Below are 142388 nucleotides of genomic sequence, written 5' to 3'. Positions count from 1 at the left end.
TGTCAAGAGTGGATCCTAAGCAATTCTAAAGCAGTAGAATGAGTACGAACTCCTTGCTCCTTGAGCACTACCAGAAACAACTCCCAAGCACCAGCATACAAATTAGGGTGAGATAGTCCTTTAATTTACCAGACTGGTTGGGGCCTGGAGAGATAGCACAGCAGTGTTTGCCTTGCAAGCAGCCGATCCAGGACCAAAGGTGGTTGGTTCGAATCCCGGTGTCCCATATGGTCCCCGGTGCCTGCCAGGAGCTATTTCTGAGCAGACAGGGAGGAGTAACCCCTGAGCACCGCCGGGTGTGGCTCAAAAACCAAAAAAAAAAAAAAAAAAAATTACCAGACTGGCAAAGATTAAGAGGACCCAAAGATGTAAAGCAACTGAAACTTTTTTTTTATGGGCCTTCCGGTGAAGATCAGAAGGCCTGCTGGACAAATTCTAAAAGAGCTGTAACACTAACTGAAACTTTTTTTTGTTTTAGGGCCACACCAGTGGTGCTCAGGGGTTACTCCTGGCTCTGCACTCAGAAATCATTCCTGGCAGGCTCGGGGGATCATATGGGATGCCAGAGATCAAACCTGGGTTGGCCATGTGCAAGGCAAACACCTCTCCATTGTGCTATCGCTCCAGTCCCACAATTGAACATTTGTGTGTTGCTGATGAGGCATAGATTGGAGCACTCCTCTGGAGAACTGGCTTACATTTATTTCCTCTATTGCAGGTAACCTTGATATTACACCTTCTTTATGTGTATCCATACAACCATGGATATATAACTAAGGCTTTTGTACTAGACTGTTCAAGGAACTCTCCAAAATATCCCCAACGTGGAAACAGTCCAAACATCAACCAGGACCAAGTGAACAAATCATTGTCTGATATCTAGACAACTGGATCCAGGGCTGGAACACATGCATTGCATGAGCACAGTGAGGCGCTGGTACCATTTGGTCATCTGAGCAGCAGAGCTGAAGTAGCCCCTAAGTACCTAAGCGTGTGTGTATCCCTAAAACCAAACAGCTGATATGGTGATATAGTAGTGTACAAGTACAGTTCTGCTTGGACAGCATGGATGGAACTCGCAGGCCATTCCTGATGAGAAAAGTCACATGTAGTCCCTCTGCTTTTGCCTAGCCACATATTTCAAAACTAGCAAACAGCCTTGCCCATGGAGGTCAGACTAGGTTACCCAGGGGACTAGGGTGGAATGGGGAGCTGCTGGGGAAGACAGTTTCAGTTCTTCTATATTTTATTTATTTATTTATTTATTTATTTATTTATTTATTTATTTTTGGGGGACACACCAGTGAAGCTCAGGGGTTACTCCTGACTATGCGCTCAGAAATCACTCCTGGCTTGGGGGACTATATGGGACACTGGGGGATCAAACTGCAGTTCGTCCTAGGCTAGTACCAGTAAGGCAGAGACCTTACCACCACTCTGGCCCCTTGTTTTTATTTTTATGGGAGAGTCACACCCGTTAGGAGTCTGTGCTAGACTACTCCCACATCACAGTATGACCTAAGCCCCGATCCCTGTTTCCCCACCACTTCCCTTTCTCATCTTCCTTCCCATCTTAATTTCTTTTTATTTTATTTTTTTTATTTTGGGCCACACCCGGCGGTGCTCAGGGGTTACTCTTGGCTGTCTGCTCAGAAATAGCTCCTGGCAGGCACGGGGGGGTGGGGGGGTGGAGTGGGGTGGGGGGGGGAGAAGGGAGGACAGGACAGGACCATGTGGGACGCTGGGATTCAAATCAACCACTGAGGTCTTGGATCGGCTGCTTGCAAGGCAAACGCCTCTATGTTATCTCTCCAGCCCCCGTTGGGGTATTTTTAAGGGTCACACCTGGAGTGCTCAGGGCTATTCCTGGCTCTGCATTCAGGAATCACCCCTGGCAGGCTCAGGGGAACATGTGTGTGTGCGAGGCAGGAATTAAACCAGGGTCAGTGCCTGCAAGGCAAACACCCTCCTTGTTGTATAGTCACTCTGGCTCTATAGGTGTTTTCCTAAATTTACTCTCCTATATAGCTCTTTGTGTACCTTGGGTTTGGATAGCATTGATTTCAGCTTTAGGAGAAATCTCATCTATAACTGCACAATGCCTTTAGCTCTCCTGTGGATGCCTGATTTTGTAAGGAATTGGGAGTAGCATGCTTGACAAGCTAGCTGTGTTAGGAGTTTATTTGATGTGGCCAGGGCTTTTCTTTCTTTCTTTCTTTTCTTTTTTTTTTTTTTTTTTTTTTTTGGTTTTTGGGTCACACCGGCAGTGCTCAGGGGTAATTTTCGGCTCTATGCTCAGAAATCGCTCCTGGCAGGCTCAGGAACCATATGGGATGCGGGATTCGAACCACCGTCCTTCTGCATGCAAGGCAAACGCACTACGTCCATGCTATCTCTCCGGCCCAAGCCAGGGCTTTTTTAACACGGAGATGGGTTTAAAGAACTTCAAAGAGTGCTAAGTAGCCTACAAGTCTGTAGCACCATGCCCAGAGTTCTCATGGTAGTACACTTTATGGACTCAGTATGAACCATGGTTGGCTGACAAGGCTGACAATTGCTGGGGTATGTGGTTGTGGTCCCTGAAAACTACTCTGGAGCCCTCCAAACAAAAATGTAGCCAAACAAAGGAATTTATTGATCTGTATCTTATGTTTTTAGCCAAGTATTCCACAAGACCTTCATCTATTGCCTATGATTATTCTGGAGCACAGGTAGGTAAGTGCCTTTCTGCCTAAGGTAGCTGGTAAAGCAGAGAAGCCCGGGACTCCTCTTATTAATGAAAAAAACATTTTTACCTCAGCCTAGATCAGGGGTCCTCAAACTTTTTAAACAGGGGGCCAGTTCACTGTCCCTCAGACCATCGGAGGATCTGACTATAGTAAAAACAAAACTTATGAACGAATTCTTATGCACACTGCATATCTCTTATTTTGCAATGAAGAAACAAAACATACAAATACAATATGTGGCCCGTGGGCCATAGTTTGAGGACCACTGGCCTAGATGGTTCTATTTCTGATGGGGACAGCCTGGATCCACCCTGCTTGGTCTCCATTAGCCAAAATCAAGTGTCTCTTCAGCTCCGCTCAGCACTGAGTAAGAAAAGTGGCAGCTGAGGATAAAAAGTAGGGATGGAAATAGTTTGGGTATCATTATGTGACTTTGGGCTAGACTGATGTCCCTCGCTATTAGGCTCTTCTGGGGTGCTCCACTGCTCCAGTTTCTGGCTGGCCCAGGTTGCTCCCTGCTCTCAAACTCTCAGTATTGAGAATGGCCCTTTCGTGGCTCCAGAGCCCAGTGTACCAATATTGGCCTGGCTCAGCCAGGGGGTAGTTGCTCACTGAGCCTCTGATCTGTGACCCTCCAGAGATTTGGCTTTGGCATCAGTTAAAAAGGATGAAGGTGGCCACATTTTTCTCTTGGAAGTAGCCAAAGGTCAAAATAGAACTGAGGGGCTAGCAGGTAGAGCACTTGCCTTGAATGTGGCCAACCTGGGTTCAGTCCTCAACATCCCACATGGTACTCTCAGCACTACCAGGAATAATCCCTGAGTGCAGATCCAGGAGTCATCCCTGAGTACTTCCAGCAGTAGCCCCAACCCCCATTTCCATTTTAAGGGGTCTGGAGCAATAGGAATCACCTCTGATGGGTTCCTGGGGACCCTGTGGGTTGCCAGGGCTCAAACCCAGGTTGACCATGTGCACAGCGCTGTCCAATCTCTCCAGCAATTCTATTTGGGGGGGGCGGGGTTGGGGCACACCTGGTGATGCTCAGGGGTTACTCCTGGCTATAAACTCAGAAATTGCTCCTGACTTGGGGGACCATATGGGACTCGGGGGATCAAGCCCAGGTTCATCCTGGGTAGGCCGCGTGCAAGGCAAACACCCTACCACTGTGCTCTGGCCCCTCTCCAGCCATTCTTAAGTGGCTCCCAATGTGTCAACTTGTGATTTGAGCTCATTATCACGTTGGCCCTGTGCTTACCATGCGTTGCTCATAAGGTCTCTTATTTGTCCATCTTTGAATTGATTTATGTATCTATTAGTTTATTATAAACCAATATGCACATGCAGAAGCATATGCAGAGGTGCTCAAGGACTATTCCTGGCTTGGTGCTTGAAGTAGCTCCTGGATGTGCATAGAGTGCCATGCGGAGTCAGGCCTTGGACTCAGACTTCCTACCTGCAGAGTATGTCCTCTAGCCTTTTGAGCGGTCTCTCCAGGCCTGGTCCTGTTCTGTTCTTCTTCCAGCTCAGATAAACTTTGGTGTTCATACCTGCCATTCCTCACTGTGTGTGCACCGCTTAGTTTGTTCTAAATGTCTTCCCCAGAGCCTTCTCTGGGAGGGTGCAGAAGTCCAGGGCTCTTACAGAACCTGCCAGGAACACATTCTTTCTCCCCATCCCCCAACTACCATAGAATATTTCCCTCTAGAGGGACTGGCCTGGCTCTTCTAACATTCCTGCTCTGCAGGTCAGATTCCATGATGTTCTCGTTCCACTGCCAGGCACCTCATGATACTGGCTCAAAACGCATCAACATTTTCCAAGTCAGAATATCTGGCCTCTCACATTGTATTTTTACAAATTACTTCGTACTTTCAGTCCTTATTCTTTTTTTTTTTATTATTAAATAAAATCCATCACATAGTTGACATAGTTATCATTTGTGCTTTTTTGTTTTGTTTTATTTTTGTTTTTGTTTTTTTTGGGGGGCCATATCTGGTGGTAGAACTCAGGGGTTACTCCTGGCTCTGTGCTCAGAAATCACTCCTGGCAGGTTCAAGGGACCATACGGGATGCTGGGAATCAAATCCAGGTTCTCCTGGGTCAGCCATATGCAAGGCAAGTGTCCCACTGCTGTGCTATCACCCTGACCCGATAATACATTTGTTTTACACAGAAGTGAAAGCAAAGTTATTTTTTAAATAAATTAAAAGTAAAATGGGTGGGGGGGCCGGAGAGATAGCCTGGAGGTAAGGCGTTGTTTACCTTTCATGCAGAAGGTCATCTGTTTGACGGTGTCCCATATGGTCCCCCGTGCCTGCCAGGAGAAATTTCTGAGCACTGCTGGGTGTGATCCAAAAACCACACACACACACACACAAAAAAAAAAAAAATAAATAAATAAATAAAATGGGAGGGGGCCCGGAGAGATAGCACAGCAGCGTTTGCCTTGCAAGCAGCCGATCCAGGACCAAAGGTGGTTGGTTCGAATCCCGGTGTCCAATATGGTCCCCCGTGCCTGCCAGGAGCTATTTCTGAGCAGACAGCCGGGTGTGGCCCAAAAATTAAAAAAAAAAAAAAAACAGAAGTAAAATGGGAGAGAAGAAAATGAAAGAAAGAAAAAGAAAGAAAGAAGGAAGAAAGAAAAGAAAAGAAAAGAAAGAGTAAAGCGATCATTATTGTATTGCCAATGAAGTAATTAATATAGTGGCAGGTTTATAAGCCCTGTGGTTAACTGTCCATTATGTTAAATTGGTGTGCTCTATTAGGGATGACAGCATCAAACAAATGAAGTTGTACAGAAATTCAAAGCACTATTATTGATACTATAACTTTTAGGGGTATGTTACTCAGCTGCCAGACTTTCCAGAAGAAAAAAGATGTAGGGAGCGAGTACCACGCTCACTCCAAAGAGCCCTGGTGATATCAGCCCCCAAACTAGCGTACCTTAAGTGTGGTCAGATTGTTGTCCCTTGGAATTATAAGGTCAGTGATGATGAGGCAGGGCCTTTGGGGAAACAGTGATTCTGGGTGATGGAGGCAGTAAGTGTGGCTTCAGCACACACAGTGAGGAGTGACAGATATGAATCCATCTCCTCCCAAGATGGCCAGATTTCTGCTGCATGGACCGGTTTGCTCATGAAAGCATAGCCCAGTTTACATCTCATGAGAGAAAAGAGTGAGTCTATGAAGCTGGCCTGGCTTAACCATGACAACTGCACCTTTGAGCCCTCGTTCTTATATTCAAGGTTAGGATAAACAAAATAAAAATTTAAATGATAACGGGGGCCGGAGAGATAGCATGGAGGTAAGGCGTTTGCTTTTCATGCAGGAGGTCATCGGTTTGAATCCCGGCACCCCATATGGTCCCCCGTGCCTGCCAGGAGCAATTTCTGAGCCTGGAGCCAGGAATAACCCCTGAGCACTGCCGGGTGTGACCCAAAAACAAAAACAAAAACAAACAAAAAAAAATTTAAATGATAACATTGAGACTTTTTTCATATAATTTCTTTATTTAAGCACCATGGTTATAAACATGTTCATAATCGGGCTTTAGCCAAAAACACACATATACCCCTTCACCAGTGCAACTTTCCCACCACCATTGTCCCCCATTTTTCTCTTCTCTCATTCCCTGCATTGTATTTTTCTCTCTATCATTGTTATGGTAGTTGTTAATGTAATTATTTCTCTAACTTTACTTATTATTCTTTGTGATAAGCTTCATATCATGGGCTTCCAGCCCTCATCTCTCTATTGTCTCTGGGTATTATCATTGTACTGTCTTTTATTTTTCTTAAATCTCACAGATTAGTGAGATTATTCTGTTTATCTCTCCTCCTCTGACTTATTTCACTTAACATAATATTTTCCTTATCCATCCATCTATAGTCAAATTTCGTGACTTCATTTTTTTTCTAACAACTGCATAGTATTCCATTGTATAGATGTACCACAGTTTCTTTGGCCATTCATCTGTTGTCAGGCATCTCGGTTGTTTCCGTATTCTGGCTATTATAAATAGCACTAAATATAGGCTTGCAGAGGGCATTATAGTGTTGTGTTTTTGTAGGAGTGGTCTAGCTGGATCATATGGGAGTTCAATTTCCAGTTTTTTGAGGAATTATCAGATTGTTTTCCATAAAGGCTGTTTTCCATAGATGACATTCCCATCAGCAGTGAAAGAGAGTTCTTTTCTCCCCACATCCCCACCAACACTGATTGTTCTTGTTTTTTTTGTATTTTTTTTTTTTGTGATGTGTGCCAATCTTTGTGGCATGTGATGGTACCTCATTGTTGTTTTTGATTTGCATCTCCCTGATGATTAGTGATGTGGAGCAATTTTTCATGTGCCTTTTGGCCATCTGTATTTTTTCTTTGAGAAAATCTCTGTTAGTTTCTTCTCCCCAGTTTTTTGTTGTTGTTGTTGTTATTTTTTGTTTTTTTTTTGTTTTTGTTTTTGTTTTTGGGCCACACCTGGCAGTGCTCAGGGGTTACTCCTGGCTGTCTGCTCAGAAATAGCTCCTGGCAGGCACGGGGGACCATATGGGACACCGGGATTCGAACCAACCACCTTTGGTCCTGGATCGGCTGCTTGCAAGGCAAACACCGCTGTGCTATCTCTCCGGGCCCTTCTCCCCAGTTTTTGATGGGTATATGAGGATAAACAAAAAACATTTTTTTTTTTGTTTCTTTTGGTTTTTTTTGGTCAGACCCAGGAGCACTCAGGGGTTACTCCTGGCTCTCTGCTCAGAAATCGCCCCTGGCAGGCGTGGGGGACCATATGGGATGCCGGGATTCGAACCACCATCCTTCTGCATGGAAGGCAAACACCTTACCTCCATGCTATCTTGCCGGCCCCAGAGGATAAACAAAAAATTTAAAGTAATTTTTTAAATTGAATCACCATGAGTTACAGTTACAAAGTTGGTCATGATTGAGTTTCAGTCATATAATGTTCAATACTGGTCCATTCACCAGTTCACATTTTCTGCCATCCCTTTTCCCTTCCATCCTTCCCTGTCCTCTCTCTAGCCTCCACAATACCTACCTCTATGCAGACACTTTTTCTATCTTTCTTTTCTATTTCTCTTTCTCCCTATTTTCCCCTGTGATTTTCATTATTAAACTTTTCTTGTGTGTGTGTGTGTGTGTGTAGTTTTTGGTTCACACCCGGAAGTGCTCAGGGATTATTCCTGGCTCCAGGCTCAGAAATTGCTCCTGGCAGGCATGGGGACGCCGGGATTTGAACTGATGACCTCCTGCATGAAAGGCAAATGCCTTACCTCCATGCTATTTCTCCGGCCCCTATTAAACAATTTTTAGTATTACTTTTAACATTTTTGGGGATTGTAAACGTTAAAAGCCAGATTTGGTTTTAACCTAGTGAATTTCTTTCTGATTCCTTTGTGTTTCTATTAGTCTTCTTATTTTCTAACTATATCCAATATTTTTCTAGCATGTTTATACTAGATTTTGGTTATCTGAATTGGAGCAAATTGAGGTACACAGGTGAGGTGCAGGAACCTTGAAGCTCCCATGTCGTCTCTGGGGTCAGTCTCCCCAACCCACCTGTATTCCCAGCTTGGTGGCTCTCTGACACTCTTGGCCTGTGCTCTTGGCGGCCAGTGTTGGTTCAATTTTATTTTAAGCCCTGTGATTTATAATATGATAGCAGGTCTGATATACAAAACATTACATAACCACAGCTTCCATCAATGTCTGCTTCCCTTCACTATATTCCAGTGTTCCCCACCATCCTACTGTATTCCCAGACCCCTTGTACTGATTTACTTCCTAGTAAAGACGAGTCCCCAGTTTCCGTTACCTTGTGCTGAGCAGAGGTAACTTCTGCCGAGATTATGGAGGCAGGAGCAGGCTCAAAGCAGGAGGCAACTCAGAGAAGGGCCGATGGAGGCTGGGGACAAAATGGGGGAGGGGACAGGAAGTGAAATGGGTGAGAGACTTGCAGAGGTGAAGTGGGAGGAGAGCCAAGAAAGAGACAAGGTAGAGGAACCCTGACGGTGTGGGGTGCAGGACTGAGGAGATATGGAGGGTCTGGGGAGGAGATGGACATGTCAGGAAGAGATGTGGAGGCCTGAGGAGATATGGGGAACTTGAGGATATTTAGGGAGCCTGAGGAGATTTGCAGGTCTGAGAAGATGTGGGGAACTGAAGAGACTTGGGGGTAGAACTTAAGGCAAAGGTTTCCAGGCACCCCCAAGGTTGTCTGAGTTACGTGCAGGGCAGATACATGTCATGCCAGGTCCAACACATGCTCCCAGTATTGCAGGAGGTATGGGCCTTTAGCTCCTTGCTCACTACTACTCTTGGGTAAGTGAGAGTGTCGTCTGTACCAGCTGTTGTCTCATTGTTTCTGCTGATGTGATTTTTACCCTGTTTTCCCTTATTTTAAGAACCATTAATCCAGGACCAGAGTGAAAGCACAGCAGTAGGGCATTTCCCTTGCATGAGGCTGATGCAGGACAGACCTGAATTCAATTCCCAGCATCCCATATGATCCCCGGAAGCCACCAGGAGAGATTTCTGAGCACAGAGCCAGGAGTAACCCCTGAGCACCATCAGATTTGGCCCAAAACCAAAACAAAAAACAAACACAAAAACCATCATCATTCCAGGAAACTTTTAGCACTATCTGACAGAACTCCAGAAGCAAAGTCGCCTTGCTTGTGGCAGACCAGTGTTCCAATCTTAGCCAATCATCACAGTGGGACTAGCTACTTACTTAACTGGAATTTTCATTTCAGTTCCCACATCCCTGCGATGCTGCAGAGTAATGCCTTCCTTGCTGGGTTTGTGAAATGCTTTTTTCATTTCACTCATTCAACAAAAGCCTGTGGATCAGTTCTGTGTGAAAGGTACTCTGAGAGGGAAAGAAGTTTGTTCATTCGCTCATTTCTGGTGTGACGCTTTCATGGAACCCACCATCTTGAATGAAGACAAGTACTGCTCCATACTATCCTCACCTTCTGACTCACCCCAGAGAGCAGTCCTGGGGTCAGAATGAAGTTTTTCCCATCACATGGCAGTGCTGAGTTCTGTGCTGTGCCTACAGAGAAGGGCACAGAATGTGTGCTCATGGGCCCATGCCTTCCACCATGGTTGAAACCATGCCCTGCTCAGAGTTTCCACTCCCAGCCAGCTTCTCACACCAGCACCCATCACCTTGCCTTTGTTGTCTGTGGAAGGACCAGGTAAAGGAGAAAGGTTGGTTCTCCCTTCAGGCACACCAAAGTTCACTATGAAGACAGACACTGGGAGTCAGCTAGAGCTGTGGGTTCCCAAGCCCTGTCAGAGCTGAGCCGAGGATGGGCATGGGGACTCAGGGTAGTCATTTCCTGGAGCAATTCCCAGCTTACGGACACTCTGACTGAGATTATTGGCACTTGACCCGCACGTGGACTTCTTAGGTAAAATTTTATAAAAATGAGGAGAAAACGGGGGTGGAGAGATTGCAACTTTCGTGGGAGTCCCCCGACCCGCGGGGGTGTGGAGATGAAAGTTGCTAGTTATTAGTGGGTTCACTCGAGCAGAACCGACCTGTAAAGAAGAACTAGAGAAATTAGTAAAAGAAGCCTTCAAGACAACACATGCTGTTCAAAAAGGGAAGTTTATTGTTGGGGGATCAGCTTTTAAGGGCTGAAACACGTCAGGGGTGTTACAAATTTTACACCAATCACAGTTACAAGCATTCATTAGCATAAATTGGGGCAGGTAGTAGGGAGGGGCAGAGGTAGACCTGAGCACGTTTTACTAAAAGGCATAAGATTCAAACAAAGTTCTTAATAATGTTTGCTAACACAAAGGCAAACTCTATATTTTTCTTTCTGGCTGGATATATTGGGCTGCTCTGAATTACTTTATTTTTGTTTATTTCCTTTGTTCTCAAGGCATGGGCCTTTTGGTCACGTGGGTGACCAGATTAGGAATTACTGAGGTGTCCTATGTCCCAGGTTTCATCAGCTAGGCTCCCCACAGAGAGATAGCATGGAGGTAAGGCGTTTGCCTTTCATGCAGGAGGTCATCTATTCGAATCCCAGCATCCCATATGGTCCCCCGTGCCTGCCTGGAGCAATTTCTGAGCCTGGAGCCAGGAATTATCCCTGAGCACTGCCGGGTGTGACCCAAAAACCACAAAAAAAAAAAAAAAAAAGAGGAGAAAAAAACACGAGGGAACTAGAGGACTCTTCAGAGATAAGTTCCATGAAATAAAAAGAAAGGAATTAAACATCCCAGGTTGGGATGCAGAAGATGCCAAATGGATACAGACAACAAAGTATTTTAAATGGAAAAAATTCTCCCTTTTTCTGCTTGTTCCACCTAAATGTAGGAACCAGTAAAGTACACATCCTAAATTAATGTTTTGTAGTTTAGTTTTCTTTTAAAATGTAAAGAAGAAAATGTGAACCACAGTGGACAAAATACAATCTATTTTACATAATGTTTATATTAGTTACTAACAAACTGCTCAATGCTTGAATAACTTAAAATTCTGCTTTTGTTTTTTGTTTAAACTATCCCATACATGCCACTAATACCACCTCTTCCTGCACAAATTCCAAGACCCTTGAACAATCTGGTGGCATACATAAGAAGTAGTAAATACAAGGCTGGAGTAACATTAGCACAGAGGACAGAGTGTTTCCTTGCACGTGGCATCCCAGGTTGTCCCCCAAGCCTGCCAAGAGTGATTTCTGAAAGCAGAGGCAAGAGTAACCCCTAGCGCCGACAGGTATAGTCCAAAAACAAAACAAACCAAAGTAGTAAACACTAAGACTGTAAGAGTTTAAGACAATAATGGTTTAAAAAAACTAATTGCGGGGCCGGGAAGGTGGTGCTACAGGTTAGGTGTCTGCCTTGCAAGTGGATGGACCGCGGTTCGATCCCCCGGTGTCCCATATGGTCCCCCCAAGCCAGGGGTGATTTCTGAGCGCATAGCCAGGAGTAACCCCTGAGCTTCAAACGGGTGTGGCCCAAAAACCAAAAAAAAAAAAAAAAAAAAAAAAAAAAACTAATTGCAAGTTGCCTTCTTTTAGTTCTGAACGTAAATTGCTTCATAAATTACCAAAAATTTATACTTGAATTTAAAATCAATATAATGGGGCTGGAGCAGTGGTGCTAGCCATAAAGCCTCTGCCTTACACGTGCTAGCCAAGGTTCAATCCCCAGGTGTCTTATATGGTTCCCCAAGCCAGGAGCAATTTCTGAGTGCATAGCCAAGAGTAACCCCTGAGTGTCACCAGATATGATCCAAAAATCAAAAAAAAATAAAATAAAATAAAACAAATTATAAAAATGGAAAGAGCAGATGAAAAAAGCTAGAAGCAATAAGCTATAAGAGAAAATAAAATAAAATAATTACAATTTTCACTTATATTATCAATTCTTAAATATAAAATAGCCCATTGCAGGTTATATTGCTGATGACAGAAATTTTTGTGAATATTACATTGATACTATATAGTTAGGAAATAATTATTTTCATTCCTACTATTTTAAAGTGGAAAAAAAGTATAGAAGTAAACTTAAATATTTAAATTAAATTAATTAAATTTTAAAATGAAAAGTATTTAAAGATGTACAAAAAGAATATTTTCTCCTTATAAAAATTAGTGGAAATCTAACAAGATATTCTTCTGTGTTTTAAAATAGAAGATGTGTTTATTAACATTTAAACTCCTCTCTTCTAGACCACATAAAAATTCTTAGAATATGGGGCCAGAATGATAGCACAGTGGCAGGGTGTTTGCCTTGCACTCTAACAACCTGGGATGGGCCAGGGTTCTATCCCAGGCATCTCATATGGTCTCCCAAACCTCCCAAGAGAGATTTTTGAGCACAGGAACAAGATAAACCCTGTGTGCCACCAGGTGTAAACCAAAAACAAGAAAACAAAATAAACATTCTTAGAACAGAAAATTCTTTTGAAGAGTATTTCATTGTATTTGTTGATTGAATACAGAAAAACAAAAGGTTGTTGTAAAGGGCCGCATATATAAATAACTGAAATTTCAATTGTGGTTATTCCAGATTCACTACTTCAAAATATTATTTTATATTCTTTCAGATATCCTTTGATTTTATTTATAATCTAAAAAGTACATATTCTTGAAAGTTTCACTACATCAGTAAAAAATTATCTTAGTTTTGTTATACATAAATCATTTTACATAGTATATAACCTAAATACCTTAGTATTAAAGCAAAATCTTTTCCTGACACTCGACACATCAAGCAAACTGAATCTTTAGGATAAAGTGCTAGGTTACAAGATCAACAAGAGTATGGGCGAATACATACACTAACAGACTCTTCCAAGCAGGTTGTGGATAATATTGCTTTACAAATCAAATTAGACACTTAAAATTGACCTGCATTGCACTTTCCCCCAATTTCACAACTTGAAATAATGTGACAGGCTCCCCTTTGCCATTCTGTTGAGGGTGCCCATTAGCTCTTCCACGACCTGTCCCTCTAATTCCAGTTTCAATTCTACTCTTCTCTCCTGGAGATTTTCTAGGTTTCTTATTTGTAGATGGAGGCCGGCCGGGAGGACCCCTTTTTCTTTTTCCTATGCCCTCTGTTTCTCAAGTTCACTCCAGCATCCGAATGGGCAGTAGTTTCATTAGTTGAATCCTGTAACACTGTAACTCTGAAGTAATCATTGCTGGAGAGGTCTTTTCACAATGGAGCAAAAGAATTTAGTGTGGTACAATTCAAACCTTCAAAAATAACCTCAATGGCAATCCTCTGCTGCCCATGCGGGCGCCGACCCGGTGTCCCCCCAAAAGTCTCTGGCCCGCACCTCCCGAGTAGGGGGGTGGCCGTGGGGTGGCCGCCGGGGGTCCTGGATAGGGCATTTGTCTTGCACATGGCTAACTCTGGCTTGATCCTTGTCATCCTAGACGGTCCCTGTGTACCGCCAGGAGTGATTCTGAACACAGAGCCAGGAGTAACTCCTAAGCACTGCTGATTGTAGCCCCCCAAAATTAATTGATAAGTAGATATGTCAACGAAACCTAAGCCTATTTCCTGTTTTTACTAATAGAATATCCAAGATATCTCCAAGCTCCTTATTCACATCACTAAACCTCAAACTGTTAAAGGCACCTCATTTCATTTCACTTCCTGAGGTCTTGGTAGCATTTTGTAAACCTAATTTGTCACACTTTTCTGTGTAACTACCAGTTCTCTTTCCTGTAAACCTCCTTTGTATGTGCATGATAGATATTTAAATATGCCTTGAGGCGCAGGCGAGGTGGCGCTAGAGGTAAGGTGTCTTCTAGCCAAGGAAGGACCGCGGTTCGATCCCCAGCGTCCCATAGGGTCCCCCCCAAGCCAGGGGCGATTTCTGAGCGTGTAGCCAGGAGTAACCCCTGAGCATCAAACGGGTGTGGTCCGAAAACCAAAACAAAAAAAATATGCCTTGAAAACTAAAACCGCTAAAGTGATGTAGTACCTCCCTTTTAGGAGTTTACAAGTTAGACAGATGATAATTATCTGAGAGAAATAACTCCCCTCCTACCGCCTCTACCCAGCAACTTCCCAATAAAGAAAAAGCAGACATACAGAGAACTGCCTTTTATTAAGGTCCGGGAGTTCCTGGAAATGTTCATAAAAAGCAGGCTAACATTCTTCTTTCTTTTAAGCAATTTGAGGCTTCATTTCTAAAAAAAAAAAAAAAAATCTGCGCCTGTGTAGGGCTCCGAGGTAAATTTAAGCACACAGCTGCCTGGTCAGGGAAGGGACGGAAGACCCAGGTTTTCCACTGTAGCTCAACCAGGTCCATGGAGGCTCCTCTGTGTATTTGGCCTGACCACCTTTCTTTTTTTTTCTTTTCTTTTTTTTTTTTTGGTTTTTGGGCCACACCCGGCAGGGGTTACTCCTGGCTGTCTGCTCAGAAATAGCTCCTGGCAGGCACGGGGGACCATATGGGACACCGGGATTCGAACCAACCACCTTTGGTCCTGGATCAGCTGTTTGCAAGGCAAATGCCGCTGTGCTATCTCTCGGCCCGGCCTGACCACCTTTTAAGACAATGGTTCTGTGGGAAACTGTGGGGCCCTCAGGAGATCGATGATGAGTGACAGGAGTCCTCAGAGAGGCTAGGAATGCCTGCAGGTCGCTCTAGCTAGAATGACACCACAGGCATATTTGACTTTTCTTTGTTAAACATTCTAGGGGGAGGGGCCTGAGAAATAGTACAGGAGCAGGGCACCTGCCTTGCACACAGCCAACCCCAATTCAATCCCTGGCATTTCATATAGTTCCTGAGAGTAGAGCCAGGAGTAGCCCCTGAGCACTGCCGGGTGTAGGTGGTCCAAAAATAAACAAAGAACTCTAAGGGCTGGGAGACAGGCCATTAGGACCCAGTCAGCAGTCAGCAAGCATGCCCGGCCCTGGGCCCAGATTCAGTTTCTAGACCGCACTATTCCCCCCACAGCACACACAGCAACACCAGATATACTCTTGGAGGCCCTGAGCATCACCAGGTATGACCCTAAGACCCAGAACTGTTAGGGTGTCCTGGTGGACCCAACACCGCAGCCTTGGGTCTCTTGGCTCAGTCTCACTAGGAGTGGCCCAAGGGCCTCATGAGTACTCTTTGGGAGGCCACCCCACCAAAGATTCTATTTGGGTCACACCTAGCAGTGTTCAGGGGTTACAACTGGAAGGCTCAGGGAACCCTATTCAGATTCCAGGATCAATCAAGGTCAGCAGCATTCAGGTGCCTTAGCTCTTACCTTCACAACAGAATTCTAGACAGGCTGGGGGGAGTAGGGACACAAAAGCTAATTATCTCTCATGTGTGAGGCCCTGGGATTGTTCCCTGGCACCTCAGAAAACAAAAAGATAGTAATAATAGGCCCAGAGCGATAGCACAGTGGGGAGTTTGCCTGGCTGCAGCCGACATGTGTTCCATCTTCGGCATCCCATATGGTCCTCCAAGCCTGCTGGGAGTGATTTCTGAGTGCAGAGCCAGGAGTAATTCCAGAGCGTTGCTGAGTGTGGCCCCAAAACAAAAATAAATTAAAGCAAAATAAGAATTCTAGGCAGGAAATTTTAACAATATGAAAGTTTACACATGGGGCGGGCGGTGGCGCTAGAGGTAAGGTGCCTGCCTTGCCTGCGCTAGCCTAGGACGAACCGCGGTTCGATCCCCCGGCGTTCCATATGGTCCCCCAAGCCAGGAGCGACTTCTGAGTGCATAGCCAGAAGTAACCCCTGAGCGTCACTGGGTGTGGCCCCAAAAACCAAAAAAAAAAAAAAAAAAAAAAAAAAAAAAAGAAAGTTTACACTCAGCAGTAGTAATATTTGCATTAAAAAGATAGTTCAAAAACATGGACTAAAGACAGAGGCTTCAGAGTTAGTGATGACTCTATGAGGAATGACTTCTTTAGACCAGCAAATTGTTGACTGGATTCCCCACAGGCTCTTGGAATACCCTTCAGGCGGGGAAGAAGAGGCCTCACCTTCTCTCCTGGGACCGTGTTTGTTTCATCTGAAGGCCAGACCTTCCTGGCTGAGGTGAGTGGACAGGCCACTCCTGAGACTCAGATATGGAGAGTTCATTCAGAGACAGGTGCTGAACCCACTCTCTAAAAGTAAGTCCACGAAGGTGGAGCAGTAATACATCAGGGAGGGCATTGCCTTTCATGACGCCAATCCAGATGCGAGCCCTGGCATCCCATATGGTTTCCTGGCGGAGTGATTCCTGAGTGCAGAGCTAGGAGTCAGCCCTGAGCACTGGATTGTGTAATCTAATCCCCTCTCAAAAAATAATAAAAATAAATCCTGGCAGGTCAGAGCAATAGCACAGTGTATAGGGCATTTGCCTTGCATGTGGCTGGCCCAGGTTTGATTCCCAGCATCACATATGGTCCCTCAAGCCTGCCAGGAGTGATTCCTGAGCTCAGAGTCAGATGTAGCCCCTATGCACCACCAGGTATGCCCTCAAAACAAAACAAAAAAATATTCCTGGGGGGACCAGACTGATCGACAGTGTAGTGAGCAGGGCTCTTGCCTTGAACACCATTGACCTGGGTTTGATACCTGGCCCTATATATGGTCTCCTGAGCCTTTCCAGGAGTGAGCTCTGAGCACTGCTGGGTGTAAACCAAAAGAACAAAAACAAACAAACAAACAACAACAACAACAGCAACCCTGGGTCTGAGTAAATAGAGGAGATGTGCTGCTGGAGGTGAGAAAGGCAGCTGGATGCAGTGAAGAGCCGTTAAATTGGGAATGAACCAGCCATTCTGTCCCATCCGACAGACTTCTTGCAGATTAAGTTGTGCATTCTCACACACTTATGAGGGGAGGGGGGCGAAACTTCTGAAGTTATTCCAGGAGTCAAAGCAAGATGATGTCTTTTCACGCCTGGCTTCCCAGTGGTCAGATATGTGAGCTCTCAACTTTATCAGATCTGCTGGGGCGCCAGTGTGACTACAGAAGCCTCATGGTCCCCCAACCAGTCCCTAAGAAAGAAGCACATACTCTCATCTCAAAGCTTGAAGTGTTGAAAAAGAGGAGCATAAAGGAGCCAGAGTCCTAGTACAGGGGAGGGGGGACGTAGGCCTTGCACGAAGTCACTGGTGGGTTCAATCATCAGCCTCCCATAATGTCCCTGCATTGCCTAGAGTGATTCCTGAGAAAGTGCCGGGTGTGCCCCCGCCCTGCACACACACAAAAGCAGAAGCCTGTGATAGAGAGTGTCACAGGCGTGTCAGGAAATGAGGCTGGGGTGGAAAGGACACTGTGGCCCTGGGAAGTGACTGTCTCCCACAACCACACCACCACCACTACCACCAGGGACAGGCCCCCACTGTTCTGATTCTTGTTTTTATTTTTTCTTTTGGTTTTTGGGTCACGCATGGTGGTGCTCAGGGATTACTCCTGGCTCTGAGCTCAGAAATCACTCCTGGAAGGCTCTTGGAACTTTATAGGATGCTGTTGAAAAACATTTATTATTGAGTCCTGGATGGTTGTGGATGGTGATGGGATGGATGGAGGGTGAGAGGCCTTTCTCTGCCGGTTGGTCCTGGCCATGCACCTGCAACTCCCTCCAGCCAGCAGGTCCAGGGTAGCGGTGAAGAAATGATCCACAGGCAGTCAGGTTTCAGAAGACATCAGCTTTATTAAGGCTCCTATGCTTAAACCTTTTATGCTGGCTCCATAAACAGCCCTGACATCTCAATCTCTTTCTGCCATCCCTCCTGCTGCTTCTCCCTGAATCTCCCACAGAATCCCCCCTTGCCCCTCAGGCAATCCTTTTGTTCTTCCAAAGACCCCTCCCAGAAATAGGCTGGCTTACCATCAGGTTAAAATTACATGCTGAATATGGGGGATGGAGAAACAGGATGGGGAAACAGGGATCAAACCCAGGTCAGTTGCACGGAAGGCAAATGCCCTCCTGCTGTGCTATTGCTCCTGACCACTGTTAAGATTTTTGAGAAGAGAATTCCAGGCTTACAGGTTTCCTGGGATTACTGGACCCCACGGTAGTGGTAGCGCCATCTGCCTCCAGCATCCTGTGCCCTGTGCATCCTCGTGTCCTCATGCCTCCTTGTCCTCTGTCCACATCATTTCCAGCTCACTGTGGGGTGTGATTGCCACCTCTGGCCCCTGCCTATTGTTTCTGTCTCGGAGTGGCCCTGTCTGCTCCCTCAGTCCCTACCCAACTGTGAGTGAGGCTGTGGCCAATTGGTCCATCTGGCTGAGAACAGCATGGTGGCCTCACTCTGTCTCATCAACTGAGAGACTGGATGACTTTTCCACTAGTGTCTCTTCTCGCTTGCTTTGTGAGCCACAATCCCTTGGTCGCAAGGCCCCCGAATGTCCCATCACAGCTCCTGGAGGCGGTTTGGGTGGCTCGTGAACTTCTCTGGATGTCACCTTGATCCTCCTCCAGAGTCTGGTCATGCACTAAGCTCAGCTTCCATGGCAAATTCCTCCCATTTTCACTGCCCCTTATGAGCTCGGGGTCTCAGCAGTGATGCTCAGGTGCTCTTCACATACTAGTTCTATCCTGGTGGTGCTCAAGGCTCGGGGGACAGGGAATTCGGGGGACAGGAGGTACTGGGGATAGTACATGGGAGCATGAACATAGCCTGGCTATTGAGCATTTCCTGACCCAGAGAAAATTTTTGTTATTTGGAGGAGATGAGATTGAACGTCCCTCCCAGCAGAGGTCAGGGAGAACAAGCAGGTACTAGGAATCGAACCTGATGAGGCCTTGTGGGTACAGGACAAATAATCTTTCCACTAGCCCAACAGCCTGACCTTATTCAGTACACACAGTTTCCCACATGGTCTCCCAGGGCTTCGTTCCAAAGGCAGCTCTGTAGAAATCCCTTTAGGCCCTGACTGATCGGTGTAGGAGACTCCCATCCATTCTCACTGCTGTCTCTTTTTTGCTGACTCAAATACATTTTCATTTTACCTATTTGGGATCTTTCCCTGTGCTGCCCATAACGCTCCTCTCTCCTCTCTCAGACAACCATTGCCTTAGAGTTTTCAGTTGACTCTGCGCTCTAGAGCCCGCAAAAGCAGGCCTATCCTGGGACCTGTCCCCAGCCTGCACCATTACTTCCTCCTCCCCACTGCTCCGGGAAAAGGGCCATCCTGCTGCTAGCTCTGCAGACAATCGGACAGGATTCTCAGGCCTCATACAGAGTTCCCTCGGAGATTAGACCCTCTATGGGTCGATACATCTGCTAGGCTTTGCAGCTGGAACCCAGTTCTATCCCCCGCTCCAAGAAAGTCACACCATCCTTCTGTCCCCTGTGACATCGCTGGTGTCTTTCTTGCTGCCATGTGAGCCTCTGCTTGAATGATAGCCCTCAGAGGCTGTCTTTTTGCCTAGACATGTTCTGGATGCTCCTGCAGGCTATGAGACAGGTGTGGGATCTTGTTTGTCTTCTGGCTGAATGGCCATTCCTCATGTGGAATGATGTATTCTGTGCCCTGGGGTCCAGTTAGGCAGTGACCATAATGTGCGCCCACCAGCATTATGGCAGACAGTGGGTTTTGGTGGCTGCCTTTGGGGCTGTTAATCACACATCACAGTACCTGTCTATGCAGTGCTGCCACCTCCCTCCGAGTGAAAGCTGCTGGGTCACAGAGTCATTCTGCGTTTCCTTTTGATGTTGTTGTGATAAGATTTGCCATCCATAACCATTTTAAGAGAACATCATTCAGGGGTACCTAAATTTAACTCGAGAAACCCCAAACTAGCAATACCGCTTTCCACCCCCAGAAACAAAGTGTGGGACTTCAAGGGTGGCCACATTCTTGCTAAGGATCTTCACTCTGTCATTACGTCTCTGTGGGAGTCTCTTGGCGTGGGGTGAGGTTCCTCCTCTCCATCTCCCTGTCGGCTTTGTGCCCATGTATTCTCCTTCATTCCTTCCTGTTTGCCTGGTGTGTAAGCGTTCATGCCCCTCTTTCTTAGAGAACTTCCTGCAGTGTTGGGAAGCTGGATCAATAGTCTGAGCTTATGATTTTATACCGTGGAAGGTTTGAGATCAGCTCCTGCACCACAGTCTCCTTTCAGCCCTCCCAGGAGCAGCCTCCCAGAATAGAGCTGAAAAAATGCCCCGAACACCACATCTATGACCCCCAAACAAACAAATATAAGAGTCCATTGCGTTTCCATAAGCTGACCATCAATGAGCATAAATAAAATTAAAATCACAGTACCATGTTTCAGTCATTCCAAAGACCATGAATATTGAAGTCTTAATTTATCCAAATATGTACATAGATCATGGGAAAAGCACACTGCTGGTAGAGTCTTTCCAGAAGATCAGCAGGAAATACAGACAGGCAACTGGGAACCTCCCACACTGTTCAGACTTGACAGGATCATGAAGACTCACTCTTGGAAGGTCTGTGTCTGCTGTGAAAACAGAACCAGGTGCAGGCCACTAGGAGACAAAAAGCCAGAAATGGCTCCACAAATAAATGCATTCATGGACATGTCCGTGTTCTCTTTAACCCATGCTTGACTCCTTTGCTCATACAACCTCTGACATACTCTTGTCCCCACTGAATCCTGCTCATGTCTCATGCATTCTTGGTAGAACTTGAAATGAAGATTTTCTTGACTATTTACAGGGTTGAAATGAAGATTTTCTTGACAGGGTTACTCCTGGCTCTGCATTCAGAAATCACTCCTCGCAGGCTCAGGGGACCATCTGGAATGGTGGGGATCGAGCCCGGGTTGGCCCGTTAGCACAGGCCCCTAACCATTGTGCTATCACTTTTTTGGGGGGATCATAACCAGCGGTGCTCAGGGGTTACTCCTGGCTCTGTACTCAGAAGTTGCTCCTAGCAGGCACTGAGGACCCCATGGGATGCCAGGATTCGAACCACTGTCCGTCTTGGTTCGGCTGCGGACAAGGCAAATGCCCTACTGCTGTGCTATCTCTCTGGCCCCACTACCCTTATATTTTTGAGGAGGGGCATGCCTCAGTGCTGGACTTCTGGACTCTGCTCTTGGGAAACACTCCCTGGTGGTGCTCAGAACCATGTTTGGTGCTGGAGATCACACCCCAATGCTAGACAAGCACTTTAAACCCTGTCCTACCTCTCTAGCCCCCAAATTAAGCTTTGAAAATTTGAATATGACTGCTTCTGCAGTAGTAATCCAGCACTGATTTATACTGTAGTTTGTTGCTGTGGAAATGATTTTTATGTTCCAAACAGAAGAATTAGAATAGCACAGTAGGGGCTGGAGAGATAGCACAGCGGCGTTTGCTTGCAAGCAGCCCCGACCCAGGACCTAAGGTGGTTGGTTCGATCCCGGTGTCCCATATGGCCCCTCGTGCCTGCCAGGAGTGATTTCTGAGCAGATAGCCAGGAGTAACCCCTGAGCAATGCCGGGTGTGGCCAAAAAAAAAAAAAAAAGAAAAGAATAGCACAGTAAAAAGGCTGCATGCAAATCAGCCCTCTTCGGAAGGTGTGCTTCATGGAAATGCCTCATTGCTTAGCACTCAGAAAGCAAACAGGTGGTTCAGCATTTATGTTGAGCTTTTTGGCTCCCCGCCCTGAAAGGGAAGATGTTCGCTCACCTTTCTGGACCTTCCCACAGCCATCCCTGGTGCCCAGCTCTTTAGGAACTTGGACAGCTCAGAGATGTGGGAAGTGAGAGGACAGTAACCATGGAGGCACCCACTGAAGAGGACATCAGGAGACTAAGTTCCGCCAGTGTGGTTCGAGCCCTTGAGGTTGTTTGGGAATCATGGCTTGCAGGGTACTCAACTGCCTGCCCATTAACTGGACTTCTTCTGCTCAGTGGATGATCTGGAACATTCCAGATAAGAGCTCATCAGTTAGTGGACTGGGCAAGTCCTTGCAGGCTGGAGCAGTTGTGTTGGGCACTGCCACACCATGCCCCTGGAGAGGGTCCCTGGATCCTGGGCCCTGTACTGACTTCCTGCACCCAGGCCCAGCTGCACCACTGACTGCCCAGTGGTCTCAGATGTCCGCCCTGAGAGGGGAGATGAAGAGAGGCCATGTCCCTCCCTCCACAATGAGCAGGGCGGGCAATGGATGGTCACAAGGAAAGAGTGGCCTGATGGTGCTCATCCTGGTCAAGTCGGGAAAGATGTCCAGGGTCAGCTTTCACAGTTAGACAACCAGGCAGGCTCACCCTGGGGAAGGCTGCTGCCACCTCTGGCATGGCAGATGAGGTGCTGCCTAAAGGTGAACTGGGCAGGAAGCCGCCCTTTCACAACACCTCAGGAACTCTTAGACACTGGCTCAGTCACAGGACATGGTGAAGGCCAGGAAGGCTCTGCTGTGGTGTCTGGAGAAAACAATAGATTCACAGCAGGCTTTTGTTGAAGAAATGGAGAAATAAAATTGAGGCCCAGGAGGTGCATGGGCAGGATGAAGGGAGCAGCACAGAGCTGGTAATAGAACAGGGGCGCTGTCTCCTACAGCTGGTATAGCACACCCGCCACAGAGAGGCGATGGGGACAGAGCTGAGGCCCCAGCTTCTCTGTTTGGAGCTTCTGAAGACCAGACAGCCCTGACCCTGACAGGGGCTATAATCTACCATCGGGCCAGCTTCCTCCTCAGACCACAGAGGCAACTGCTGGGCTCACATGGTCTGACAGGGATGCAGTGAGCCCATGACTCCAAGGCAGCTCAGCCCAGTCAAGTTTCCTCTGGAGAGCCCAGATGCTCTAGGAAGCTGCAGGCCTGAGTGTGCTGGGGATTCAAAGGCTCCACCTGACATCTGCTTCTTACACAATATAAGTAACCAGGGCTGGAGCCATAGCACAGAAGCAGGGAGGTTGCACATGGCTGACTCAGGTTCGATCCCCAGCATTGCCTATGGTCCCTGAGCACCTACGCACCTCCAGGACTGACAACCGAGCACAGAGCCAGGAGTGACCCTTGAGCATGGCCAGGTATGATTCAGTAAAATTTGGTTTTAGGGACCCAGAGCAATGGCACAGTGGGTAGCATGTTTGCCTTGCACGTGGCTGACCCAGGTTCGATCCCCCAACATCCCATATGGTCCCTGAACCTGCCAGGGTTCTATCCCTAGAACTGCATATGGACCCACCGATACCTATTGAGTGACTCCTAAGCACCACTGGGCATGGCTCAAAGCCACGAGATATTTGTTTTTGGTACATAGTTTTTGGTACATACCTGGTGGTGCTGCAGATGTAAAGCAAGAGGACTGAGAGCTGACCAAGAAGATGCTAGATTCTGTGGTGTATCAAGCATGGTCTGGGGGCTGAGCAGAGATGTGTGTGCGCATGCTGGGGGTGTTTTCTGTTTTAGAGAGATTAACGGTCCACATGACCCACTGTGAGTGCCTATGTGCTGGCCAGTGGTGTTCACAGTGTGGCCACTGATGGTCTGGGAGCAGAGAGGGCTCCTTTCCCCACAGAATGCCAAGTTTTGAGGTGCAGCTTCTGGTCACTGGCCTCTCCGGGCACATCATCCTGGAAAGAACCCCCTGGTCCCTTCCTGCCCTGACTCATTCTCCTGTCCAGTCTCAGCAGCACACGTGTGCTGCAGGGTCAAGCTGGCTTCCTTCTGCCTCCAGCAGATGACTGTTCCTCCTCCCTGCCGCAGTCAGACCCCACACTGGGCCAGCTTCACCTGACAGGGACACATTTCTCAGGTGGGAGCTGCCTATGGGGATGGCAGCCAGGCTGAGCCACACTGCCTCGTGCAGTTAGTTCCAAGAAGCCCATGCCCACAGCCCCTTCTCTCCACGGCCTGGCCCTGCCTTCTTTAAGCCTACCCCAGGCCCCAGCAGCCCTCCATGCTCTTCATGGTCACCCAGTGGGTAACCTTACTCCCAGGAAATGAGTTCCTGGAACCACCAAAAGAGCCTGTTGGGGGTCTGGAAGCACAGTGCAGGGTTTCAGGACACTTGCCTGGCCAGCTCATAGTCATGGGTTTGAATCTCCAACAGGAGCCTGGGAGCAGCACCCAGTGACCAAACTCCACAGCAGGATATTTAAATCCCAGCAAGTGTGCGAGAGAACGTAGCTTGGGTAGATCTGGCCAGGTCCTCCTCTCCAGCCTTTTCAGGACCTTCTGCCAGATCTGTCACAGCCAGTGGATGGCACCTTTGCTCTGCCCGTGCCCACCTGTGGGAGGAGCCACCAGAGACAGTGTCTGCCCTTGGAGATTTAGACACATGTGCATCGTCTCCTCTGTATGGCCCCCCAGACAGACCTGGCCTCTGTCTGACAGTCGGGGACAGGAAGGAGGCAGTGTACCACCATATGGCACCGAGTCTGACTCTAACCCCTCCCCATCAGACCTAGTGCTCCCTGCTGTGTGAGCTAGACCAGGTCTTCTGCAGCCTGATCTGTGCCTGTCATGCCCCAGCTCATAGTGCTCGATGGGCCCCCACCCTGCTCTTCTCCTCATCGGAGAGAGGGATGGGGCTGGAGGAGGGCGTCATGCTGAGTGGGCCACATCTTCCCCGGGGTTTTTTCTGGTAAGGAGAATACCTACCCGCCTGTGCTGTAAATAAGCAGTGAGTCAGACCAGGCGCTGGTGGGAAGGGTAATTTGGGTTCTTTAGCACACATGGTGACATGTCTCCTGCCTGGCCCACTGCCTCTGCTTCTGCAGCTCCTGGGCTTTTCCAGGCTGGACACTCCCCGTGGGTGGCATCCAGAACAATAAAGAGTTCATGGAGTCCCTGGAGATATGGGCCAGCTGATGATGTGGCAGAACCATCTTCTGCTGACAAGAAGGTTGTGAGAAGATGAACAGCTGTGGACAGTGGCAGGGATGGCCATGGGAAAGTCGTGGTTATGTTGGGGGAGCTGCCAAGCACCACAATGACTCTAGAGTAGGAGAACAGCAGGTGTCCAGGGGCTCAAGCTATGCCCACTGCCCCTTATGTTGGCCCCCACTTGCCCTGCCCCTGCCTCCTTCTCCAAGGAGCAGACCAACTATTCCACTGTGCTCCTCCTATCTCACAATCCCATTCCCTCAATTTTTCTCCATGTGTCAGCATCTCAGCTTAGCTCGATCTGTATCTAGTAGCAGCCAGAGGGGGGCTCTGTGCCAGGCCCTCATGAGATGAGACCCTGGAGCTGCTGAGAAAAAGAGAAGCAGCACCTGCTGAATGTTCATGGACCACTGGAACCCTCGGGAGGGCCTGGTCCATGGCCCAGTGGAAGAGCTTTGGCCTTGTAAGCTCCATTCCTAACACTCACTGTTCTTCCACTGCCTCCCTGGGGCACAAGGAGTTCCTCAGAGTATGGCACAGACCATATTCAGACCAAGTGTGCAGGCCCAACAGCAAAGGTGCTAACTGGACAGAGTCCCAGGGCTGGAAGATGCTTCTCTAGAAGAACCACCTGCCCTGATTGTTTATGAATCTGCTTCTAAGCCCAGGACCCTCCTGCTGTGCCCACCCATTTTGTCCATGCAGTTGCCTGTCCCCTCTCCCAGGGATGCTGACAGCAACTGGCCAATCCCCCTCTGCATTCTCAGCTCAAACCTCTAAGGGCCTCAGTGGGACTGATGGTCCCAACTTGTGGGTGGGAATAGGATGAGCCTTGAGCATGGCTATCATCACACAGGGAAGGGATGGCTTGCTGCCTGCCTAGGTGTCCCTCTTCTGGTAGCTGCCCAGTCTATGGAGAAATTTCTGCAAAAATACAAGAAAATCAAGGAGTTTCACCAAGCTATCATCATCTAGTTCCAAGTAGACCGGTAAGCTGGCCCCACCCAAAAACCCCTTAGCCTACCCCACCAGTTATCTCAAGCCACTGGTGCCCTCTGCTAGGGCCAGTGCTCTGCTTTCACCTCTTTGAAATAGAGGGCAGCAGCTGGACACAGGAAGGCAGACAGAGGCTGCCTACAAGAGAGAGATCGCTTATCCTTGTGGGAAGCACGTGGTATATTAAATCTCCCCTCATAGAACAGTCAATGGAACCATTGCTTTTATTTTCATGTCTGTATGTGTTATTGGGCGTCTCTCTACCATTCAGAAACTATTGCATGTATCAGAAATTCCAGAGAGGAGAATAAGATATTAATATGTTAGCAATGAATGTCAGGAAAAGTATAAATAGTCTTCTATCAAAACATGGACCCTGGCCCAGTCAGCCTTTCACTTGGAAGAGAAAGAATCCTTCCTCCTTCTCCCCCTCCTTTTCTCCTTTGTTTCTTACCTTTCTCCTTACTCTTTCATCTTTCTCCTTCCTTTTTCCTCTCCTCCTTCCTTCCTTCTTCATTATCTTCTCACCTTTCTTTCTTCTTCCTTCCTCTCTTCTTCCTCCTTCTTCCTCCCTTCATCTCTTCCTTCCCTCTTTCTCTTCCTCCCTCTCCTTTCTCTGTCTGCCCTCTTCATTCCTCCCTCACTCCCATTCTCTTTTTTAGTTCTTTTCTTCTCCTTCCTTCTCTTTTTTTCTCTTTCTCTTTTCATGAGAGAGTGAGCTCTGCAAAGGACAGGCATTATACCCCCATGTTAACAGAGGGTCAGCCAGAGAAGAGTGCCCCAGAGGTGATAGTATGTTGGATTAAACCTGATGCCACCCCACTCAGTACACAACTTGTTAGTCATTGGCTGGAAACCACCTTTGAATGTAGCACCTTGGGTTGGTGTTTAGATCACTTGTTCTCCACCCAGTGGTCTGATTCTTCCTAATAAAAATCCTTGGTCTCTTGGCAAATACTGTTTTAACCCTTCCTCCCTCTCTCTCTCCCTCCCCTCCCATCCCTCCCTCCCTCCCTCCCTCCCTCCCTCCTCCTCCCTCCCTCCCCTCCTTCCTTTCTTTCTACCTTCCTTCCTTCCTTCCTTCCTTCCTTCCTTCCTTCCTTTCCTTCCTTCCCTTCCTTCCTTCCCTTCCTTCCTTCCTTTCCTTCCTTCCTTCCTTCCTTCCTTCCTTCCTTCTTTCCTTCCTTCTTTTGGTTTTTTGGGTCACACCCGGCAGTGCTCAGGGGTTACTCCTGGCTCTACACTCAGAAATTGCTCCTGGCAGGCTCAGGGGACCATATGGGATGCCGGATTTGAACCACCATCCTTCTGCGTCTAAGGCCTTACCGCTGTCCTATCTCTCTGGCCTTACCACTGTCCTATCTCTCCGTTCCACTGTTTTTGCATTCCTGGCTTTCCTCCACTGAGCTCTCATGCTTCTTAGATAGAGTGGAAAACTTGCATGTTGGAATTCCTGAATCCATTACACCCCCTTCAGTGTCTATGGATTATGTCCTGTGCTGGCAATTTCTTCCAGATCCATGTCTCTCCAATGTTCTGGTCTTGGAGCATGAGACTACCTTTACAGTTGGCACCTGGGCCAGGACTCAGCTGATGACTGGTGAGATGTTAATCTCCGTGGTTTTTTAAGTGGATTTCACCAGCCTGGGTTTTTAAACTTCGGTCTATTTGATTCAAAGTAATGACAATGGCTTAGTTTTTTGTTGAGGGAACCCTGGTTTTTTCCTCATGCAAATCTGCTACCTTTTTCTTCCAACAAGATAAAACATACAGATGGAGTAATTTATACATTTGTGGCTTTGGTAGTGGTTTTCCTTGTTATGTTAGTTTATAAGCATTGTGAGATGTGAAAGACAGAGGCTGAATACTCTGAAAGTTTCTGAAGTGCTTTAAGTGTTTCTAAAGGCCTCGAAAGCCCAAACTAAAAAGCATGTCGGTTTTTACACGTGTTCAAACCAAAAGCCCTGAGGTTGGTTGTTCCACCACCCTCTACTGGTGCTAGGCCAAAAGAGCCTCTCGCTGCTTCACCAGATGAGGTGACTTGAAAAGCAAATAAAAATGGCCCAGGTTAGAAGCTGAATCAGAAGGCTGATGTTGTAAGATCATCCCCCACCCACCCCCGCCACTGCAGCTCTTTAGAAAGAGCTTCCTCCACAAAGGCTACTGATGAGGGAGATTGGCATTAATACAAAATCGGAAATAAGTTTTTCTCATCAGGAAAGCAATCAACCACAAACAACTAGTTCTTAGGGAGATTGACAGAATCAGAAACAAAGTTCCCCCCATCAGAGGAAACAACCAGACCTTCAATGGATGATCGTGGTTTGTTTTCAAAAATGTGCTCAGAGTATGGTCCCTTTTTCCGTTTTGTGTTGATTTCCCTTGGTGCCTGGAGTGATGGTGAGCATTGGACCCCATCAGGATTTTAACACTGTAGCAAAAACCTATTTGGGTGCATCTCAATATTTAACGTGGAAAAATATGGTATTCTGAAGGTGCGGAAGGATGGCGACAGGAATCACATTATCTTATGAGATGCTAATAGGAGAAGGGGCATTCACGGAAGTGAATAGGCAGGCTGTGGTGTACCCCAAGAACCCACCCATATCTGGGAGGAGTTTTGGGAACCGGATAATAGGTTTAACTACCTGCAAGACCTCCCATTTATGGGAGGGGTCTGGAAAAGGATAGATAAACCTCTGAGCCAGGGGATTCGGCCCTTTTGCCGTTTCTCTCTTGGCCCGGCTTGGCTTCCTGGCTTTTGGATCTTTGGGCGCATGGAGCCCAAAGGAAGATGGCTAACAGGAGATAAGATGCAGGGCTAGCAAAATATAGCTGAATGCTTAAAAGGTTGACATAGGCCACACACCTGTGGTGGCCTAGGGCATGATATAAGATGATTCTTCCTGATGGCTGCGTGTGAGTGAGTAATTTCACCTGGGCCTGGAACTCGCCGGCTGCATGGAGGTTGCAGAGCCATGTGGGCTGGATGGCATCCTCCACCATCCAGCCCCATCGTTAATTATTTAATGCAACAGCAGGCAAACTACCTGTGTTATTTGAGACTTGTCAGGGAACTTGCTTTGAAAGCTTGGGGGAAAATTGACTCTGAAACCAAGTACAAGGGTAGTTATACAAGATTATTCAGGGAGCTATGGAACCATATGCAGATTTTCTGGGGAAATTGACAAAAAGATACAGAAACTTCAAAAACTCCTGACAAAAACCTAGCCCTTTGATAATTGCTAATGAATACTTGTCAGGCTATTTTACATCCCACTAGGAGAAAAAAGATGTCTTGGAATTTCTACATGCCTCTGCACTTTTTTTTTTTTTTTTTTTTTGGTTTTTGGGCCACACCCCGGTGACGCTCAGAGGTTCCTCTGGCTTATGCGCTCAGAAGTCGCTCCTGGCTTGGGGGACCATATGGGACGCCGGGGATCGTCCAAGGCTAGCGCAGTAAAGGCAGGCACCTTACCTCCAGCGGCCACCGCCCGGCCCCCATGCCTCTGCACTTTTAAACAATATGTACTATTCAGAGTGCAAACTCTGAGAAATTAGATCAATGGCTTTCACCAGAGGAAACCACCTGGACCTTGCCCAAGGTATAGAGAAGGATTTCACTGGGCAGGAGATTTCATTCAGTTCTTATCACTTCCCTAGAAAAGGGGAGTGGAGGTTGAAAAAAAGCCCCACGGATTCAAATAAGGTGCTTTAATTATGGCAAAATAGGACATTTACAAAAACACTGCAGGATGCTATCCTCTTTTGCTCTAGCTCAAGACAAGACTTAACCTGTCTTGGGAAACTGGGTCAGGGGCCAATCCTTGGACCCTCAAAAATCACTAGTTAAGTTTACCAGCCAGACAGGAGAAACTCTGCAGCTTTAAGTTCATTGAAATCTGCCACTGTGGTCTAGATATATCCTGCCTGAGGTCTTAACAATAATTCCAGCTCAATGATATTAGATCTTACATAACAGGACCAAATACTTCCAGGGACTTTAGGGATGATTTTAGGAAGAAGCGGTTTAGTGCTCAAAGGAATCATAATTCACTTGGGAATTATAGATTCTGACCACTTTGAAGAACAATTGTTTCTTGTTTCTCTTTGCCCACAACTTGAATTTTAAAGAAAGGTTAAAATCATAGCTCAAATTTTGTTTCTTCCTATTATTATTTTGCCTGGCAAATCTAAAATGTATCAGGGGAGGGTTTCAGAAGTACAAACCCTGAGACTTCTGCTATTTCGTTTTACTGCTAAGCTTATAAAAGGAAAATGTCCAAAATTAACCCTTGAAATTCAGGGCAAAAGGTTTGAAGAAATGTTTGACTCTGGGGCTAAATTACTCTTGGTAATTGGGAAGAAAATTTGCCACACAATTGGGCATTGCAAGACATTCCTTACAGGTTATAAAGCATAGGAAATATTTTGCCTCCAGATTCTGTTTGCCAGAGCTATAGGCTTTTTGAAGTACATTCGACCAAAAAAATCAACAGGCTGTTTTTTACCATACATAGTTCTGGTTTAGCATAAGAAATAAAGGGAGGAGCCCGGAGAGATAGCACAGCAGCGTTTGCCTTGCAAGCAGCTGATCCAGGACCAAAGGTGGTTGGTTCGAATCCCGGTGTCCCATATGGTCCCCCGTGCCTGCCAGGAGCTATTTCTGAGCAGACAGCCAGGAGTCACCCCTGAGCACCACCCGGTGTGGCCCAAAAACCAAAAAAAAAAAAAAAAAAGAAAAGAAAAGAAAAAAGAAAAGAAAGAAAGAGAAGAGAGAGAGAGAGAAAGAAAGAAAGAAGAAAGAAAGAAAGAAGAAAGAAGAAAGAAAGAAAGAAGAAAGAAAAAAGAAAGAGAAAGAAATGAAAGAAAGAAAAAAGAAAGAAAGAAAGAAAGAAAGAAGAAGAAAGAAAGAAAGAAAGAAAGAAAGAAAGAAAAAGAAAGAAAAGAAGAAAGAAGAAAGGAAAGAAAAAAGAAAAAGAAAGAAAGAAAGAAAGAAAAGAAAAAGAAAGAAAGAAGAAAAGAAAGAAAGAAAGAAAGAAAGAAAAGAAAGAAAAGAAAAGAAAGAAAGAAAGAAAGAAAGAAAGAAAGAAAGAAAGAAAGAAAGAAAGAGAGGAATATCATATCCCTTGCCCAAACGCCTTCCAGCACACTAGCTCAAAGGTTTCACCTTTTTCATTGGAACCACTGGGATAAAACAACCAGAACCCACCCCAATCAAATGGAAGTCCAATGTTCCAATCTGGATTCCACAGTTGCCCATCAACAGCACAAAACTAGAGGCACTTAGGATCTTAGTCAAAGGAAGATCTAAGACTGGGACACATTGAAACCTCCAATTCTGAGTGGAATTCATCTATATTTGTAATAAAAAGCAATCAGGGAGTTGGCGTCTCCTAATTAATAATAGTTAAGGACTATTATTAATTATTGTATTTATTATTATGATTAATTTTTAATAATAATAGTTAAGTACTATTAATTTTCTTGCCACCTTACTTGCTGGCTTTATATTTATGAAGTGCTCTGACTCATTTATCATCCTAGATGGGTCAGTTTTACAGCTGTAACAAATTGATCGATCAATTATATATTTGAGTGCATATGTGAATGGTGGCCACCTTCATGTTAATCTAATGTCTGTCTGGGTTGCATGTAGCCCTTCAGCCTTCCCCCTTCCCTTCCTGTCACTCCTCAAGACCGTTTTTATTGTTTCCCTATGCTCACTTATCCCAGATTTGTTGCTTTCCCTATTAAACCCTTTTACCCCTACAACTCTATACCCCTTAAGCATGGTCCAACTTCCCCACAAAACTTTTTAATCTCTAGTCACCATGGACTGCTGCCCACTACCAGAATCAACTCTTTGATTCATCCTGGCTGAAGGACTGATATTGGCCCATAACTCTACTAAGCAGCTGAAGGGCATTTCCACTGCCTCCCTGACTGCCGCCAACTAACAGATCCCTCATTAGCTGAAACAGATTTCCAGATTCTACCCACCTTGGACTCTTACAACAGTCTAGGGATATGTGTATATATTGGGACACAGAATCACTTCTTTGGACTTGTTCAGTAGAAATGTAATAGATTTGTGTATTTCTTCATATGTATTTCCTAGAGAACAGTGTATATTATATCTATGTATAAGTGATTAAAGAGTATAAAATTTAAAAATAATAAGGTGTTACTATTTGGTTGGCTTGAAAAAAAAAAGAACTATTAATGTGCTCATGGTTTCTATGGAAAAGTTACAGAAATGGCTTGCCTTCAGCAGCAGCCATCCTAAACACTTGCCCTTGCTAGTAATTGACTACTTAAAAGACTGGTTTTATAACATTACATTCACCTAAAAGACAGAAACACTTTGCCTTTTCTGTTCCTTCTCTCAATTATGGGGCTCCTATGCAGAGATTTAAATGAATGGTTTTGCCTCAGGACATGGCAAATTCATTCACCATGTGTCATCATTTTGTTGGTGCAGTTTTATATCCAGCTAGTAAAAAAAGTTTCCCTAGGCATATTTAATTCATTACAAAGATGACATTCATATGGCCAGCTCTACTCATAGACAATTGCTATGTATTTATGAATTTGTCATCAGCTGCTTATAGGGTGCGAGTTTAATAATAGCTACAGAAAAAAAATCCAAACTTTGCCTTCATTTCAAGACTTGGAATTCATATTAGAGCATACATGCATTCTCTAAAAGATCTCTATTTAATAATCAGAAAAAATCTAAGGACTCTTTTTTTTTTTTTTTTTTTTTGGTTTTTGGGTCACACCCAGCGGTGCTCAGGGGTCACTCCTGGCCGTCTGCTCAGAAATAGCTCCTGGCAGGCACGGGGGACCATATGGGACACCGGGATTCGAACCAATCACCTTTGGTCCTGGATCAGCTGCTTGCAAGGCAAACGCCACTGTGCTATCTCTCTGGGCCCTGGACTCTTAATAACTTTCAAAAAATGCTTAGGTGAGGGCTGGAGTGGTGGCGCAAGGGGTAAGGAATCTGCCTTGCTTGTGCTAACCTAGGACAGATCACAATTCAATCCCCCAGCATCCCATATGGTTCCCCAAGCCAGGAACAATTTCTGAGTGCATAGCCAGAAGTAACCCCCTGAGCGTCACCGGGTGTGATCCCAAAAACAAAAAAAAAATACTTAGGTGAGGTGCCAGAGAGATAGCATGGAGGTAAAGCATTTCCATTGCATGCAGAAGAATGGTGGTTCGAATCTGGGCATCCCATATAATCCCTGGTAGCCTGCCAGTAGCGATTTTCTGAGCATAGAGCCAAGAGTAACCCGCTGAACGCTGCCAGGTGTGACCCCCCCCAAAAAAACAAAAAAAATGCTTAGGTAATATAAATTGGATATGTCCCTCCCTTAGAATTTCAAACTTAGAAGTCAGCAACTTATTCAGCACACTAGATGGAGATCCAGACTGGGATCCCAGGTGGGATTTTTTGTTGTTTTATTTTTGGGCCATACCTGGTGACAATTGGGGTTACTCCTGGCTTTGCATTCAGAAATTGCTCCTGACTTTGGGGGACCACATGGTACAGTGGGTATCAATCTCAGGTCCGGGCCCCGGAGAGATAGCACAGCGGCGTTTGCCTTGCAAGCAGCCGATCCAGGACCAAAGGTGGTTGGTTCGAATCCCGGTGTCCCATAGGGTCCCCCGTGCTGCCAGCAGCTATTTCTGAGCAGACAGCCAGGAGTAACCCCTGAGCACCGCCGGGTGTGACCCAAAAGCAAAAACAATCTCAGGTCCATCCTGGATTAGCCTTGTTTCAGGCAAATGGCCTACCACTGCATGATTGCTCCGGTCCCAGGTCCAGGTGTTTAACTCAAAAGACCCAACATAATTAGATTATTTTCATGGACCAGCTCCAAAAGTCCTCTTTCCCAGGTTTACACCTGGAGAGAAGGTGTAGTTTTTAATTTTGGCAAATCCTCGAATGAGTGGGGTACTATTGCTCAGCTATCTGGGCCTCTAGAATAGGTTTACTTACACAACAAGCAACCTTGGTATGTTTGTGCCCTATTTGGAATTGATCACTGCTCTTATCATCAAAGTAAGGCTCAGAGAATTTTCTTGTTAGGTTTTGATCCCTGAAATAATAGTGCTGCCGATTCCAAAAAAGGAAATAGAATGCACACTACCTCTCAGTGAGCCCCTTCAACTATCCCTATCTGATTTTTCAGGAGAAGTTTCCTCCCATTATCCTGGCCTGGGACTTTTTTAAGAGAACACATTTTGTGATTTCCTCTATTATTCTCTTCTCCTTTATACCTAATGCCCCCCTTTTTTACATTGATGGGTCATCATCAGAAAAAGATGCTTCACTGGACACACTGACCACAACAGTATATGCTAATTATTACAAGTCTGCCCAACAAGTAAAATTTTCTACTTTTTTTTTTGGGGGGGGTCACACCCGCAAGCACTCAGGGGTTACTCCCTGGCTGATGCTCAAGAAATCGCCCCTGGAAGGCACAGGGGACCATATGAGGTTCCGGGATTCGAACGACCATCCTTGTGCATGAATGGCAAATGCCTTACCTCCATGCTATCTCTCTAGCCCCAAAATTTGCTACTTTTGATTACTTACTATCACATGTTTCAGCGCCATACAATGTAGTAAGCAAATCAGCTTACATAGTAGGATCATTCCCAGAAATAGTAAGTAACCATCTCTTTAAATACACATAACCAGATAGTTTAAGATTTGCTGCAGCAATTACAAGCACTTCTGCATAAACATTCTGAGCCAATTTTTATCACTCACTTAAGAACCCACTCCAGGGCCAATGTCTGTAGGAATGAAACTGCTGATCATTTGGCCATAGCCAATATTTAAGTCACCTACAGAAAGACCATGCAGCGCTACATACAAATGCTCAGTCTTTTCATGTGGATGATCATAGTCCATGGAGGCAAGCCAGACAACTAGCCAATACATGTACCATATGTGCACCCTAAAATAAAGAGAACACATGTATCTGTGACTAGTTCCCCAAGGGTTACACACTATGAAATTAGGGCAAATGGACATTACACACGGTAACTTCTTTCCAAAGAAACTTTATCTCCATGTAGTGGTGGATTACGATATTCCCCATTTCACATAGGGAGTTACAAAGACTTCTGAATAAACTAAAGTTTTCTGACCTTCATGCTACAATCTTTTTCTGTATGGGCATCCCCCAATCCATATAAATAGACAATGGCCTTGTTTTTCACCAGTAAAAACTTTTCAATCATTTTTGCAAAGAATGCCAAATCAAATATGTCACCTGGAATCCCCTATAATCCACAGGGACAAGCCATAGTTGAAAGAGCTCACAGATTCCCAAAACTCAATTATTAAAGTGTAGAAAAAGAGTCATGCCACTCACACATTTTATTTTTTAATATTATTTTACTAAACTTCTTAAATTACCCCAAGGAGAGCCCTATACAGTTACAGAAAGATATTTAAAGAGTATGTTCAGATACAACAATTAATTCAGGGGGCCGGGAAGATTAGCATGGAGGCCAGGGCATTTACCGTGCATGCAGAAGGTCCGGTGGTTTGAATCCCGGCATTCCATCTGGTCCCCCGATTTTCTGAGCATAGATCCAGGAGTAACCTGAGCGCTGCCAGGTGTGACCCCCAAAAAACCAAATAAATAAAAATTTAAAAAGACATGATTAATTCACCGACTTGGTAAAAATGGATAATGAATGCTGGTAATAATGCTGGTAATCTCATTGAGGAAAAGGATATGCTTATGTTTTCCACAGATGGCAACCCTGCTTAGAAACTCTGGGTCCCCACTATGCTTTGTCAGCAGCAGAATCCTCACAAATGAAAAAAATCAGGACATAAGTGCATGATAAGAACGCAAACCTCCCCGCAGTAACCAAACGAAGAAATACGTCAAAAGGACGATATCAGGAAACAAAACTGTGTACCATCATACAGGTAACTGGGATAATAAGACTGAAACCTACACAATGAGACTGAGACTATTGGTAATGGAAATGACTAACTCTAGAATCTCAATTCTGTAGATGTAGATTCTGTAGATATAGGGAATTGGTCCTGCTCTCACCAGACTTCATAATTTAGGAAACACTTATTACATAAACTCAATACTACAATTCCTGTATAATATCCCCAGATTGACTGATTACTTTTACCAGAAACCATTATAAGAAGGACATGAGCAGATCAAATCCATTGGTACATCAAGGCAAAGTGGCAGAAGTGTTTTATGAGATTATAAAAGCCTTGTGGGCAGGACAGCACAGGTAGGACAACCCAGAATACTTTAAGATGACTATTGGAAAGATAGATGATCAGTTTGCAGAAGATAGTCAACAACAGGATCCACATAAACTACTTCTATTCTTTGTGGTTTTTTTTTTTTGGGGGGGGGGCCACACCCGGCAGTGTTCAGGGGTTACTCCTGGCTTTCTGCTCAGAAATAGCTCCAGGAAGTCACAGGGAACCACATGGGACGCCAGGATTCAAACCAACCACCTTAGGTCCTGGATCAGCTGCTTGCAAGGCAAATGCCGCTGTGCTATCTCTCCGGCCCCAAACTACTTCTATGCTTGATGGAGGGTCTTCATCAGAACTTGAACAAAGTTGACAAGCAGAGTAGACATATAGAAGAAAATAGTGATCATCTGGTTGACTCAAAAGCCATAAAACAAGCTTGGCATAGACATAAGCAGTTTGATGAGACTATTATTGCTACATTTTTCCAAGGCCAGCTTAAATTCATGATTCAATGCCTCATTTACCACCAAAACAGTGGAGATATTTACTCATTTATTGTTGCCTTTGACATCTACAGATAATGCATGTTGCAAGGTTGCCTTAAAATGTTTTATGGTGGGTTTTGTTTGTTTGTTTTTGGGCCACACCCAGTGATGCTCAGGGGTTACTCCTGGCTATGCACTCAGAAATCACTCCTGTCTTGAGGGATTATATGCGATGCAAGCGGTCTGTCCTAAGTCAGCTGCTTGCAAAGCAAACACCCTACCGTTGCACCACTGCTCCGGCCCCTGTTTTGTGGGGGTTTTCTTAGTGGGTCACACTCGAAGGCAGTCAGAAGTTACTCCTGGCTCTGTATGGAATGCCAGGATTCAAATCTCCATTAGTCCTGGGCCAGGTTGTGCAAGGCAAACACCTTACCATTGTGCTATCGCTCCAGCCTCAACCTTAAAGTGTTTTTAAAGATGAGGAATTGAGGGGCCGGAGAAATAGAATGGAGTTAAGGCATTTGCCTTGCATGCAGAAGGACAGTGGTTCAAATCCCAGCATCCCATATGGTCCTCTGAATCTGCCAGGAGCGATTTCTGAACATAGAACCAGGAGTAATCCCTGAGCGCTGCCAGGTGTGACCCCCCCAAAAAATAAAAATAAACAAACAAACAAAATAAAGACAAATAACTGAGAGACAATAATAAGTTTTATTGTAGCCACTGTGATCTATAGCAGTATTCCGTAAAAAGGACAGAAATTTGGAATTTATCACCTGTGCTCTTAATACATTTGAAATGTGTCTTCTACAATGTCAAAAAGATGAAAAACTACAAACCTATGTTTTCTTTAGAAAACTTTGACTTATGACAGTACATTATGGACTCGAAGAACAACCCTGAACAATTAAATTTATTCTTTGTTTTGAACCATTATAGTAAAATGGAAATGGGTCATTGCACAGCCTATTGTAAAAATACAGAAGATAGACCCGAGTGATAGCACAGTGATAGGGCCTTAGCCTTGCTTGCGGCCAACCCTGGATGGACCCGGTTCAATCCCCGGTATCCCATATGGTCCCTGAACCTTCCAGGAGTGATTTCTGAACCCAGAGCTAGAACTTCCCCTGAACGTCACCAGGTGTGGCCCAAAAACAAACAAATAAACAAACAAAAAGACAAAAAGACAACATGAGTTTAAATTTGATGATCAAGAGTTTCAGAAATCTCCAACGCGTCTGTAAAATCTTCAGCAGCTTATGTTCTTTTTATACTTCAAAGAGAACTGCTGCAATGGAAATAGCTCTTTAATTTAGCATATGTTTAACTTTATACTTTTTAGAGATGTCTATTACAATGTTGTGACATTTTTATCAACAGGAATACAGCTGCAGTATGCTTCTGGAAGACATAGACTCCCACTACATTGATCATTATTAGAATGCTTTAGTATCTCTTAATTTCTATCCTATTATGTTTTCAATAACCTTTTAATGCTTTTGTGACAGGATGCCCTAATTTTGCATTACAGTGATATATTCCATTGGACTCCTAAAACAGTGCTATCATGTTTAATATATGTCTTTTTTTTTGTTTGTTTGTTTTGGGCCACACCCGGTAACGCTCAGGGGTTACTCCTGGCTATGTGCTCAGAAGTTGCTCCTGGCTTGGGGGACCATATGGGACACCGGGGGATCGAACCGCGGTCCGTCCAAGGCTAGCGCAGGCAAGGCAGGCACCTTACCTTTAGCGCCACCGCCCGGCCCCCAGATTTTTTTTTTTTTTTTGGTTTTTGGGCCACACCCGGCGGTGTTCAGGGGTTACTCCTGGCTGTCTGCTAAGAAATAGCTCCTGGCAGGCACGGGGGACCATATGGGACACCGGGATCTGAACCAACCACCTTAGGTCCTGGATCGGCTGTTTGCAAGGCAAACACCACTCTGCTATCTCTCCGGGCCCTAATATATGTCTTAACAAATATTTTATATCATTCATTTTCCATTTGATTATACCTGTTTGTATGATCTAGTGTCTCTCTCTCCACAGAGATCCTTGGATAAGACATCTGAATGTCCTGGACTCTTTCTACAGTACTCACTCATTAAGCATGTTTTTGCAATTTACTTTTAATTCTTGCTATTTGTTTTTTTACTGTATCATATGCCTTTGTTCTCAATTTGCTTTCAGAAAAGGAACTTGGGTGTTTGAAATACTCTGAGGTACATACTCCTTTTACAGTGATCATTACCATATTGCTTAGGATTCTAAACTTGAAAATTATTGTTTTTGGAATCTTCTGTGCTCATTCTAACCTTGAAGCCTTTTCTCAGCAAAGTTTCCCTTCATCAATGTCGATGACTCCAAGAAACTAAAAAAATTTTACACCTGACATGCTGGCTTTATATTTTATTTTATTTTATTTTATTTTTGATTTTTGGGCCACACCCGGTAATCTCAGGGGTTACTCCTGGCTATTTGCTCAGAAGTTGCTCCTGGCTTGGGGGACCATATGGGACACCGGGGGATCGAACCTCGGTCCGTCCAAGGCTAGCGCAGGCAAGGCAGGCACCTTACCTTTAGCGCCACCGCCCAGCCCCCGAGGCTTTATATTTTAAAGTGCCTATTCCACCTGGTTCAATTTTCCAAATATACCCTGTGGATCGATACTTTTGTCAGTCTGTGTGTATGTGTGTGAGTATGTGTGATGGCCACCTCTATGTCTGTTTAATATCCATCTGTACCGTATGTCATGTCTGTTTATGTTGTATCTTAGCCCTTCCTTTTTTTAGTACTTAGCCCTCTCTTGTTCTCTTTCATTTCCCCATCTCTGGTTTGTTGTCCCCCTAATTAACTCTTTTACCCTCAGTTCTTAACTCATTAACCCCTTCTTACATCCATCTGGTGGGAACTGACCTCCAGCCCAGCCCTATCTTTGTCATGAGATGATGGTGATGCCACCACTGTGAACAGCCACGAGCCTGGGGCTTGGGAAGCTTGGGGGCATGTGAATTGCTCGTGGTCCTCTTCACTGACTTGTTCCACATGGTGGTTTTCTGTATTTTATCATCGCTCTGGCTTTTGATGCTGTCGGAGTCACTCCATTGGGCTGTGAGTCATCCTCAGAGAAGAAGGCAGGCACACCGCTATTGCTGATGTGTTCTCAGCGGACACTTTTTGCCACTTCTCTTCACCATAAGACTTGCTTGCAACTGATTTTGGCTTTTAAGAGATCCTCCATGTTAGGACATTTCCTGATCTGTGACTGTTACAAGCTATTTTCCAGACTCCACAAGACTATGTTGCCAACTGAAGTTGTGACCTGGAATTTATACTCTCCTCGTATCATATCATAAGACTTATAAGGGATATATCCATCTTTATATACTTCTTAATTGTATTTCTTCAACATGTATATATTTTTTTGTTTATTTTTGGATCACACCCGGCATCGCCCAGGGATTACTCCTGCTTCTATGCTCAGAAATTACTCCTGTCAGGCTTGGGGAACCATATGGGATGCCGGGATTCGAACCAGTCCTTCTGCATGCAAGGCAAATGCCCTACCTCCATGCTATCTCTCTGGCCCCTACATGTATATTTTTGATTGTATTTTTCATTATGTAGTTCAGCTTTCCCCTTCATTTTAGAACTCCCCTTGGGAGTTTTGTGCTTTTTTTTTTTTTTGGTTTTTGGATCACACCTGGTGGTGCTCAGGGGTTACTCCTGGCTCTGCACTCAGAAATCACTCCTGACAGGAATGGGGGACCATATGGAATACCGGGATTCGAACCACTACTAGTCCTGGATCGGCTACGTGCAAGGCAAAAACACTCTACTGCTGTGCTATCTCTCTGGCCCCTGGAGTTCTGTGCTTTTAATAGAAGTAGGATATAGGGATTGTTTGGTTTGTTATTATCTTCCCACTTAGGGCCCAATAGTATCCTGTGGCACTGTTCTTTTTTACATGGGTGCAATCAGAAAATATTAGATAGTAAGAGAAGTTATTATCCATTAGGGATGAAAACTCAGTAATTTCTTGTTACAGGGGAACTTCCACCCTGAACATTTGCCATAGTGACTTGACTTAGGGTCTAGTCACTTGGACATTGACAGATCATCCCTAAGCCTTGGGTCTCATCTTTGGGTCTGGCAGTTTTCTGCATCTACACTAGGAATTGACCTTCTACCAGGATGGACCCTGGATCTGCCATAGCACACACTTGCCCCCAGGTGAGCTCACACACTAACCTGCTATCAGACTTGGATATCAGCAACGACTTGCTTTGAAGGCAGATTTCCCTGCCTGTCCGCAATAAGATGCCTACTAACTTCAACTTAGCATATGTGCTAACACCAATATTGCCAATTACTGACACCTGACAGTGAAAACTGTGATTGAGGAGAACCCTTTCTTAAAGACCTAAAAGACTTTGGGGTTAGACAAATTAGTGTGCCTAGCGCCTGGAGTAAGAACATCCTGGGGAAAATCTTTGTTGTTTGTTTGTTGTTTAGTTTTGTTTGGGTGTTTGGGCCACACCTGGTGACATGCAGAGGTTACTCCTGGCTATGAGCTCAGAAATTACTCCTGGCTTGGGGGACCATATGGGACGCTGGGGGATTGAACTGCAGTCCATCCTCGTGCAAGGCAAAAGCCCTACTGCTGCACCACCACTCCAGCCCCAGGACATCCTGTTTATTAGGCCAACAGTTTTTTTCTATTTTTCTAACTTTTGCTGTGTCTATGCAAAACTATTGCCAATCCTTTTATCTTTTAGTTAGAGGCATCTGTCCGTCACAGCTTCGGGTGTGAATTACTTTGTTTTACCTCATATTTCTTTCTTTTTTTTTTTTTGTTTTTTTTTGTTTTGTTTTTGGTTTTTGGGTCACACCCGGCGGTGCTCAGGGGTTACTCCTGGCTGTCTGCTCAGAAATAGCTCCTGGCAGGCACGGGGGACCATGTGGGACACCGGGATTCGAACCAATCACCCCTGGTCCTGGATCGGCTGCTTGCAAGGCAAACGCCGCTGTGCTATCTCTCCGGGCCCATTTTTACCTCATATTTCTGTATTTTCCTATAAAGTCAATTGGGGGAGATGTTGGATTAACTGGGTGCCACCCCACTCACTATACACTTTGTTACTTTAAAAACTTTTTTGTAGTACCTTGGATTAGTGTTTAGACCACTTGTTTTCCACCCAGGGTGTGATCTAGTTCTTCCTAATAAAAATCTCTGGTCTCGGGCCTGGAGAGACAGCACAGGGGCGTTTGCCTTGCAAGCAGCCGATCCAGGACCAAAGGTGGTTGGTTTGAATCCCGGTGTCCCATATGGTCCCCCGTGCCTGCCAGGAGCTATTTCTGAGCAGACAGCCAGGAGTAACCCCTGAGCACCTCCGGGTGTGGCCCAAAAACCAAAAGAAAAAAAAAAAATCTCTGGTCTCTGGAAAATGCTCTCTTGCATTTCCGGATTTCCCCACTGAGCTGCCTGCTTCTTAGGAGTGGAAGGCTTGTGTGTTGGAATTCCTGAACCCATTTCACACCCTTTAGTGTGTGTAGATTATTTCCTTCATTGGCGTTTGCTTCCAAACCCTTGTCTCTCCAATTGCTCTGGTCTTGGAGCATAAGGCTACCCGCACAGTGGTATAGTGGGTAGGCACCTGCCTTGAATGTTAGCTCCCCCACTTGGGGTCCCCAGGAGTGTTCCTGGAATGAACCTCATCTAAGAAACTCCTCAGAAAAGACTATGTATTTGTGGGGGCAGGGTGAATCTCCTATCAGATCAGGGGTCTATGATCCATTTGGCCACCCAAATGGTTCCATGCTGGAGACCTGTAGGACTCAATATGGGGCCAGGACCTGTGCAGTGCAGGAGTGCCATAGGGGGCAGAGAGATGGCACAGAGCTGCACAGAACTGTTGCCCCCCCCCACAGTGAATGCCCAGAGTCGGGTCTGGGGAAGCCATGATTCACAGAATACTTCATGCAGGGCCGGGCACCCACCGTTGTGCCTTCCTGCTTCTCACCCGCTCTCGTTCCACAGGCTACATGCTACCCTCATGGGAGGATAGAGGTTGCTGCCCCAGATCTGGGCTCAATCTGTGCAGCTGTGAGCGTAGGCTGAATGCCGGGTGGTCAACTTCATGATGTAGAGTAGATGGGAGACCCACCTCCCCTTGAGCCTTCACCTTCCTGCTGTAATCCCTGTGCTTCTCACACCAACCTCAGCATGGCTGTCAGGGTTGGAGGAGGCTGTCCAGGCTGCAGGCACAGCAAGCTGCCATGGCCTGCCGTGGGCACAAACTTGGAGCAGATATGGAATCAGTGCTGGATAGGAAGGGTCCTTCTTCCCCTTGTGCCTGGCCATGCTCCCACCCAAACAACTGCAAGCAGGGGTAGCTTTGGGCTGTCTCAGACACTGGGCTCAGGTCTTTCCCATCAAATCCCTTGTAGAGACCCCACAACCTGCCTGTGTGGGGAGAGGTGCTGTACCTGGCTGGTATCTGGTGACAGCACTGGTGACTCTCACACCGAAGGACAGCTGGGGGCAGGTGCAGGGCCTCTGTTAATTCTGACGCCTACTCTGTCCCATAGGCTCAGTGGTGGACCTCTGCAAGATGGCCATGATCTGGGTCTTCGTGGCCATCCTCTTGCTTCACACCCTGACAGTCAGGTCAGTGAGGGACCCTGCCCAGAAGCCTATGTTCCGAAGGCCACTCTGGCACCTCCCAATGCCCCACAGACCCACACCAGGGACCATACCTGCAGCAGTAGGACCACAAAGCTATGTGACATGGCAGAGTGTCCCCTGGCTGCCCTCAGGTGGGCCTGAACCCCCACAGGGCTCAACCCCAGGAGATCTTCATGCAGCCCAGCCCAAGGAGGTGTCAGCTCACAAGGGCATCGCTTCTCACTACCACTTTGTTAAGGCACCTTAGTCAGTGCCTGAGCCTCAGCCCAAGAGAGTTCCATAGCTAACCACACTGAGAATGTCTCAATGGGAATGGGAATGGGATTGGGTTTTTTGGTTTTGTTTTTGGGTCACACCCGGCAGCGCTCAGGGGGTTACTCCTGGCTCTGCACTCAGAACTCACCCCTGGCAGACACAGGGGACCATATGGGATGCCGGGATTCAAACCACCGACCTACTGCATGAAAGGCAAACACCTTACCTCCATGCTATCACTCTGGCTCTGGGATTGTTGGGTTTTTTTATTTTTTTGGGCCACACTCATTTGATGCTCAGGGGTTACTCCTGGCTAAGTGCTCAGAAATTGCCCCTGGCTTGGGGGGACCATATGGGATGCCTGGGGATTGAACCACAGTCCTTCCTTGGCTAGCGCTTGCAAGGCAGACACCTTGCCTCTAGCGCCACCTTGCCGGCCCCTAGGTTTTTAATGTCCATTTCTTCTCTATCATTATTTGTGTATACGAAGGCCACTGATTAGGGAGGGGGGTTTGGGCCACACGAGGTGACGCTCAGGGGTTACTCCTGGCTATGTGCTCAGCAATCGCTCCTGGCTCCAGGGACTCTATAGTACGCTGGAGATCCAACCAAGGTCCATCCTGGATCAGCCACATGCAAGGCAAATGCCCTACTGCTGTGTTATCACTCTGACCCCCTTGTTGAGCTTTTATCATAAATGGATTTTTGACTTTTTCAGGTACTTTCTCTGCATCTGTTGATATGCTCATATGGTTTTTATTTTTCCTTTTGTTGAGATGGTGTATTATGTTGATTGATTTACATATGTTAAACCATCCTTGCATTCCTGGACTGAAACCTACTTGGTCATGGTGTATGACCTTCTTGATGAGGCATTGGATCCTATTTGCCAGGATTTTGTTGAGTATCTTTGCATCATCAGGGACATTGGTCTAGAGTTTTCTTTTTTTGCAGCACCTCTGTTTGGTTTTGGTATCAGGGTGACGTTAGCTTCATAAAAACTATTTGGGAGTGTTTATGTTTCTTCAATTTCATGAAAAAGCTTGAAAAAGATTGGTAGCAGTTGAAAGATTACCACATTCAGACACTACCAGCTCATCTGTCAGGATGAGAGATAGGAGACCACATATACTGCTCAACATCAGGTGAGCTGACAGGCACAGCCTCTCACACTTATGTCCATGTTAACACAGAACTGACAGGCACAGCCCCACACATGTCCACCATCACATGGAGCTAACAAGCACAGCCCCTCACATATATGTTCATATTAAGACAGACCTGACAGATCTGGCTCCTTACCCTTGTGGCATAGCTGGAGGCTCAGGAGTCTACCTTGGGCCCCAGGGCAGTCTTAGGGAAACTTGCTGCTCCACAGGTAGCCAGGGGTCCTGGGCATGGGCACATTTCTGCAACCTCAGAGAAGGAGACGAGTTTGGGTTGGCGGCAAGCAGGAGCCCATGAACAGTGGGGTGGTCGGGCAGGAGCAGGCCTGGGTCAGGGCTGGAGGACATTTCAGACCCTGCTAGCCAGGAATGAGCCAGGCCTGGGTAGAACAGAGCAAGAGGCCATACGGACCTGTGAGCTTCCCTGGCAATAGTCGGTGTGTTGCCGGGAAATGAGGAAAGTTGCAAAGTCTCTCCAGGCCTGCCCGTCCTGGTCCCACCACCTCCTTGCTCTCAAGTACATCAGATCCCAGGGGGAAGCCGGGGACTGACCATCTACTGTTGCTTCTGCTGTCCTCACTCTAGGAATTGCCATCCCCTGAGGAACACAGTGCAGGGACACAGGGGAAAGAGGAATAAGCTGTCCTAGATATGCTGGATTGGTGGGGATGCCTGGGCAGTGGAAGGCAGTGGCAAGGATGCAACATTGGCCCCTAAGAGGCAGGCCAGGCTGTAGGGCTGTGAGTGATGGGAGAGTAGCAGGGACAGGTACCCCAAGCAAGGACAAGGAGAAGGGGTGGAAATGGCCACTGCTGGCAAGACCCCCACCCAGAACACCGTGCAGCATCTCCACAGCCTATTTCAGTTCCAGTCAGGACTAGGGTCCCCTTCCATGTCTGTATTGGTGCCCCAGTTTCAGGGGGTGGACGTGTCGCAGGGCTGAGCCGTGTGGATGACTAACAATCCGCACTATTCTTAGTCGCCAACCTCACAAGGTAATGCCGAGAAGTGTGAAGCTGTTTCTGCTAAATCTGGATGAGTTAGGAGCCTGTTTTGAGGCTCCTGCCTCCTGCGAGCCTGTGACCCCAACACTCGTGGGGCATACGGTGAAAACCCCCAAGCCCATCTGGTTCTGCACCCCTCCTCCCCAGGGCACCCGGGCCCAGTCTTCCCCTGTGGGACCCCTCCTTCCAGGAGCCTCCTGCCACCCCCGGAAAGAGCTGGGAGTGACAATGGGGGACCAGTTCTGTGCTCAGAATGAGGACTAGGGGTCCTAGGCCCTGACCCAGAGCCCCAGTGCTGCTTTCTGGGATATGGCCCCTTTCCGTCATCAGGTTTTGGGTGTCTGTGTGTAGCTGAGGCTGCACCCCAGCATAGGCTCAGCCCTTGCCCGTTTCCTGGAGCCCCTCTGCAGGCCTAGATCCTTGGGCAGCAGAAGTGGAGGGGTGCACCCATGCTCCATGCTGGTGAATCTGGGGCTCAGCCACAAGTCCATATCACGCTGTTTCCCCCTCTCAAAGTCTGTTCGGAGACAGATGTAGCGGCCCATGACCTCCCTCCAACTCCAGACCAGGCCAGCAATGCCCCCTTCCTCAGTCCCAGGACACCGTGCTCACCCTCTCCTCCACTGTGCACACACCCCATTGCAGCCCCCACAGTCCACCCTGAGGTTGCCCCCATTCCCTAGATCCCAGCTGCTGCAGAGCCTGACAGAGCTGCCCCTCCTGGACGTGGGCTGCAGGCTCAGCCTCCCTGCTGACGTGCATCGTTGCCGGTTGGTTGCCCAGATCCATGATTAGCTGCTGTTTGAGGTGGTAGAGCAGGAGGCGCTCGAGTCTGCAGGTGAGAGCCTGCGAGCTGGTTCCACGAGGGGACCACAGGCTCATCTCTCATTCTTGCCATGTCAGCATAGCAGGTTTAGGGGCCCTGATTGGCCTGAGTTTACATCTGGGCCCCGTAAGTGCAACAAAACTATGGAACTCCAGGACCATGGAGAGCAGAGATGCAGTGTGGGATCCTGTAAACTGAGGCCTGATCAGCCACTCAGCTGTACAGGTCCTACCTGACCCTAGGGCCTCTGAAAGCTGCCTCCTGACATGTGCTCAAGCCCTGCCCTATGCCCCAGAGAGCATGGCCCCCAACATTCACTGTGCCTGCCTGCTTGACTTCTCTACCCTATAATAGAGGGTAAGGGCTGGAGTAATAGGACCGTGGAGAGGGTGCTGGCCTTGCACACAGCTGACCCTAAGCACTCCAGCTGATCCTCTGAGCCCCACCAGAAGTGATTCCGAAGCCAGGAGTCAGCCCTTAGTACTTTCGGGGTAGCTCGACACCAAAAAAATAAAGTAATAGAATGAAGTGGAAATCTGTCCCAAGGGATCGCACTCCCAGGGGTCCCCAATATGAATTGCAGTGTGAGCTGTCCAGGAATTTGCTGAAGGGATGGGACAGGGCAGTGGGCAGGAGTGGTCTAAGCCCTCCTCAGCTCTTGCCAGGGCCTACATGGAGTCACCGTAGAACCTGCCAGCCTCAGAGCTGCAGCTGATGGTAAGGGGTGTCTGGGTGTGTCACAGTGGGCCGGTGGCCAGAGGATGGCCTGGAGGCCAGTGACACCTGGCTCTGGACCACCCTGACCTCTCCTCTCACCACTCTGAAGGGCAATGTTCCCCATCAAGGCCTCCTTTCTGGGCCTGTATCCTAGGACTCCTATGTCAGGTGGTGTGGGAAGCCACCTACAGTTCTGCTCCTCTGGGTGTGTTGGGCCTGCCTGCCACTGCCCCTGTGTGTATACACGTGTGTATCTTTGTGTGTTACCTGTATGATGTGTGCACATACATCTATGTCTGTACCCAAATATACCTGTATATACAAGTGTAATACTGGTATATACAGGAGTATGTGCTACACACGTGTCCATGTACACATCTGTGTGTTGCATGCATGTTTGTTTTGTGCATCTATCTGTGTCCATACATGTGGATACATACGTCTTTGTGCATGAATGCATCTATGTATATACATGAGTGTTGTGCTCATGTATTGAATGTCCTATGGCACGTCTGTGAGTCAGCCATACTCACCTCTGCTGCCTACAGGGGCCCCTGAAGATTAGCCTGAGTGTTGGTCACTCCTGGAGAGCTGCTGCAGTAGCTCGGAGCCTGGCACAGAGGCAGCCAGGTCCACAGAGCTACGTATGTCCTCAGGGTCAGCAGGGTACTGGGTGTGAGGCCTGAAGAGCCCCCAGCAAAAGGCACGAATGTGAATGTCACCTGGCTCTGTCCTGTCTCCTCCCAACCACATGGTTGCCTCAGTCTCAAGCCCCCTGCATCCCTGTGGCCCCAGAAGAGGCTGTTGGGTGGCACCGTCCTGCCTACTGTGCCCAGGCTCAGAGTGTGAGTAGAGTAGCCGCCAGCTCTACCAGGGAGGTGAGGGCACGGATGAGCCCTGGAGACTCAGGTTATCTTCCCATGCACACAGGCCCCCAGGAGGGTAATGCTGGCTTCTGGGAGCTGGCTTGTGTCACCTGTGGCTTTACTGAAATCAATTACTTGGTGGCTGGGCAGAGGGTGGCCCACCCACCCGCCCCCCCGTACCCATCTTGAACTGGGCAGGGGTCCTTGAACCCTGTCCACAAGAACCACTGTGATCCACCCGCTCCCCAGGGGCGCTCTGTCAGGGCCACGCTCCAACCTCACTGCTTGGTGAATGTCGCTGCTATCCTCGGCTTTGCCAGGCCACGCCACCACTAGGGCATCAAGGCCATGCCGAGGACCCCTGGCAGACTCAGGATCACTGGCGGAATGGAGACATGCATCCTCAGGCACACGCGCACACAGGCCTACCAGTCCAGCACTGCCTGCCACTGAAAGATGTGGCTGAGCTGCACTGAAGGGAGAGCTCGCTCAGTACTACCTCTGCCCACCCACCCCGGGTTACAGCGGTGTGTTCCAGGTGTGGGCCTGACAGGCAGTCCCTCCAGTGCCCAGGGGATGGCAGAGAGTGGGCAGTGTAGCAATGTCACTGACTACCAAGAAGGCCCCAGGAGCACTCTGAGCCCTTGAGGCAGGGGCCTGTCCAAGCACGTGGCCTCCCAGGGTTAGTCCATCCTCAGCTGCCCAGAAACCATTCCCCTCGGGTGCTGCCTAACCTTCCTCCCCCACCGCCCTGACTCTAGGCTCCTCTGTCCAGAAGACTCCCTATACTAGGAGCATCAGGACACAGGGAAGAGAGGGACCTGGGTGGCCTCACCCCCAGCCACTTCCCAGGGATAGATCTACAAGCTCTAAAGCAGAGAACATGACCTCAGAGCACAGGTCAGCGTTCTCAAGGTGGGAGATGTCCCAGCAGCAACCCTCCTGGACACACATATCACTGTGCCATGGGCCACAGGCACTGGCATCTACATTCTCAGCCTAAACATCCATAGAGGAGACTGGGGAGACCGCCACTTCTGTGACACCTGCCGATGGCAGCAGGGTCACCTCCCTCACAATCCAACAACGCCCCTCAGCCCCCAGCATGCCTGGGTCACGCATGCTTCACACCAGTTCTGGCCACTGACACAGAAGCAGAAAAAGGAAAAGGCATCATGGTTTGTTTTCCATTTTGCTAAAACACTTTATGTCTGTCTGAATAATCCAGATTAACAAAATCTGAGAGCTGCAAGAAAATAGGATTTCTGTACAGTCTACAAAGCCCCACCCAGTGGGGGCCGGGCGCCGCCGGGAAATATACAGGTAGGGGGGGCTGTACAGGACAGGGGCCCAGCCTGCGTCCCTGGTGTCTGCCCCCCCACTGTGGCCCCTCCTGCCCCAGATTGGGCCCAGGACACGCAGGCACATCCACCCCGACCCCCCAGGGCACCACCAGCCCAGGTGAAGGGAGAAGAGGGGTGGCGTGGCTGGGCCAGGAGGAGTGAGGGTGGCCAGAGCCTCCCAGGCCTGGGCTGGGTCAAGGTGTTTTTCTCCCAATTCCCAACTCAGAAACCTTCCACCCACCCGGCCACCCACCCCGCACGTTGGGCCAGAAACCCGCAAGCTCTCGGGCACAGTGGTGCCGCAGGCCCCTCTATGATTAGTCCGAGAGTTAAAGGCATGCAGAACGCTACTCTGTCTAAGTGACCTAGGAAAATGGGTCGGCTTCAGGCAAGAAGAAGCTGTGGGCTTGTGGTGTCAGCCGCTGGGTTGGCGAGAGTCGAGGGGGCCAGTGCAGCAGCCAGGAGCCTTCTCGTCTACCCTTGGGCACTGCCCCGTGACAAGCTGCTCTGGGAACCACTCCTGGGTGAGGACCAGGCCAGGGGGCATGGCAGGGAGGGGGAGAGGGGACCAAAGGAAAGGAAAGGACAAATTCAAAGCAAAGCCCGGGGTGGGGTTGGGTGGGGGGTGGGTGGCCTCGGGCTCCTGTGAAGAGGGTGGCTAGGCCCGGCAGAGTGCTGGCTGCCTGGAGCCAGTCTGGGAGGCTGCGGGCATGCGGCATGCTGCAGCCCAGCACACTTTCAGCATGCACAGAGCAAAGCGGCCCAGCCCTCGGCCCCCACCCCGCACAGCTGCCCCGCCACCCTCCACACCAGGCACAGTGGCCCAGGAGCCCTCCTGGCACAGGGCCCTGCGGAGCCTTCCCCATCGGCTATGGGGTGGCGGCAACAGTGAGCCAGGGTTGGAGCCCTCCAGTCCCTCTTCAGGGCAAGGCAGGGAGGCAGGGGGCGCTGACACTGCGAACCAACCCCCACCCCTATGTGTCCCAGATGAGCAACAGCCCAGCACGCTGAGAACCAGCCAGAACCGAGTGCGATGCCGGAGGAGAACCGCCAAGTGAGCGTCTGGGGGTGCCGGGAGGGCGGGTGGCCAGCCCGCGAGCTCACTCCTCGCGCAGCTGCAGGCGATAGCGGTGGTAGCGGACCTGGAAGAAGAGACGTTCAGCCAGCGAAAGGGTCATGCCCGGCAGCACATAGTGGTCACTTGAGCCCATGTGTCTGAAGCCCAGAGACTCGTAGAGCTTGTGGGCGGCCACCTTGACAGCTGTGGTGCCCAGGACCACGGCCGAATAGTGGTGCAGCAGGGCAAACTCCAGCACCTTGCGGCCCAGTGCTTTGGCGATGCCCTTGCCGCGAAAGCGCGAGTCCACCGACATGCGCAGCAGCTCCACTGTGTTGTCCGCCTCGTGGGCCCGCGCAGCCACAATACCCACTACGTTGCCATCCAGCACGGCTACCCAGAAGCAGGAACCTATGGGGATAAGGACGGCTGTTGGGGCCTAGCCTCAGGCAGCACAAAGAACTGGTCACCCAGCATGTGGTCCCTAGGGGTGCCAACCCACCCGGGGCCAAGCCACACCCCTGCGTGGCACTGCATAGGCTGGAGGGAAGGAAGCAGCTCTACCAGAGGGCTGGCTGTACAGGGCCCCTTGGGGGCCAGGACCCAGGGTTTACACCATGGATCTCAGCCCGGCTGCAACTCGTGTCGTGCCCCTTAGTGTCCGGGTACTAAGACACTTCCTGACAGGGCGAGAACAGAATTCGCATGAGACCCAGGCTGGCCGGGGCACAGTCATGCTCCCCCCGCTGACCCTTGCCCTGGCTGGAAGCCAGCCCAAAGGCCACTCGCAGCCTGGCCAATTACATGCCAAGTAGGGCGGGAGGAGTCCTCAAGAAGGGGGAGAGGGCAAGGAGGACAGAGACCACAGAGTCAGGGCCCCTGGGCACATTGTCACAGCCTGCCCCCTAGCCCCAGCCCAGAGACAGGCACACCTCAGGGCCTGGCAGCTGCCCACCCAAGAAGACCATGAGACAGCTGGACCTTCCGGTCGCTGGCACTTCCTCACCCAGAACACGGACGGACTCAGAGGGGCCCAAGGGTCGGGGGTGAGCTCCCCACAGCCTCCCACCCTGCAGCCTACACCCTCCTGCAAAGGCCCAGACAGTGAAGGGCCGTGCGGCCAGGCAAGTGCAAAGAGTGAGGGGAAACCTTGCTGCTTACTGTCTGGGTCCCTGAGCCAGGTACTCGCTTCACCCCTGCTCACCGTTCCCGTCCCAGTATCAGGGAAGCCTCCCCTCTGCTGGCTGTCTCACCTTTTCAACCGGTACTCGGTCGTCCCCGCCATCTCTCACACCTCCCTGCTCCTGTCTCATCCCCCTCCGTCCCGCCTGCTCTCCACGTCCCTGTGCCCAGCGCCCCTCACCCTTGCTCTTCCTGGCAAGCTAGAGGCTGCCCCGTGTTTAGTCTCCTCTGCCGGCCCAAGGGCACCCGCACCCCGGAGGGAGGCTGGAGCCGGGCCACCGAGCGGGCCAAGGAGCCCGGGGCGCGCTGCTCCGGGGTGCCTGCGGCAGGCCGCCCGCCCGCCCGCCTCTCCCTGGCCTGGCCTGGCCTGCGCAGGTTCCAGACGGCCGCGGCTCCCTCCTGGCCGCTCACCCGGGGGCTTCATGTAGCAGCGCTCGATGTCGGCCATGTCGGAGTGCAGCGCGCAGTCCAGGTAGGCGAGGATCACCTTGCGGCTGTAGTAGTAGCGCAGCGCGAGCAGCAGCGGCGGCACCAGGCCGGTCAGCAGCAGCGAGCGGGTCAGCGCGAAGCACAGAGCTGCGGGCAGAGGGGCGGCTGAGCGGGCCGGCGTGGACCTCGCGCGGGCCGCCGCTTCGAGCGCTCCCGCACCCGGCCCCGACCTCGCGGCCCCGCGGCCCGGCCAGGCGGGGAGCTGTCCAGCGCGGCCGCGCGGCCTCGCCCCGCCGGGCAGCCGGGGTCCCGCCTGGCCGGGCGCGTGACCTTGGGCGCGGCGGCGCTCGGGGCCCGCGCGCGGACGCGGACGCGGACACGGCCGGGGCCCCCCGTCCAGCGCCCGCCCGGGGCTGGCCGCGACTGACCGGCCAGCGCGGCGTAGAGCAGCTGCGTGCGCGGGTGCTGGCGCAGGCCGCGGAAGGCCGTGTTGGGGATGCGCTCCAGGATGCCGTCGTAGAAGATGCGGCGCGCCGCGTCCTGCTCGGCCGCGCGGAACTCGCGGATGCGGACGCCGCGCCCCGCGCCCCCCGCGCCCCCCGCGCCGCCGCGGGGCTGCGGGCCGGGCGGGGGCGCGGCGGGCAGCGGGGGCCACCTGGCGCCGGCCGCGGCGAGCAGCGCGTCCTGCGGGGCCCCCGGCAGCGCCTCACGGTCCTCGGCGGCCACGATCTTCGTCTCGCAGACCATGTCGGGGCGCCCGCACTGCATGCACCCGGCGGGCGGGCGGCGCGGGGCGCGGGCGGGCGGGCGGGCGGGCGGGCGAGGCGGCGGCGGCGGCTCAGGGGCGCGGGGCGGAGGCGGCGGGCGGCCGGGGCGCGCGCTGGGAGCTGCGCCGCATTTTGGAGAAGTATTTATAACGCGGCGGCGCGGGCCCGCAGGGTCCTAGCGTCCACTGCATTGGCTGCCGCGGGTCACCATGTGACGGCGGGGGAGGCGGACGCGGGAGCCGCCCCCGCGCCCTCCCGCGGGCCGCGCCAAGCTGCCCCCCGGCCCGGCCCGACGCGCCCGGGCCCCTTTGTCTCAGCGCCCAGCCGGCCCCGACCGCGTGGAGGGGGCGCCCGGCTCGGCTGGCACCGCCTCTCCGCGGCCCGCCCGCCCGCTCCGCGCGCGCGAGGCCCCGGGGAACCCGCGGCGCCCCCCGCGGCGCCCGCAGCCCCGCGCGCCCAGCCGAGCCCAGCCAGCCGGACCCTCCCGGCCCCCGCCGCGCCCCGCAGCCGCCCGCGCATGCGCTCCGCAGCCTCAGTGCAGGTGCCAAGGCCGCTCGCCCGCGCCGCGTCGTGCGGGTCCCGGCCCCGGCCCCGTCCCCGTCCCCGTCCCAGCCGGCTGAGACGCGCGCGATCGGGCTGGGCTGAGGCCTGAAGCGCGCGCAGTCCTGATGGGGACCAGGAGAGGGAGGCCCCGGCACACCTTGAACCCTGATCGATGGAGGGTGCTCGGACCCCGCAAGCAGGACAGAGGGGGCTGGCCCGGTGATGATGTTGGTTGGATGCGGGAACTGGCACGGGCAGTCACTTACCCGCCCCTGTCCCTGAGACCATGTGGGGGCGGGCAACAGCACAGCAGAGGGTACCGGAGATGCGGGCCAGGGCCAGGGCCAGCGCAGTCATGAGCGTCTCCCGCTGCGTGGCCCAAGGGAGGCGCACGCGCCCCGTTTGCCCAGTCACCAGGGGCCACAAACTGAAGTGACATAAGGACCCGCCACACCTCACACCCCGCGGGGAGCAAAGGTGGGGTGAGGGGAAGTTGGAACAAGTCCCAGCGAGCTCCCAAAGGCCATCACAGAGGACCCTGCAATGTAGGGTCCGTGGCCATCACAGGGAGGAATCAAATGCGGGGAGCGGCCGGTGGCTGTCAGAGACTGTCAGACCTCACAAGTGGTCATCACAGGGGGACTCGCAAAGTGGGGGGCTGTGGCTGTCGCGGGGTTGCATGCCTGGCAGGCATGGAGACCGGTGGAGCAGGTTCCCATCCAGCTCTAGCAGGAGCAGATGCCCTTGACTGTGACCTCAGGCAAACAAGGTCAAGCTGCTAGGTGGGCTCCTGTGCAGGGGCCTCCTTGTCCTAGACTTACTCAGGCCTCCCCACACTGATCCCCCCTTTGCCAGGTCTCACGTCCAGATCAGAGGCGATTTGGACCACATTCACAGCTGTCAGTACGTAGGGGTGAGTCCAGACTGCACTCAGGAATCGCTTCTGGTGGAGCTCTGGGGCCCATCTGGGATGCCGAGGATGGAACCTGGGTCTGCTATGTGCAAGGCAAACACCTTTTCCACAGTTGTTATCACTCCGACACATTAGGGCCTGTTCTCGTGTGATCCTCATCCCCTTCCCCATGGTGCCCCTGTGAGCTCTGACAACACTCGGGGAGGCCTGCCCATCTGGCATGTGACCAGGACACACAGATGGGCCTTCGCATGCCCGCAAAGCCCCTGGCTACCCCAATCCCTGTGCCGCCCCAGGGCAACTTTTCCAGAGGGCATCTCCCCAGGACATGTCCTAACAGCCCATCTTATCATCATAGAAGCCCGGTGTAGATAAGTCAAGGCTACTCACAAAATGCAAGATGCCAGCTCAAGTTCTGCGTTAGGCAATTTCAAGTGCCAGTATCCCAAATCCACGGGAGACATATTGATCCCCTACAGCCCCACTGCTTGTACCTCAGTGTTCTGTGGTGTGCACGGATGTTGCCTAACAGGCCTCGGGCCACCTCCTGGAACTCAGAGTTGACACAAGGATCTCCTGCCTGCTGTTCCCCCTGTGGGTCCCTGCAACCCCCAGCTGAGGCTCCTGGCCACAGGCTCGTTTGGTTCCTGGGAGTGTGCCAGGTTGGTTGGTGGGCGCTGGCCTTGTATAGGGCACACTTGTCCGAGGGGCAGTTCACCGAGGGGAACTGAGGCCAGGGACAGGTCCCACAGGTGCATGCCCCTTCACAGCTGATGCTGAGGACTATGAGGGAATTTCCATCCTACCCGGGCATAGAGACGGTGTCCGTGTCTGGGTCTGTGGGAGGTGGTCGGGTCCCGCCAGCCCCACCTCCCCTGGCCTGCAGAATAAGGGGCTGCACAAGGGCAGGCGTGCTCAGAGGGCATTGCTCTGCCGGGGTGTGGGGTGGTGGGGTCCTGGTCAGGGGCAACAGAGGCCAGCGAGGGGCGGACGCACAGGTCAGCAGTCGTCGGGAGGCGAGGCGGACACAGTGTTTATTGGGGGCTTATCGTGTCCTCAGCGGCCGGAGGGCCAGCAGGCGCACAGGGCTCGGCGCTCGGCCTGCAGCAGGAGGCTCTCGGTCTGCAAAGTGAGCGGGGCGCGAGGGGCGTGAGGGGCGCTGTCCACCCGCAACCCTAAGCCCGTCCCCGCCTCGGCCTCCCCGCCTCACCCGCGCGTCCAGGCTGGAGGCCGTCTTCCGCAGGTCCTGCAGGGCGCGCTGCATGAACTCGAACGCGTGGCAGTCCACGCACGGGCGGCCTGCGGGCGGGAGGCGGGGGGCGGGCGGGCTCAGACGGGCTCGGGCAGGGCCCGCGGGACCCCCGCCCCTCCCCCGGCGCGGCACCTACTCTGCGCGGGGACGGCGCGGGGCGCGGAGTCGGCGCGGACCCGGACACTGAGCAGCATTAGCAGCAGCAGCAGCAGCAGCCTCGGGGGCGCCATGACCAGGGGCCTGCGGGAAAGGGGGCTGAGACGACCCCGCACGCCCGGCCCAAGGCTCCCGCCGCCTCCCGGGCCCAAGCACGCCCGCCCACGGCCCGGCCCTCCCGCCTCCGCCGCGAGCCCCGCGCGCCCGGGAGCCGGGGCTCCGGCGGCCTCACCGCGGGCGGACACAGGCGACAGCCGCGCGGGACGAGCTCGGCCGCAGTGCGCATGCGCCCGCGCCGCCCCGCCCCGCCCCGCCGCGCCGCGCCCCCGTCGCCGGGGAGACAGGCCCCGCCCCGCCGCGCCCCCGTCGCCAAGGAAACAGGCCCCGCCTCCTCGGGCCGAGCGACGCGCTGGGGACCGCGGGGACGTCGGGCATCCCGGTCACGCCGCGCCCGGCGCCGGACCTGGGCACCGCATCCAGCCCGCGACGGTTCTCGCTTCCCCTCGCCCGTGGCGCCCCTGGGCGACGATCGAGCCCTGTCTGCAACACCACCGCTGTCCTCCACACTTTCCCCTTTCTCCCCCAAACTCTCCTTCCCCCATCTCGCTCACTCCTTTCTCTTCCCCTCGAACCGTCTCTTCCCCTTCTCGGCTTTCTGTTGGTTTGGTTTTTCTTGGCCACCGCTCCGACCCCCTTTCTCAGCGTTTTGTTCTCTGCTCCACTTTGCGGCTCTCAGGCCCAGAGCTGCGGAATGCAGGGACGGGACCCATCTCACTCCTCACCCCGTGCTCAGCTCTTAGCGCCTGGTGGTGAAGCTGTGCTTCTCCCATTCCCTTGCTCCTGAGCAAGGAGAGGCCTGTTTTCTTGGTTCTTTGCGCATCGATGGACTGAGGGAATCGTGCGTGCGCTGCTCCTGCCCCAAGTCAGGGCCTGTCCAGGGCTCTGCACAAAGGAGCTGTCCTGGCTCTTTGGCTCCTCTCCCAGTCTTGTTTTCCTTCTTTTGTCTTTTTATTTGGAAACACTCCCGACCTGGCTCTTCACTCAAAAATGACTCCTAGCAGGCTTGGGGGATCCTATGTGATCACCAGGTGGAAGGATTTTCCCACTGTGCTATCACTCAGGTCCCAAACTATTTTCTTTTTCTTTTCTTTCTTTGTTTTTTTTTTTCGGGCCACACCGTTTGATGCTTAGGGGTTACTCCTGGCTAAGCGCTCAGAAATCGCCCCTGGCTTGGGGGGACCCTATGGGACGCCGGGGGATCAAACTGCAGTCTGTCCAACGCTAGCGCTTGCCTCGAGCGCCACCTTCCCGGCCCCGAGTGAGATTTTTCTTTCTTTTTTTTTTTGTTTTTTTTTGTTGTTTTTTTGGGCCATACTGGCTGTCTGCTCAGAAATAGCTCCTGGCAGGCACGGGGGACCCTATGGGACACCGGGATTCGAACCAACCACCTTGGGTCCTGGATCGGCTGCTTGCAAGGCAAACACCGCCGCTGTGCTATCTCTCCGGGCCCAGATTTTTCTATGTCTATCTCTCTCCCTCTGACTCTCTCTACATCATAGTCTCCATGTCCATCCACGTATAAGCAAACTTCATGACTTTAATTTTCCCAACAGTTGCATTGTGTAGCAGTTCGATTCGATTGTGTAGATGCACCTCTCCTCTGTTCTCCACTACTTGGGTCGCTTCAGATTCTGACTAATGTGGATAGTGCTGCAGAGGGCTGAAAAGAGTGCAGAGGGCAGTGTGTTTTTGTGACGCCTCACTTTGGTTTTGATGTACTTCCATGGTAATCAATAACCAAGAGCATTTTCTCAGTGCTTGGGGGTCGTTCAAACATCTCAAGAATGGAGCCGGAGGGGCCCGGAGAGATAGCACAGCGGCGTTTGCCTTGCAAGCGGCTGATCCAGGACCAAAGGTGGTTGGTTCGAATCCCGGTGTCCCATAGGGTCCCCGGTGCCTGTCAGGAGCTATTTCTGAGCGGACAGCCAGGAGTAACCTCTGAGCACCGCCGGGTGTGACCCAAAAACCAACCAACCAACCAACCAACCAAACAAGAATGGAGCCCCGGAGCGGTGGCGCGGAGTGGTAAGCTGTCTCTGCCTTGCGCGCTAGCCGAGGACCGACCGAGGTTCGATCCCTACCTCCCGCGTCCCAAGCCAGGAGGATTTCTGAGCACGTAGCCAGGAGTAACCCCTGAGCGTCATCGGGTGTGGTTCCACCCCCCAAAAATAAGCATCTCAAGAAGCCTGCATTCAAGTCTCCCATTTTTGGCTTGGTTTGGTTTAAGCACTAGCGGTGTTGAGGTCTTACTCCTGGTTCTGCAGTCAGGGAGCACGCATGGCGGTGCTCAGGGAACTGCATGCTTCTGAGGCAAAGTCCTCCCTAACGCTAGTAGAATAGCAATGGCCACGATAGCAAGAATTGGCCTCTTCCCTGCTAGTTGGAGCTCTAACATACTCCGTTTATTCTGGAAATATTTGGGGTGCTGGAGTTGGGAGAGTGAGCCGGGGTCCTTCTTTTTCTGAGGAGAGCACGGCCAGCAGTCCTCGGGGCACCTGTATGCAGGAGCAGGGGGTTGGACGCAGCCGGGTGCCCGTCCTCGCCGCGCTCTGCACACCGCTGCTGGGGTGTTCAGCGGTGACAGGAGCCCAGCAAAGGTGGCCCCTGGAAGTGCGCTGGTCGCCGCTCGCCGGCCCTCTGCGCCAGCTGGTCCCTCCCGCAGCGTCCATGATGCCAGAGGGACGCGGCGAGGCAAGGCGCCCGGGAGGCCGGGCCGGGAAGGCGGCGGTGCCCGGCTGCATGGACGGACGGATGGACGGACGGAACCAGTGCGTGCGCCCTGGGGCAGGAGCAGGGCTGTAAAGGGAGCGAGCGAATGAATGAAGGAATGCGCGAGCTCGGGGTGCAGGACGGGCGCCATCTGACTGGCTCCCGGGGATTCTGCCCCCTTTGACAGAAAGCCCGTTTGCGAGGGCCCCAGCCGAACAGCCGGCGCCGGCGGGCGCAGCCGAGAAGTGCCGGACGGCGAGCTAGGAGCCGGGAGGGAGGGAGGGAGGGGCGGGACCCGTCAGACGATGCCCCGCCCACCTCCGGCCAGTCCCGCCCTCTGCCCCGCCCACGCCCACACGCCTTAGGGCGCCCCTGGCCGCGCGCCCCGCCCGCTTCCGGCGCTTTGCCCCGCCAGACGCTGGCCCGCCCACTTCCGGCCCCGCCCACGCCTCAGGCCGCCCCTCGCCGCCCCGAGGCTCCGCCCCGCCCGCGCGCCCCGCCCACTTCCGGCGCTTCGCCCCGCCCGCCGCCCGGCGCCCCGGCCGCGTCACCGGACGTGCGCGCCCGGCCGGCCAAGATGGCGTCGATGCGGGAGAGCGACACGGGCCTGTGGCTGCACAACAAGCTGGGCGCCACGGACGAGCTGTGGGCGCCGCCCAGCATCGCGTCGCTGCTCACGGCCGCCGTCATCGACAACATCCGCCTGTGCTTCCACGGGCTCTCGTCCGCCGTCAAGCTCAAGCTGCTGCTCGGCACGCTGCACCTCCCGCGCCGCGCGGTGGACGAGGTGAGCGCGGCCGCCCGGAGTGCTCGCCTGGGGAGCCCGGCTCGCCGTCCTGGCCCCTCGCTGCCACCGTGGCTGGGCCGCGAGGAGGGCCCGACAGCGGCGGCCACGCCAGCAGGGCCCACGCGGGGCTCTGGATGCGCGCGGGCCGCCGTCCCCGCTGCCCGGCAGGCGCCGCCTTCCCTGTGTGTTCAGCCGAGGCCGCGGCCCGCGGCACCCCGCGCCCACTCCCGGCTCTGCATCCAGGGGTCGCGCCCGTGGGCTCAGGCAGACCGTGCGGGGCGTCGGGCGCAGAGGACAGAACACCCCCGTGCCCTCTCCTCTCCGAGCTTCTACCCCAGAAGGTTCCCGGCATTGAATCCCCGAGACACAGTCACCAGGTCGCGCTTCACTTGGAGCACACACCGTTCCGACTCATTCCTTCCCCCTCGCTGCTCTCCCCTCTCCCTTCTTTTCCTGGTCTGCAACGCTGTCAGTGAAGGGCTATCGTGCCCATCTATCGCTTGCTCTCCCTTTCGGCACCTTGTTCTGCTCTACGGGGATCACTTGAAACGACTGTCATCAGGGCCCGGAGAGAGAGCCCAGCGGTAGGGCGTTTGCCTGGCCCACACGGAGCCTACCCGGGGCGGACCCGGGTTCCAGTCTCGGCGTCCCATAGGGTACCCCGAGCCTGCCGGGAGTCGCACTTGGGCGCTGCCTCCTCGTGTGCACCAAAAACAAAAACAAAACGAAATCACCGGACGGGCAGCACACGGCCCCGCCCTGGGGGTGAGCTTCCTACCAGTCCTCCCGAGCCTCCTTTTCATTGTTTTGGGGATTGTTCTCCTACAGTGTGTGCGTTTTTAGTTGCTTTTGTATCTCCGCGGTCATGGTGTTTGTCCCTCTCCCCCTGACTCTTTTCACTCAGCATTATTTATACCCTCCTTTCTTTGTTTTTTGTTTGTTTGACGCTCAGGGGTTACTCCTGGCTATGAGCTCAGAAATCGCCCCTGGCTTGGGAGGACCCTACGGGACGCGGGGTATGGAACGGTGGTCCGACCTATGCTAGCTAGTGCTTGCAAGGCAGACACCTTACCTCTAGCGCCACCTTCCCGGCCCCGTCTTTTTTTTTTTTTTTGGTAAACTGATACTCTTTAAAGCTGGGGTCTCGAACTCAATTTACCTGGGGGCCGCAGGAGGCAAACTCGGGGTGATCCTTGAGTGCAAAGTCAGTAGTAAGCCTTGAACATTGAGGGGTGTGACCCAAACATCTAAAACAAAACAAAACAGAAAAAGATTCCTCTAGGGCAGGGACACAAAATGTTGTGCGGAGGGCCGCAAAAGGCTCGCGGACCTCGAGTTTGAGACCCCTGCTAAAAGTTTAAAAGAAGTCACTATAGTGAATCCATCTGGGCCTTTTGTTTGTTTAAGCTTTTTTTGTTTGGTTGATTTTTAGGGGAGAAAATTCTTTTATTTTTTTTTTTAAATAAATGCCTTTATTTAAGCATCGCAATTACAAACATCTTTGTAGTTGGGTTTTGATTTTTTTTCTTTTTTTGGTTTTGGGTCACACCCGGCAGCACTCGGGTTACTCCTGGCAGGCATGGGGGTCGTGGGGTGGGGACCATATACGATGCCAGGATTCAAACCACCATCTGTCCTGAATTGGCTGTGTGCAAGGCAAACACCCTACTTCTGTGCTATCTCTCCAGCCCCTGAAGCTGGGTTTCAGCCATAAAAAGTACAACCCCTTCGCCTGTGCAACCTCTCCGCCACCAGTGACCCTTTAGGAAAACTACTACCATTTCAGTTTCCTCAATAGTGATAGTGTTCAGGTGATAGTATTCAGGTGTTCCAGGTTTTGGTTTAGCCTTGAAAAGTTGTAGGAGTCCAGGAATTCATTCATTCTTCCAGGTTCTCATGGCATAAAGATTCTTAAAATACTCTCCGATAACCCTTTGGATTTCCGTAGTGCCTATTGTTATCTATCTCCCTTTCCATTTCTGATGCAGTTTATTTGAGTTTTCTCTTGGCGTTGTAAGTCTTGCTAGTGGTTTATCAATCTTGTTTTTGTTGTTTTTTTAAAGAACTTTACTTTCGGTATTATTGATTTGGGGGATTGTTTTTATTGAGATTCTGGTTCATTAATTCTGCTCTAACTTTTATTACTTCTTCCTGCTTGCTTTCAGCTCCTTCTGCTGGTCCTTCTCTAATTTTATAGGCTGTGCAGTCAGATTATTTATGTGGATCCTTTTCCCTTCCTGATGAATGCTTGCAAAGCTCTGAACTCTCCTCTTAACCCTGCCTTTGTTTTGTCCCCAAATTCTGGTTACTTGTGTCCTCATTCCCATTTGTTAGGAATCTTTCGATTTCTCTCTGACCTGCTGATTAATCAATCAAGCTGTTTAATTTCCAGGTGTTATTTATTTCTATTTCTGATGAACTTTGTTTTCAATGCATCATGGTCTGAGAAGGTGGTTGAGACAGTCAGCTTTTAGCCTCTTGACAAGAATGTTTTGTGGCCCAGCATGTGACCTGTTCCCATTGGTGAATGTCCATGTGCCTTAGAGAAGAATGTGTGCTCAGCTTTTGAGATGAAGAGCTCTATATGGAAGCTAAACAAACCCTTTTTTGTTGGCCTCCATCTCTTTCTTCAAGGCCGCTATTTCCTTGCTGAGTTTTAGTCTGTCACCTTCTAAAGGGAAGGAACTCCCCTTTAGGGCAAGGCTACTTGTCTCAAAGCTTCTGGAGCTCCTGTCAAGCAGCTCCTCTCTCAGAAGCCCTGCACACTCCTGTCCTCAGGTCCCACCCACTCCTCCCCTCGCATACCCCATCCTCTTTTCAGACCCTGTGAACAGCCCCCAGGCCCTCTGAGGGCTCAGCCTGGGTGTGGACAGACCTCTGATTCCTGCTGTTTCCTGCTTCACCCATTTAGGCTGTTACCCTTGAGCCAAACCTAGCCCTAAAGTCACAGGAGCTTTGTAGGCTTGGCACACTCCTTGGCCTCTCCTTGCCCCCAGGGACTCTGCCCTCAGGTGGAGCTCCTGACTAGATATGCTGCTAGTTTTGGAGCAACTTCACTTTATTCCCTTGCTCATTTGTACTTTCCTCTCTTTTATTGTGAAGATAGAGTGGGGTGGTAGGCCTTACCATGAATATTAGGGAGGACCTAGACAGAGCCGCTGCCTGTGTCCTGGACTCAGCACCTTGATGGGCCACTGAATGGGGCCAGGGAATGCCTGAGTAGGGGCACTTGCCCTGCATACAAAGGGAGCCTGGTAAAGTACAAGGTGCCTGGGGTGGGGTGCATGTGGCAGCAGAAGGCAGAGGTGACCTGTGGGAGAGGCACCTGCCTGGGACCCTGTTTCCTGCCCTTGCAGATGAAGGGTGCCCTCACCGAGATCATCCAGCTTGCCACCCTCGACTCGGACCCCTGGGTCCTCATGGTCGCCGATATCCTCAAGTCGTTCCCGGACACAGGTGCACTTAACCTGGAGCTAGAGGAGCAGAATCTCAACGTGCAGGATATTCTAGGAGAGCTCCGCGAAAAGGGTAGGTGCGAGCACCTAGCAGCAGCTGTAGGGCGCTGCCACTCATTGTGCTGGTCAGCTGGCACAGCCCTTTGTCCTTCCTACCCCCTAACTTGGGGGGTACCATTGGGGGTGCCCACAGAGTCCCCAGATGCAGCCCCAGGCTCTGTCATCCCCTCGCCCACACCTTGCTCTGGGTTGGGTCTTGCTTTCTGTTCTGAGCACAAGCTGAGCTTCCACTTTGGCTGAGCTCCCCATGTATTCTGCAGTGAATGAGTGTGAGGCGTCAGCCATGCTGCCGCTGGAGTGCAGGTACCTGAACAAGAATGCGCTGACCACTCTCGCTGGACCTCTCACACCCCCTGTCAAGCACTTTCAGCTCAAGCGGAAGCCTAAGAGTGCCACGCTGCGGGCCGAGCTCCTGCAGAAGTGTGAGTGCTATGGGTTCCCCTGGAAACATGCTGTCCCAAGATGCCTCAGGGCCTCCTGGCGCTGCTTGGGCAGAACCAACCTCAGCCCCCAGTACAGCCAGGTGTTCCCCGAAAAAGTAAAAGTTCATTTTGTGCAAGCAAAAAGAGTCAGCTTTCACCAAAGAGCAAAACAGAGCGTGGGAGGGCTGGTGCACTTGGATTAGGCAGCTGGCAGCATAGGTCTAGGACCCAGTGGCCAGTGCTTTTATGAGCCCAGCACTGGCAAAGCCAGGTCACTCCACCCCCAAACCAGCCTTGCTTTGGGTCCAAGTTGGCCTTGTCTGAACCACCCTTCTGTGGGTCGAGAGGTGCCAGCCAGGCCAGCTGCCCATCAAGGATACTCCAAGACTGATTCAGCACCTCCCAGGCTTCCCAGATCCCGTCCTACTTCTGTTCATTCTTCAGTCCATTCACCATATGGGAGACTGGTGGTGGACGAAGAGATAGCCAGGGTAACACTTGTCTCCTTTTGCAGCCACTGAGACCGCCCAGCAGCTGAAGAGGACAGCAGGGGTGCCCTTCCATGCCAAGGGCCGCGCGCTGCTCCGCAAGATGGACACCACAAGTAAGGCTGTGTACTGCTGTCCCAAAGGGCCTGGCCACACCCACTGCTCCCTGCTGGCAAGGGTGGGATGTGCTGGGATCAAGCTATGAGCCTCTGGGGAAGGATCAGGGGTACAGTGAGGGGCACAGACCCTCATTAGTGAGGAGTCAGATGAGAGTTCTATTGGGGAATTGTGTGCGACAACTCTGACAGACCTCAGGGCATACAAGAGGGTCTGAGCCTGACCTTACCCTTGGGAAGAAGCAGAAACTGCATGTGCCCCCAGAAAGTGGGTGGCCGTGGGGATCATGCCAAGTGACTTGGAGCCCCACATCCCTGGTCAGCTCCACCCTACCCATGTCTTAGCCCTGGGACTGGCTGCTCAACCATCCCTTACAACTCCCGCTCTGGGCATACTAATGTCTTTCCTGTGTGTCCTTTTCTGCTTCTCCCCAAGAGTAAGTAAGGTCATGCTCAGACCCTCTGGTATGCCCTGAGGTCTGCCAGAGTTGTCACGCACAATTCCCCAGTAGAAATCTCATCTGGTTCCACACCAGACTCTGGGGTATGGGGTGGACTTGCTGCAGTCCTGAGGCAAACATGTGGATATCCCCAGGATCGTATCTGAGAGTAACTAGGCTTTGGGGAGCACAGAGGCAGGTGGTAATGAGCCACTCACTGATGCCCTGCAGCCCCACTCAAAGGCATCCCGAAGCAGGCACCTTTCCGCAGCCCTACCACCCCCAGTGTCTTCAGCCCTGCTGGGAACCGGACCCCCATCCCACCTTCGAGGACCCCTTTGCGGAAGGAGAGAGGAGTGAAGGTGGGCACAGCCTCTGCACGCCAGCCTTGCTCAGCCTGGTGTCCACTGCCATTCTAAGGACCTTTTGTCATTGACAGCTGCTTGATATCTCAGAGCTGGACGTGGTTGGTGCAGGCCGAGAGGCAAAGAGGCGGCGCAAGACATTAGGTGCGTGTGGCAGGGGGAGCCCCTTCCCTGCCGGCGTGTTACCCTGGGTTCTGAGAGGCTCTGCTCTCTCCACAGACACAGAAGTCGTGGAAAAATCAGCCAAGGAAGAGACTGTCATCGAGAATGCCACCCCTGACTACGCAGCTGGCTTGGTATCCACGCAGGTAGGATGGGGCACCCAGCTCTACCTCTCTCACCCGCAACAGAGCAGAAGCCCACACCGTTCCCTCTCTTTCTGGGGAGAGTCATCATGTGGGATTCCAGTCTGTACATCTGGGTGTGCAGGTACATGTGTGTGCATGTATGGCCTATGTGAGCAACGCTGCATAGACTGCTGGCCACATACCCACCTTTGGATCTTTTTTTTTTTTTTTTTTTTTTTTGTGGTTTTTGGGTCACACCCGGCAGTGCTCAGGGGTTATTCCTGGCTCCAGGCTCAGAAATTGCTCCTGGCAGGCACGGGAGGACCATATATGGGACGCCGGGATTCGAACCGATGACCTCCTGCATGAGAGGCAAACGCCTTACCTCCATGCTATCTCTCCGGCCCCACCTTTGGATCTTTTGATCCAAGGGCCATTGTGGTCATTGTGGTCCAGGCTGTGGCCATACCAAGCTAGGCCTCATGCCATCATGCCAGCCCAGGGCCTTCCTGGATGCTGGTGTGGCTTCCTCCTGCCCCTCGCTGCGTGCTCACAGCCCACAAGCCTGGCTTCCTTTTATCTCAGTGGTGAGAAAGGCAATTCTCTGGCATGAAACTGGGTTGGGGCTCTTCTGGTAGGGGACTACCCCCTACCCCATGCTGAGTTGGCTGCAAGTCACAGAGGCTATGGCTGGGGTGGGGAGACGCATCCAGAGGCTCCACCCAGGAGGACTTAAGAACTCTGTCTTCCGGGGCCGGGCGGTGGCGCTGGAGGTAAGGTGCCTGCCTTACCTGCGCTAGCCTAGGAGACGGACCGCGGTTCGATCCCCCGGCGTCCCATATGGTCCCCCAAGCCAGGAGCGACTTCTGAGCGCATAGCCAGGAGTAACCCCTGAGCGTTACCGGGTGTGGCCCAAAAACCAAAAAAAAAAAAAAAAAAAAAAAAAAATAAAAAAAAAAAGAACTCTGTCTTCCATTCTTCCAATAATTTTCAGAGAGTGGAACTTTCAGCTCACTCCATGAAGCTCACCACAAAGAGTGATGAGTTTAGAGAAGTAACTACATTGTGAACTATCCTAACAATGAGAATGTATGAGGGAAATAGAAAGCCTGTCTAGAGTACAGGTGTGGGGGGAGGGGTAATTTGAGACATTGTTGATGGGGGGTGTTCTCTTACATGACTGAAACCCAACCACAATCATGTTTGTAATCAAGGTGTTTAAACAAGAACTCTGTCTTCCAGAAACTCGGGTCTCTGAATGAGCCGGCTCTGCCCTCTATGAGCTATCTGCCTGCCACACCTAGTGTGGTGCCAGCGTCTTCCTACATCCCCAGCTCCGATACTCCACCAGGTCAGTGGACAGCACTGTGCTGCGTTCCATCTCGGGGCTGAAAACAGGACCTGCATATTGGTATAAGTGTCAATATATGATCCCACTTGCGGGAATTCCAGGACAGGATGAGTCAGTAGTCAGGCCTAGACTGAGGAGCACCTCACCAGCCTCACTTTCTTGCAGCTTCATCTTCCCGGGAAGCCAGTCTGCAGGTCAGCCGGCCCTCTGAGGACAACACCTCGAGTCCAGCACTGCCCACACAGTTCAAGCAGAGGGCACCCATGTACAACAGCAGCCTCAGCCCCGCCACACCTGCACCCTCGCCTGTCGCTCCCACCTCTCCCCTGACACCCACCACACCCCCGGCTGCTGCCCCGACCACCTCCACACCTCCTGTTGCCACTGTGGCCCCGCAGAACCAGCCCCCCCCACAGCAGCAGCTCAAGAAGAACCTTTCCCTCACGGTAGGTGGGGGTGAGGGGAGGGGGGACGCTGCGGGGTTGTGGGCAGGAGTGTGGGCAGGTCCTCACATTCCTAAACCTGCAGAGGGAACAGATGTTCGCAGCACAGGAGATGTTTAAGACGGCCAACAAGGTCACCCGGCCTGAGAAGGCGCTTATTCTGGGCTTCATGGCCGGCTCCAGAGGTGAGTCTCAAGCACCTGGGTGGGGTGGGAGAGACAGGCCCAAACGGGCAGTGGGCCGGGCCCAGCACCTGCCTAACAACCCCTACTCTCTGCAGAGAACCCTTGCCAGGAGCAGGGTGATGTGATCCAGATCAAGCTGAGTGAGCACACAGAGGACCTGCCCAAGTCAGATGGCCAGGGCAGCACCACCATGTTGGTGGACACCGTGTTTGAGATGAACTATGCTACAGGCCAGTGGACACGCTTCAAGAAGTACAAACCCATGGCTAACGTGTCCTAGGGCCCCAATGGCTGGATCTGGACACCATCTCCTGAGCCTAAGTCTCTTTAAGGGGGTATTTGGACTCATTTTATAAAAATTGTGTGATTTACCTTTTTTGGATTCAATATGTTTTGAATGTTAATCAAAAAAGTTACAACTTCTGCGGCCGGAGCTTGCCTGCACTAGCCTAGAACGGACCATGGTTGAATCCCCCGACATCCCATATAGTCCCCCAAGCCAGGAGCGATTTCTGAGTGCTAGACAGGAGTAACCCCTGAGTGTCAGCTGGTGTGATCCAAAACCAAGGGGAAAAGAAAAAGGTCACAACGTTTAATTTTAGTGGTTCTCAGCCTATTAAGATTGACCTTGTTTAAAAATTTTTTTTCTTAAAATTCCAATGACAGATCAGGTCTTTCCCTCCCACTCAAAGCCTGCTGAGCATTTAGAGCAGCCATTGGGTACCTGTTTTCACTATAAAAAAAAGGCAAAGGAAAAAAAAGGCATTAAAGTTTAGCTTTCTAAAAAGCATGCTCTGGGCCTGTCCCCTTCTGTGATACTGAGGATTTGGGAACCAGATTTTGTTTCCAAAACTCTTTCTAGGCTCAGAGCATACATTGCATCTGGCTGTGTCTTATGGTGGGAACCTCTCAGAGTGTGGTGTGTGTGCACTGATAACACACTAACACAGGAAGCAAAATGCACATAAAAGAAACTTAAGAAAAGGCCTTTAAAAAAATTTTAATATAAAAATACAATACACAATTTTCCAAACACAACTTTCAATGCTAGTTTCCCCAGCTGGCAATTCTCAAATCTACATTTCAGTATATTTCCCCAAATTAATTTCAAGTTGACTATTAGGCAAGCACCTAGTGTCCCTAAAGGCCTGAAGCCAGACCTTGGCAGGTCAGTTCAGGTCTTATGGAATCTGAATGGGGCCAATTTACATGACACCAGGACATCAGCCCACAAACACAGCATTTTACCTAGGACTAAAACAATCACCAAACACTACACTTCTCAATGCATCAAAAATTTGGCAACTCAGTCATTTGTGTTAACTTCAAACAGGCCTGTCTGGAGTCCTAAAAATAGGGTAGGTCTGGAAGCTGGACCCTGAACATGTGGTAGGTTATTGAGGCTTCAGATATACAGACCTGAGAGTGGGGGGAGGAGATAAACAGACTGGATCCCTGACATGCTGATGCCCCAAAGTGCTCATCCCTGGCATGCACGGGGTATAATCTGAACTGGTTTTAATGCTGAGTTGTAAAAAGAAAAAGTATCCCTTCCACCCCTTCACAACAGAACCCACAACCATCTGCTTTAAAAGCCGTGCAAACTCATCAGAGCCTTGTACGCGAAACCATAGCTGCTGTACAGAGTCCCAACATTAGTGCTGTATGTTGATTTTGGGGAAAAGGTGGGCATCCAAAATAATCCGGTATTCCATACTTCAAAAACTCAAGATTTGGAACGAATAGCAAAGTGACCCCAAAATATCACAAGGTCTTGCTAAGTTATGCTGTTCCCCAAAGTGCAGCACAAACCCAGTACCCTCTCCCAGTCTGTGGCTATTGGGGAAGTGCTAGCCTCCTGCCTTGCGCTTAGGCCTAGTACCTGAAACAAGTTCAGGGCATGAGGAGTACTGATTCTGAATTAGTCCAGCATCACTTTATGACAGTCTCTGGGAAGGGCCAGTAAGTTTGAACTAGCAACTATATGGCCATCTTGCCAGCTGCCTTGTAGTTGCTGGGTAATGACATGTGCCAGGACCATGTTAGGAGATAGTCAGCTAAAGCCCAGTCAGGTCCAGGAAAGCTTGCCTGCCCCAGGAGCAGATTCTGATTGCTGCCTCAGAGTTCATGTCATTAAAAACACAGAAAGACTGGGAATCAGACAAGGATCCTGCTGACAAAAAAGCAAAAGCAGTGAGAGGAATGAGATCGTAAACGTGCACAAGAGATGTCAAGAAAAGCACCTGCAGTGCTCATACCCCATGCGGGCCTGAGAATATGGCTCATTTCCTGGTCTCAAGACATGCAATCTCTTCTTCCACAGACATCTCAGGTCTCTGCGATGGGGCCGGGCTTTTGTGTGACTGTTCCCACTCCGGAAATGGAAAACATAAGACCTGCAAGTTTTTATTTCCTACAGGGCATGGGAAATGCAAATGGTCTCAAACTCCAAAGTTAGACTGGGTGTGTCCTTAGACCTGCAGATTCCCACATGCACTCTGGGTTGCTACGTGAAAGCATCTGTTGCTACTAAGTCTGGGAGCCACATTTCCACTGAGTTCCCAACTTTTGCGTAGGGGAATCGGTCACGTCTGTACACCTACATCTCTACCAGGGGCACTTGTGAAATTTTGCAGGAACAGAGTGTTAAAGATTCAGATGGGGCCCAGCCCACCCACCCCCCTATTTTCCTATGTGGCAGCTGTACGGAATTCAGTCAAAGACACTTGAGGGGAGCACCCAGCCAGTTCACTGTGTCAGTTGCATACCTCAAGAAACAGTCTCCTGAGGTGTTTCATGTTAGTATAAAAAAAAAAAAAAAAAAAAAAAAGACAGCCATTTCCTAAGAGCAAATCAAAATAAAAAATCCAGTTCCCAGGGAGCGAAGGTCCAAGGTAAGGCCCTGGCCTGCTGAGTGCAGTCTGGCAGGTTTTAAGGGGAGAACAGCACGCAGGAAGAAATACTAGCCTACACTCTGAGGGAAGAACAAACATTTCACATGTCAATTAGTTTCCTGTCATAATTTGAACCTAAGGAATGAGCAGGGGGAGCCTTGCTAGGGCAGGAATTTAAGTGTAGCTGTAATGCTGTCGAGTATGGCTGCTTTGTCCTGGAATTTTCTGAACCATGCGGTTCAGACAGGTCTTCAGTGCTAATACAGCAGGTGCTGCTGAGGTGAGGATGGCTCAGTGGTAGGGAGGTGCCCCCTAGCAGGGCTGTCCACCCACCATGGTGCTGGGAGCTGGGTCCTCTGCCCACACTGCCCCTGGATCAGCCTTGCCACCACTTGGTGCTATTTGCCTTCTGTACCCCTTCGCCAACACCTCCTTCTCCTCTTCCCCCTGGCCTTCACGGGCTCTGGAAATGGTTTCTCAGTCTTGGCACCCCGAGTTGTGTCTGCCCCCATCAAGTCATGCTCACAGCAGTATGAACGCCCATCCTGGGTAGAAGCGAAGGCTGTCCCATCTTGGTGCTCCTTGCAAAATGAATTGGGGCAAAAGTGGCAGAAGGAAGTTGATGGTTTGCCACAGACGTCACAGTGATGCCAAGGACATTCCCACTTCCCTGCAATAAAGAATCAACACCACAGAATCAACATCTTCCTGGTTTGAAAACAAACACTGACACTGTCAGAGGGATCCAACGCCGAAGCAGCTGTTCTTAGGCTGCTGTATAACACACAGGCAACCTTCCACTGCACCTGCTACTCAGGCGCCAAGCCCAGTGCATGCCCCACAGAGGCTCTCCACACACAGGGCAGCCACCCTGGGAACCAAGCAAGTGAGCAACAGATGGGTTTGGTGACAGGGAAGATGAGGCTTGGGCAGAGCCGGCGGCAAGAACCCAGGACCACCATTACCTACCAAAGGGCCGTTTGCCCAGGCCCAGGCAGGATAGGTGATAGGCCTTGGTGCAGAACTTTCGGTCACACAACACCAGCTGGCCTCCGTCACCACAGCGGAAACACTCATCTTCCGACTTCTTTTTCCCTTCACCTTTCATTCGCCGCCGCCTGGCTTTCTTTTTGGTCTTTTTGCCCTTTTCCTCAGAAGAGAGGGCTGCTGAGGTCTAGAAAGCAGCAGCAAATACTTGTTACTTGGAAGAACTACAGAAGCTGCAGAGGAAAGGCAGTTCAGCTGAGCCCCAAGGAGTCTGGGGAGCTTCCCAGGGGAACTTTGGGGAGGGGAACAAGTGCTCTGCAAGACAAACACACCACCAAGTATGAACTGTGGCAGCCGCCTGAGTAACAGGGTGGGGGGTGACTGACCACTACGGGCTGCTCAGGAAGAATTTCAGCTGCATCAGCAGATGCCAATGAACTAAGGCAACTGTGCTCACAGGCCAGAGGATGGGGTGGTGCCCGGGAGAGAGAGACAGAGCACCTCCTCACGTACATGCTTACACTGCTGGAAATAAGGTTGGAAAATGGATGGTACAAACACACACACATCCTCCCCCTACTGGAAAAACAGCTGGAGAAAGGAGAGTATGTGCCAGCAAAGGTGGCCCAGCTGGCCTCTAGCAGAGGACACTGAGATGCTAGTGCTCTGGTGTGATTCCTTTAGCGGCAGCCCTGCACAGGAACCCAGGGGAGCCCTGGGGAGGAACTGGCATGCCCCCAAGAGCCCGAGTTAGCAGCAGGTTACCTTTGGCCGATCCCCGAGGAAGCCGCTGCAATTGGATGCCCCACACCGACACACAGTCTTCTCATTGCCCAAACAGTCGAGGTTGTAGTTGAAAGTCAACTCGGTTCCTGTGGAGACACTGTTATGAAGGAGGGTGGAGGCAGCAGGCTCCCAATAGTGCTCAGGGGCCTGAGGCCTTTCCCCATAACACTCAGTCCATCTGAGGCTGGCAATCTTGGGGGCTGAATTTGGGTCCTTGAGCCCCTGAACATTCTCACAGCTCAACTTTCCCATTTTGCTTCATAAATTAGATCCTCAAAACACAATCAAACTCCTGAGTCACCACCATCTCCATGATAGCCACATACCTGCTGGGATGTCACACACGGCAAACAGGCCCACTCGAGTATCACCATTCACGGTCCACTTAAGGGTCTCACAGTTGGGCTGGCAGCTGTGATTCATGAATCGGGAGTAGTTGCCTTTGGGGCCAGCGTCAATGATCCGGTCCTGTAAGACACACTCAAGTTTCAAGTGACATCTACATACAGTCAACTCCAACAAACACATGCTTTGTTGAGCCTGGCAGTGCTCAGAGCTTGCTCCTGGTTCTGCTCTCAGAAATCATCCTGGGGGTGCTCAGGGCACCATATAAGATTCCAGGGATCAGACCTGGATTGGGTGCATGCAAGGCAAACTCCTTCCCTGCTGTACTATTGCTCTGGTGTTAACTACCACATTTTAAAGAGGATTTTCCATGGTTCTCCTAAGAAAAGCTGGATAATTGCTGTTGTACTGAACCCCATCAAAAGTGCAGAGAAGAGCAAAAGGCAGGAGCCAGAGTGATAGCATAGTGGTAGGGTGTTTGTCTTGTTCGAAGCAACCGCTGGATGGACTGTGATTCAATTCCCAGCATCTCATATGGTCCCCCAAGCCTGGCAGGAGTGACTTCTGAGCGCAGAGCCAGGAGTAATCCCTGAACACCGCCAGGTGTGATCCAAAAACAAACAAACAAACAAACAAACAAACAAAATAACCCAAAATACCAAGAGGCACCAACAATGGTCAGAGCAAGTAGGCGAATATTCCAGAGCAAACTCAGAACCGTCTCACCCACACACAAAAGTCGCAAGTAAAAATAACAAGGACACTGCCCATCCTTGAGGCTAACTGGCAGATTTGACAGGGACAGAACGGCCCTAGAAACTTGAGGGGCTGGGACCCTGCCTGGTATACCCCATAGACGAGACCAGGAGATGGCCAGAGCCCTCAATACCTTTTCTCTGTGAGATCTTCCTGGTCTCCGCTACTAATTTACAGTTCCTTTGTTGGAACATTCAGGCCCTCCATGCCCCGAATGCTAACAGAACGTCCACATTTTCTGGGTCTCAAACCACCCAGAACTTGGTGGCAGGCCTTGCCTCCAACTGCAGGCCTAGCAACAGGCACATGCTGCCACCATCCTGTCAGCACCTAGATAGGTGACAGGTGTCTCTCGAGATCATGGCCACCCTCCTACCAGGGGCCTATGACATATCCCCTTCTAGGATCCCCTTCTAGGGGATGGTCCCCAAATGTCAAAGCAGCCAACAACATCCCAACCACTTGTCTCTCCACTTAACAAGCTGTACCCTCACACCTCTCTCTCTCTCTCTTTTTTTTTTTTTGGTTTTTGGGCCATACCCGGTGTTGCTCAGGGGTTACTCCTGGCTGCCTGCTCAGAAATAGCTCCTGGCAGGCACGGGGGACCATATGGGACACCGGGATTCGAACCAACCACCTTTGGTCTTGGATCGGCTGTTTGCAAGGCAAACACTGCTGTGCTATCTCTCCGGGCCCACCTCTCTTTTTTTTTACGTTTTTGTTTTTGGGCCACACACATTGACACTCAGGGGTTACTCCTGGACCTGTGCTCAGAAATCACTCCTGGCATGGGGGACCATATGGGATGCCACCGGGGGATCGAACCATGGTCCGTCCTAGGCTAGCACAGGCCTTACCGCTTGCGCCACCGCTCTGGGTCCCCCTCACACCTCTCTTGCATGCCCTGGGCAAACATAGCTGCTCACATGGAAGAGTAAAAGTAAGCTTCAATGCCTAGAACATGAAAAGTACTAAGTCTGACTCCACACCACCAGATCCAAACTCTATTTTTTTGTTGGTTTTGGGGTCACACCTGGCAGCGCTCAGGAGTTACTCATGGGAGGCTCAAGGGACTATATGGGATGCTGGGGATTGAACCTGAGTCCGTTCTAGGGTTATCTGCGTGCAAGGCAAACATCCTACCACTGTGCTATCGATACGGCCCCCCAACCTCTATTTTAACAGGGCCAAAGAGAGGGTTCAGAGGGCTGCGTGGACACATGTTCTACACGCAAAAGCCCCAGCACTCCTGGGAATGAAGACCAAGCACCACCAGAAATAGCCTCAAATTAAAACAAACAAACAATACAGGTGGGACCGGAGAGAACACAGCAGTAGGGCATTTGCCTTGCAAAGTGGTAGGGCCATTGCCTTGCAAGCAGCCAATCCAGGATGGATGGTGGTTCAAATCTCGGCATCCCAAATGGTCCCGTGCCTGCCAAAAGCAGTTTCTGAGTGCAGAGCCAGTAGTAACCTCTGAGTGTGTTTTTTTTTTCCACCAAAAGGCATTAACTGAGGTTAGTGGTTGTGTCTGCACACTTGCCACTTTACTGCATCCTCAGGGCCCAGTGAACAACAGTTTAGTCTTTCTCTTTTTTTTTTTTTTTTTGGTTTTTGGGCCACACCCATTTGATGCTCAGGGGTTACTCCTGGCTATGTGCTCAGAAGTCGCTCCTAGCTTGGGGGGACCATATGGGACGCCGGGGGATGGAACCGCAGTCCGTCCTATGCTAGCGCTTGCAAGGCAGACACCTTACCTCTAGCGCCACCTTCCCGGCCCCCAGTTTAGTCTTTCTAAACTCACTTCTCAGTTCCAATTCAGAAGTGCAGGACACTTCTCTTGCCAATTACCCAAGGAGAGGAATCTTTCATCTTTGACCAAACCACCACACTCACTGAGATATTTGGGCTTCTCTGGAGAAATCCCTCAATCCCCCACTCCCCATCTCCATACTACCATGAGCCCCAAACTCCACTCCCGCCTCCACCTCTCACACATAAACCCACTCCAGGGGACTTAGGGTTTATCTTGGGTATGTCTTTGAAAAAGCATACAATGCTAGTTTGTCTTTGTAAAAGTCAAATTATTGTGAGTCCCAATGCTGCTTTTCAGCACCTCATTCCCAGTTGCTCGTTTCTTGCTCTTTTCTTTTCTGGTGTCTCTGAGTCAGTGGCCTGTCCAAGACCTCTGATCAATGTAGCGGAATGGGATGTGGCTAAATTTGGGGCATTGAAGGGGAAAACTGCCTCTTTTTTTTTTTATCATTACTTAGTTCCTCTTATCTCCCCTATCCTCCCAGGTCTCACTGAGCCTGTCCACGCAAGGACTGAACTCAGGGCATTTGCTATCGCTTCACATATCCCCTAACCGACTCTTTTGGTTTGTTTTGGGTCACAGTGAGCAATGCTAAGGCATTAGTCCTGGCTCTGCACTCAAGGGCTCATACACATATCACTCTGGCCCCTTATCACAGGGGTCTCAAACTCAATTTACCTGGGGGCCACAGGAGGCAAAGTCAGGGTGAGGCAGGGCTGCATAAGGGATTTTGCTGAATGAATATTCGCAATAAAAACTTGCATTAGTAAGAAAAAAATTGCATTAAACATTTGCATACCCCAAACAGAACTGCTCAGCGTAAACGAATGTTTAATGTGATTTTTTCTTACTAATGCGATTTTTATTGTGAATAACCGAATAATCACGAACACTGCTATATTTGAAGGCCGGCGGCGGGCCACAAAATGTTGTATGGAGGGCCTCGAGTTTGAGACCCCTGGCTTATCATTAAAAAAAAAAAAAAAAAAAGACCTGGGCCGGAGAGATAGCATGGAGATAGGGCATTTGCCTTGCATGCAGAAGGATGGTGGTTCGAATCCCGGCATCCCATATAGTCCCCCGAGCCTGCTAGGAGTGTTTTCTGAGCATAGAACCAGGAGTAACCACTGAGAGCTGCTGGGTGTGACCCAAAAACAAAACAAAACAAACAAACAAACAAACACAAAAAGACCTTTCTGGTTCATTTCTCTTACCTAAATCTAAAAGTTCAAGGTGGAAACTCTGTAGCCCCTACAGTCCTACCTTTCAGATTTAAGCTTCTTACATGTGCTGCAAATCCCCACTGGACTTCCAGGTTCCCATGTTCCCCCCATCCCAGATTCTGCTAGCCTGGGTAGAGATTCCACCTCTACCCTAAGCCACAAATGTTCTCAATTTATTTTGTTTTTTTTTGTTTGTTTCTGGGCGACACCCAGTGGCACTCAGGGTTTACACCTGGCAAGCTTGGGGGACCATATGGAATATTGGAGATTGAACTACGATCTGTCCTGGGATGGCAACATGCAAGTCAAACGCTCTACTAATGTGCTATCGTTCCAGCCCCAAGACGACAAAGACAACATGTTCTCTTCCCTAGCGGCACACAGTTGCATTAGCCCAATTTGCCATTCCGTTTGCCTCCACAGCAAGCAGTTAGCACCGTCTGTCATTGCATTAAACAGTGAATTGTCTGTTCTTTTGTGATTTTTCACCTGAGGTCCAAACTGCTTTCTAGTATATCCTTTATTCTTTCCTTCACTTAAGACTATGCTGCTGGGCAGTTCTGTCTGGAGCAAAGTTTAGAAGATACTGACTGGGATGAGTTTCATCTTCTTGATCTTTGAAATTGTTTTTCTGGGAGGACAATGGGAAATTGAGTTTTGGGATCACACCTAGACATGCTCAGGGATCATTCTTAGAGGGGTTCTGGGAGGTCATATCGGGTGCGAGTGATTAAAACCAGGTTGCCTGCAAGCAAGGCAAGCACCATCCCTTCTGTCCTATCTCTCCAGCACTCTTCCAGAGTTTCATCTTTTTGGGGGGAGAAAGGAGGAGTTTGAGCCATGCCTGGCAGTGCTCAAGGGTTATTCCTGGCTCTGCATTTAGGAACCACTTCTGACAGTCTTAGGGGAACCATATGGGATGTTAAGGATAGAACCTGGATTGTCTGCATGCACAGCAAACACCCTACCCGCTGTGCTATGACTCCACCCTAGTTTTTGTCTTTTTATCTTTCTATGCTATAATCTAGATCGTTCCTAAGGTCATACAGCACAGGGAGCCTCCACATAAAAGGGTACACTCAGCCCTCTGACCTCTTTCTTCTGCCCTGTCTAGTTCCTTTTAACTGAGTTGATTTTTTTTTCCTGGTTTTTGGGCCACACCCGGTGACGCTCAGGGGTTACTCCTAGCTATGTGCTCAGAAATCACTCCTGACTTGGGGAACCATATGGAACGCCAGGGGGAAATCAAACTGCGGTCCATCCTAGGTCAGCTGCGTGCAAGGCAAATGCCATTCTGCTGCGCCACCACTCCAGCCCCTTAACTGGGTTGATTTTAATGAGTCTTGGCTAATTCCTAGTTTTACCTGTTTATGTCTGCTTGATTTGCTTCAATGATGTTCTTTTCTTGTGAAAAGAATATTTTATATATATAAATATATAATATTTATATTATTATATTTGGCCCTGAGCTACATCCTAGCCAAGAGTCAGTTCTCATACATTTTGTTTTCTTTTAGACTTGGTCAATGGATTCATCTCTTTTGCCTATTTATTTGGTTTTGGGCTTACACACTATAGTACATGGGGGCTACCCCCACTTCTGTCCTCTACATGACCAGGGACTAGCCCTGGTCCTCCCACACTCAGAGGCTATGCTCAGTGCCTGGGTATTCCTCTCTCCCCTGCACTAGGCTGGCCTAACACTACTGTGACAGTTCTCCCAGGTATATCAAGAACCCATGTCCTAGGAGGATTGTGACCTTTAGCTCTCACATACTTCTCTTCTCCCTTCCACCATTCCTTCTTTCCTTTTCTTTTTTTTTTTCTTTTTTGGTTTTTGGGCCACACCCGGCGGCGCTCAGAGGTTACTCCTGGCTATCTGCTCAGAAATAGCTCCTGGCAGGCACGGGGGACCATATGGGACACCGGGATTCGAACCAACCACCTTAGGTCCTGGATCGGCTGCTTGCAAGGCAAACACCGCTGTGCTATCTCTCCGGTCCTTCTTTCCTTTTCATACCCTCAAGGCTTCATACACATGAGGACACCCTCTACCCTAAGCCACAAATGTTCTCAATTTATTTTGTTTTTTTGTTTGTTTGTTTCTGGGCGACACCCGGTGGCACTCAGGGTTTACACCTGGTAAGCTCGGGGGACCATATGGAATATTGGAGATTGAACTACGATCTGTCCTGGGATGGCAACATGCAAGTCAAACGATCTACTAATGTGCTATCGTTCCAGCCCCAAACGTTCTCAATTTGAACAAACATCAACATGTCCCTCATCTGGCTTCAGTATCTGCCATCGGACATTCTCTGTGCCCTCCTTACATGTGCACACACACGTGCGCTCCCCGTGTCCTCTGGAAATGAGCTGCTGACTTCACCTGCAGCCTGTAACAAGCTGTTCCCCTGTACAGCTGGTTGTCTCCAGCCTTCATCCATGCAGATCCTTCCTCACTGTCCCACCCAGCCACAATCCAGACTCAGTTGGGGTGCAAACACACTTTGGTTTTTCTGTTTCCTGCAATCCAGAACCTTCATTCCGCAGGACACAGGCCTTGGCAAAGAGCCCAAAGCTTGGGCCTGATGAGGCCCAATGGTCAAACACTCCTTTCTGGGTCATCTCCACAAACAGAGGGCACCCCAGGAAAAGCCATCATTTGCCAGCCCTTAACCCCTCTTCTGAGGAAAGTGCTGTCAGGAGCAATCCCAATGTTGTTCTGAAAAGATGTGGGCCACCCTGATCTCAATACTGCTCCCAATGTTCCATACATTTGGGGGTGATCAAGGCATAAGATGCGCTCCCACTGACCGGCAGCCAGTCTTGGTGGTCAGAAATAATGGAAGACTCTGCTCTTAGAAGGCATGCAGGGATTTGAACTCAAGCGACATCATCAACAAAATGAGACAGGCACAGTCCAAGTCCAGTGCCACAGGGATGCCACCTCATGACACAGCACACGATGAGAGCACACGGGGCAGGAATTACCTTGTCTATAGTGAGCATATAAAAATGGGTGATATCATTCTCTTGCGCGTGTTTGATCCTGGCCATGCACTCTTCCTCGTCAATCAGTTCACCGACGTACTCATTCACAAACTCGCCCTGGAAGGGGAAGACAGGTGAGAAGGGACAGCAGGCAGGCAGTGCCTAGGTCTGCGCTCAAAGAGTGCACAGAGAGGCACCACTCTGAGTGCAGTGCAGGCCACGATCAGAGTGTTCCCTACGTACAAAGGCTGTCACAGCTACTCTGTCCAGGTTGACCTCTGGATTCTGTTTCTAGAAGGGGCAGGGTGAACACAGTGGTACTTAAGGCCTCAGTCCTGAGGGGTTATTCCTGGCAGGGTTCAGGGGACCATGCTATGACGGTGTAATCCAGAATACCAAGCATACACTCAAGCCTGTTGAGGGCTCTCTCTCTCTCTCTCTCTCTCTTTCTCTCTCTCTCTCTCTCTCACACACACACACACACACACACACCCCTATGGATCTTAGCACTACTTTTTTTTTTCGTGGGGGGAGGGTAAGCCAGGGGCTTACTCCTGGCTCAATGTAAGGACTGAGTGTAAGTGTTAAGGACCCACTCTGGGTAGGGGCTATGGGGATCATTATATGGGGTGATGAGAATAAAACCTGGGTTGGCCCCAGCACCATTCCACTTCTGCTTCCCACTGTCATATCCGAGGCATCAGTGCAATAATGGTCTCCAAATGTCCATAGAGTGGCCCCATTTGTCAAGCTCCCCACAGAGAAAGAGGTGAGAAGAACTTAGTAAACTAAACTGCAGGTGTCTGGCAACAGGACTAGGATATTGGCTGTGGGTTGGTGCAAGGCTCTACTGCCTAGGGTGGGCTAGGGGAAGAGCTGGGCTCTGTAGCATCTGCCCTGCGAAGGAGGTGCATGATGAGTGGCGTTTACCAGTACCTGCTGGAGCTGCCTCAGAACTATGTGCTCAAAAGCCCTCAGAGCTCCTGGCTCACGAAAACGTCGACTTTGTAATTTCTGCTCTCAAAGCACTTAAAACCGAGGGCTGCAACTCCTATGAGGTTGCCGATAGAACGTATCAGTAGTAAAACTCTGTGTTAAGACTTTTTTTTATTATCAGTAAATGTTTGACCCCACCCTGGGGTGGTGTGGTGTGTCTGTGTGTGTCCCTGCTGGCAGAGGTACAGTATGGGGATAGCATGGGAAGCTCTTCACTGACCTAAACTCCAAAAGCACAAGTGTCAGCACCACTGAAAACCATGTCAATTAAAAAAAAACAAAAAACAGGCGGACAAAATAACTACTGAAAATCTGCTTATGCTTATTAGCACATTCTAGGTAAAAGTTATGAGTTTTATTCTGGTAGCTATCTTTTTATGACTTTTTTTTTTTTTTTTTGGTTTTTGGGCCACACCAGGCAATGCTCAAGGGTTACTCCTGGCTGTCTGCTCAGAAATAGCACCTGGCAGGCACGGGGGACCATATGGGACACCGGGATTCGAACCAACCACCTTTGGTCCTGGATTGGCTGCTTGCAAGGCAAACGCTGCTGTGCTATCTCTCCGGACCCCTTTTTATGACTTTTTACCATGCTCAACATGTAATAAACCAAGACACACGCTCAAAAGTTATCCTGGTTGGGTCCGGTGTGATGGCACAGTGGTAGGGCGTTTGCCCTCCACATGGCCATCCTCAGACTGACCCTGGTTCGATTCCTGGCATCCCATGTGGTCCCCGAGCCTGCCAGGAGCAATTTCTGAACAAAGAGTCAGGAGTAACCCCTGAGCACCACTGGGGCGGTCCAAGAGGAAAAAAATATTATGGCTGGAGGCCATACTGGAGGTGGTAGACTGCTCCCAGCTCAGTGCTCCAGACTCCTTCCTGGCAGTACTAAGGTGACCATGTGGTACTGGAATCGAGCCTTGTGCTGCAAAGCCTGTATTCCTGCTCTTTAACCTCTCTCCCAGTACTAGTCGTTTGGGGGAAGAGAGGCTTGAGATATACTTGGCAGTGCTCAGAGATAACTCCTGATATGGTACTGGGGATAGACCGGTGTTGGTGTGTGCCAGACAAAATACCCGATGCATGATCTCCCCTGCCCCTGCAAGCCTAATTCTCAGGCGAATGAAAACTCAACAGAGGAGCTGAGTTGAGGGAGAAGTGGCAGCACCCACCTTTCTGATGTCCCGCTTAGCGACGAGGCCCCAGCCTTTACCATCTGTCTTGATGATCTTGGTCTCCGGGTACTGACGCTTGGTAAAACACTGGTTCTGGCAGGACTCCCCCGCTGGGCATACCTGGGGATGGCACTCAAACATGAGCATCCTGTTTAGACACTCGGAATCAAAGCCGCAAGGGTTCTCGTCCGTGGGTTTGCAATTGCACTTCGGGATTTCAGAGATATCAGCCGTATAGATCTGCACTTTCCCATAAGGCTTGTTCACCTGGAGGGGAAGGACGATAATTAGGCTAACCTGAAGCCTGCCAGCCCAAATTCTCAATACAACCACCCATGGTCTGTAGGCAGGAGCCGAGCAGGGCCCTTACATCAATTTCATGATAGTTACTCCTACACAAATAGATGCAAATCTGCACCCCAAACCCTGAGCCATGGGACATAGATGGCATAACTATGCTGTGCCCTTGCACCCAGCAAACCCTGTAGCAGGCAACTACAGGGGCGACCAGGGAGATGACAGTGGTCACAGTCTGTTTGAAATTGGACATTGCTTTCTCACACTTAACTTTTTAGCAACCAAATTACACAGTGGCCCAGAGAAGGAAAAGAAAAAGTGGAATTAATGTGAGAGAAGATGTAACAACATGTTCACTGGTGTGCACACCATGTTCAACTGTGGAGAGCAACTTAGAATGATCCCTCAAGAATCTCCAAGTCTCTGGGCTGGAGTGATAGCACAGCAGTAGGGTGTTTGCCTTGCAAGTGGCCAACCCAGGATGGATCCGGTTTCAGTCCCCAGCATCCCAGATGGTCCCACAAGCCTGCCAGGAGCAATTTCTGAGCACAGAACCAGGAGTAACCTGTGAGCACCAAGGGGTATGGCCCAAAAACTAAACACCAAAATCTCTAAGCCTCTTGGACCAGAGTACGGTAGAGAGGGTGTTTGCCTTTCACCCAGCCTACCAGGGTTAATCCGAAGTATCCCGTATAGTCATCAGAGCATTGCCTAAATAGTCTCAGTGCAAGCCAGGAATAAGCCTGGAGTACTGCCAGGATGGCCCAAAACAAACAAAAGTTTTATAAAAAGAGGGGGAGAGAGCAATAGCACAGCAATGAGGGTGTTTGCCTTGCATGCAGCCAGCCCTGGTTCGATCCCAAGCCTGCCAAGAGTGATTTCTGAGTGCAGAACCAGGAGTAACCATTGAGCATCACTAGGTATAGTCCAAAAACAAAAACTTAAAATAAAATCTCCAAAAGCATGGGCTGAGCCCTGCCGTGCCTGCTGCATCTAACACCCACAATCGCTACTTTGCCTATGGCCCTGTTTCACCACTCACCATTTCTCTATGATTCTCCGCAGACACACCAATCTGACTAAACTACAGGTATGCCAATATTTGAGCTGATATCACCAGGGCTTTTTTGGAGTGAGTATGGACACCCTGCCCTGCTTCCTCTTCCTTTTAGGAGACCTAGCAGCTAAGACCTTGCCCCATAGAGGCTGCAATATCAGTAACAGTGACTTGAATTCCTGTACAACTACACATTTGATAGATGTTGTCATCCCCAAAGAAACACACCAATTAAGATGCCAATGTTGGGGCTGGAGTGGTGGCACAAGCGGTAGGGTGTTTGCCTTGCACTTGTAACCTAGGACGAACTGCAGTTCCATCCTCCTGAGTCCCACATAGACCCCTAAGCCAGGAGCAATTTCTGAGCGCATAGTCAGGAGTAAGCCCTGAGCATCACCAAGTGTGGCCCAAAAACAAAAACAAAATAAAAATATGCCAATGTATATAGTTGAGATCACTTAGTTTTTCAGAAAAAAATGAAGTTAACAGAATGGTTAATTAAGAACAAGAGTTTACTAGAACTAGACCTTTTGCCAGTGTTTTAATGACTTCACTGGATACAGTAATTTTCACTAATTTGCTTGCCACTGTATATCTCTCTCCTCTCTCTCTCCTCTCTCTCTCTTTCCCTCCCTCCCTCCCTCCCCCTCCCCCTCCCCCCCCCCTCTCTGTTTTTGAGCCACACCTGGCAGCACTCAGGGGTTACTCCTGGCTCTCTGCTCAGAAATCGCTCCTGGTGGGCACGGGGGACCACATGGGATGCCGGGATTCAAACCACCATTGGTCCTAGGTCGGCCGCTTGCAAAGCAAATGCCCTACCACTCTGCTATCTCTCCGGCCCCTTTCTCTTTTAATTTTCTTTCTTCCTTTTCCTTTTTTATTTTTTCTCTCTATTCATTTTTAAATAACTTTGCTTTCACTTATCTGGAAACAAATGTATTATGGTCAACTATGTGATACATTTCCTTTTTTTGGGGGGGTTGGGGGCCCACACCCGGCGGTGCTCAGGGGCTACTCCTGGCTGTCTGCTCAGAAATAGCTCCTGGCAGGCATGGAGGACCATATGGGACATCGGGATTCGAACCAACCACCTTTGGTTCTGGATTGGCTGCTTGCAAGGCAAACGGCGCTGTGCTAGCTCTCTGGGCCCGTGATACATTTTCTTTAAATAACAAATTAAAAAGAAAGCAAGGGGGCTGGAGAGATAGCATGGAGTTAAGGTATTTGCCGGGTTCAAATCCCGGCATCCCATATGGTCCCCGGAGCCTGCCAGAAGCAATTTCTGAGCGTAGAGCCAGGAGGAACCCCTGAGCACTTGCCGGGTGTGACCCAAAAACCAAACCAACCAACCAACCAAACAAACAAAAGCACGGGGCTGGAGAGACAGCACAGCAGTAGAGCATTTGCCTTGCACACAGCTGACCCAGAAGAACCTGGGTTCAAGTCCCAACATCCTATTAGATTCCCCCAAGCCTGCCAGGAGCGATTTCTGAATGCACAGCCAGGAATAACCCCTGAATGCCTCTGGGTGTGCCCCCCACCCCCCATCCCCACCCCCCCATCCCCCACCCCCGCAAAAAAAAAAAATCCATCAATTAAAAAGTAAAAAGAAAGCCAAAATATCTCTAGTTTCAAGCTCTGACTCAGTGATTTCATTTCTGGAAACTCCTCTGAAAACACTACCTCTGGCATGACTAATTAGCTTCCTGAACATGTGCATACTGCTGCCCCCTGGCAGCCAGATGCCCTGACACCCTTTCACCTGAGCATCTGCTATCTGCATTAGATCAGACTGTGTCTCCTCCCTCAGCTCTGCCTGCCCCTAGGTTAGTACAGCCCATCCACTGGTGTCCAACAATGTCTCAGCCCCTGTAGGCATGCGGGCTACCTCCCCTCCCCGTAGGTTCTCATCATGAGTTGGCCCAAAGGCTTTTCTCTTCCAAGACTATAAATAAGCTTAGGTGGGGTGTTTTGGTTGTTTTTTTGTTTTGTTTTGTTTGCTTGTTTCTGGATCAAACCCAGCAGTGCTCCTGGACAGTTATTCCTGGTTCTGCACTCAGAAATCTTTCGTGGAAGACTCAGGTGACCATATGGAAGCTAGGGATAGAACCTGGTCATCAACATGCATGGTCAGCACACTGCCCATTGTACTATGGCTCTGGCGCCTGCATATTTCTTTTTAACTTCACTGTGCTAATTTGAAGCATCATGAAAAAAAGTACTATTCATGACCTAATTCAAGCACACAGCGTCCCAACCGCGCCTCCACCACAGTCTCCAAGACGGGTTCTGCGACACTGCAGTGACACTTCACCTTAATGTGCTTGTATGGCGGGGGCTTGCGTTCACTCTCTTGTGTCTCTCTGGCTTCCCTCTGGAGTTTAACTTCTCGAAATCGAGCTTCAGCTTCTTGCAGTGCTAAAAACCAGTGAGATTAGCATGAGACCTTCGTTAAACGAGACACTGGCCCTGTAAGTCCATTATTCCATGATTCTTCTCCGCTATCAGGCAAGTAGTTTTGGATCCTGGGCTCAGAAATGAGCCCAAGATCCCACATGCAGAAAGCCACTAAGCAGCAATCTCCTGCTCAAGGAACATCATCCGATTGATCTTATGATTTACTCTAGCTTCCTTCTAGTAATTCTTGGCCACCCAAGCCAAGGAACCACCAAAAAAACAACGAAGTGGGCCGGGTAGGTGGCGCTGGAGGTAAGGTATCTGCCTTGCAAGCGCTAGCCAAGGAAGGACCTCGGTTCGATCCCCCGGCGTCCCATATGGTCCCCCCAAGCCAGGGGCGACTTCTGAGCACATAGCCAGGAGTAACCCCTGAGCGTCAAACGGGTGTGGCCCAAAAACCAAAAAAAAAAAAAAAACAAAAACAACAACAACGAAGTGCTACTTAAACCAAAGCCATTCTGGCCATTCTTGGGTCCTCTAAGGGTGCACTTGACCACGTGGTACCAGGGATCAGACCAGGTCAGACACAGGCACCGCCTGTGCTAACCTCAGCATTATATCTCTGCCCTGGTCTTAGGCCTGAAAATGTTTCAAACAAAATGTGGGGCCAGAGTGGTAGCACAGTGGTAGGGTGCTTGCCTTGCACATGATTGAACCATGACAGATCTCTGTTCGATTCCTGGCATCCCATAGCACGGAGTCTCCTTTTTTTTTTTTGGTTTCTGGGTCACACTGGCTGTGCTCAGGGGTTACTCCTGGCTCTGTGCTCAGAAATTGCTCCTGGCAGGCTCGGGGACCATATGGGATGCCGGAATTTGAACCACCGTCCTTCTGCATGCAAGGCAAACACCTTACCTCCATGCTATCTCTCTGGCCTCAAGGAGTCACTCCTGAGTGCATAATCAAGAGTAACCTGTCACTGGGTATGGCCCAAAAACAAAAACAAAACAAAACAAAACAAAAGCAAAATGCTTTGAGTGGGCTGCTGAATCCAAACGCTGAATTTGGAGGGTGGCTGAGGGTTCTAATCAGAAAACAGTCCTGGGGGCCAATTCTGAATCTCATTCTCACTCAGCTGAACAGTCAAGATGCAATTGTTTCTCTCCAGAGTGAATTGCAGGCTCAGCAAGAAGAGGAAACAAGCAGGGGCTGGAAGAGCATGCCTGAATCTCCTTGGCTTGTCAGTAGAGGAGAGCAGCACTGGGCCCTGCCATCATTTGTCTAACTTCACGACTAACCCTATAACATAAGACTGTGGGTTCAAGGTCTACACAGCCCTCCTTGCACTATCTTCCTTCAAATATTCTCCCTTCATATTCAGTCTCCAGTGCCAAAGGTGTGCACAGGCTCCTGGGGCCAGCTAAAAGCTCTGCCACCCCCCATCCACCGCAGCTTGTGCTCATTCCAGGTCTACCCTGTAGCCCTCATGCCCCATTCTATTTGCCCACACAAGCTTCCCCTGATGCCTCTGCCACTAATGTCCATTACTGCCACCCACAGCTTTCAAACAGTACATGCTTTTTTAATGAAACCACAGAGCGACAACATCCAAATGATCAGGCAGCACACCCTGTCCTTCCTCCATTAGCCAGCAAAACAAACACCTGTCTGGAATGAAACTCCATTGCAATCACATGGAAATCAATCGTCCACACATAGGAAGGCTAAAGCAGCATGCGGAGCTGTTCCCACAGGAAACCATCCATACCGTTTTTGAAGACTTTTCCGATGCCTCTGACCCCATGATGGCGGCTGCCCCGGTCCCCCTCCATGTATGGGAATACTCGTGCCTGATGCGTCCAGTAATAATCTTTAGACCCAAAGAAAAACACAGGGAATTCTCCAATCTCGTGCTTCATTTTCTGAATATTTGGGGGAACATTTTTGGGATGGCAAACTTCTGCTGGCCACCATCTATTATAAATATTAAAAACAGGATTCACACACTCTTCAGAGGGAGTGACAATAACGTCAATGCTGAAAGCAGTGCAGAGCAAAGCACGAGCACAAGAAAGCCCACTCTCCTCACCTGTAGTTACCCAGCTTCACCCAGATAATGTCCTGGAAATGCAGCTTCTTCCCAGCCCTACAGTCATTGCAAAACCAGCTACCATCAGGCATATCGATGTTCAGGCAGTCAGGGTGGAAGGCAGCAGGGCAGGACTCACAGCAAAGGAGGCTCCCTCCTAGAAAGGAAAGGGGGGCTGCCTTACTCTGCTTCAAAGTGCACCCAGTTCTGCCATGCCCACAACCTACCCCATGCCAGCCTCACCTTTGGAGCACACAAAGCACCAGCTCACATTGACATGGGCATGATGCCGCTTCCCCTTCCGCGCCGTGAAGTGGCTGGTACAGATGATGCTGTTGGAAGTGATCACCGAGCAACCGGCTGCAAGACAAGCGTCTCCTCCATGATAGGCCACGGGGCAGCGGACACACCGCATCATTTTCCCTGCAGCCAAGAGACACACACAGTAAACCTCAATCAGGTGCTAAACAATCAGGAACACCCTAGGCCAGGCAAGTTCAGAAACTACTGCAGAGTGACCAATCAAATCAATCAAGATCCATCAAATGTTTGGCTTGGTTTTCTTGGGCTATTCCTAGTAATGCTCTGGGATCACTCCTAGCAGTGTTTGAGAGTATTTTTTTTTAATAGGATGCTGGAGATCAGGGTCAGCTGCATCAAGGCAAATGCCCTACATGCTATATATCTCTCTGGCCCCTCAAGTATTTGGCCAAGAAAACTGGGTGTGGGAGAAGAGTCAATAGAATACATCTACTGTAGAAATAAAATAGATGTAAAAGAAATACATCTCCCCAAGGCAAAGGCACTTTGAAAATGAGAGGGGCCAGAAGAATAGTATGGTGGGTAGGACATTTGCCTTGCACGTGGCAGACTGGGGTTCAATCCCCGAAATCTCTTATGGTCCCCAGACCCCTGTCAGGAAAAATCCCTGAGCACCACTTGGTGTGGTGCCCAAACCAAAAACAATGAATGAGAGAAATGTCAAACATTTAAGATGCCACATTCTGGGCTAGAAAAATGCTTCAATGGGCCAGAGCAAGCACCTTGGATCCCCACCACCAAACGATCCTCTTAGCACCCAGGGAGTAGCGTGACCATCTCTGGGTGTAGTCCACAAATAAAAGCAGCAAACCTTTAAACATAAATTCATTGCAACTTCTCAGCCTTGATAACAATACTTGACAATGGGGAGGGGCAAGTGCCATCCTGCATGCAGCAGTGTTTAGGAGCACCAAGACACGACCCACCAAGCCCCAAAAGTCCACTGAGGCCTCCAGTTCTGGCCAAATGTCCCCTGGATGATAAAAATCACCCCCAGCTTATAACCCTTGATGATAAGGCTAAATACTGTGGGATTAAAAATTGCACATGAAACCTAACATAAAATGACTTTCAAATGTTTTTCTCAGGACTCAGAGACAGCTCAAAGGGGAGTATAAACTAATGTAAATAACATCAAAGCCTTTCTTCATTTATGGACCAGAAAAACAAACAAAGAGACTCCCTAAAGATGACTAGAAGATCCTAAAGTTGAGACGCTTCTCTCAGGGAGGAAGCAGGGAACACTGTGAAGAGAGTTCCCAGGGTAGCAGCACTGTAGCACAGTCAGTACCAAAGCCAACACTATATAGAAAAAGAACAGGGAGGTTGTGGTTGGGTTGAGGCTGCATATTTCATGATGAACTTACTCAGCTTGGACAGGCCCAAGGGCAGCATAAACTGGCCCTGCATGTCTGCCTTTGGGTGCTATCTAGGCAGAAGAATAACAGAAAGCTATGTGCCTTCCAAATGAAGAGTATGCTCTACAAAAGGAAATCAAGACTCATAAAGAATATTCCTGGAAAGACTGGTGCTAAATTACAGTATGTTGGGGCCAGAGAGCACAGCAATAGGACGTCTGCCTTGCAAGCAGCCCACTCAGGATCAATGGTGGTTCGAATCCCCGCTTTCCATATGGGCCCCCGTGCCTGCCAGGAGTGATTTCTGAGCTGAGAGCCAGGAGTAACCCCTGAGTGCTACCGGGTATGGCCTCAAAACCAAAAATAAATAAATAAATTTCAGTATGTTCACACTGTAAACAATGAGATAAATGAGAACATTCGTTATTTCAAAACAAAGCTAGAGGTTGGCATAACCTGTACCTTTTGACGGTCTGGGGTTGGAAGGGTTGGATGCATGGCAGCTTACACAGCTGTGGAGAGGGCAGCGGAAGCCTCGGCTTTCAAACACAGTCAGAGGATACTTTCTCACACAAGCTTCATGGTAGAACTTGCCACACTGTGACACAACACAGCGCTTAACGTCTGTCTGGCTCTCCTTACACACGAAACACGAGTGAACCCCTAACAAACAATTAAAGAGAGGAGTGGAGAGAGGTGCAAAGAATCATTAAATTGTAATTCCTGGCTACAAAGTTCAAAGGGCGCAGTCAGAGCAGACTTGATCATAGGAGGCCCAGTTCAATCCTTGGCACCACCTAGGCCTGAGGCCCCCAAGCACAGCACCGGGAATAGCCTGAGCACCTCTGGAATTAGCCTAAAACCAAGCCAAACCCCAGAGAGTCTCGTCCTATAAGCTGAAGGAGCAGTCTGGGGAGGCCTTGGCACAGTGGGAAGCAACCAGGTGCGCCTGGGGAACTCTCCAGAAGACTCCAGGCACCCTGTGTCCCCAGTGTCAGAAACCCTGAGTCTCTTTTCTGAGTGCATTTCTCCTGAGGTGCTGATCAAGCAGAACAAATGGAGCAACCTGGGGCTACTGTTGCAGCCAGCTACAAGGCGCAGGTTTATACACTATCTTCAAAGGACAATCCTCAGGCGCCTGTTCTGGAACTCACACACTGTCACAAGCATCACCCAGTGGGAAACCGGCAGCTACCAACTCCCGGAAAGGGGAGGGATCTGTTCACTGCATGATGCATCAGTAACTCAGGGACTTGCCTGAAGTGCAGGCGCTGCAGGTAAATCTCCCGTCAGGTCTCCGGGAAAGGCCCAGGCAGGCGAGGTGGAAGGCTCCACAGCAAGGTCCCTCGCAGAGCAGGAGGCTGCCAGGTGCCTCACACAGCTGCAGGCAGAAGGGAAAAATGATGGTGAGCCACAAAGGCGGCCCATAGGCCAGAAAAAGACATGGAGAAGCTCCAAGAAATCAGGGATTAAAAGCCGAGGGTACACATTCTCACGGGAAATATAAAGGAAGTGCCGTGCAATAAAGATCCCTCCGAGTCAAAGGAGCCATCGCAGCCTCAGCAGTGCATAGCAGTGGCTCTCAGGCTGCCAGAGTCAAAGAACACGCATGGACTGGGGCACAGCACATCCACAGGTAATCGGATTCCCAGGGATCAGCCTGACCAACCCGCCAAATCAAGACCCTCTGTGCCCATCAGTTCCAGGGCTGTGGTGCAGCCGACACATGGGTGAAGCTGACTGGGTTGTGTGGAAATGTCAGCAAAGCCGAAATCAGTGAGTGATGTCATGGGAGAGGAGAAAGGGGAGGCCAGCTCTCTCTCCTCTCTCCCTCTCCCTCTCTCATCTCTTTCTCCTCTCTCCTCTTCCCTCTCTCCTCTCTCCCGCCCTCTCTCCCTCCTCCCCCTCCTGGCAATGCTCAGAGGACTTTGTAAGATGCAAGGATTGAAGTCCCTGGAGACAGAACTGGAGGCAGCTAAAGGGGCAGGTTCCCTTCTCAAAGATGAAATTTTTGAAGAAAAAAAAAAAGAAAGAAAGGGGAGGCCCATGGGCTGTCCCATTTGCAGGGGCTCGAATCAGGAGTACAAACGAGGCTGTCTGCCCACCCTCACCTGGCACACGTATTCCTTTTTGGCAGTTACTCCTCGCTCCAACTTTTTAGATGAGACTTCCATCTGTGCTTCATCTGCACTTTCATATGGGGACTCCAAGGGCTCATCTCCCGGGCTGTCCGACACCTGAAGATGAATGAGGCAGATAACAGTTCAGCTGCAAACAGCAGGTGGCCGCACAGCTCCCACCAGCACCACTCCCCGGGGCCCAAGACACACCAGAGACTGGTCTTCATGAAAACACAACTTGTTAACTAACCTGTACAGAACCCTAGTACTGGACTTGTCCTATTTAATATCTAGTATTGATAGCTATGGAAGAGGCACACGCATTCTCAATATTCTTTAAACAGTAAGCTAGGAAACCCGTTTCATTCTAAAAGGTCAAGCAACATGGGCACTAGAGCTGGTACTTTGACCTTCCTCAACCAATAGAGTCCAACTACCTAAAAATGAGAGAAGCATGTTGCTCTTGAGTGAAGTGCTCAGAGAACCAAAATGCAATGGCGTGGCATAAAGCTTCACCAGATCCTCCCAGGCCAGTCGGAACTACCATCCAGAAGCATATTGGTATGTTCAACGGCTGCCCACCACTTTCCATCACACCTCTCACTAACCATCCCATTCTCTTCACACTGAGCCTTGTCTCTACTAGAGGAGCATATCCAAATCTGACCCAAATCTGCCAACTCTTGAGTCCAGGTAAAGGCCGGAGAGAAAATGTGTCATCTTTGAATGAAACACTTCACAGGTTCTATTTCAGCTGCCCCTCCAAGTATCAGGGTCATTATACAGATTGCCATCTGGCCCTCACTTGACCAGTAATGCCAATAAATCTTTACACAAAAATCAATAAGCCTTTTCATTAGGATTATTTCTTATATGTCAAATTCAGATACAAAAAATCTAAAAGCACATTTGGTTTTGGATAATTTATGTTGAAAACTAAATTTTTCAATACTGCAAAAGTATAGACATTTCCTGCACAGATCAATAAGCACACAAGATATTATGTTAATGAACTCTACTAATAACCACCAAGCTAGAAATTGAAACCAGGCCATGTACATGTGTACACACACACACACACACACACACACACACACACACACACGCACACACACACAAGCACGCATATGTATAAATAAGGCACCACCAGGCAACCTGCCCGATTCTAAGTCTTAGCCAGGGGCTTCCTCCAAATTAGGCTTCTTAAGGTTCGAGGAACAGGAAAAACACTCCATATACTTGAGGGATCAGCAGGCCAAGAGCTGTGTTAATGTAGGCTGTCTCCGGGCTGTGCCTGGCATATGCGGGGGCCATCTGATCCAAGCACTGCTTAATGCCCATCCCAGCGCCTTGGCCAAGGTTGAAGATCTGCTGGGTGTTGTATGTGACAGGAGCGAGCAGTGGGGGGTGCAGGGGGCGGCGCATGTTACTCCCTCTGGCTGCCCTGTTCCAGGCTGACTTTTCGGTGGGGGGGGGGGGGGTCTCACCTTTTCCGGGAGACAGAATGAGCTGTGTGAGTGAGCATTCTATGGAGGTGACAGCACTGGAGGGCCGGTTGCTGGGAGGCTGCCTGAATTCTCCCTACCAACTCACCTCCTACCTCTTTAGCACTAACAGCAAGATTAGTTGTTTGAGCAAATGCTGAATTCAAAGCCCACATCTAACATGTGCTCAGACACAGGTGAGACTAGAGTGTGCACAGGGAGCCTGAGAGGAGGAAAAGCCACTCTCCAGTCCTGACCACTCTTAGAGCAGCCCAAACCCTGGGAGGCTCTGAGCACAAAGAGCTTCATGGGCTCAGGGATGAGAGGCTGGCACTTCTCCACCACCCCATGTTCTTCCCACAGTGCGGCTGGAATCAACTTAAAAGTTTAAAAACAAAATGCATGGAGAGAAAGACAGAAAACACAGACCAGTCCTGGGTCAAAGGAAGGAACAGTACCTTTTATTTAAGATTTACAGAAAAAAGTCAGCATGTTTCCACTTGGAGGTATCTCCTGAATTAACAAAGTCTGCTTACATACTTTGAATGGGAATATCAATGTGAAGACACACAGGCTCGTTCCTGATTTGGGCTGAGATACACATACAAAATACAGACCTTATAATATTACAGTCCATGACACAGATTGCAGGAGACTCCAACCTTCATCCCACCCAATCCCTTCCCAGTGACTCAACAGACAACTAGCACACAGTTGGGGGAGCCGGGGTCCACCAGCTCTCCGTTCGGCAAAACCCCTGCGAATACGGCCCGTGCGCGGGGCACACAGGCATGCCTCACTCCAGCTGCAGGCTCCACATGCACGGGGGCAGTACTTACTCGGAGATGCTGTTTGCCAAAGTGACACATTCACCTGCATGGTCCCAACACAGTCCCAAAGCTCAGTCTACGCCATCTACGGTCTATTCCATCATATCCAGTAGGATGCATTTGGAAAAAGGAAAATGGAGTAACTGAACGAACACAGGCTGTCAGGAACTCCCGCTGCTTCCTGGGTCCGCTACAGCCACACGAGCATGTGGCACTGAGTTCCAAACAGCTGAGTTCCTGACTTCTTGGGTTTCTTGAGTCTGAAAAGATTTGCTCTACTACCCTACTCAGCTTGTGAGAGGATTAAATTACCTACACACCTTAGACATACATTACTTTATGGGCAGGGAGTTCAGTCTCCTTAGAAAGATTAGTTACAGGAGTTTTCCAAGACGGTGTTCAGGAACATAAGGTCACTAGTGACCATCCTCAAACCAGTTTCTAGAAATGCTGCAGCCATTTAAGATGAATTAGGTAACTGCCAGTCAGCTCTTCCTTGCGGGGCCAGAAAGCAGCCTTTAGGCCAGCCTCCAAGAGTTGGTACAGAGTATAATCTTGTTGACAAACAAACCCCTTCATCACAGGTTGAATACTACATCATTTTAAAAATACAGTTACAGACCTTAAACAATAAATATTTCTATAAACCAACATTATTTTCATGTTTAAGTTATACTTTCATAAAGAAATTGATTACTAGGAAGTACTTTCATACATTTGGATTTACAAATGGCAACGAACCTGTGCTCAGCAGAATTAATGAGCTTAAAATCAAAAAGCTTATCTCAAACAGGTCTTTGAAATAACATCACAGTGTAATATCAAAGTTCAAACCATTTCTAAATTAGTCGATATCACCTAAGGTGCTACAGTTCATCGTTTTTGTGCAAGTGACCGTTGCAGAGGGCAGACTACAACTGGGCAGGCTGCCTCAAACTGCTAGGCTAGGACTCACTGAGTAGCAGGACAGAGCTTCCCAGCACACACCAGTCTCATGCTCCAAGCCATCCACTTTAACCCTAGGCGGCTTCTGTGTGGTTTGACAACCCAGAAGGTATCAGCATGTGCCAAGCAGGCGCTCTGGTTCCAGATTCAAGCCAGCCCTCCTCACCCTCAACTGGATTGTTACAAATGTCCTCACCCAGAGTGGGCTGGGCAGGGCTGGCCCAGGCTGGCTGGCAGCAGGCTGTGTCTGCCAGAGGAAGACTTGGAAATGCTGATGAAGCTCCCATAGCCACAGCTGCAGTTGCTCTGTGGGCACCAACAGCTGAGTAAAATAGTTCCCCGCTGCCCCAGACCAGCACGGGATTCCCTAGGCCATTTCTCAGATGTCAAACACCCTTTCTAAAATGACATGCCAACAATCACATAGAAAAGCCCAACTGCAGCTAGGCCAGAACCAAATCCTGTGTGGCCCCAGCATGGAACTGTGTGGCTACGAAGGCCAAGCAGCAAGATGAGGCTAGGGGGTTTCTTGTTTGATGTGTTTTTGGAGGTAGAAATACTCCAAAGAGAAGGAAGGTGCCTCTCACACAGACAGTCCCGAGTGAAAGGAACACATTCCAGGAATTCCTGCTGCTAAGGAGAGCTCATTTAGCATCACTGGCGAGTAAATTAGTACCAACTCTAACATTCTAGGTAAAGCAGTAAAGAGTATTGAACGGAAAAAAAAAATCTGTTTCAAAGACACCCGAATCCCTAAAACACGTAAGTCTGTATATTTCTTTGCACCTTTTTTTTTTTTTTTAATGTCAGTAAAGTTAGTTAGTAGCAGATCTGAAAGCATTTTGAGAAACCTTTCCTGGTAAAGTAGGGCTCTTTTAATTCAAGTATTATAATTTAGACTAATAATAAAATAAAACAGCAGTCTTCAGCAATTTGTTTAGTTTAAAACACAGATGATGAAATGGTTGGTTTGAAAAGCATAAAATAGTACAAGTTTCACATTAAGTCGAGACTCTAATCTGGTCCAAATACAAAAATCAACTGAACCAGAATATAGATTGAAGAAGGAATAATCTGAAGGTGCTAGATATGCTTGCAGAGAGTATCGATTCAGAAACTAAACGAAATTCATCTAATTTCTTGACCTTTGCAGGATGAAGGGGTCTCTACTGATTCACACCGCCCCCAGCAGACTGCTCCCAGACTGGAAGAGGCTGTGATATCTACGACCAAATGGAATAAGCAGGGGATTGGAGCTTTGACTGTTTACTTCAGGTCTAGACAGTAAAGGGGTTAGGCACTTGACTTGCACACAGCCGACTCCAATCCTCAGCACCACATATGGATCCCTGAACACAAAGCCAGGAGTAAGCCCTGAGCACTTCCAGGTGTAGTCCAATGAAATAATAATAATAACAACAATAATAATAAATACTTCGAGTACAGAAATGGTACAAAGTACAAGCACGCCATCTGCCACCAGGCTTGGACTGAGAACCTTCTCAAGGGTCTTTTTAACCTGCTTAATTTTCACACCCACATCGGGGAAGGTTTCTGTTTCTGGAACTAGATGATTTTCAATCTCCCCTTTCCTCTTTCTTCAGGGCATTTTAAGACGGAGTCTCAGTAGAACCAAGCACCCACTGAGCAAATATTAACTGTACTGTCCGTTGGAGTATAGTAACGACTCTGGGTGAACAATCAGGGCCATGGGGATCGTCAGGAAGAAACTCTGCTCCTGAAGGCTCAGGGCAGTTTTCCCAGCTTGTCTTCTATTATACTTTGCTCTGACCATAAATGTCCCCACTATACCTACCTCTGCCCACTTCCCATCGCTCTGTTCCTGTATAGCTCTCAGCAAACAGACCTTGGCCTCACACCTCTCAAGCTTTGCTTTCATCACAGGGGACTTCATTCTGGCTAAAACTTAGTTCTCCGTTGGAAAGTAGTCACAGTGAGACAGCGTATATTAAGGAAAGTACCAAAATGTGTCTACAGCAAAGTTATCATAGCTGCAGACAAACATTCAATTCTGCACCACTCTGAAGAAAAATCTATGAGACGGGTTCGGTAGAAAGGGCAGTTTTGAACAAGGCCCCAGGATCAAAACCTGTACCTAGCACCTCAGGTGCTTCTCCACTGTAATTCAAACAGGTTTGCTACAGAGTTCATCCAGGAGCTGCCTCCCCAGAGCAGGCCAGAAGTGGGATGAAGGCAAGCCCTGAACTGTAACAGCATCTTATGTATTGCCACAGGCTAACTCCACTCAATCATAGGCAGCTTCAAAGATATGACTAGACTGGAGCAGCCAGACCCAGACTTCCTTCGGCAGAAGAAATGCTCCATTGGAACAAACTGTTGTACCCTACAGAATCTACTGCTTATCCATAAATCCCTCACCAAGGCAGTTCCCATTCACTTCCTTCTTTCAGGAAGTCATGTTGGGCCTCTCCTACCCAGCATTCTAAGTGGGCACTTTTAGTCTTGTGGGCTGCTGCCCCTCCTTCCAACATCCTGGGGCAATGTGGCTTCCCCAACTTAGAGCCTTGGTTAGCTAGGTGCACAGCCCCTCTACCTCCAGTTCCCACTAGCACTAGGCCTGTCCATAGATGGAACGTCAGTGGGGAAGTCTTCCTCCTGCAGAAGGGCTGTTTCTAGCAACCCCCTTCGCACAATGGCTACTAGCTGGCCATTACAAGTCTGTTGGGCTCGAGTTAAAAGGAAACCCCCTCATAATTTCACAGCCTTGCCAGCCAGAGCCTAAATTAACTTTGTGTAATCTCTGGAATTGGAGACATCCTTCTACTTCTTTTGAATCCTATTTTTAAAAATTTAGGAAGGGGGCCAGAGCAATGACACAATGGTTAGTGTTTGCCCTGCATGCAGCTGACCCAGGTTGGATTCCCGGTATTCTATATGGTCCCCTGAGCCTACCAGGAGGGATTTCTGAGTGCAGAGCCAGGAGTAACCCAAGCACTGTGTCAGGTGTGGCCCCAAAATGAAAAATTTAGAAAGAGCATTAATTTAAGACTATTGTAGAGGTTTCTACTACATCTGAGACACTGACCAGCTCACAAACCAAACCAACCCAGGATTTGCCACTCCTATGTTCATTTTATCCCCACATATACAATGCAGTCAAAGGATTGCTTTCCATGCCAGAGCAATAACATACTTTTAGATAAAAATGGAATGAGGATGATTTCATTATTTTTATTGTTATAACCATTATTGTCACAATAGTGAACCACTGAGTCCTTGCAAAGTGCCAGGCACCCTAAGTGTTTGACATGCATTACTTACTGGTTCAGACGACAAGTGTTAGAAACTTTCATTAAAGGTAACACACATGTGAAGAGTCTGCTAAGTGTGAACCAGTGCTATTAACATAGATGTAATGAGCACGCATTCTGCTTCTAGGCCTGTTCCTCACCATGCAAAAACATGTGCACACCTAGGGCATGACCCCAGGAGGTGAACCGAGATCGAGAGAGATAATATAACGGCTAATGTCATAGAAAAGCAACTGATGAAGTGGCAGGTGTAAACAAGCTGATTATGATACACACATACACCCAAACATCAGTCACTAAATAAAAGAGTAGTTGAATAAAACACAATACTGTAAATGATATTTTCCTAAAATTTACTAGTGTCATAGTAAAACTGTTTATAAAAAAAGACAGAATCAAAACTTTCTTGCCTGTTATGTTGGAAATTAGTTTAATATCTACAGTATTGAAAACATTCCACTGGCAATGAGAGTAATGGACAAGAAACTCCTTTTAATGTGTGCTGTTTGTTCTTTGTTTTTGAAGGTACAGATGTTGACTTTCTTTTCAGTAAAAACTCAGTACATTACAAACTAGAGGAGAAAAATTACCTCTAAAAGATCAACCCCTTCAGTGCAATGTCTTTGTCGCAGGTCCAGGACAGCCCTGACTGAAGGGCATCCTTCCAACTCAAAATCTAAAATTGATCATTGGAATAGGAATGTGTTTCTATTATGAGATGAATGTGGTTGATTAAATGACCTTGATTAGGTATCTTACCTTGGTCTCAAAATTTGTATCTGTTTTCTTCATTGTGTGTGTTTATTAATACCAGTAAAAACAGATTATCACCCATCTTCCATAATATGATTGTGATAGGAATGTCACTTAGTGTGTACGATGATACACCACCTGCAGCAGGCATCTTGGGACATTACAGCATGTTAAGTGCAGTACAAGGCAGCTGAGTTCAAATCCAACTTGACTGATGTGGGCTCCCATAAAAGCTGTTACCAGTGAAGGCGAAAAAAATAAGAATTTGCTCTACTAAGGGAATAAGAAATGAAGTTACAAGACACTTAAATCACATTAATTCCTTCACAGGCCTTTGTCATGCAAGTGTGTCATTCTTTCTAGTCAGTAGAGTGATGTAGTACTAGTAAGAAGTATTCTAATAGAAATTTTATTTGTCATATATTTTTGAGAAGACTTAAAACACAAGAGAGCCTGAATGTCTTAAATTACCACCGCACAGAAATCCTTATTTCATTCAGGGTGATAAGAGAAACAATATAAACATGCAAAGGGACCAGTGAGAACTCCAGAGCAACTCCATCACCTTCTGAATGCCAAAGGACAGGGCCCAGCCACCTACAGAATGGGTTTGTAATTTTGCTTCTTGTGCTTAGTTGTAGGCACTATGCTTTAGTAGTGTGAACACATGGCAGTGCTCCTCTTTTTACTCACTTAAACAAGTCTGAATTCTGTGAACACATAATGAAAGTTTATCAAGCCCCCTAAGATAACTCACGGAAAATAAACCTAACAATGTCAGTGTTTGTGTAAGAAACAGAATGCACACACTAGGGGTCTATGTCACCTTCAAGATGTACAAGGTTCATGATTTTAATGTATTTAATAAAAACATACATAATGTGGACACTTTTCGAGTTCTACAGAATTAAAAAATCAATTAAGCCTAATGATTATAAAATGCTTTAAGTATTCCCAAGTTCAGAACAAATGTCTAATGCAAAAAAAATTAAATTTACCCTGACTAGCATATACATCAGACTATCAAGGCACACCTAACAAATCTGTTCCAATCTCCACCCTTGCCATGTGAGCCCCTTTGGTACACTATTCTAAAAGCCTTTCATGTACATTATGATCAGAAATAAGAGACAAGATTTCAGCAGTCTCAGCATTTTCTTTCGAGTACATTTGACCACAGGAAAAATAAAAGTTTAGCCAAGTAAGTGAACCAAACAAAATAGGATGCAAGAAAAACGCAGTTAAAAACAATTTATAGTTTTTAAAAAATCCATTTGTGGAACTGAAGTTTACTGTTCATTCTTTATGAAGTAGCATTCTTTTAGACTTTTATTTAATGTTTACTTATTTGCAAGGCTGGGTATCAAAACCAGGCTTCTCACACAAGCAAGTGTTTTAAGTACTGAGCCATATCCCCGGTCCTTGGTCCTCTTTTTTTTTTTTTTAAATTGATACTAAATACGGACAAGAAAAACCATTATGTCTAGTTTTTACCTTCTCTATGTTCCAATAACCTCCTGCAAGTTCAGCAAACAAGTATGACTGCATTATCTGAATGTGTCCTTGTGTGGAGGCGCCTGCGCCTCGAGGAGCTGTTCCTTACCAGCAGACACCCACTTAGAAGGGCTCTGCACCTCTGGGTGGCTCCCACTTGGCAGAAAAGTCTACCCCATGTCTAATGGAGAAAGCAATGAAGGCTGCAGCAGGGAGGGGAGACCAGGTCAGAAATACTACCTTCTGACCTCACAAGAAGTCTATCCACTCTCTGGGACTACCTACCCTGTTCCCAAAAAGCCCCAAGTTAGCATCACCTCAAAAGAGTATCAAATACAGGACACCTGTCTACAATGAGAAAAACAGACTCACAGGGAACAAAATAACAAGAAATTAACATTTAAAAATAAGCACTTAAAAGTCCTCTCTCAAACTGGAATCCAAAGCTCTTTTGGAGAGTCCTGCCTACACACTGAGGCCTTTGTTTTGTTTTTGCTTTTAGCAATAAAAGACTTTAATAATTAAATCTAGAAGTCATGATACAATGATAAGTAACCCACTCAAATAACTATTTTGCTATCACTTATTGCACAAGTCCAAAAAACAGGACTCATATTACCATAGTGATTCTGACTCCTCTCAACACTCAAGTATCTAAGAAGATGCCATAACTTAAGACCAAGCTCTGGACCCAAAGCCATGGTTATGAGAACATAACTCTGAGCCCAGATCCAGAAACCACCGGATTCTGTATGGCATGTGAGCGCCCCCTTCAGCCCACTAGTGGCCAGTGCAGCAGGACCAGTGTAAATTGATAGCAGTGTGTCCTATCCAAACCAAAGCAGACTCTCAGAAGGAAATTCCAGTGAGGGCTATGTAGAACAGCTTTAGACAGAGTTCATGTACAATTAAATGCATCAAATACTAAAATATATACGTGTATATTTATACATATCCTATGTGTCTTTTGAAGGGCTCAGAGAGACTAAAATAGAGATCTTTTTCCATTTCGTGACTTTTACACAGTTAGTGAACTTAACTAAGACTAACCTAGTTTATGGAGAACACCAATGTTATGTTTATTAAGTCTGAATTTTACTCACACTTCCACTGGGAGCGCTAAATGGCTTTCATATGAATGCCACTGTTATCACTGTTATTGTTATTTTACCTCATTCTCAGTTAATGACGCAGAAGGAGATGAACTTTTGCTAAACCCAAGAGTTGAAGATGCTGCTGCGGAAGCCCGATTTCGCTTCTTCAGTGGTTTGCATGCATCAGACAGATTTTTCGTTGCTGTAAATAATAATTTTGGGTCTATAAAGTTTGAAATCTTGTACCCTCAATCTCTGTATTGTCTAAAATTTTCCTTCTCCTAAATGAAGTTATAATGATAAAAAAAATTCTTAGGCTAGAAATACTAGAGGTATTGGGGGGGGTGTGTTTAGCCATACCCAGTGGTGCTCAGGGGTTAACTCCTGCCTCTGCTCAGAAATCACTCTTGGCAGGGCTCAGAAAACTTACGAAATGCTAGGGATTAAATCTAGGTCAATTGTATACAAGGCAAGCTCCCTACCATCTGTTCTACTGCTCTGGCCCTGCAAGGTTTAACTTTTTTTTTTCTTTTTTTTTTTTTGGGTCACACCCGGCAGCGCTTAGGGGTTACTCCTAGCTCTAGGCTCAGAAATCGATCCTGCTAGGCTCGGGGGACCATATGGGATGCCAGGATTCGAACCATCGTCCTTCTGCATGCAAGGCAAACAGTCCACCTCCAATGCTATCTCTCCTGGACCAAGGTTTAACTTTTAACTGAAAAAATTTGGTAAAATTTCCTAATAAATTCTTCAGAAATATTAACAAAAAGGTTTGGAAACAAATAGCTAAATTGCCTCTACCTTTCTTTACTTGTTTAACAGCTATTTTTATTTTTATAGCTATTTTTGTAAAAAAAAAAAAATTCGATGGGCCAGAAAGACAGTAGAGTGGATAAGGTACTTGCTTTGCACATGGCCAACCAGAGTTCAGTCTCCAGCATGGTTCCCTAAGCAGCCCCAGGAGTAATCCCTGAGCATTCTTGAATGTGGCCTTAAAAATCAATCATTTAACGTTTGTGGCCCAAAAACCAACAACAACAAAAAATCAATCATTCATTGTGATATAGAAACACCTTGTTCAACTTAGCTAATATAGACGATCAGATAATGAAAATTGGCAAAATTCACAGTAATAACTAGTCCTAAAAGAACCTTGACATTTCTATTTTAAATCACTTCTCTAGTATAATTTGAAGATGAAAGCAGTAAAACTCAGTAGGAATGAGTAGAAAAGTAAAATCGAGGGGCCAGAGCAGGGGCCCTACAGTAGGTAGGGCATTTGCCTTGATGCACCTTCCCAGTTTCAATCCCCAGCATCCCATATATCCCTGACATATCACCAGAAGTAATTCCTCGGTACAGAGCCAGGAGTATGGGCTATGTATGATCCAAAAAGATGAAAAGAAAAAAACGTGCCATGCAGATAAAATGACTCTCGTCCTTATCTCTATAAGGGGTCTCCAACGATATGAAAAATTCATTTATACCTCACCCTCTTGATTCTAGGTGAGCTGTCTGAGGATGCCACCCCCAAGCACACCCTACCCTGCTCACACCCATCATGCAGCCCAGGCACCTGGAAGAAAAGGACAAGGGAGGAGTGCTGCCCACATTACCTGCCTGGCTCTTCAGGGAGGAGGCAGCCTCGATGGCCCTGCAAGAGCTTGTTCTGGCCACTTTGTCAGTGATCTCTCTCTGTTTCAAAAAGAGGAGGAGAGAAAGGAAGCAGGGAAGGTGGGAGGGGGAGAAAAGGGAAAATCCCATGTGAACCAATGGAGTGCCTTCAAAACAAGGGCTCGCTTTGAATAGAACCAGATGTTCCACATTGCACTGCCATCCCCTACCTCACTCTCACATCTGTAGAGGACAGGAACTGGCAGGCTCCAGCAGTGCCTCAACACTCTTCCCTGGGATGCTGAGATGAGACCCAGGTTTTCAGAGACTTGTGAAACATGTTGCTCTATCACTCAGCTCTCTGCCCTATCTATCTCTTACATGAGTTTAATTTAACATTCAACCAGAACCCTCCTGTTGGGGAAGGAAACAGAAGATAAATGAGAGAAAATGGATCCTTCACTAAAGTTTGACAAGCAACTGAGTTCCTGAATTCCTGAAGTCTGAGCTGGGTGGCCACTGGAACTACCTCTGGAAACTGGCTCCATCGAACCACAAAGATGATCACTGAAGCAGAGTGAGAAGACAGAGAGCAAAGAGTTGGGCTCCGTGTGGCAATGTCAGCCCAGTTTCCTGGAGCCCCACTGTAGCAGGGCACAGTGCCCCCAAAGAGTAACCCCCATATCCAAAGGAGTTCCCATAATAAGGCATAAGGGACACCACGAAACTGCAGTTCTCAAGGGTTTAGCACTGAGGATCAAACCCAGAGCCTCTCTCTAGAGGGCACAGCCTCCCTAAGCCAAGACAGCTCTCCCTAGCTACTAACATGCATTTCTTTTAGTGTTTTAAATATCCAGGGCCAGTTTTCTTTGGGCATGGGGGTAGGAAAGTGGTCTCCTCCACAGTGCTCAGCAGCCCAAGAGTCTCTCCAAATGGAACTCGGTGATCATTTGGGCCTAACGCTCTGATGCCTGGTAGGGAACACCAGGGTCAGAACAGTGCTTGGAGCCAGGGGAAGGCAGTGCCAGGGTGCAACCAAGTATTTCAAATACAAAGATTTCAAAGTAACTAGTAAAAGACTGCTGGATCTAAGGAGTAATCTGAGACTAAGCTGCCACCATGAAGTGCATACGAGGGATTGAAAGCCACTTCCCTGAACTCACTACTCCATACTACATCATGCATGACCTTCACTTGGCAGGGCCCATGCAAGGAATAGCAGCCACTTCCCTCAGCTCATTGCTCCACACACCATCATGACCTTCACTAGGCAGGGCCAGAAACTGCTCTTCTGGCCTTTCCATATGCTCTTAGCTTCCTTTCTGTTGCATCACATAGACCTACAGGTCCCATTAAGTACAGAGTAACTCTGATTAGCTCCATTAGCAATTACTAATAAACTGTGTTCATAAAATCTATTTTCAATGTCTTTAATATTTTATTGCCTTTAATAAAGACATTAAAATATTTCATTGGATTTAGTAAAATGTAATCAATCCTTTAATAGATTATTATAGTTTCAAAACAACTTAATATTTACACCTCGACTAATAACCCCAATAGGCTGTTTTCATCTTCAGTTGAGCTAAAGACAAACACCCACCATTCACAGTGTCTGAATATTTTCCCTTGAAAGCCAAGTATCACAAACTTGTGTTAAAGCCTGTAGAGAATGACATGTTCTCAGTAGGTTCCTTCTTGGAGGGGTTTTGGAAGCTATATAGAATGATCTACTGAGAATGAGAACCCCCTGTTGAAATAAAAGGTACAATCACCCTGCCAGGGCGGCAGGGTCCTAATTACCTTCCTAAGACTGTGCTTGTCAGTCCTGAGTCTTTTCCTTGGTGCATCCTCAACTTCAACATCTTCTGAAAAGTCCTGTGTTCTCTTGGCGTGGCTTCTCTTTTTCCCATTTAAGTTATCTAGGAATGGAGAGTGGGGAAAGTTCCATGAAAAACACTGAACTACCAAGAACCTATACAAGGTAGCCAATGTGCAAATCCAACCAGATGAGGTTCCTGCAACCCTGCTGGTTTCCAGGGCCTGAGTATTACGGACCCCTTTGTTCTCCCTTTCTAAAAACAATGGTGCCATGGATCAAACCCAGGGCCTCACACAGAGAAGGCAAGTGCTTTCTACCATGGAGCCACAGACCTTTTTACACCAAAGGTGGCAAAAATATGATCTAATATCGTTGTTATGTAAGTTTTTGTTGAATTTGCATTTTAACATATTACAGCACTAAATTTAAATATAATCTGGTATTTTGAACATACTTTATAACGCGGAAGACTACAGGAATTTGAAATAAACTTGCAAAAGGCATTGTGCAGAGCAGTGGGCAGTCGAGTCTGCTTGGCCAGTGTCTGTACCCCCAGAACAAAGGCAGACTGATGTTCAGGGTTTCCTCACTAGCTGAGCTCCACCTGCTATGCTTAATAAGCCTATTTCCTTATAGCTCAGGTAGCAAATAAGTCTGTCTCTGCTGCATAGGGTCTGCTCCCTGTAAATGCTACCAGGTTTGGGTATGCTTGGAAGCAGCACTCCAGCAAGCCTGGAGGTGTCCAGGAAGTCCACCCAGAAGGGGCATGCAGCAGTGTGCGTGCAGGCTCTAGTAATGCTGATGGTGGACATAGTGCTGCACTGCCACTGGCATGGCTAAGGAGGTCCAAGTCAGCCCAAAGGCCTCCGGCAAGAGCAGGTTCATCCTCAAGCTTTGCTATCCATAGGACAGAACACAAGAGAGTGCTCAGATCCAGAGCAGCTGGCAGGGAGAGATGCAGATGGCTGCACTGCCCGAGGCCTGATCTCAACTGCTGATCTGATCATATGAAAGAGGCAAACAAGGAGGACCACTGACCCTCTTACTGGCCACATTTGTATGGGCTGTCCAAGAAGCAGCAGGGCACCAGAAAAGGCCTACAGGGAGCTGGGTTTGCTCAGAATCCAGTTCTGACAGAACCTCCTCTCTATGCTTGCCCCTATGACTCAGTTTGCTAAGCTGTGGACACCTGCCAGCTGCTACGTACCCTGACTGACACCCCAGAGCAACGGGTAAGGTGAAGTCATAGTCTTTGTAAATGACTCTAGTCTGCCAAGAGGCAGCTGTTCTTTTTTAAAATAAATATCCAGAGGCTGGAGAGATAGAATGGCAGTAGGTGTTTGCCAATGCATGCAGCTGATTCAACAGATGGTGGTTCGAATCCCAGCATCCCATAAAGTCCCCTGTGCCTGCCAGGAGTAATTTTTTTTTCGGCCACACCCGTTTGATGCTCAGGGGTTACTCCTGGCTAAACACTCAGAAATTGCCCCTGGTGGGCCGGGCAGTGGCGCTAGAGGTAAGGTGCCTGCCTTGCCTGCGCTAGCCTTGGATGGACCTCGGTTCGATCCCCCGGTGTCCCATATGGTCCCCCAAGCCAGGAGCGACTTCTGAGCGCATGGCCAGGAGTAACCCCTGAGCATCACGGGTGTGGCCCAAAAAGCAAAAAAAAAAAAAAAAGAAATTGCCCCTGGCTTGGGGGGACCATATGGGACGCCGGGGGATCGAACCGTGGTCCTTCCTTGGCTAGCACTTGCAAGGCAGACACCTTACCTCTAGCGCCACCTCACTGGCCCCGCCAAGAGTGATTCTGAGCAGAGAGCCAGGAGTAACTGCTGAGTGCTGCCGGGTGTGACCTAAACCCCCCAAAAATTAAAAAAAAAAAAGAAATCCAGAGGGCTGGAGCGGTAGCGCAGTGGTAGGGCGTTTGCCTTCAAGGCGGGTGACCCAGGACAGACCTCGGTTCAATCCTGGAGTCCCATATGGTGCCACAAGCCAGGAGCAATTTCTGAGCACATAGCGCATAACCAGGAGTAATCCCTGAGTGTCACCAGGTATGGCCCAATCAATCAACCAATCAATCAATAAATAAAATAAACACCCAGGAAACTGAATTCTTCCATAAAGACAAGAATTACCTACTAACACAGATAGTACTCCCGATCTTGGTCTCTGAAATAAGATTGCGAAGGGATAGGAATAATTAATTGCACATCTGACCCGAGGAAAGAAAGTGAGCAGTCTATGACATACCCTGTATACCCAATAACAGTCAAGATGGGCCATGTGGCATGATCAAAGTCACATGGACCCAAAAGGGTTCACTGGATCTAACCTGAGGAAAATCAGATTCATTTATCAATTATTGGAAAAGGATTCTTTTCTAGATTTAACAAACTAATAAAGTTAGATGGACATTCCTTTTAAGAACTCCTAAACACCCTCACTATTCTGATTTACAGTATTTGTAACAAAAACTGAACCACGTGAGCAAAATCTAATATTGACAGAACTAGAAAGTTGGTGATGGTGCTCTAAAAAGTGCTAAAACAGAGAGACATATGCTAGAAAAGAGGAAGGTCATAGAACACTTGTGCATGACAGTCAAAGACACAGAACATGAGCGAGCACACACAAGGCAAACTGCAATTACTTCTAGGTCTTGGGCTCCTTTTAGGTGAGTCTTGAAACACTTTATGTTTGGCTTCTCCAAAACTCTTCAATGATGAACCTTGAGAAATACAAATTTTTTGTATTTTAAATTGATATCCAAGTATGTCAGTTATTTTTACACCAAAAACGTCATTTTTTCCACAACATTTATATCCAAACGTGCACAAATGACAAATCTGACCAAATACTAACAGCAGATTTGTCTCCCTTCTCCTGACAGTTGACAAAACAGCATTTCTAGCTTTGGAACTGCAGTGCTGAGAAGAGTCAGGACACACAAAGCTAAAACTAGTCCACTGTCACCCTCTTATGCGCTCTCAAGAAAACAGGCTGGAAAATGCCCCCGGTCATTGCTCAGCTTGCAGGAGCAAGTAGGGAGTGAGAAGCACAGTGGGAAAGGGAGGGGACACACAGTCCTGAGACCCTAAACATCATGTAAAGATGAAGCCCCAGAAACTGTCTATCTCCCTTCCTCTTGCACTTGCCCTCACACATTCCATCAACCGCGAAGGTCAGAGTTCCCACCCCCTGGGGCACCATAGGCCAACAAAGATGATATGAAACAGCTCTCTTGAAAAGAAGCAAGGAGTGCAGGCTTGCTTCATTGTGAGCACAGAGGAGAGCTGGAAGAGGAGTCATACCTGCTCTCTAGAATACCAAGACTGAGCTCAGCATGCGACCACACACATCACACCTACATAGCACACCAATATAGTTTTAGAGTTACCAGAGTCTTCTTCAGCTTGGGGAGAAGCTACGAGGGCAAACTTTGTATGATAGCGTGCTTTCTGCTTCTCACTGAGCATATTCCACTGGGAGCCAAGCAACTCTTCAATCTCCTCGCCTGAGGCATCTGGGTGTTCAGCAACAACCTGTGAACACAGGAAAGAGTGAGAACCTCCAATACCTAAAATTCACTCCTTTTAGGCTTCATACAAGACCCCCCCTTTTTTTTCCTGGCTGTCTGCTCAGAAATAGCTCCTGGCAGGCATGGGGGACCATATGGGACACCGGGATTCGAACCAATCACCTTTGGTCCTGGATCGGTTGCTTGCAAGGCAAACGCCGCTGTGCTATCTCTCCGGGCACAAGACCCCTTAAGACCCATCAGAACTCTGTACAAAGCATTATTATTCCTATATCACAGAACAATGTCCCCTAAAATATCTGCAAGATATTTTAAACCACTTAACTGATGCAGTACCTCACTGAAAATTCCTGAATGAAAACAACACTGGTAAAAACCAGCTATATTCATGTAATGAGAAATAAATGGTAAAATTAAAAATGCACTTTTCAGGGCCGGCGCAGTGGCGCTAGAGGCTGCCTTGCCAGCGCTAGCCTAGGGCAGACCGAGGTTCAATCCCCCAGCGTCCCATATGGTCCCCCAAGCCAGGAGCGACTTCTGAGCGCCTAGCCAGGAGTAACCCCTGAGCATCACTGGGTGTGGCCCAAAAGCCAAAAAAAAAAAAAAGCACTTTTCCAAGGCCTGAGCGATAGCGCAGCAGTAGGGCATTTGCCTTGCATTCGTCTGGTCCAGGACAAACCTCGGTTCGATCCTCGCCATCTCATTTGGTCCAAGCCAGGAGTAATTTCTGAGCACATAGCCAGGAGTAACCCCTGGGTATCATTGGATGTGGCCCAAAAAAAAACAAACAAAAAAATGCACTTTTCCAAAATCACTCAATTGTAAGTCATAATTTTCTAGGCATTCATGAAAACTCAGTAGCAGGGCCCAGAGTGGTAGGGGTGAGGGGGTATTTGCCTTGCATGCAGCTAACCCAGGTTTGATCTTCTTACACCACATCTGGTCTCCTGAGTTCACCAAAAATAATTCTTGAGTACAGAGCCAGGAGTAAACCCTGAGCACTGACAGGTGTGGCCCAAAAACAATATATTAGTATCAGGGAAATACCAGGAAAGAAGAGTTCTGAACAGAGGCAAAGCCTTGGCATGTACTCTTTGGAGAGAAAGATCTGGAAGTACACCAGAGTGCTTCCAACTTTAGCTGAGCTGGGTTTGATTCCTGGACTCCCCTGTGGTCCCAAGTCTACAAGTGAATGATTCTTGGCACAAAAGCCAGGTGTGACCCCCTCAAAAAAGGGCACATATCTTCCATTTCACAGGAGAGTGCGCAGTGTCTCGTACAACTGGTGGAAGAAATGACCATACAGCAAGCCAGAAGAGATAAATTGTTTGCTTGCTCTTTAGGCACTGTAGCTACATCTGAACTTTTCCACTTCCAACTCACAGCTCCATAGCTTATAGTAGATCAAGTAGCTTGCTGCCATCAGGTTTGCTGCCAGGAGCGATTCCTGAGCACAGAGCCAAGGGTAAAGACTGAGCATAGCCATGTGTGGCCCCAAAACAAAAACAAACAAAAGTGACAAATTCCTAGTGGGGAATCTAAATCTAATCAGAATTAAATTGGTCAGAGTTTACTACATAGTATTAGATATACTTCTACCTAGATATAAATTTATAGATTTTTGTTTTATGTATTCCTTGGTACCTTTTATAGCTACTATAACTAGAGCTTTTTTAATTTTTTTTCTTTTTTGGTTCTTGGGCCACACCCAGCAGCACTCAGGGGTTATTCTTGGCTATTCTCAGAAATCAGTCTTGGCAGTTTCAGGGGACCATAGGGGACGCGGGGGATCAAACCCGGATTTGTCCCGGGTTGGTTGCGTGCAAGACAAACACTACTGCTGTGCTATTGCTCCAGCCCCTTTATAGCATACTTTTAAGCATTACATTTCTTCCTTGCTGTTGCTCTTGTATATTAATCTTATATCCGGAAGTTCAGGTAAAAGAGTACTCTTAAGTTTTTTGTAAATTCACGGGTTTTCTTTATAGAACATTGCAAATAACTGTTTCTTCCAATTATGCCATTTAATTTTCCTTGCCTCACTGTATTATCTACTATAGTCACTACATTTCATATGTAACTAGTGACAAAATGACAGCAACTTGTTCATGATGTTTTTTTTTGGTTTTTGGGCCACACCTGGTGATGCTTGGGAGACCATATGGGATGCCGGGGGATCGAATCACGGTCCGTCCTAGGCTAGTGCAGGCAAGGCAAGGAACCTTACCTCCAGCACCACCGCGCCAGCCTCTTGTGTTCATGATTTCAAAGAGAATGCTTCAATAGTTAGTTGTTGGCACCTTCTAGCAGATTAAGTAGTTCTTTCCTACACTGACATGATATTTTATATCAAAGAGAGAATTTTAAAAACTGCTATTTTACCTATTGATATAATTTAATTTGCTATACTAGTTTTTTGTTTGTTTTTAGGACACATCCGGCAATGGTCAGGGCCTGTGCTCTGTGCTCAGAAATCGCTCCTGGCAGGCACGGGGGACCATATGGAATGCCGGAATTTGAACCACTGTCAGTCCTGGCTGGACCAGCTGCGTGCAAGGTAAATGCCCTTCTGCTGTGCTATCTCTCCAGCCCCTACCATAGGTTTTCTAACATTATACTGCCCTTACTTTGCTGAGAAAATCCTTCCCATTACTCTTGCAAGCACATAATCCAATATGGTGCTTAATCCGTTTCTTATTTTTATTTTTTGTTTTGTTTGTTTTTGGGTCACAACCAGCAGCACTCAGGGGTTACTCCTGGCTCTACACTCAGAAATTGCTCCAGGCAAGCCCGGGGGACCATATGGGATGCCGGGATTCGAACTACCATCCTTCTGCATGCAAGGCAAACACCTTACCTCCATGTTATCTCTCTGGGCCCTCTTTTTTCTTTTTGAGCCATGTCCAGCTATACTCATTCTGTTCAGAGATCACACCTGGTGGTACTCAGAAGATAATATGAAGTGCCAGGGATTGATTCTGGGTTGGTGATGTGCAAGTTAAGTACCCTATTTATTGTCTTATCTCTCTGGCCTTCCATTTAGGTTTTTTTTTTTGGGGGGGGGGGGCACACACTGTGATACCAAGGGTTACTCCTGGTTTTGAGCTCAGAAATTATTCCTGGCAGGGGCCAGAGTGATATAGCACAGCAATAGGACTTTTGCCTTGCACATGGCCGACTCGGGACGAAGCTGAGTTTAATTCCCAACATCCCAACTAGAAGCAAATTCTAAGCACAGAGGCAGGAGTAAACCCTGAGCACTGCCGAGTGTGGCCCAAAAACCTAAATAAATAAAAATTAAGAAAAAATTACTCCTGGCAGGTTCAAGGGTCCATATGGAATGCTGGGGATTGAACCCTGATCGACCGTGTACAAAGCAAATCAGGACCAACGGTGGTTTGAATTCCGGCATCCCCCATGTCTCTCAGGAGCAATTTCTGAGCAGAGAGCCAGGAATGACCCCTGAGCACCAACAGGCGTGACCCAGAAACCAAAAAATAAATAAAAAAAATTAACAGGGGGCCGGCGAGGTGGCGCTAGAGGCAAGGTGTCTGCCTTGCAAGCGCTAGCCAAGGAAAGGACCACGGTTCGATCCCCCCGGTGTCCCATATGGTCCCCCCAAGCCAGGGGCAATTTCTGAGCGCTTAGCCAGGAATAACCCCTGAGCATCAAATGGGTGTGGCCCAAAAAAACCAAAATAAATAAATAAATAAAAATAAAATAAAATAAACTGGAAATTGAGCTCCTATATGGATCCAGCTACACCACTCCTAGGGATATACCCTAGGACCACAAAAACACAATACAAAAATGCCTTCTGCACACCTATATTCATTGCAGTGCTATTTACAAAAGCCAGAATCTGGAAACCCAGATGCCCAACAACCAAACTGTGGTACATATACACAATGAAATACTATGTAGCCATCAAGAAAAAAAAAGTCATGAAATTTTCCTATACATGGGTGGACATGGAAACTATTATGCTGAGTGATAAGTCAGAGGGAAGAGATACACACAGACTAGTCTCACTCATTTGTGGGATTTTATTTTTATCTGTGGGATTTAAGAAAAATAAAAAACATTATTGTAATAATACCCAGAAACAAGAGAGATGAGGGCTGGAAGGACCAGCCCATGATATGAAGCTTACCACAAAGAATAGTGAGTGCAGTTAGAGAAATAACTACACTAACAACTATCATGACAATGTAAAGAGAGAGAGAAATAGAATACCTGTCTCAAATACAGGCAGTGGAGGCCGGAAAGATAGCATGGAGGTAAGGCGTTTGCCTTTCATGCAGAAGGACAGTGGTTCAAATCCCAGCATTCCATATGGTCCACTGTGCCTGCCAGGGGCGATCTCTGAGCATAGAGCCAGGAGTAACCCCTGAGCGTTGCCAGGTGTGGCTCCAAAAAAAGAAAAACAAAAATAACAAAAACAAAACCTACTACTGCCGGAGAGATAGCATGGAGGTAAGGCATTTGTCTTTCATGCAGAAGGACGGTGGTTCAAATCCCGGCATCCCATATGATCCCCTGTGCCTGCCAGGGGAGATTTCTGAGCATAGAGCCAGGAGTAACCCCTGAGCACTGCCGGGTGTGACCCAAAAACCAAAAAACAACAACAACAAACAAACAAACAAAAAAAAAAAACAGGTAGTGAAGGGGGAGGAAGGATATGGGAGGCATTGGTGATGAAAAGGTTGCACTGGTGAAGGGAGATGTTCTTTTTTATAACTGAAACCCAACTACAAACATGTGTGTAATCATAGTGCTTAAATATAAAAAAAAAAATTCAGGGGCCGGCGAGGTGGCGCTAGGAGTAAGGTGTCTGCCTTGCAAGCACTAGCCAAGGAAGGACAGTGGTTCAATCCCCCGGCATCCCATATGGTCCCCCCAAGCCAGGGACAATTCCTGAGTGCTTAACCAGGAGGAATCCCTGAGCATCAAACGGGTATGGTCCGAAAAACCAAAAAAAAAAAAATAAAGTCAGGGGCCGAGTGATAGATAGATAAGGCGTTTGCCTTTCATGCAGAAAGTCATCGGTTCAAATCCCGGCGTCCCATATGGTCCCCCGTGCTTGCCAGAAGCAATTTCTGAGCATGGAGCCAGGAGTAACCCCTGAACACTGCTGGGTGAGACCCAGAAGCCACACACACACAAAAAAACTCAGTCACTGGGAGCGGATGCTCACCCAAGTTCATACAATAAGGCCTGGGCTGAATTCCAGCAAAGCCAGTCCAATAAAAACTACTTCCTGCCATCTGGGTATTTTTGTCTACACTGAAAGAACCTTTGAATTGTACAGAATGCAGAGCAAATCTCTGTGGATTACCAACCTCATCCCTATGCTTCTGACAGAAGACCAGAAACTGGGATGCTGCCTCTCCTTTCCTGCTTCTTGGAGTAGAGGCAGGGGCCTTCTTCCTTCCGGGATGGATGCTGACTCCTCTCTTGGTGCCAACCTCTGCCATTCTTTGCAGAGTGCTCTTTACTGTCCCAGACTCACTATCCTGGTTCTCAGGAGAACTTGTCAACTTGGCCCTTCGCCTTCGTTTGATGGGAAAACCCTCTTCTCCTGGGGACTTGGGCTCAGCCTCTTCAACGACACCTGAGGATCCCACAGTTCCTCCAAGAGCCTCTGTAGCAATGCCTGCCTCCTTAGCTACATGAGGGTTGAGATGAAGCTGGTCTCCCAGGTAGATGAAGGTGAACTTGGCTTTCCGCTCCTCTACAGACATGTTAGCAGCTTCCTCAGCTTGGATAATACCCATTTCCCACTGAGCCCTCAACTTCCCGGAAATAGGTTTCAAGAGCTGAAAGGAAAACACAAGATGTTATTACAGAAAAATTTGTGCTAACTTACTTTAAAGAACGACACTTATAGAATTTCAGATATAAAAACCAGTAATGTGAAGTTGTCATAAAAAATTCAGGGCCAGGGATCGAGTGATAAAGCAGCTGTAGGGCGTTTGCCTTTCACACACAGCTGAACCAGGACGGAACTTGATTCGATCCCCAGCATCCCATGTGGTCCCCCGAGCCAGGAGCGATTCCTGAGCACATAGCCAGGGGTAACCCCTGAGTGGAGTGACAGGGTGTGGGCCAAGAACAGAAAAAGAAACTTGCGATGTCTTACAGTTGCACCAGTGGGCAAAAGTAAACAATGACTAGCATAAAAGAAGCCATGACAGTATTTCAAGCAATCAGAGGTACAAAGCGGGATGAGTAACAAACGTGATTGTCTAACATTGTACTAAAGGAACATCTATCACCTTCATTTTCTCAGCTTTCGTGGTTGCCTGCTTGGCACTCTCTTGGCACAATTTTTCAAACTGTACTTCTCCTTCAAAAGCTACAAGGCTCTTCTCAAATATCCATGCTCTTTCTGGGGCATCACCGAAAAACTGGACGTGATATTGTCGGGCGCTCTTTTTCTGACCTAGTTATTGAAATGAAATGTTAGAACTTCAATGCTGGAATCTGGGATGAAATAAAGTAAATCTATTAGTTATAGATATGAAGCTGGGAATTGCTTTGAAACTTAATAGTTGGTGTTGAGTTTGCAAACTTCAAAACAAATCCTCACTCTTATTTATCCCACCATGTTCATTGCCAAAGAAGAGAACACATTTATGATACTTGAAAAGTTCAAACTGACCAGAAAAGAAAGGTAATAAAATGTGCTCCTTTACTTCTAGTTTTTGGGGTTTTTGAGTGTGGAGTTTGGATCACACCCAGTGGTGCTCAGGGATTACTCCTGGCTCTGCACTCAGGAATCTCTACTGGCAATGCTTGAGGGACCATGTAGGATGCTGGAGATTGAACCCGGGTCAGCCACATACAAGGAGAGCGTGCCCTCAGGTCCCCGTGTTCCTTTATTTCACCCCTTCCAAGATCCTCTAAAAAAAGACCTCAAATAAGAAATATGGGGACATAAGCAAAACGGAGATTCAAAAGAACAAGAACATGCCATGTAGCTGACCCAGGCTCGATCCCTCGTATCCCATATGACCCCCTGAGCACCACAGAAATAAGTCCTAAGCACTTGCCAGGTGTGATCCAAACACAAAACAAAAGACAAACAAACAGAAAGAATGCAGGCCAGGAATTGGCTCAAAGGGTAGTAGGACACATGCTTGGTCAAGCTCCCAGTAGCACATGGTAGCCCTACACAGCTAAATGTTACCTATGAGTGATTTCTAAGCACTACTAGGTGTAGCTCTGGTGGCCCCAGCACTACTGGGCAGTACATCACCAGGCCACGTACTGTATTGACCTCTGGGGTGGTCCCTGAACCCCTCCCCAAAAGAGAGGAGAGAATAAGAGAGGAGAGGAGGGGAGAAGTGAGGGGGTCAGCCTCAGAAAAGTATCCCCCCCAACCAAATGGCCAACAGTGCCAACAGTCAAACCCCCAACAAGCCCTAGATCTCCCCAGAAAGGACTGCTGCCCTAAGATGCAACCCCAGCACCCAAACTGCAGACAATTGCCTGGAGGGAGCCTGACACAAAGATCAGCAGGCCTGTAGAGTTGCACACACAGTGCCAGGAGAGAAGACAAAAAACAAGGGGCCTGGCAGATAGCACAGCAGGGAGGGCACTTACCTTGCACACAACTGAACAGGGTTCAATCAATCCCCAGTATCCCATATGGTTTCAACGAGCCCCACCAAGAGTAATTCTTGATTGTAGAGCCAGGAGTTAACTCTGAGCACTTCCAGGTATGACCCACATACCCCAAAATAATGGAAGTTCAGAGCAAAAATAAAGTGGGTAGAGTACTTTCCTTGTACACAGCTGACCTGGGTTTGATCACTGGTACCCCATAGGATCCCCTGAGCATTGCTAGGAGTGATCCCTGTGAAGAGTAAGTAAGCTCTTAACATTGCCAGCAGTGATCTAAATACCAAAACAAAACAAAACCAGAAAAAGGCAAAAAAAAAAAAAAAAAAAAAGGTTGGCCAGAGAGATAAGATATAAATGGGCTGCAGTGCAGGATTTGCACGCAGAACCAAATTCACTCTCCACTACCACATGGTCCCTGAGCATTTCCAGAAGTATCCCCCAAGCACTGGCTAAGTGTAGCCCTGAACACGAAGTGAAATTCAAACCCAAAAAAATGTCAAGGTTTCCAATCAAATTAATCACCAACTTCAGATAAAAATGCAAAAATGGAACCACAGGGGCCAGAGAGATAGCATGGAGGTAAGGCATTTGCCTTACATGCCGAAGAAGGGTGGTTCGAATCCCGGGATCCCATATGGTCCCTTGTGCCTGCCAGAGGTGATTTCTGAGCATAGAACTAGGAGTAGCCCCTGAGCGCTGCCGGGTACAACCCCAAAACAAAAACAAAACAAAACAAAACAAATGGAACCATAGTTAAACCAACTAAACCAAGTGAAATGGACAAAAGATTAACGGACTTTTTTCCAGAGAAACACAAATGGCCAACAACCCATAAAAAGATCTTCCACACTGCTGATAAAATACAATGCAAAGCACAAACCAGCTCAGCCCATCAGAAGGTTACTATAATAAACACAACACACAAGTACTGGCAAAAATGTGAAGCTTGGTCCTTGGGTAGGAAAGTGTTTGAATATAAATTGGTACAGGAACTACAGGAAAGAGTAAGGAGACATCTCAAAATAGGAAAAGATATAGGAGTAGGGGGGACAAAGGGACAGTACAGTGGGAAAGGCGCTTAACCATGTATGTGACTGACCCAGGTTTCTATTGTCCCTGAACTCTATTTTATTTTTATTTTTTTTTGGTTTTTGGGCCACACCCAGCAATGCTCAGGGGACCATATGGGATGCCAGGAATCGAACCAGGTCTGTCCTGGGTTGGCTATATGCAAGGCAAAGTGCTCTACTGCTATGCTATCTCTCTGGCCCCCTACATTTCTTTTTTATGTGTACTTATTTATGTATATATACATATTTATGTACATAAACATATACATACATCATGAAGATATGTGTATATATCTTATTTGATTTGGGCCATACCTGGCAGTGTTGGGGGCTACTCCTGGGCAAGTGAGGAGGGTTTCACCTGGCACAGCTAGGGTACCATGTGGTGTTAGGAATTGAACTCAAGACAGCATTGAGAAGCATTTACTCCAGCCTATTGGGTTGTCTCCCTGGCCCCTATTTTTGTTTGTTGGCCCACACCAGGCTGTGCTTAAAGCTTAATCAAGAGGGGCCGGCGAGGGTGGTGCTGGAGGTAAGGTGTCTGCCTTGCAAGCGCTAAGCCAAGGAAGGACTGCGGTTTGATCCCCCGGCGTCCCATATGGTCCCCCCAAGCCAGGGGCAATTTCTGAGCGCTTAGCCAGGAGTAACCCCTGAGCATCAAACGGGTGTGGCCCGAAAAAAAAAAAAAACAAAAAAAAAAAGCTTAATCAAGAATTAATCCTGGGGCCCGGAGAGATAGCACAGCGGCATTTGCCTTGCAAGCAGCCGATCCAGGACCAAAGGTGGTTGGTTCGAATCCCAGTGTCCCATAGGGTCCCCCGTGCCTGCCAGGAGCTATTTCTGAGCAGACAGCCAGGAGTAACCCCTGAGCATTGCTGGGTGTGGCCCACAAAACAATCAATCAATAGATAATAAACTGCTTAAAAATAGAGAGAGAAATGTAATGATAGCAATGCCATGCCTAGTAATGAAAGGGTCTCAAACAGATATCCACATATCCACATGTACAGCAGCACTACTTACAATTCCAAAAATGTTAAGCAAGTCAGGGATCTATCAAAAGATGAAGGCAGGGGGGAAAGTACAATGGGTAGGTGGTTTGCCTTGCAAGTGGCCAACCCAGATCAATCTCCAGCTTCCCATATAGACAGACCCGAGAACCACCAGGAGTAAACCCTGAGCACAGTGCCAGAAGCAAGCCCTGAGCACAGCTAGGTGCTCGCCAACCCCCCTCCCCCCAAAGATGAATGAACAAAATGTTGTATCCTCACTCAGAAGATTATTATTCAGTCTTAGAAGGAAAGGAAATCATAACATACTACAAAAATAGATGAACTTTGAGAGCATTAACCCAAGTGAAATAACTAGGACACAAAAGGAAAATATAGCATTTCATTAAGTAGTCAAATTCATCGAGAGAAAATAATTGGTGCCCAGGGGGAGGGGGTCCTGGGTAAAGGAAAGATGTTGTTCAGCAGACAGTGAAGAGTTAAGAGATGAACACTAGTGAGAGCCACACATCCACAACGTGAATGAACTTACATATGTACTATGAATCTAACACTGGAAAATGGGCAAAACAGGGCCACAGCAATGGTACAGAGGGGAAGGCATTTGCATGCAGCTGACATGGGTTAGATTCTTTATATGTGTGTTATACATACATATATATATATATATATATATATATGTAATGTATACACACATATAAAGTATATATATATATATATATATTATATATTATAATATATATATATATGGTTTCTGGGTCACACCCAGCCATGCTCAGGGTTTACTCTTGACTCTACACTCAGAAATTGCTCCTGGCAGGCTTGAGGGACCATATGGGATGCTGGGATTCAAACCACTGACCTTCTGCATGTAAGGCATGCTATCCTCTCCCAGCCCCATGGATTATATGTCTTGGCATCCCATATGATCCTCAAGCACCTCCAGGAGTAATCCCTGAGTACAGCTGCCCGAGGTAAAGCCAAACCACCACTGGGTATGTGTGGGGGAGGGGAGGGAAGGAGGGAGGGGAGAGTTAAGAGAGAGGAGAGAAGAGAGAAGAGAGAAAAATGGACACTGATAAATTTTGTATTATTTTGACACAACTGTTTTGTTGCTGTTTTGGGTTCTATACTCACATAGCTCTACACTTAGGAATCACTCCTGGTGAGCCTGGAGGATCATATGGGATATTGGGAAGCAAACCCAGGTCAGCTTGGGTGCAAAGCAAGCATCTTAATATAATGTTTAGGGCCCGAAGAGATAGCACAGTGGTGTTTGCCTTGCAAGCAGCCGATCCAGGACCAAAGGTGGTTGGTTCGAATCCTGGTGTCCCATATGGTCCCCCGTGCCTGCCAGGAGCTATTTCTGAGCAGACAGACAGGAGTAACCCCTGAGCACTGCCAGGTGTGGCCTATATATATATATATATATATATAAAACATGTTTAAAGAGAAGGGCCAGTAAAGACAGCACAGTGGTTATTGCATGCAGCTAATCCCAGTTGGTCCTCAGCACCACATACAGTCTAAGCACTGCCAGGGATTACTTATGAGTAGAGCCAGGAATAAACAATCCCTGAACACTGCCAGGTAAGACCCAAAAGTCATCCCAGAAAGAGAAGGAAAAACAATAGATTATTAAAAATAATAAGAGGGCCGGAGAGATAGCATGAGGTAAGGTTTTGCCTTTCATGCAGAAGGTCATTGGTTCGAATCCCTGCATCCCATATGGTCCCCTGAGCCTGCCAGGAGTGATTTCTGAGCGTGGAGCCAGGAGTAACCCGAGTGCTGCCGGATGTGACAGAAAAAAAAAAAAAAAAGAATAAGAGTAAATGCAAAAACAAAGATGGAAAGCAGTCCCCAAACTTAATACCTTTCAGTTTGGTGTAGCTGTGAAGGAGCGATCAGCAGAAACCATGCACGGCCACCAAGGTAAAACCAGACACTTTGGACCATACCAAATCCCCCACATTGTATTTCAACATGTGGTCTTTGTCTCCCTGTAGTGTTCAGAACAGGAATCTTTCTTAGAGGGAATCTGAAAATGAACAACAAAAGACATTTACTAATATTTATCCAGTATAAAACCCCTATATTCAGCCTCTCATTTTACTGAAGACTGAGGAGAATGCAAACTAGAGGTTAAAAACCATGAACTTGCACTCCTGAAGCACTCATTTTCACTTAACAGTTTCTCTTATCACTTTGGTACCACTCTGGTCCTCAGCTAAAGGGTCAGCATGGGCCGGAGAGATAGCATGGAGGTAAAGCATTTGCCTTGCATGCAAGAAGGACAGTAGTTCGAGTCCTGACATCCCATAATGTCTCCCGAGTCTGCCGGGAGTAATTTCTGAGCCTAGAGCCAGGAGTAACCCTGAGCGCTACTCGGGTGTGACCCAACAAAAAACAAAAACAAAAACAAAAAAAAAACAATAACCAAAAAATAAAGGGTCAGCACAGTCCCTGGTAAGCAGTAGGTATTCGAATGATATGACCACAGGTTTAAAACTCTATGTCCAAAAACAAAAACAAAACAAAACAAAACAAAACAAAAAACTCTATGTCCTTGGCTGGGAGAGTAGTTTTTATGTTGCATCGCTCATATATTCATAGAATGTCCAGAGATTACTTGCTGGGGGGCCAGAGCAGTAAGGAGTTTGCCTTGCACACGGCCGACCATATTTGATCCCCTGCATTCCATATAGTTCCCTGGGCTCATCAGGAATGATTCCTGAGTGCAAAGCCTAGGACTAAGCATTGCTGAGTGTGCCCCAAAACCAAAATCTAAGTGGCAAGTGCAAGAAACAACAGGCTCCAGCTTTTTCCTCCATGGAAAAGCATGCAGCTCCTGAATTCAGGTGGCCATCACACACTACACTGCCATTCCAACCTGGTAACCCTCTTCAAAATTTGCACGTGTCAGACTTTCCATCTGGATTCAGCTTGCACACTGTCTCATACTGGGGTTTTGGGAAGGCAAAGGATGTTGATCCATGGGACTGAAGTGATAATACAGTAGGGAAGGCACTTGCCTTGCACATAGCAGACCTGGGTTCGATTCCTAGCATCCCAGATGGTCCTGAGTATTGCCAGGAGTAATTCCTGAGTACAGAGCTAGGAACCTCTCTGAGCCTTGCCGTGTATGGCCCCAAAATGAAAGCAAAAAAATGCTGACCCAGGAGCTGGACCTGGACCCTCAGAGGCTTCTCATTCTCCTCTTACCCTTAGACTACATCTGCTTGCCTCCAAGAATCTGCCAAAGATCAGCTCTCACATAGTACCCAAGAGAAAGTGGGTTGCTGTGTCCACCTGGACAGAGAGCATGACCAGTTGAAACCTCTATATAAACCTTTCAGATTGAGGACAGATGTGCAGAGTGGCAAGATGCACAAAACTTGGTTATGTGGATGCCTAAGAAAAATCCTTCAAGTCTATTCCCTTTAGTTATTAAAAGCCACCAACTCAAACAAAAATTGATGTTGGGGCCGGTACAGGTGGCGCTAGAGGTAAGGTGTCTGCTTGCAAGCGCTAGTCAGGGAACAGACCGCGGTTCGATCCCCCGGCGTCCATGTGGTCCCCCCAAGCCAGGGGCGATTTTCTGAGCGCATAGCCAGAAGTAACCCCTGAGCATCAAAGGGGTGTGGCCCAAAAAAAACAAAAAACAAAAAAAAAATTGATGTTGTGAGGCTGGAGACAACAGCACAAGAACCAAAGTTTTTGCTCTGTATTGGGTTAATCTACTTTAATCCCAGCATTACATATGGTCCCTGAGCACCACCAGGCATGACCCCAGAGCCAGGAGGAAGCCCAGAGCACTGCTGGGTGTAACCCTCAACCCTTTATACACAAATTCTGCCATTGTTTTTGTTTGCTTCTGGCCTACACCTGGCTGTGCTCATGGCTTATTCCTGGCCTGCACTCAGGAATCATTCCTGGCAGGCTCAAGGGACCTAAGAGAACACTGGGCATTAAATCAGTGATAGTCATGTGCAAGGCAAATGCCCCTCCCCACTAATACTCTCACTCTGGCCCAATTTTGCCATTGTTTAGCAAGAGTTCAACGGCCTTCTATGTAATCAAATTTTCTTTATTACATTATAATACAATTTTGCTTAATACCAATATTAGGGGGGCTGAAGCCCATAGTACAATACACAGAGCAATTACCTTATATATCACAGAATAAATTCTACTTTGGTATTCATTATGGTTCATCACCCCCCCCACCCCCTAGTAGGAACTGATTTTGAGCACAAAACCAAAAAGGGAGTAAGTCCTAACACCACTAAGTGAGCCACTTCCCTCAAGCCCTCTCCCCACCCCAAAAAGAAGCTCCTTCGGATGTGATTCACCATATAGCTTATAAAGGTCGATGTCTTAGAGCTGGTTAGGACAAGATCCAGAAACTGGATTTCCTTTTTATAGCCACCCTAATCTTGAACATTTAGTTCTCTGAGTCTCACAATTGGCCTGGCATGCAGCAGAGAGGCTTAAAGAAAGACAATAGTGGGTGCTTCGTGACCCTGGAATCCAAGTCATGGCCCAGGGCCCCTCATTAGCCGGATTCACCCAAGGAAAGTTGAGGAGCATTACTATCACTCCAACCCTTCTCCACATAGGCCCCCACGATTACCTTTTCAGCTGAGGGGCTGGACATCTTGGACACCAGAGCTGCTTCAACAAGGCCCTGTTCCAGTAAGGAGTCATACTTGATGCTTCGTTTCCTGTTCCTACGTGCCTTGCTTTCTGGCTTTTGTGTACTGTCTTCTGACTGGGCCACAACAACAGCACCATCCCACAAATGGAGGACTCAAAAAGAGGCTTCCCATTCATATATGTTTTGGTGATTTTCAGCTTAATTTCTGGAGAGCCATTTTTGACAGGGGTAGTGTTGGGCGGTGTCCCAATTCCTTTCATTTCCTGAGACTCAAAACGCAACTTGGCATCATGAGCACCCGGTTCTCCATTAAATACCCGGGAAGTTAAATCTTTCAGCTTCTCAGCTGGAATAAATGGCAGCGCATCATGACCATTAAATTTCTGCATGACGCCCTCGTGCAAACTGGTAGAAAGCTGTGCTTTACTGAGGAACACAGAGCACTCACGATTGACCTCACAGTTCTGAGTCTTCCCATTTGTACTGCCAAGGATTTCTGGTGCCTGCTTCATCTTGATGCACTTTACAACTTTCTGAACAGAAAGAGGACTTTTCGGGATACTCAATTCCATTCAGCCCAGATGCTCCTGTTCTTAAAACACTACAGTATTTGAAAAACAAGGGAAAAAAGAAACATATTAGTACATGAAAAAGGGCTCAACACCACCAATCCCCAGGGAATATTAACCAAAACCACAAAGATAACATCTCATACCTGAATAAGGATTATCCCCAAGAAGACAAGAGACATGTATTGGCAAGAATGAAGAGAAAAGGACCCCTGATAGTAGTCCTGCCAACCCCTGTTGGACTGTAAATCAGCGCAACCACATAGAAAATAGTATAGAGGTTCTGCAAAAAATTAAAAGAAGTTGGAACTGGAGTGATAGTGCAGCAGGAGGGTGTTTGCCTTGCATGCGGCTGACCCAGGACAGACCTCAGTTCAATTCCCAACGTCCCATATGATCCCCCAAGCCAGGAACGATTTCTGAGCATAGCCAGGAGTAACCCCTGAGTGTCACCGGGTGTGGTCCACAAACAAACAAACAAAAATTAACAGACGTTATCAGATAATTAATTCATGATTTCTAGTCCTCAGTATTTATCCAAACAAAATTAAATACTGATTACTGGAGCCGAACTGATGGGAAAGTGCTTGTCTCCCATATGGCTGACCCAGGTTTGATCCCCACCACCCACAAAGTCCCTCAAGCCCCACTAGGAGTGGTTCCTGAGCACAGAGCCAAGAATAAGTCCTGAGCACCAAGTGGCATGACCCAAAAACAAATAAACATAACTTACTTATATAAATATAACTCAAAAAGATAATACAACATTTCATGGTCACTACAACACTATTTCCAATTGCCTAGATACAGAATCAAAGCATCTACCAATTAAACTAGATAAAGATTATATGATAGAAACATATAACAACACAGTTCTAGGGAAAATATATCCCAGGCTCTCCTATATCCCAGCTGAGACACAAGGTTCAGCAATATACCAAGTTTATCTGGTTAGCAAGTCCAAGGCCAAGGAGAGCACAGGTTCGATCCCCAGCAAAACACGAAACAAAATGACCCCTTAGGAGTGATCCCTAAGCAAAGAAACAAGCCCTGAGCACAGCCAGATGTGGAATCTGTTCCTCACCAAAAAAAAAAAAAAAAAAAGAAAAAACCTCTAAATTTGTACTGACATAAGTGGGGAATGACACCTCAATTCCATATAGTAGATAGAATACAATTCCATCGAGGCACAGACTAACCAAAAGCCTGAAGGGTGGCTAGCAATAAGAAATAGGAACTGTGAGCAGCAGAGTGGGGGTAGCAGCAAGGAGAGGATGCCAAGCAACATAGACCTGACAGTTGAAACTAATACTTAAGCCCAGTGGTGGTGTGGGATCAGGGACTGAACTCAGTCAGGGCTGTGGGGCTGATCCCTGGTCCCACTTCCCTCAAATACCTACATCAGTCCCTCAAACACATCTTGTGGGCAAAAGTAAAAAACAGACCTTGAGGGGCCAGAGAGATAGCATGAAGGTAAGGTGTTTGCCTTTCATGCAGAAGGACAGTGGTTCGAATCCCGAAATCCCATATGGTCCCCCGAACCTGCCAGGAGCGATTTCTGAGCGTGGAGCAAGAAGTGACCCGAGGCTGCCAGGTGTGACCCCCCCCCCCAAAAAAAAAAAAAACAGACTGTGAGCAAAACTGACTGTGGCTCAATATCACTCCCACTCCTCAAAAGAGACATCTATAAATTTACTAAGAACTGAGTTTAGGGGCCAAAGCAATAGCATAGTGGTAGGGTGTTGCTCAACCCCAAATGGACCTGGGTTCAATCCCTAGTATCCCATATGGTGCCCTGAGCCTGCCAGAAGCAATTTCGGAATGCAGAGCCAGGAATAACAACCCCTGAGCACCACTGCGTATGGTCCAAAACCAAAACAAAAACAAAAAAAAACAAAAAACAAAAACACCAAAAACTGAGTTTAGTGCTGAAATGATAGTATATCAGGAAGGGCTCCTACCTCACACGAGGTTGAGACAGGTTCCATCCTGACAGATGTGGTTCAAAACCAAAATAATAAACATTGGGGCTAGATATAATAGAGTGGTAAGGCACTGGGCCTTGAACATAGCTGACCCAGGTTCGATCCCTGACACCCCAATGATTCCTGAGTGCCAGAGTGATCCCTCAGTGCTGTCAGGAGTAAGCCCTGAGCATCACCTGCTATGGCCCGAAAACAATAAAAAAATATAGATATGTGGGGCCGGGAGATAGCATGGAGGTAAGGCGTTTGTCTTTTATGCAAAAGGACGGTGGTTCGAATCCCGGCATCCCATATGGTCCCCTGTGGCTGCCAGGGAAGATTTCTGAGCATGGAGCCAGGAATAACCACTGAGCACTGGCGGGTGTGACCCAAAAAATGAACAAAAAAATTTAAAAAATATAGGTATTGGGCTAGAGAAATAGTACAGGCAATAAAAGGTGGGGACAGTATCTATGGCAGCCAGTACCACAGTTCTACAACAGCATCACATATGATCTCCTGACACAACTTGGTGGGGGAGTCACTTCTGCACTCAGAGCCAAAATTAGCAATTGAGCACCAACAGGTGATGTGCCCCCCTTCCACATACACACAAGGTAAGAAATCAAGTCAAGGATGAAGCTCAATGATAGAACACTTACTTAGATTGATTCCTGCAACCAAAAGTGGAGAAGACGAATATGGGATATTTCATGTTTATAGTTATCAGAGCATTCTCCTGAATGAAATCCTCAAAGAACACTCTCTATAGAATTCCACTCATACAGCAGAAAGGGTGAGTCCAAAGACTGAAAGGGGTCAGAAGAATTGTTTAATGGAAGAACTTCCGATTCATAAGATCAAAATTGTATGAGACATGCCACTGAGACAGGACAGCAGCGGGTGATGTACTTGCCTTCCAACGGACCGATCCATAATCACATATGCTCCCTCAAGACCTGCAGAAGTCAGCCCTGAGGAAGTCAATTCTGGCAACCCACCTCCCTCACAACCCACAAAATTAAAGTGCTACGAGGGCCAGAGGGACAGCACATTAATAGGTTGCTTGTCGTCTTATATGCAGCGGATGCAGGTTAAATACAAAGTAGACTATGGCTCCCCAAGCACCATGAAAAGCAAACCCTGAGCACAGAGCCAGTAGCAGTTCCTGAACACCACTAGATACAACTCAAACCTCCTCCACCACAGAAAGAGAAAACATTGATTGGGCTTAGTAGCATAACACATGTAAAAGTCCGGACCTTGAAAGAGCTCAGTAAATTCAATTTAAAAGTGATGAGACGGGGGGCCAGAGAGATAGCATGGAGGTAAGGCGTTTGCCTTTCATGCAGGAGGTCATCGGTTCGAACCCCGGCGTCCCATGTGGTTCCCCGTGCCTGCCAGGAGCAGTTTCTGAGCCTGGAGCCAGGAATAACTCCTGAGCACTGCCGGGTGTGACCCAAAAACCACAAAAAGAGAAAAAAAAAAAGTGATGAGACGGGAGCCAGAGAAATAGCATGGAGGTAAGGTGTTTGCCTTTCATGCAGAAGGTCGGTGGTTCGAGTCCCGGCATCCCATATGGTCCCCCAAGCTTGCCAGGGGTGATTTCTGAGCCTAGAGCCAGGAATAACACCTTAGCATTGCTGGGTGTGACAGAAAGAAAAGAAAGAAAAGAGTGGAAGGGAGGGAGGGAGGGAGGGAGGGAGGGAGGGAGGGAGGAAAGGGAGGGAGGAATGAAGGAAGGAAGGAAGGGAGGGAGGGAGGGAAGGGAGGGAAGAAGGAAGGAAGGGAGGGAGGAAAGGAAGGAAGGAAAGAAGGAAGAAAGAAGAGAAAGAAGAAAAGAAAGAAAGAAAAGAAAGAAAGAGAGAGGAGAGAGAGAGAGAGAGAGAAAGAAAGAAAGAAAGAAAGAAAAAGAAAGAAGAAAGAAAGAAAGAAAGAAAGAAAGAAAAGAAAGAAAGAAAGAAAAGAAAGAAAGAAAGAAAGAAAAGAAAGAAAAGAAGAAAGAAAGAGAGAAAGAAAGAAAGAAAGAAAGCAGTCTTAAAGAACTAAGGCAAATACATTTTAAGAGAAACAAATTAATAAGATATTGATCCCATAAAATCTTCACTACAAAACAATGAAAGAACCTTAAGGTTAAAGAGGAGAAATATACTCAAAATTCAGAAATTCAGAATATATTTGTTTCACTTAGTTCCTCCTTTTTTAAAAAGTCATGGGGCCGGAGGAATAGCACCACGGTAAGGCATTTGCCTTGCACATGGCCATTACAGGACGGACCCCAGTTCATATCCCAGCATCCCATATGTTCCCCAAACCTGCCAGGAGTGACTTCTGAGTGCAGAGCCAGAAGTAACCCAAGCACCACCAGGTGTGACCCAAAAAACAAAAATAAAATAAAAGTCATATAACACTAGTGCAAAAGTTTTGGGGTTATAAATTGGTATAATATGCATGACTAGTGCAATACAGCAGTGTAAATAAGCCCAGACAATTCCAAGATTCTTAGATTTTTTTTTATCAACACTAGACTATGATGGGTTCATGGTACAAATGCAATTCTACTTAGATCACACAGAAAATAGTAACAAGAAGAGTTGATAATAAATGAAAACCAGTTGCCAACAATTAGTTTGAGAAGTATTTGCCAAAGGTCAGATTTCTGGGTTCCCTTAATTTATAATGGGAGTAGGGGTAGAGTCTCAGAATCTTCCTGTCTGTTCACACCCAGAGCACTATGATCCACCCCATCGATGTGGATGGAGCTTTAAGATGGGACAGCATGAAAACATAGGTCGTCTCACTCTGGACATTTAGGCATAAGCCGTGGAGGCCAATGGCCAAAGTGGAAACCAAGTCTTGCTGCTCTGCCTGCTGAGCACCAGTCAGTCTCCTCAAGCAGGCAGAGCTGATCTGAGTCTGGCAGCACGGTCACCAGTGTGATGACAGAATCTGGGCATCTATGAATGCAGCCAATTACTTGCCCCTGCAAATTGACTACCCATCTTTATTTTCACAGGCTGATGGTCTAATGCAGACTTTGTAAGCTGAATATAGACACTTATCATTCTTATTGTTTATATTCCAAATGACAGAAAATAATAAAAAGTTTCTCAAATCTGGGGCCGGAGAGATAGCGTGGAGGGTAAGGCATTTGCCTTTCATGCAGAAGGTCATCGGTTCGAATCCCGGCGTCCCATATGGTCCCCCGAGCCTGCCAGGAGCGATTTCTGAGCATGAAGCCAGGAGTAACCCCTGGGCGCTGCCGGGTGTGACCCAAAAAAAAAAAAAAAAAAAAAAAAAAGTTTCTCAAATCTATCAGGCTAATATAACTCTCACACCAAAGTCAGAAAAGAAGTACCCCCCAAAAATAAGTTTTTGTTTTGTTTTGTTTTGTTTTTATTGGCTTTGGGCCACACCTGGGCACTCAGGAATTACTTCCTGGTTCTGTGCTCAGAAATCACTCCTGGCAGGCTTGGGGGATATGGGATGACAGGGATCGAACCTGGGTCAGGCAAGTGCAAGGTAAGTGCCCTTCCAGTTCCAGAAAAAGAACTTTAAATCCAGATCAATTTGACTATGACTACAAAATAAATTATACAGCAGAAATGTTAGTCATTACTATAGTAAAATAAAAGCATTACAACCAAAAGAGATGATTCAAAAAGGTACTCTATTATACCCACATTAACACAATATTAATTTCTGGTAAAAGTAGTCCATTTTTGTTTGTTTTGTTTCTGGGCGCTCAGGGGTTTGTTCCAGGGGATGCTCAGGAGTTACTCCTGGCTTTGCACTCAGAAATCACTCCTGTCAGGTTCAGGGGACCATATGGAATACCAGGGATAAAACCCGGTCAGGGCCAAAGTAGTAGCACAGCAGTAGGGCATTTGCCTTGCATGAAGCTGACCCAGGACAAACATAGGTTCGACCCTCGGCAACCCATATGATCACCCGTGCCTGCCAGGAGCAATTTCTGAGCCCAGAGCCAGGAATAACCCGAGCACTGCTGGGTATGCCCCCCCCCCCAAATGAACCCACATCAGCCCTACCCACTCTTCTGTCACTCTGGCCCCCAACGTAGTCAAAATTAAAATAAATCGATCTTGGGGCCAGGCGGTGGCGCTAAAGGTAAGGTGCCTGCCTTGCCTGCGCTAGCCTTGGACGGACCGAGGTTCGATCCCCCGGTGTCCCATATGGTCCCCCAAGCCAGGAGCAACTTCTGAGCACATAGCCAGGAGTAACCCCTGAGCGTTACTGGGTGTGGCCCAAAAACCAAAATAAATAAATAAATAAATCGATCTATTTGGTTAAAGCTAAGAAGTATTTTCAGGGGGGACAGAGAGATAGCATGAAGGTAAGGCGTTTGCCTTTCATGCAGAAGGACAGTGGTTCGAATCCCGGCATCCCATATGGTCCCCTGTGCCTGCCAGGGGCTATTTCTGAGCATAGAGCCAGGAGTAACCTGAGTGCTGCTGGGTGTGACCCAAAAACCAAAAAAAAAAAAAAAAAAAAAAAAAAAAAGTATTTTCGGGGGCCGGAGAGATAGCATGGAGATAAGGCGTTTGCCTTTCATGCAGAAGGTCATCGGTTCGAATCCCGGCGTCCCATATGGTCCCCCATGCCTGCCGGGAGCAATTTCTGAGCATGGAGCCAGGAGTGGCCCCTGAGCACTGCCGGGTGTGACCCAAAAACCACAAAAAAAAAAAAAAAGTATTTTCAGGGGCCAGAATCATAGCACAGCAGTTAGGATGGTTGTCTCGCACACAGTCAATCTGGGTTCAATCTCCAGATCCCATAGAGTCCCCAAGCCTGCCAGGAGTGATTCCTGAATGCAGAGTCAGAAGTAACTGTTGCATTAAAGCCCTGTGAATGGGCTTGGATGGTGGTGGATGGTGATAGAAAACTTTCTCCTCCAGCCCAGGACCACGTGTATCCAACTCCCTGCAGCCGGCGGGTGGCAGGTATCAGAATAGAGGCAGGTAGAAAACTCACAGGCAGGCTTCAAGAAATATCAATCATTTTTTCTTTTCTTTTTTTTTTTTTTTTAGGGTATATCATCTTTATTCATGCCCTAGCCACATAAACCTTTTACGCTGAATCTGTACTCAGCCCTACATTTTACCTTGTTTCTCAGCCATCTTTTCTCCTCCAGCTTTCTCTCTTGCAGCCTCTCCCCAATCCTCCAAAATCTTCACATGAATCCCCTCATCAAAATCACCTCCCAGGGGCCGGCGAGGTGGCGCTAGAGGTAAGGTACCTGCCTTGCAAGCACTAGCCAAGGAAGGACCGTGGTTCGATCCCCAGGCGTCCCATATGGTCCCCCCAAGCCAGGGGCAATTTCTGAGCGCTTAGCCAGGAGTAACCCCTAAGCATCAAATAGGTGTGGGCCGAAAAAACAAAAATAAAAACAAAAAAATCACCTCCTGGCCTTCCAGCCAAACCTTTCGTAACCCCTCAAAGATCTCACCCAGAAATGGGCAGGTCTATCTTGCAGGCAATGTTACAGGAAGAATGGGGGGTGGGGTTACAGTAACCAGAGTATTGCCAGTGTGGCCTAAAAACAAAAAAATAAGTATTTGCCAAATCCAAAGTGGGCGTGAGGATCAGAGATAACACAACACATAGGGTGCTTGCCTTGCATGTACCTGACTTAGGTTCAATCACTTGCATTGCATATGATCCCCAAGAAGCACTGCCAAAAGTGATAGTGCTAAGTGAGTGTAGAGTCAAGAGTAACTCCTGACTATTGCTAGGTATGGCTAAAAATCCAAAACCAAAAATCAACAAAGAAAGGGAACTGTCCAGGTTGAGAAACACAGAAGAAACAGAAGACTCACAGGGTATCAGGGCAGGCTCTGGGTTATGAGAGGCATAAGAATTAATCTCAGGGCTGGAGAGATAGCATGGAGGAAAGCGTTTGCCTTTCATGCAGAAGGTCATTGGTTTGAATCCTGGCATCCCATATGGTCCCCCGAACCTGCCAGGAGCGATTTCTGAGCGTGGAGCCAGGAGTAACCCCTGAGCACCGCCGGCGTGGCCCAAAAACCAAACCAAAACAAAACAAAACAAAACAAAGAATTAGTCTCACCGGGCCAGAGTAGTGGCGCAAGTGGTAAGGCATCTGCTTTGCCCACGCTAGCCTAGAATAGGACTGTGGTTCTATCTCCCGGTGTCCCATATGGTCCCCCACGCCAGGAGTGATTTCTGAGCACATAGCCAGGAGTAACCCCTGAGCATCACTGGGTGTGGCCCAAAAAACAAACAAACAAACAAAAAATAGTCTCACCAATCCCCAGGAGAATGCAGAGCCCAAGTTGAGGCTGCAGCTCAACTTTGTCATATCCTCACTACACCCTCACACCTTGAACATACCTCACACCTGGTGTCTGCTGCTACCATCATCTCATACTCACTACAGGTACCAGAGGCCTCTAGGGAGACAGGGATAAGGGTGGGGGAGAGAGGTAAGACAGAGTGAGGAGAGAAAGAGGCAGAAAGAGACACAGAAAGAAGTGCTCTAGAAGCCCAGCTGACTGCACACCAACACCCTCTTGACCCAGATCAGACAACAAATGATCAGGTAAGATGCAAACTGCCAAGGAGAGCCGGAGAGACAGCACAGAGGTAGGGCTTTGCATGCAGCCAATCCAGGACAGACGGTGGTTCGAATCCCAGCATCCTGTCCCCAGTCCCCAGAGCCTGCCCAGAGCAATTTCTAAGTGCAGAGCCAGGAGTAACCCAAGTGCTGCCAGGTATGACCCCCCCCAAAAAAAACTGCCAAGGACTATTGGCAGATAATTCAACACAGATTATGTTAAGGCGGGGATGTGGAGAGAAAGGAACTCTTATCCACTGCTGGTGGGAATGCTGTCTAGTCCAACCTTTATGGAAATTCCTCCAAAAACTGGAAATTGAGCTCCCATACGATCCAGCTATACCACTCCTAGGGATATACCCTAGGAACACAAAAATACAATATAAAAATCCCTTCCTTACACCTATATTCATTGCAGCACTATTTACCATAGCAAGACTCTGGAAACAACCAAGATGCCCTTCAGCAGATGAATGGCTAAAGAAACTGTGGTACATATACACAATGGATTATTATGCAGCCGTCAAGATGGAATCTATTATGCTGAGTGAAATAAGTCAGAGGGAGAGAGAAACATGCAGAATAGTCTCACTCATATATGGGTTTTAAGAAAAATGAAAGACATTCTTGCAATAATTTTCAGAGACAAAAGAGAGGAGGGCTGGAAGTTCCAGCTCACTTCATGAAGCTCACCACAAAGAGTGATGAGTGTAGTTAGAGAAATAACTACATTGAGAACTATCTTAACAATGAGAATGAAAGCTTGTCTAGAGTACAGGCGAGGATGGGGTGGGGAGGAGGGAGATTTGGGACATTGGGGATGGGAATGTTGCACTGGTGAAGGGGGGTATTCTTTTTTTTTTTTTTTTTTTTGTGGTTTTTGGGTCACACCTGGCAGTGCTCAGGGGTTACTCCTGGCTTCATGCTCAGAAATTGCTCCTGGCAGGCACGGAGGACCATATGGGACGCCGGGATTCGAACCGATGACCTTCTGCATGAAAGGCAAACGCCCTACCTCCATGCTATCTCTCCGGCCCCAAGGGGGGTGTTCTTTACATGACTGAAACCCAACCATAATCATGTCTGTAATCAAACTGTTTAAATAAAGATGTTAAAAAAAACCCCAAAGATTAAAAAAGAGAATATTTAAAAAAGCATAGCAAATTTTTTGGCACATCTTAAGCATTAAAACATTGCTAAAAAAAACATTGCTACATTTGAGTGAAGATGATGGTACTAAACAAATGACAAGTTGCTCCACTCTCTAAGTCACAGGGAGTAGAATTCTGTAACCATGTTTTCCAGGGCTCCTCAAACTTTTTAAACAGGGGGCCAGTTCAATGTCCTTCAGACTGTTAGAGGGCCAGATTATAGTAAAAACAAAAATTATGAACAAATTTCTATGCACACTGCATATATCTTATTTAGAAGTGAAGAAACAAAATGGGAATAAATACAATATGTGGCCCGCGGGGCCGTAGTTTGAGGACCATTGTTTCAGACAAAACAAATTGCTGAAGGAAAACAGCTTCCAAAAAAAAAAAAAAAAGATTATGTTAAGATAATAAATAAGGGGGCCGGGCGGTGCCTGCCTTACCTGCGCTAGCCTAGGAGACGGACCGCGGTTTTGATCCCCCGGGCGTCCCATATGGTCCCCCCAAGCCAGGAGCGACTTCTGAGCGCATAGCCAGGAGTAACCCCCTGAGCGTTACCGGGTGTGGCCCCAAAAACAAAAAAAAAAAAAAAAAAAAAAAAAAAGACTAATAAATAAGAGGCCAGGACGATAGAACAAGCAAATAGTACATTGCTTTGCACGTGGCTGACCATGAACCCAAGTGCCAGGAATAAAACCAGGAGACTGCTGGGCGTAGCCCAAAACAAAACAAAAAATTATAAGCATCTGAAAAGTGTTTCACATCATGTAATTAGGGACATACAAATTAAAACCCAATTAAGACATAATTCTAATAAATGTGTGTACCAATTGAATACCCAAAACTGAGAACATAGAATAGTGCTGGGAGGATATGGAGCAAAATAAACCCTAGAACTAGCTGCTGGAAATAAAAACTGAAACAGCCATATATTCAAGGTAAGTGCCTTAACCACAGAACAAAATGCCCAAAATAGAACAGCCATCTATGAAGGACAGTTTTTGTTCTTTTTTTTTTCCCCACTTTGGTGGGCCACACACCGTTTGATGCTCAGGGGCTACTCCTGGCTAAGCGCTCAGAAATCACCCCTGGCTTGGGGAAAACCATATGGGATGCTGGGGGGTCAAACCACGGTTGCTATTCTTTCCTTGGCTAGCGCTTGCAAGACAGACACCTTACCTCTAGCGCCACCTTCTCCAGCCCCAAGTTTTGTTATTTCTTTTTTTTTTTTTTTTTTTTTTTTTTTTGTGTGGTTTTTGGGTCCACCCGGCAAGTGCCTCAGGAGTTATTCCTGGCTCACAGGCTCAGAAAATTGCTCCTGGCAGGCACGGGGGACCATATGGGGCGCCGGGATTCGAACCGATGACCTCCTGCATGAAGGCAATTGCCCTTACCTCCATGCTATCTCTCCGGCCCCAGTTTTGTTATTTCTTATCAGCACTCCAGTAAGCATGCTCTTGGATCCTTTATCTAATCAGACCGAAAATTTACACCTGTTCAGTGGATTATAGTGACTTTGCTCATAATTGCTCAAACATAGGAAGAACCAAGGTGTCTGTCAAAAAATGAATGGAGGGCCAGCTCAGTGGCACTAGAAGTAAGGTGTATGCCTTGCCAGCGCTAGCTTAGGACGGACGCGGTTTGATCCCCCGGCGTCCCATATGGTCCCCCAAGCCAGGAGCGAACTTCTGAGCGGATAGATAGGAGTAACCCTGAGGTAACGGGTGTGGCCCCAAAAACCAAAAAAAAAAAAAAAAAAAAAAATGAATGGAAAGAATACTGAAAGTAAACCCAATGATATTAATGCATGAAAAGATGGCACTGCCATAAACATTTATACTGGCAAAGAAAGCTATCCTGGGGACACGGAGAGATAGCACAGCGGCATTTGCCTGCAAGCAGCCGATCCAGGACCAAAGGTGGTTGGTTCGAATTCCGGTGTCCCATATGGTCCCCTGTGCCTGCCAGGAGCTATTCTGAGCAGACAGCCAGGAGTAGCCCCTGAGCACTGCCGGGTGTGGCCCAAAAACCAAAAAAAAAAAGATATTCTCTTTTTGTTTTTGGGTCACACCCAGCAGCGCTTAGGGGTTACTTCTGGCTCTAGGCTCAGAAATTGCCCTGGCAGGGGGGACCATATGTGATGCCGGGATACGAACCACTGTTCTGCATGCAAAGCAAACACTTTACCTCCATGCTATCTCTCCAGCCCCGTACCCTTTTTTTTTTTTTTTTTAATTTTTATTTAAGAGGGGCCGGAAAGGTGGCGCTAGAGGTAAGGTGTCTGCCTTACAAGCGCTAGCCAAGGAACGGACCGCAGTTCGATCCCCCGGCGTCCCATATGGTCCCCCCAAGCCAGGGGCGATTTCTGAGCACATAGCCAGGAGTAACCCCTGAGCGTCAAACGGGTGTGGCCCCCCCCAAAAAAAAAAACAAAAAAAAATTTTTATTTAAGCACCATGATTCCATGATTATAAACATGTTTGTAGTTGGGTTTTAGTTATAAAAAGAACACCCCCAGGCGGAGCGGTGGAGCCTCGAGGTAAGGCATCTGCCTTGCAAGCACTAGCCTAGGACAGACCGTGGTTCGATCCCTGACGTCCCACATGGTCCCCCCCAACAGGAGCGATTTTCTGATTTACACCTGATTACACCAGAAGTAACCCCTGAGCATCAAACAGATTGTGGCCCCCCCCAAAATAAAAAACAAAGACAAAAAAAGAATCACCCCCCGCTTCACCAGTGGCCAACATTCCCACCACCAATGTCCTCCATCTCCCCAGAAGCCAACTTTTTTTTACTGTTTTTTTGTTGTTCTTTCGGGCCATACCTGGTGGTATTAAAGTTGATTCCTGGCTCTGTACTCATGGCTGGACTCCTGGTAGGGTTCGGAGGACTATGAAGTACAAGTGCTGGTGCAAGGCAAGCACACTTATCTTCTGTTACTAACACTCCAGCCCCAAGAAGCCAATCTAAATTAGGATTCACAGTATATGATTCCAACACATATAACATTACTGGGAAAGGTAAAGATTAGAGTGACAGTGAAAGATCAGTGCCGTGCGATGGGTAAAGGAAACAAAGAGAGCCAGGTAACACACTCTCCTAGAGTCATTACACCAAGAGAGGAAAAATTAAGCAAAAAAAAAAAAAAAAGGAACTAGGAAGGAAAAAGAGGGAGGAAAGGGGCAGAAAAGTGTAGCAGGAGGAAAAGGAAATGTGAGGAAGGGAAAGAATTACAGGAAGAATAGAAAAGTAAAAAATCATGCCAACGAAGCAATTCACATAAAAGTAATTCCAAACAGCAACGAATTTTCAAACTATAAAGTGTTCTACTAGGTCTGGGACACTGATGTTGAGGAAGAAACTGATGGTTCTGGCCAAACATCAGGTATGAGGCTGGAGCCTGGCACCTGTGAATTTTATACCAGCTTCTGCCCGCTCTGCTGGGACTGGACCATGAAAGGGCATTAGGGTTGAGGGATGGTTCAGTAGCTAAGCACTGTGCTACCTACATATGGCAAGTTTATCTTAAAACCCCACTGTCCAGGGCCTCTAGTTGGTACAACCAAGTCTGTATATACAGGCATGGTCTGTACAGGGGCTACAAAGTAAAGAGCCGGAGATAGCACAGCAGGGAGATGTTTGCCTTGCATTCGGCTGACCCAGTTTCAATCCCTAGTTTCCGTAATCCCACAAAGCCACCAACCAGGAGTAATTCCTAAGTACAGAGCCAGAAGTAACCCCTAAGCACCCACTAGGTATGGGCCACAAAACAAAAAAAGGTGGGGGACACTGGGGAGTGTGGGGGTCACACCTGGAGATGCTCAGGGGTTCCTCCTACCTATGTACTTAGGACTCACTTCTGGCAGTGTTCAGGAATCATATGGGATACCAGAGATTAAACCAGAGTCAGTTGAGTGCAAGGCAAGCACCTGACCTCTGTGGTCATGAAAAGGGAACTCTGTACACTATTACTGGGACTGTAAACTGTATGATCAATTTGGAAAAGCACTATAGAGGATCCTCCAATACTAATAGGACTACCACATGACCAAGAGCTCCATTTCTAAACATTTAGCAGAAGAAAACAAAATCACTATCCTGAAGAGATGAACCTCTCTCAGTGTCTATTATTAGTATTACTCACAGTGCCCAAATGAATAGATAACATGATGTAACACAGAGACATACACAATGTATATATACAAACCTGAGGAACATAGTGTTAAAAGAAGTCAGGGCCGGAATAACAGCACAGTGGGTAGGGCATTTGCCTCGCATGAGGGCCGACCAGGGTCTGATCCCCAGCATTCTCAATCTGCCAGGAGTAATTTCTTTTGTTTGTTTTTGGGTCACACCGGCAAAACTCAGGGATGACTCCTGGCTCTACGCTCAGAATCGCTCCTGGCAGGCTCAGGGGATCATATGGGATGCCAGGATTCAAACCACTGTCCTTCTGCATGCAAGGCAAATGCCCTATGCCCTCACCTCCATGCTATCTCTCCAGACCTGCCAGGAGGTAATTTCTGAGCGTAGAGCCAGGAGTAAGCCCTAAGCGCTGCTGGTGTGGACCAAAAACAAAACAAATGAAAAAAGTTAAGTCAGAGAGAGGCAAATTTTATATGATCATGATTACTTATATGAAGATGTGAAAAAAAATCAAACTCAGGAACTACAGAGAGTACAGGAGATAGGGCACTTGCATTGCCAAGTGGCTAATCAGAGTTCCATCTCCAGGACCCAACCCATACCAGAAATGATCTCTAAGCAGACCCAAAAGTAAGCCCTGAGCACAGCAGTGCATGTTCCACACACACACACACACACACACACACACACACACAAATAGTGTTACTTCCAGGTCTTAAACATTCATTCAAAAGGACACATGCTTTTTTTTGTTTTGTTTTGTTTTGGTCACATCCAACAGCACTCAGGGTTAACTCCTGGCTCTAGGCTCAGAAATCGCTCCTGGCAGGCTCAGGGGAACATAAGGGATGCCAGGATTTGAATCACCGTCCTTCTGCATGCAAGGCAAAAACACCCTACCTCCATGCTATCTCTCGGCTCCAGGACATTGTGCTTTTGACATTATTCACTGCTGCACTTAGTATAATAGCTGAGATATGAATTAACCAACAGATGAGATGGATTATGAAGATGTGACTTGATATATATATATGTTTATATATATGAATTCTATGCTGCTACAAGGTACAATGAAATCATGCGATTTGCTGCAAACCTGCATGGGACTGGAATAACATGGTAACGAGAAGGAAGCCAGGGCCGGGCGGTGGCGCTAAGGTAAGAAGCCCTGCCTTGCCTGCACTGCTTGGACGGACCGCGGTTCCATCCCCCCAGTGTCCCATATGGTCCCCCAAGCCAGGAGCAACCTTCTGAGCACACATAGCAGGAGTAAACCCCCTGAGCGTTACTGGGTGTGGCCCAAAAACCAAAAAAAAAAAAAAAAAAAGAGTATGGGGAAAAGAATGGTTGCTTGGACTATTGTTTTTTACTTATCTTGGGGGCCATATACCAGTAGCCAGGGAGTTGCTCCTAACTGCTCAAGAGTCCAACTATGCAGTGGAGAGGCCCAAATCTTGGTTTCCAGCAATCAAAACATGATAGCCCTTTCTGCTATCTCCCCACTCCCAGGGCAGAGGTAGGGGAGAAGTGCCAGTGTGCAGAATGAAGCAGATGAGTTATTTTTTGGGGGGGAAAAGGCTACATCTGGCTGTGCTCAATGCTTAGTCTTAGCTGTGGGCTCCCAGGATGCAACCATAGAAGGTGCTGGCAATACAACCTGGGTCAGCTGCAAGCAAGGCAAACATCTCCTCTGATGTACAATCTCTTCAGTCCCTATTTACCAGGGCCTGCAGGAGGCAAAGCAAGAGCCTTAACATCTATACCATGTTTTCAGATACCAAGGATAACTTTTTTTATAATATAGAGCAAACTGCCATTAGGATGCCTAGTTCTATTTGATAGAGAAAAAGAAATGGGAAATGGGAAATATACCAAAACATTTGGAAGCTGAGCGTTTCCCTCTGCTTTTTTTATAATATAGAGGTGCTCATAACTTTTTTTTCTTTTTTTTTTGCTTTGTTTAGGGCTCCTGGCTCTGCGCTCAGGAATCACTTCTGGCTTGTCAGGGAACCATATGGATGCCAGAGATCAAACCCAGGTTGGCATGAGCAAGATAAGCTACCCTACCCCACCGTGCCTTTCACACGGGCCCATAAAAAATTATGATTATGAAATTATGAATTATTTAAAAGAAATATTTCTAATTTCTTCCATTCTCGTAATGTCAAGAAATCTTACTACACTTCTTGGGGTTGGAGAGATTGCAATGGATAGGGAGCTTGCCTTGCAACTAGCCAAACCCCCATGTTCAATCTCCAGTCACCCCATATGGTGCCCACCCACCCAAGCCAACACAGCAGTTATCCACTGAGTACAGTCAGGAGTGAATCCCCTGAGCACCATAGGGTTAGTACCAAACTAAACGGAAGGAAAGAAGGAAGGAAGCGAAGGAAGGATGAAGGAGGAAGGAAGGAAGGAAGGAAGGAAGGAAGGAAGGCAAGGAAGAAGGAAGGAAGGAAGGAAGGAGGAAGGATGGATCATATATCTGTGGGGCTAGGAATGTGGAACAAATGTTGGAGTACATGCCCTAGTATATGTAAGGCCTTGAGTTCAATCCCTAATAGCACATGACTCTTGAAAATCCCCAGATGTGGCCCAAGTGGCCCCAAGCAATGCCAACTAAGCACTGCAGCGTGTGCCCCTCTATATAAAATAAATAAAACATTCTTGAAAATACTGTTTCAATAAGCTCTAGGACTGGTATTCTGTGTGTGCTCCATTATCCTGGCCATCAGCCCTGTCCCCAGGCGCTCCAAGACAAAGAATGAGGAAGTAGTGAAATGATGCAATGTCTAGGCAGTGGTAAAGAACTGGTTCCAGATCTCAAGCTGATAGATAGGGAATGAGGTGACATACTAGGGAAGCAATGGTGGTCTTTTTGTCATAAATTGTGGGGAGCATAGCCTATGGTGCTCAGGGGGTCTACAGTTCCAGTGATCACACCCAGAGTCTTGCACATGCAAAACATGTGAGCACCAATGATTAACTGGCTAGTTCAACAATGGCTTGTTTCTATGAGACAAGGACCATACTTAGAAGGCCCAAGCCTGGAAGAGGCCAGTAACTCACTGAAATACCCAGGACACACCCTTCCTTCACCAGTACTACCTCCAACTCAAGGGATCTCCTTGGTCTCTAAGATGCATAAAAGTAAGGACAAAGGTCCTATTCTCAAATTCATTTTCAGAGGTCCAGAGATGTAGCTCATCAGTAGCTCTTGTCTTGCATATGTAAACTCAGGGTTTGAGTCCCTGCACAGCAAAATCTTAAATAACCAACAAAGAAAATCCAAGGGCCACAAAGATAATACAGAGATCAAGGTAAATGTCCGCTACAAGGCTCACCTCAGTTCCAGCACTACATATAGGTCCCTGAGCCCAATAATAAGAGATCCCCGAGGACAGAGCATCACCCAGATATGGTCCAAGATAAAAGAGAAAAAAAGAAAAGGAAAATCCAGACCGGAGACATAGCACAGTGGTAGGGTGTTTACCTGGCACACAGCTGACCCAAGAAGACCTGGGTTCATATCCCCCAGTGTCCCATATGGTTCCCAAGCCAGGAGAGATTTCTGAGCGCATAGCCAGGAGTAAACCCCTGAGCATCAACAGTCTGGTTGTGCCCCCCAAATAAATAAATAAATAAATAAAAGCTGGAGTAGTCTAATAACAGACAGCACAGATTTCAGGCTCAAAAAGATTGTTTTTGTTATTTTTGTTTAGTTTTGGGGACACATCCAGTGGCGCTCAGGGTTACTCCAAGACTCATGCACTCAGAAATTGCTCTGGAAACTTGGGGAAACAATATGGGATACCGGGGATCGAATCCAGGTCTATCCCGGTCGGCTGCATGCAAGGCAAATGCCCTATGCTGTGCTATTTTTTCAAAAAGATTGTAAGAGACAGAATCTTTTCTTAATGGACCAAGGGATATGTACATAAGAAGAAATACCTGAACTATCTAAGTACCTAAAGAGGGACCAGCAAGCTACTAGAAACAACTAGTTAGTAGATTTCAGAGGACACTGTTAGCAATAAAATAACTTGGAGATTTCCACACTGCTGTCACCTCTTGATATATCAACCAGACTAAATATATGTGTACACACACACACACACACACACACACACACACACACACACAGGATTTTCTGTTTTGCTTTGTTTTATTCCCAAAAAGCCAAACATACTCTTTTCCAATGCACATGGGACATTCTCCAATATAGACCAAATGCTAGACCACAGAAAAATACCTCCAAAATTAAGAGGATAAAAATCGTATCAACTATCTTCTCAGACCAATGATTCACTGAAAATAGAAATTAATTACAGAAACATAATTAACTCAAACCACCTGGAAATTAAACAGCTCTCTTGAACCAGTGGGTCAGAGAGAAAACCAAAATTTCCTGGAAAACAAGAAATGAGGATACGATCTATCAGAGCTTGTGAGACACACCACCAACAGTGTTAAGTGCAAGAATTTGTCAGGAAGAAAATGCCAACATAAATAACTAGACCACACAGTTTAAGAAATTGGAAAATGGGGAGTGGGAAAAAAAAAAGAAATTGAAAAATAGGGGCCAGAGCAATAGCACAGTCCCCATTAAGGATACCCATGGGGGGTAAAAAAAAAAAAAATAAAGGATACCCATGACTTTTTTTTTTTTTTTTTTAGTTTTTTGGCCACACCTGGCGATGCTCAAGGTTATGCACTCAGAAATCGCTCCTGGCTTGGGGGCCATATGGGATGCCTGGGGATCAAACCACAGTCCGTCCCTAGGCTAGTAGATGCCTTACCGCTTGCACCACCACTCTGTCCTCCCCACCCAGTAACATTTTTCAAAGAAATAAATCAAACACTCCTAAAATTGACATGGAACAATAATCCCCTCCTGTAATTCCAAAATAATCTCGGAGAAAAGATGAAATATCAAACTGCAGTGACAGCACAGCGGGTAGGGTGTTTGCCTAGCACACAGCCAACCCAAGCTCAATCCCTGGTACCCCATTTGGTCTTCCAAGGAGCATATTGCTCCCCAGGAGCAAATTCTGAGCACAAAGTCAGGAGTAATCCCTGAACACCTCTGGAGAGGCCCAAAATCAAATCAAAACAAAACGAAGAAGATAGGAGGCAACATTTTCCCTAATTTAAAACTGTACTACAAAGCAATAGTAATTAAAACAGCATGGTACTGGAATAAAGAAAGACCATCCCCAATCAATGCAATAGAAATGAAAATCCAGATAGGCCAGGGGCCTCAAACTCAATTTACCTAGGGGTCACAGGAGGCAAAGTCAGGGTGATCCTTGAGTGCAAAGTCAGTAGTAAGCCTTGAACGTTGGGGGTGTGTGACCCAAACAACTAAAACAAAACAAAACAAAAAAAGATTCCTCTAGAGCAGGGCCACAAAATGTTGTACGGAGGGCCACAAACGGCCTATAGGCCGCGAGTTTGAGACCCCTGAATAGACCCTCAGTATACGATCAGTTAACCTTCGATAATGGAGCAAAAAAGATAAAATGAAGCAAGGAAAGCCTATGCAACAGCAGTGTTGGAAAAACTGGCTGGCGTGCAAAAGTAAAAAAAATGAACTTAGACATCTCCTGACTCCATACCCAAAAGTCAAATCAAAAATAGACTAACGACCTCATCAGATCTGAATCCAGAATAAATATAGAGGAAAACATAAACATAACATAGAAACTAGAGACACTACTATACATCATGACCAAGCAAGTGGAAGCAAACATAAACAAATAGGACTAAATCAGGAAGCTTCTACACGTCAAAGATGATGAAGACATGGGGCCAGAGATACTGCAGCAGAAGGGCATTTGCCTTGCATGTGGCTGACCCAGGAGGGACCCAGTTCGATTCCCAGAATCCCATATGGTCCCCTAAGCTACCAGGGGTGACCCCTGAGCACCACTGGGTATGGCCCAAGAACCAATCAATCAATAAATAAAAAAGTTTAAAAAAAAATAAGATGAGGGGCCGGAGAGATAGCATGGAGGTAAGGCGTTTGCCTTTCATGCAGGAGGTCATCGGTTCGAATCCCG

At 48.1% G+C, this 142388-nt stretch overlaps 4 protein-coding genes and 1 non-coding gene across 6 annotated transcripts; 1 reads left to right on the top strand and 4 right to left on the bottom strand.

Annotated features, from left to right (window-relative positions):
* Nucleotides 1-393: 393 nt before the first annotated feature.
* Nucleotides 394-455, bottom strand: LOC126033228 (U7 small nuclear RNA). Its single transcript, XR_007504346.1, has one exon. It is a non-coding gene; the product is annotated as a U7 small nuclear RNA (small nuclear RNA).
* A 48962-nt stretch (nt 456-49417) lies between these two features.
* Nucleotides 49418-53032, bottom strand: NAT8L (N-acetyltransferase 8 like). The gene is made up of 3 exons (XM_049789740.1): nt 52678-53032; nt 52232-52396; nt 49418-51049 (listed from the first exon to the last, which is right to left on the bottom strand). The coding sequence occupies exons 1-3, from the start codon at nt 53015-53017 to the stop codon at nt 50682-50684; spliced, it is 873 nt and encodes a 290-aa protein (XP_049645697.1). The 5' UTR covers nt 53018-53032; the 3' UTR covers nt 49418-50681.
* Nucleotides 53033-55491: 2459 nt separating this feature from the next.
* On the bottom strand, nt 55492-55954 carry C16H4orf48 (chromosome 16 C4orf48 homolog). The gene is made up of 3 exons (XM_049789899.1): nt 55861-55954; nt 55683-55771; nt 55492-55594 (listed from the first exon to the last, which is right to left on the bottom strand). Exons 1-3 carry the CDS (start codon nt 55952-55954, stop codon nt 55529-55531), a joined length of 249 nt encoding a protein of 82 aa, XP_049645856.1. The 3' UTR covers nt 55492-55528.
* Nucleotides 55955-59215: 3261 nt separating this feature from the next.
* NELFA (negative elongation factor complex member A) lies at nt 59216-67424 on the top strand. 2 transcript variants are annotated; one of them, XM_049789726.1, is made up of 11 exons: nt 59216-59436; nt 62793-62964; nt 63212-63373; nt 63888-63977; nt 64649-64779; nt 64857-64926; nt 65002-65090; nt 66312-66420; nt 66586-66866; nt 66949-67048; nt 67144-67424. In XM_049789726.1, the coding sequence occupies exons 1-11, from the start codon at nt 59227-59229 to the stop codon at nt 67326-67328; spliced, it is 1599 nt and encodes a 532-aa protein (XP_049645683.1). In that variant the 5' UTR covers nt 59216-59226; the 3' UTR covers nt 67329-67424. The 2 variants fall into 2 exon arrangements, with proteins under 2 accessions (XP_049645683.1, XP_049645682.1); XM_049789725.1 differs by having other exon boundaries at nt 64857-65090.
* A 2483-nt stretch (nt 67425-69907) lies between these two features.
* Nucleotides 69908-122492, bottom strand: NSD2 (nuclear receptor binding SET domain protein 2). The gene is given in 26 exon segments (XM_049789695.1): nt 69908-70612; nt 70912-71116; nt 71695-71801; nt 72042-72183; nt 78850-78966; nt 81021-81290; nt 84692-84795; nt 86543-86748; nt 86864-87020; nt 87107-87286; nt 89005-89197; nt 89792-89923; nt 90654-90779; nt 100633-100757; nt 102172-102250; nt 103973-104091; nt 106624-106719; nt 107389-107533; nt 112872-113348; nt 113808-113974; nt 119112-119141; nt 119144-119171; nt 119173-119235; nt 119238-119276; nt 121872-122035; nt 122038-122492. Coding segments are annotated over 26 exon segments (4173 nt in total). The 5' UTR covers nt 122468-122492; the 3' UTR covers nt 69908-70340.
* Nucleotides 122493-142388: the final 19896 nt, after the last annotated feature.

This window comes from Suncus etruscus, chromosome 16 (assembly GCF_024139225.1).
Source record: "Suncus etruscus isolate mSunEtr1 chromosome 16, mSunEtr1.pri.cur, whole genome shotgun sequence".
Classification (NCBI taxonomy): domain Eukaryota; kingdom Metazoa; phylum Chordata; class Mammalia; order Eulipotyphla; family Soricidae; genus Suncus; species Suncus etruscus.
Note: the sequence above shows the minus strand (reverse complement) of the source record. Positions and strands in the feature narration are given on the sequence as shown.

Bases quoted from the DNA above. Each gene is read 5' to 3' on its own strand.
- NAT8L (XM_049789740.1), bottom strand. From the start codon at position 53,017: ATGCAGTGCGGGCGCCCCGACATGGTCTGCGAGACGAAGATCGTGGCC. The intron at 52,397-52,677 runs GTCAGTCGCGGC...CTCTGCCCGCAG, and splicing joins GCTCTACGCCGCGCTGGCCG to CTCTGTGCTTCGCGCTGACC. The intron at 51,050-52,231 runs GTGAGCGGCCAG...TTATCCCCATAG, and splicing joins CTGCTACATGAAGCCCCCGG to GTTCCTGCTTCTGGGTAGCC.
- NELFA (XM_049789725.1), top strand. From the start codon at position 59,227: ATGGCGTCGATGCGGGAGAGCGACACGGGCCTGTGGCTGCACAACAAG. The intron at 59,437-62,792 runs GTGAGCGCGGCC...CTGCCCTTGCAG, and splicing joins CGCGCCGCGCGGTGGACGAG to ATGAAGGGTGCCCTCACCGA. The intron at 65,091-66,311 runs GTAGGATGGGGC...TCTGTCTTCCAG, and splicing joins CTGGCTTGGTATCCACGCAG to AAACTCGGGTCTCTGAATGA.
- C16H4orf48 (XM_049789899.1), bottom strand. From the start codon at position 55,954: ATGGCGCCCCCGAGGCTGCTGCTGCTGCTGCTGCTAATGCTGCTCAGT. The intron at 55,772-55,860 runs GTAGGTGCCGCG...TCCCGCCCGCAG, and splicing joins CCGCGCCGTCCCCGCGCAGA to GCCGCCCGTGCGTGGACTGC. The intron at 55,595-55,682 runs GTGAGGCGGGGA...CTCACTTTGCAG, and splicing joins CCTCCAGCCTGGACGCGCGG to ACCGAGAGCCTCCTGCTGCA.